Source organism: Cupressus sempervirens, chromosome 6 (assembly GCF_028749045.1).
Source record: "Cupressus sempervirens isolate cs-2001-9-10 chromosome 6, ASM2874904v1, whole genome shotgun sequence".
Taxonomy (NCBI): domain Eukaryota; kingdom Viridiplantae; phylum Streptophyta; class Pinopsida; order Cupressales; family Cupressaceae; genus Cupressus; species Cupressus sempervirens.
Window position 1 is genome coordinate 256,334,742 of NC_143123.1, and position 144,179 is coordinate 256,478,920.

Sequence of the window (144,179 nt, forward strand, 5' to 3'; positions counted from 1 at the left end):
ATATGATTATCATTTAGACCACCTTCAATAGCATTTACGAATGCAATTCATGAAAAATGACTCCTAGATTGTTGATTTCTAAAGAGTATAACATTTGGCTACTCCTATGATCCTAACAAGAGATTCCATCGCACTTGTAGAGTGTACAATTTGGTCAAATTATGATCTGAATTGACTTTTCTACCCCTACCAAGGTATTCCTTCATAATGTTACTCATAAATACTTGTGTTCATCATTATATTTTCCCCAGTGTTCTAAATCTTTAAATGTCATGTTGTGTTTCTCCATTTTCCTTTGTCCAAATATTGCATTAAATTCAAAAATTCATGTACTTGCTTACCATGTCAATTTTCTTCAAGAAATAAAGATTACATTTGATCAAGAGAGAAATCCACTTGGCATGAAAAACTTGCATATAGAATCTAATATAAGTTGGCCTAGTGGTGGAGAATTCATGCTCTTGAAAGATAAGTTGTAAGTTCAAATTCTACTATTTCTCAGTTGTAGCACAGTTAGATGCCTCAGCAAAGAATATAAGATATTTACTGTAATCATAATACAGTGGTCTCGTATTTAATACTGATCAAACGTCTTTCCATTTTCTTCAAATGTTTCTCCCTTTTTGGTCTTTTCCCATGCTCAAGGGAAAGCATACCAATAATCATCTCATGGATCAATGCTATAACTACCTTCTAAAGAGCAGGTTAGCAGTTAAATGACTACTAATAGAAGTGAGGGATATATATCTTATTTTATGAATTCAACGGCGTGTTTTAGCTCTCCGAAAACTTGAGAAGGAAAATGTTTGCAGATTGTATAAAATCCGACTCTTCCGATCGTTGCAAGTTCCACATGGTGCACCATTTGATGACTCGAATCCATGTTTCCATTTTGCTTCACTTAGGATTACCAATAATCTCCACAGGAACATTTCCCCTGTTTGAAATGATGGAAACGGTTCCCATCTCTCACAACAATTTCTCTATCAACAATCTGACAGATGAACTTGGTTGCAGTGTGGCAGTTGACGCACACTCTAAGGTTCTTGACGATTCTAATAGTTGATTTGGGGGATGTGTTTAACAATCCAAAAGCAATTGCCAACATCTCACTGTGATGACAAACAAATAATTCTATATCCTCTTCTTCTACATCATGCAGTACATTACTTGAATTTGGAATGTACCCTGCTTCCTTCATCTCCCAAGACAGTTCCTCTAACTTTGCATAGATTTCCGATGTTTGTGGGTGCAATCTATCTCCCGCACAAAAAACATGTACCATTTTCTGGACTTCAATCCAACTACATCCAGGTAGTTTTTTCATTCCTCTATCTTTCATCAAACTTCTTGCCTTTAGAACTTCATCCCACCTGCCCACTTCGGCATATGTGTTTGACATAAGAACATAAGGTGCAGTATATTTTGGATCCAGTTCAAAAAGGAGAGTTGTTATAAATACTCCTAATCCAATTTTCTTATGTGATCTGCAAGCACCCAGCAAAGTTGCCCACACAACCGCTGGAGGCTTCATTGGCATTTTGATGATGAAGTTGAGAGTTTCTTCGACATAGCCAGCACGCCCAAGAAGGTCAACCATGCAAACATAGTTATCCATTGTGGGCGTTACACAATAAGAATCATTCATGTCATGGAAGTATTTACAGCCCTCATTCACTAAACCAGCATGGCTGCATGCAAATAAAATACAAACGAAGGTTATGGAGGTTGGCTTTACGCCTGCCGATTGCATTTCATCGAAAGTCTCAAGAGCCCTTTCAACGAGCCCATTCTGTGCATATCCTGAAATCATGACAGTCCATGCGACCACGTTCCGTTGAGGCATTTTGTCAAACAGTTGGCGTGCCCTCTCTATGCTTCCACATTTTGAATACATTTGTACGAGGGCGCTTGCGAGTACATAATCCGAGGAAAATCCACTTTCAATTATGCTCTGATGGATGTCCGTACCCAGTTCCAGAGCGCCCATTTTTGCACACGCTGGAAGGATGCTGGCGAAGGTCGTGCAATTTGGCTTCACGCCTGCTAATTGCATTTGCATGAAAGTTTCCAAGGCATTTTCAAAGAACCCATTTTGCGCATATCCTGCTATCATTGCGTTCCATGAGACCACATCTCGTTGAGACATTTTTTCAAACAGTATGCATGCCTTATGCGTGCTTCCACATTTTGCATACATGTCTAACAGGGCACTCTCAACTACAATGTCTGACAAAAACCCAGTTTCGATTATGCTTTGATGAATGTTCATACCCTGTTCCAAAGCTCCCACTTTTGCACATGCCGGAAGGATGCTGGCAAAAGTTGTGTTGTTTGGTTTTACCCTTGCCAATCGCATGTCTTTAAAAGTCTCCAAGGCATCTTCAACTAGCTCATTCTGTGCATAGCCTGCAATCATTGCATTCCATGAAACCACACTTCGCTGAGGCATTTCTTGAAAAATCCGCAGAGCCTCATCAAGAAGACCATTCTGTGCATATCCTGCAATCATGGCATTCCATGAAACCACATTTCGTGTAGGCATTTCTTTAAAAAGCATCAAAGCCTCATCAAGAATACCATTTTGTGCATATCCTGCAATCATCACATTCCATGAGACGACGTCTCGTCGAGGCATTTCTTCAAAAAGTCTGATAGCCTCATCAAGAGCACCGTTTTGCACAAATCCTGCAATCATCGTATTCCATGAGACCGCATCCCGTTGAGGCATTTCTTTAAATAACTTCAAAGCCTCGTCAAGAAAGCCGTTTTGGGCATACCCTGCGATCATGGCATTCCACGATACAACATTTTTCTCAGGCATTTCATTGAAGAGCCGTAAGGCTTCATCAAGAAAACCATTCTGTGCAAATCCAGTAATGAGCGCATTCCACGAGATTACATCTGGCAGAGGCATATCCTCAAAAAGTCTCGCAGCCTTTTCGAGATCACCATTCTGAGCATATCCAGCGATCATGGCATTCCATGAAACCACATTTCTGTGAGGCATTACATCAAACAGTTCGCGTGCTTTGTGGATGCTTCGGCATTTTACATACATGTCAACCAGGGAACTAGCAACAAAAACATCTGACAAAAACCCACTTTCCATAACACTCTGGTGGATGTCCATACCCACTTCCAAAGCTCCAAGTTTGGCACAGGCTGGAAGGACGCTGGCATAGGTGAATGGATCAGGTTGGAGACCTGATTGTTGCATTTGGTGGAACAGAGCCAAAGCTTCATGAGGACAGCCATGTTTTCTGTACGCCACAACCATCACATTCCATGAAACAACATCTCGTTCTCTCATGTCATCGAAAACCTTGCGAGCGTCCACCAAATCGCCACACTTGACATATATGCTGATAAGCTTATTCTGAAAAAAAGAGTTTGTGGCAAACGGAAATCCCCTGTCGGCGATGCAAGAGTGAATTTGCCTACCTTTTGAGAACCCACTGCTGGCAATGCAGCTGCCCGGTAGTTGAAGATATGCATTGGCATCTGGAGGGGGGCTCGGATGGGTAATGGATGGTGTTGTCTGCTTGTAATGTTTATTACCACACTGGATCATAATTGCCGATTTCCTCCTCAAACGAGGTACAATAGCCATTTATTTGTCTCTGATACATGGCTTGCCAGATTCAAAATCGTTCTCCTGCTTTGGAGAAGTATTTCAGCTTAAGTATTTAATGGCTTATAATTTGTGGGTTTCTCATCCAGGGTTTTCGTCCATTTTACCGCTCATTTAAAAGTCCGGAAATTTTCGGGATTGAATTTCCCTCTCGCACTTGGCTCTGTGATTTTTTAATTATTTCGAAGTTTACACTGGATCCACGAATCGCTCATTATATATACGGCTTGGTATTTTTCCACAATTTTGCTGATCATAGACAAGTCCAAGTCCGGGATGTTGTGACTGAATTGCTGCCTTTTCGCATCCTCACAACTCTATCTTCATAGTTTATCTGACTTCCTGCTATATAGCCATGAATTCAACTTTAACCGCTACTTATGTCCATCACAATCTCGCAACTGTGAACTTTGACAGGTCATTTAACCTAGCGACGTTGCGATAACATTTTTGCTTACTGTTTCCCTTTCTTTGCAGCATCACAACTTAATTGCCTTCAAGTCTTTACTGACCTGCGATCACGCGCTTTTCACCGTTTCGCTCCTTCACATCTCTATCATGAGCGTTATCAATAACTTCTGGCAAGCTGCACTGAGCTGAGAATAGACCATTTCGCCTCCTCACAACCTTCAACATGGTTAGCGTACAAAACATAGCGATGTTGCGATTAAGGAGATTTCACAATGTCACAACTTGAAAAATATAAAGGCTATGAAGTATCAAGCGACATTAGCTCCAAAACTTAGGGATATAAAGATGTAAGCAAGAAATTTTCACATATCCCTAATTTAAAAGTCCAAGTCAATTTTTGAATGAAATTCAATTGACATAAAACAAGACTTTGCCCTAGGATTTTTATGAGGGTTAACACACTTTTCAGAAACCCTGGACATGATAAAACACAATTTTTCCTGATTTTCACAAGTTTTGACAAAAAAATTAGGTAGGTGAAAATTTGGACCATCACCATGAAACCAGCTAATTGCACATTCTATCAAATAGGTGACTAGCATTGAAGCATTGAATCCCTATTATAACTATATTCTTGTATCTTGCTCAAAATATAACATTTTTGGAATTAGCTTCATAAATACTACATATTTCTTTCATAAATACTCGTCAATATTAATTATGTTCAAGTAAGATTTCAAAAGATGTATACTAAATGTAAATATTGCTTTATTTTTAAATGTTCACTAAAGATTAAAGGCATTTCTTTAGGAGAATTGTGCTTGCTGTTGTGCTGCCAACAACTAAAGTAGCACTAAGGAGTGCAAAGATTAGGCCTATAGTAAAATATATGTCAAATAATTAATATTCTAGTATACTTATGGATCTTTATCCCTCTCTATTTCTATAACCATATATATCTCTCTAACTCACACACTCTATCGATCTACCTCCATATCTCTATCTTATTGTACCTCTATCTTATCATACCGCCCTTCACAAAATTTAAAAGGGTGCAAATTGTAAGCGCTTCTGTTACCTTTTACACAACTTCAAAGTTTTACTCAATCCAAGCCTTGAAGAAAACAAAAAAGCAATGGAAAAGGAAGTATGCTTTAAAAACAATTAGGTATGGAATTCTAAAATTAAGCCAACAAAGACTACGATAACTACAAAATATTGAACAAAATGTAACATAATTTAGAATCAGAGTTACTTTTGCATGCATAAAATAAACCTATCTATCTAAATGTATAATATTATAAAGTAAAGAGCACAATGGGCATTCAAGTTTTTGCTTGGTATAAGATCACACAAACATATCCGTTATTTCCATAATTGTTGCACTAAGGCCCATAAAATAGAAAATAAGTGCAGCTGCAATTTATCACCAACATAAGTTCTATTTGAAAAGGTCTTCCATTTTAAAGAGCAGTAATTGTGATGAAATTGCTAAGAAGAAAAATTCAATTCTCATAATATCAATCAATACTTTCATTCTACCATAAAGGAAATTGGAAGTATATTTTTCACAAAATCGGCTTGAGCACAATTAGAACTCAACAAGAAACATAGACATTGAGTTGAGACCATCATAAAATGTCGACATTTGATTAAAAGATCATGGTATGTAACTTTACTATTGTTGCTTTGCAATATGTTCAAATAAATTTCTCAAAAGGAAATAAAAAAATATGAATTTTATAACATATCTCAATTTTATAGGTTTCTTCAGGTAGGTCCATCTATATTTCATGTAGATGATGTGAATTGATACTAAACTTAGACACCATAAGGTCTTCTGTAACACCCCACCAAGGGATCCAAAAGAATTAACCTAAGTTTGCCAAACAATATTTTTTTTTTTTAACATGAAAGGCAAGCATTCACATCTAAAACATAGTAGCGGACGCAATAACATATAATCATCTAAAGTGTACCTAACCAGTTACATTCCTTAAGGATCCCAAGACATTGAGTCACATTTAATTTAATCACTACTAAATCTAACAACTACCACATCCACATGAAGGAATAATATAAAGTCTAAAGTCCATAACATACATTTGTTCCAAATGCTTCTTGGCAAATTAATTCAGAATGCTCAATCATCCACTATACATGTCACATGGTATGAACGGCTCAAAAGGATATAAAAATGCAAAGATAATGATTCATCAACCTTATTAAATCCATGATACAAGTACATTCAAATAAATGAAACTAATAACATACATGATACATCCATTCATCCCTAAGGATATAACAATCATCGTAAAAGATAACCATCCATCATAAAACACAATTAATCTAAGTGCGCGGTTCCTCCCAATCGTCAATAGCATCATTAGACCATCGTGGGCCCTAGCCATCCCTCCGCGCGTAACATCCCAAGTCACCGAAGAGATCATCGGTATTACCAAAGTAGGAATGTCACTCCTAAAACATACTACATCATATGCAGAAAGAAATTTAACATGCTACAACATATACATAAGAAATCTAATCATGCAAATAAAGCATAAGATATAACATCCATCATAATGATCCAAGAATAGAAGGAAGGTAAAAGTCAACAAAGAATGCGCTAGAGGAGATAGGCTTAAGTCAAAATCCACATGTCAAGAGTACATCAACCAAAATCGCCAATCATCATCAATAAAAGAAAATAAACACAATAAACACATTGAACAATAAGTACACCACCAGAGGTACACAAACTCTACAGAGGAGACTTAGGCTACATTCTAGGGAGTGTCATCACATGGTTGCTTGAGTTACCCTGGACTGGTCTCTCAATAGACCCTGGACCCTCAAGCGTTGAGTTACCCTGGATTGGTTACTCTGAACCCCGGACCCTCAGCGTGGCACATGTGGAACCAGAAAGCCCTCTCATGAAGATGAGGCAATCATCCCATTCCCATCCTTAGTCTATACAAGCACTCAAGGTATGGGTGGGTCAAATATCCCTAACTTATCTTTTTAGTGTGTTTCCCCAAAAATTATTAATTACTAGATTATCACTTATTACATAACTTGCAATAGGTTACCCTGTCTCAATTCATGGAACTCATTTTCCCTTTGTTGTTGCCACTGGTCTGACAAAAATTGCTCACAAAAGTGTTCGAGGAACAACTCCCATGTGATAGTCTGCATATTTACCCCAAGTTTCTTCTCCTCTATTTTCCACCAAATCACTGCAAAGTGCTCGAAGTGAGTGATGGCATATCTTGCTTTAATGTTTGAGTCAAAATCTTGCATGGAAAAACATATGTCTAGTGCGATCAACCAATTCTCAGCATCATATCTAGTACCTTCTCCATTGAAAGGTTTAACCCTGACCCGTAGTAGGTCCTTCATCTGGATGGATTGGCTAGACCGCCTATTGCTCTCTAGGTACCTTCCCCCAAGACTCATGGACCTTTCTCTATCTCCATGCTCTAAATGATGAGCTCTATCCTGCAAAGGTAGGCGTACTAGGATCTCCTTGACCAAGTCCCTAGTGACTGATTCTTCCATCTCAGCATGTTGCTTAACATTATCATCCCCTCTGGCCTCTTCTTGAATAGGGTCCCCTAAATGGTCCAAGGAAGGGGTACAGTGACTTGCTCTCCCATGACTTCTTCCACGTCCTGAACTATGACCCCTAGCAATGGGTCTAGAACTAGAAGTCATCTCTCCTACAACATAACACAAGAACGACATCTAAGAATCCAACATAACATGAAGTAATAATCTAGAAAGTTTAATAATTTTTTCTAGTTCCATGCTCAGAATGGTCTAGTATCACAACCTAGTTTCAACATTGGGAGCTCTGGGCATAATTTGTGCCCTCACTTGAGGAATTAGTAAACTTGCAACTACTTTAAATGAAAAACTTGTGTTGACATCAAACTTGAAACCAAACCATTCTGAGCATGGAACTAGAAAAATTATAAAACTTTCTAGATTATTGCTTCATGTTATGTTGGATTCTTAGATGTCATTCTTGTGTTATGTTGTAGGAGAGATGACTTCTAGTTCTAGACCCATTGTTAGGGGTCGTAGTTCAGGATGTGGAAGAAGTCATGGGAGAGCAACCCCTTCCTTGGACCATTTAGGGGACCCTATTCAAGAAGAGGCTAGAGGGGATGATAATGTTAAGCAACATGTTGAGATGGAAGAATCAGTCACTAGAGACTTGGTCAAGGAGATCCTAGCACGCCTACCTTTGCAGGATAGAGCTCATCATTCAGAGCATGGAGATAGAGAAAGGTCCATGAGTCTTGGGGGAAGGTACCTAGAGAGCAGTAGGCGGTCTAGCTAGTCCATCTAGATGAAGGACCTACTACGGGTCAGGGTTAAACCTTTCAATGGAGAAGGTACTGGATATGATGCTGAGAATTGGTTGATCGCACTAGACAGATGTTTTTCCATGCAAGATTTTGACTCGAACATTAAAGCAAGATATGCCATCACTCACTTAGAGCACTTTGTAGCGATTTGGTGGAAAATAGAGGAGAAGAAACTTGGGGTAAATATGCAGACTGTCACATGGGAGTTGTTCCTCGAACACTTTTGTGAGCAATTTTTGTTAGAGCAATGGCAACAACAAAGGGTAGATGAGCTCCATGAATTGAGACAGGGTAACCTATTGCAAGTTATGTAATAAGTGATAATCTAGTAATTAATAATTTTTGGGGAAACACACTAAAAAGATAAGTTAGGGATATTTGACCCACCCATACCTTGAGTGCTTGTATAGACTAAGGATGGGAATGGGATGATTGCCTTGTCTTCATGAGAGGGCTTTCTGGTTCCACATGTGCCATATTGAGGGTTCCGGGTTCAGAGTAACCAGTCCAGGGTAACTCAACGCTTGAGGGTCTGGGGTCTATTGAGAGACCAGTCCAGGGTAACTCAAGCAGTCATGTGATGACACTCCCTAGAATGTAGCCTAAGTCTCCTCTGTAGAGTTTGTGCACCTCTGGTAGTGTACTTATTGTTGAATGTGTTATTTGTGGTTATTTTCTTTCATTGATGATGATTGGCGATTTTGGTTGATGTACTCTTGACATGTGTATTTTGACTTAAGCCTATCTCCTCTAGCACATTCTTTGTTGACTTTTACCTTCCTTCTATTCTTCGATCATTATGATGGATGTTATATCTTATGCTTTATTTGCATGATTAGATTTCTTATGTATATGTTGTAGCATGTTAAATTTCTTTCTGCATATGATGTAATATGTTTTAGGAGTGACATTCCTATTTTGGTAATACCGATGATCTCTTCGATGACTTGGGATGTTACGCGCAGAGGGATGGCTAGGGCCCACGATGGTCTAATGATACTATTGACGGTTGGGAGGAACGGCGCACTTAGATTAATTGTGTTTTATGATGGATGTTTATCTTTTACGATGATTATTATACCCTTAGGGATGAATGGATGTATCATGTATGTTATTAGTTTCATTTATTTGAATGTTCTTGTATCATGGATTTAATAAGGTTGATGAATCATTATCTTTGCAATTTTATATCCTTTTGAGCTATTCATACCATGTGATATGTATAGTGGATGGTTGAGCATTCTGAATTAATTTTCCAAGAAGCATTTGGAACAAATGTATGTTATGGACTTTAGACTTTATATTATTCCTTCATGTGGATGTGATAGTTGTTAGATTTAGTAGTGATTAAATTAAATGTGACTCAACGTCTTGGGATCCTTAAGGAATGCAACTTGTTAGGTATACTTTAGATGATTATATTTTATTGCTTTTGCTACTATGTTTTAGATGTGAATGCTTGCCTTTCATGTTCAAAAAAAAAAATTGTTTGGCAAACTTAGGTTAATTCTTTTGGATCCCTTGGCGGGGTGTTACATCTTCAAATTGGCCCGTCTACAAATTTCTTTGTAATCCATAACACTTATGCTTAACTTATGCTTAAAGACTGATGTATCATCATAGGTAAAGAAACAAACATTGCGAAAAAGAAGAAAAATACGAGAAGATAAAGCAATACCTAAACCCTATTGCACAAAAAATACAGAACTCTTGGATTTGCAAGTTGATATTCAATATGAAAAAGATTTAATCAGAGCACATAGATGAAGAATATGGCTGCAAAGAAAAAAGGATTAAGTGATCAATAGTTAAAGTTTTAAGAGATCGCAATATCGCTTGAGTTTGTGATTGACTCAAGGTCAAAGGTGCAAAGTGGTGAATGCTTTAGATCACAATGTCACAAGGTTTAGTTGCAATTACAATGTTGAAGTTGCAAACTTGCGAAATGGACTCAGGATAGTTAAAGTCAAAGGTTAGCACAAGGTTGCACAATTCTTAGACATAGTTAAGGTTCTTGCTGCAAAGTTGCGAAAAGAGGTAATGGTCAAATAAAACAACATTGCATATTCCCAAGTCAAAAGCTAAGGTAAAAAAATGAAGTTGTGGGCTTGTGAATAACCAAAGTGTTACAATGAAAGGAAATAACCACATCTTTGCATGATTCCATTTGTTGTTAATACCTTAAGTTTCAAAGTGGCAAAGAATTGTTGATCACACTTTCGCAAGCTTTCAAAGATAGTTAGAATATTGAGCTATGATGTTGCGAGATAAAGTAACAGTCAAAGAAAATGACCATCACAGCATCACATTGTTAAAGTAAGCTTTATGAATAGCAGTTGCAAGGGAGAGATAAGGTAAATATATGAAGCATTACATCATTGTTGGCAAGAAACATGTCAAGTCCTAAACTGGTGCAAAAATGTGAAATGGAGAATAATGAGCTCATTGCTAGATCACAATGATCAAAGGGGTAAAATGAAATGAACTTGTGAAGACACGAACAAAGGAAACCCCAGCCTCACAAGCCAAATGTAGCAGTTAAAGAATAAGATGTGAGGTTTCGAAACAAAAAAAGCTAACCTAGTATGCACGGTCACAACCAGAAACAAGAAAAGAGAGGGAACCGTGGTGAAGGAGTGATAGGTGGTCTTCGCATCATCGCAACCATCAATTTTAAAGCATAAAGTAGTTTTAATGGCCATTTTTGAACTCAATAAAAAGGGCATGAGCTAGAAGTATGAAATATGAAAAAGCATAGTTTTGGCCAGCTTTTCAAGAATTGATAGGTTTTGAAGTGTGTTGATTTAAATGTCATTAATGCCATGCTCCTATTGTAGAAATAGATAAATTCTAAAGGGCACAAAGATTTCCTTTACTAGTTTCATAATTGTTTGATTTTTCTTAGTGAATTTCAAGTTGCAGAGTGATTCTTAGTGATTTTTTAGCATACAGTATACAGAGTTAACTAAATTGTTTGAAGAAATGGATCAAAAGGAAGGAGAGCTGATTGCACAAGCAGTAATTGAAGAATCAACTTCACAGACAAAAAGCCCTAGCTCATCCATTGAAGAATGGATACACATTGTACCTAGTTCTACTAATGTACAAATTGCAAATGATCATGCTTTTAGGGATCCATATACTTTTTGTAGAGATGTAGAAGTTCGAGACAGAAATGGATATGAATTGTTATGGTTCTTTTATAAGAACAGAATGAAGAAGGTTCTAGTTTGCAACCCATGGGTTCAAAACTTGGGCAAGTTAATCATGCCAGAAGTGTTTGTGAATGTTGACTTGGTGAAGGCTCTAATTAAATGCTACAAGCTAGTAATAGAGTCATTCCATAGGAGTGACAAGCATTTTCTTATCTCTAGACAAAGAGACATTCATAGAGGTGTTTGATTTGGGAGACCCAATGTCATTTCTCATTAACATTGATGACCTAACTAAGAATTTCAAGAAACATAAGAACTTATATATGGGTAGAGAAATGACAAGGCATATCCCTCAATCCCATAAAGAAAAGGGAGAAGTTACAAAGAAGAAGGAAATAGAGAAAATCATGCCCCTTGAATTCTTCCAGATGTATTTCCAAAATATTGTTTTTGGCCTGAATAAGGACCTAGGTTCATATGGAACAATGAATGCCCTAGGGGGACACAATGTCATGGCCTTGAATATTCAAGACCCCAACACATGTGTTGGGTATGACTATGTGGCATACATCATTGACAAGATCCATGAATAGGTCACCACTACTTAGCAAGGACAATTGGAGAATTTTAGATTTCCTCATTATTCAATGATCATGCATTTAATCTTGTCTAAAAACACTGATGCATTTTATCAAAGTTTCTTCGAGTTTACACAAGAATGGGGAGAAAAAAATTCAGTGCAAAGGTGGACCAAGGTATGGAAAAGGTTTTACCCATATTCCAATGCTATTTCTTTCCATAATGAATTTGTGCATTCTGTGTTAAAAATGATAGGATTGGCTAATGAAAGAATACATAGGAGTGTTAGAAAGGTTGTTAAACCTAAAATGTTTTTTCATGCTGGTAAACAACTAACTCATTACTAGGAAAGTGTTTTTTTGTTTGAGTATACTGTTATCATGATTTTTGGATGCCCTCAGCCACCCCGCATCTTGCCCAAATATGTCCTTGAGAGACTAGGGTTTGTAGAAGTGTTCTAGCAATTGATTTCATTGAACAAATAATATTTGGGAAAGGTTGTAAAAAAGGGAACATTTTTGTGTAGATGCACCAAAGTAGGAGACTTCGAGATAGGCAAGAATTCCATTGAGCAAATCAATGCCTATATCAAAGGCTATAAGTTGCCAACTAGACTAGCCCAAACATATGAACCTTGCAATGTAGTCAGACATGACTTAAAGAGCATGAGAGGATATAACTTACTCCCTACAAAACCTATGTGGGAAGAGGATGTCACTATTGATAGGTTAAATGAGGATGTCTATAGGGAGAGAATGATTAAGTATAGGGATATTGTTAGTTTTGAATAGGAGGTGAAAAAAGTTGATCCATCCTTCACGGGATTCTATCTTGAGGAAGACTACTAGTAAAAATTGGATAAGTGTATGGATACTTTTGATGAGATAGCAACAAAAGTCCCCTAGGAAATTAGAAAGAAGGTTGATCATGATTATTCTAATGAAGACATAGTTTTTGAGTTTACTGATGATGAAGAGGATTAGCTTGAGAGCTCAGAATGGGCAAATAAAAGAAATAAGAGACAAAAGATGGTGGAAGTGCCATAGAAGGCTCAACAAAAAGCCCTACAAATCCTACCAAGGGGCAGTCAATACTTTGATGATACTAGAAAGAGATATTGGTATAGAAGCAATTGAGTTTATGAGTGATGACAACTTCATCAAAATTGAAGAATTTAAAAGCTTCTTATTTAAATTGAAACAAAATGAATTGTCCTTGTAGATTATACTAGATGATTCTGATGAGGTAGTTGTTGAGCTAGTTAAGAAGCTACAAGAACATGTTCCTGCTAGTGAAACCCTCACTGTCGAAGAAGCAAGAGACCTAGTCAAAAGAAGTGGCATGGCATGATTGTTTTTCCCAGGATGGGATATTAGTTCATCTTTTTTGTTAGACCAAATGAGAAGATAAGATAATTCTATCACATTTGAAGATTAAAATAAGCTCGGGGAGCTAAGAGGCTCTAGATATAACATTGATGCCCAAACAATGGCAATATGGAGTTTATCTCCGGAGGACCATAAGCCAACTCTGATGCAAATCAAGGAATCCCCTAGAGGAAATGTTATCTTTTGGAATGTACACTCTACCTCCAGTGATCAAATTTATGGAATGCATACTTCAGTGGCTCTATTGGGTAAGAACAAGATGGATACTCTTCAAGCACAGTTGGAGGGAGCTTATGAGAAGTACATTGAAACTAGGAGCTATGAGGAAGAAATGAAAAAGACATATGTCTTGGAGTAGAAGACACTCAAGCTAGAAAATGAGGTAGCAACATTAAAGAACACTATTAGAACAACTACGAAAATTCATGACAGAGGTGTGTAGACTGAAGGCCAAATACCTGAAACAGGGGATGCATCAAACCAAGCAATGGAAATTGATGAGGAGGATAAGGAATTAGGAAAGGAGATAGAAATTAGAACAATAAAGAACTTGTTGATTCATAGGACAAATGCATTCAAAATTATTTCTCAAAATGTGCATAGAAACTATATTGTGTTGCAGGTAGCAAAGTGTAGATGTCCAGAGGCAGTTGCCCTATTATCTCCTCTTTTCACTACATGGGGTCCTTATACTCCATTATTTGATAGTCTTGTACCTCTATTGGCTAAAAAGAAAGATCTACCAAATGTATTGATTATAAATACTAGAAAGATGATAAATAAGGTAAAGGATCTAAATGGTTTCTTTGCTAGAAAAATGTAGCTAATCCAGAATAAGTTGTATTGTTGCAGGAACACCTAATTTTGTTTGCATAGTGTAGGAAAGATCAAAGACTAGGCAGAATGGTCATCTAGGATCCTCTTTTGAAAATATTCTAAATCATCCTAGGTTTTTAGCTTACTGTAATGATGAGGCAAGTATAGTTGTAGTGTATGATTTGATTGACATGCTCTACAGGTTGGAAATAAAGATGTCAAAAGTAACTACAGATGTTAAGGAAATAACATATGCCAAGTGGCACAAATTCCTTGAAGAGTTAGATGTAGTTAGAAATGCCACTTGGCTGGATGTAGAGACATATATTTCTATATGGGAAGTCATTGCAGATATCAAGGCCCTACAATGTGGTGAAAGTGACTACTATGGCGTAAAGATGCAGAGAGGATGTAGTTAAAGGTATAAGGAACAAAGAAAAGGCAAGAAAAGCGATAGGAGGTTGAAGACTAATAGAATTTTCTCAAAGACACATGCATAAAATGCAACCTGCCAATTTTCTAACTGCATCCAATGTTTTATCCAAGTACAAAGCATGTTTGTAATGTACCAACATAAAATATCTTTGTGTCTTGCTTCCAATAGAATTTTGGCATGTGTCCTCTCATTTGAAGCTTGTTACAATCCTTCCTATAAAAGGATTCCCAAGATGTGGAGTTGAGGTCTAAAATCTGTGTAATTTTCAATGTTATGATATTTTGTAGTCGATCCAATTAGGTTTTGCATCAATGTTATATGTTGTATTCAAGTTTTTGCAATCCAGGAATACAAGTGAATCTTGAATGACGTTCTGTCATATTTAGAGTTATTCTTGAGTTATACTAGTAAATGTATTGTTTTCAAGGAAGATTAATACAAAGGAAAGTTCTGTCATATCTGTGTCTCTAAATTATGTCTCCATTTTTATATGTTGGTTGTCTTGGGATTGAATGAGCAAGGTTCACACAATTTAATGCAACTAGGATAGGTTGTATATCAGTTTGTTGTTTCCTTTAATTCAATGAATTAAGTAAATGCTCCAATAAATTGATATGGTTTCCATTCATATGAGGGGGATATTCATAAGAATGGGGTTTAGGGTTAACTATTGATGATTTAATTGTAAGGCAATTAAATATGTCAAGTTTTGCTGGTTAGACTCGGTATTGCAATGTATAAGGCATTGATCATAAATTCAAAGGCATATTGAAGAATTCATATGGTTGCACAAAGCATAAATTTAAATCAAATTAACTTTTCCTTTTTTGTATGAAGAAAAAAGTTGTTGGTCAACACTTATTTGCAATAGTTTTTTGTGAGTTATAGTTACTTGTTGAAATAAAGAATTACTTGCAAATCCAAGAAAAATTGTAACCATTTCTGCTATAGGGGATAGATTTGAAGAAAAGATTATCAATGAGTGAATTTTGAAAAAATTATCGAATATTCATTCATTCCATCCCTAAGGTGTACCTGCCTTGGCTCAATAGAACCAAAAGAGTAGAGAATCTCCATGATTCTGTTGAAATGGTCCAAATCTGAAGATTTCTCTAATTGAATATAGGATGTTGCTACCCTTAGACTATTTTTATCTTTGAAATCTTGATATTAGGTCCTTAGCAACCTGGTAGTTTTCAAACACCAACAAAATGGTGACTCTACTAGGGAAGCCAATAGAAAAGAACTCTGAAGTCCTAGAATCTTTGTTATAATTCCATATCATTCGTATATTATGTATATCTGGTAAAACTTTGCTTGGGTATTGGTTGTTGCTGAGCGACAAAACTAGAGAATATGAAATTATAGTACCACGAAAGTTGTATGACATATAGTGGGCTTACGAAGTGCCTTGTTGGTTGCATAGAGTTGTTTTGCTGACAAAGTATACAATATAAAATTCATTAGGGTCAAGTCCCTTTTATTAGATTGGTTTTAGAAAAGCTCCCCCATAAAGTTCATTGTCTTTTAGTCATTTTAAAAGACATTTTCCCCAGTGGGTGGCACCTCAATCTTAGGTTTTGTTACTAGTGCTTATTTTAAAAAGTGAAAGATGAGCGATAAGAGGAAAAACACGAAATCTTTTGTGAAGGAGAACCCTGATATCCCATTGTATACAAATTTACCAAAAGGTTGAAAAATTAATTGGCCTAAGAAGAAAGGATAGAGTAGTCATGCTTGGAAACCCCAAGATAATTCTAGTTCCATCCCATAGTTGATAAAGAAGCTTCATCTCATACTTTAGAATCTAAAAATACTAGAATTCTAGGGAATCTTTTTGTTACACCTTTCCATGAAGAGAAGCCCTACCAAGATAAGATGGCATCATTTGTGGGAGACACGGTCTTCAGACCTAATGTTGTAGAAGAAATGAACCTACATCTTAGACCTAGAAGTGTCCAATCTAACAGACCAAATCTTGGGATAGTTCAATATGTTGAGAGAAACCTAATAGATTTGGATGACTTTGAAGAGTCTAAAGCTACAACCACAGATCATGATGATATGTTGTCTGAAGAAGAAATTCTTAGAAGAAGGGTTGTTGAAGAAGAAGCCAAACACATCCATTTGCAAAAAGACAAAAGAGAAAATAACCATGAACACTCTTATTGAAAGAGATAATTTGCTCAGAAGAATGGTTGCTCTAAAGGAGGAGGACAAGAAATTGGGAGAGAGATCCTCCAAAATACATTCTAATGTATTTGGAGATGTTGAAGATCTAAGATCTAAACTTGAAGAGCAGGAACTTCTCCTGAAAGAAAAAGAAAAAAAAAGACTTGTTATATCCCAAGTCTAGCCCTATAAACCTATTGAATCTGAAATCATAGATTTAATTGTCAAACATTCTAATAAAGGAAAATAAAAAGTTGTGGGGATCCAAATAAATGAACTGCAAGGAAACTTGGCAATAAAGAATATAACCGTTTCCACATAACCCATAATAGATTAAAAAAAAAAATACGGAATTAAAATCCACATGCAAGAGAATAGACAACATACCCACAAAATTGTGACACAAGATATACCCTGGGAAACCCTCATTGAGGGAAAAACCCAGCCTCCAAAAGCATCCATCACCATGTATTATTCAGCAAAAATACCATTGCCATACAACCATAGAAGCCTTCATGGCCATAGCCACAACTGAGCAAACTATGTGAACAAGCATGAATCCACACATCCCATGCCATGCTTCCAACCTTCACAAATGCTCCCTTGGCTAACCTGTCAAGCCTTGTCCCGCTCGACTCTTGCCTTTCTCACTCTTACTCTCTCTCTACAACAACTACCCTTGTGGCTGCTTATATAGTAGCAAGTCCCACAAAACCACTAAGTGGTATTACATAAACCATATGCTAAAACCATGTGCTACCTAACCCACTGACCCCACATTTAATATTGGGCATTTAATTCTTTTCCCCAATATTAAATAATTACATGAAATATTTTCACAATGGTACAATACAACTCATCAAGAATATTCTATGGGAATCTTTACATGTTGCATGTCCATCTAGGTACAACATTACATAATAAAAATAAAATAATAAAATAACAATATTATGCAATGTGTGCAACACCCATTATCTCAACAATCTCCCACTTGTTGTATACATTGCATAGGGTCAATCCGTAGCCACATAAATGAACAAGGGAACAATCCCTCCCAGCACATCCACCATCATAGATCAAAATACACCAAGTGCTCCATCCTGGTACCCACAACAAAATCAAAGTATCCAGCATCTCGAACATGAATGATCTCACCTCTTATTATGCCACTACCACTGGACATACATAGAAGCCATCCAAAGAGAAAGCCACCCAACCTGTCACATTAGAAGATCATAAAATCCTGTACCAACTGAAATGCCAAGCACAAAAAACCTGATCCAAAGGTAATCACATGTATCTGTAGTTGTCAAAATATCCATAGCTGAAATAGCACCCACAACAAAGTGCCAAACCCATCCAACTATCCATACCTCAAAGGTATAACAAGTGAATCTCATATCACTGATATATCCAATCTGCAACCTAAAATCACAAGCCTCAAGAGCAATACCTGCCACATATATACCAAGAAGCTCCCACTGCAAAAGATAATGTCAAATCTATAACCAATCCACTCAACACATCTAAAAGAATAGAATCCATGTAGTATCAAGGACATCCACAATACATAAATTGATATCCTGCAAGAACAACTCTCATAACAAGTCTCCAATGCTCTCCCAAGTTCACCACAACCAAAAGAGGAAAGAGATAAAGGAATAACCATGTCATCTCTCACATGACATACATGAGCACAAACCAGTGATCACAATCTCTAACCAATCTCAAATCCAATGTAAGCAAAACTAAACATCCAAGAAGATAACCAAGATTGAAGAAACCATGCAAATTATAACCTGTATCATGTCCTTCTACACACACCTCTAGATGTAAACTGTGCAAGTATGATCTCCTCCTTTAAACCCCAACAAGAAGCCTCAACAACACCCAAACCATACCATATAACTAATCATGGATGTAAGCCTCTCACAAGAAGATCAAACTCAATAAACCCATTCCTAAACCAAGGAATAACCATTCCTAATCCAAGGAATATGCCCAATATAAAACCATCTCCGAAATTCAACCAGCATAACAACATATGCACATGGAGATAACCAATGCTAAACCATCTCTCAAATGAACCCTCCAGAACTAACTCATGTACCATAGTTCAAGATCCATATCCATGAAAGATAAGCATAAATATAATGCAACTGAGGGAAACAATGGGCTATACCTCTCAAGTAGCAAACCGTCGAGTAGACCAAGAGTGGGGAATGAGAATGCTCATCAAGATACCCAAGTCTCCAATGAAGACTCATCTAAGAATAATCTCCTCTCAAGTCCATATCAGGTGATTGCCCCTCGGACTTCCTGCTAAAACCATCAACCATCCCAAAAAATAATTCTCTAATCCAAGAGAAATCAGCATCACCACCGTCTCCAAGTATCCATGAGCACCTGTAACCAATCAATCCATGCCAACTCCAAATGCAACATAGCAATATCATGAAGTATTCAACTTATGATCAGTGTACTCAATACCAAGAAACTAAACCAAGATCAATGTCAAAGTTCCAACCATAGCCTTAGGAACATAAACATGACAACATGATCTTACCATCTCAACTAAAGAGATAACATGCTCCATATGAACACATCATAACATGTCACAACTCTAAATGCATATCAAGAGTATACCATGACATAATAATGAAACCATCCTCATACCAAGGATAACATGCCAAATAAAAGCATAAATCACACCTTTGCCAAGAACCATGTGAGTCCTCAAGATGCAACCATCTCCATACACCACGAAGAAAACCATCTCCACACACCATGAAGAAAACCATCTCCACATACCGGGAAGAACCATATCCATACACCATGAAGATAACCAAGAACTCCATGAGTCCTCAAGATCTAACCATCTTCATACACCATGAAGATAACAAGTGCACCATGCAAATGTCAAAGATGCTTCTGTAGCAACTGTTGGAGTTGAGGAAAGCCAACTCCGAAGACGCCAAGATCACCTGCATGCGAACCTGTCAAAGAGAAGCCATAGAAGGGGAGGAGCATGGAGCACGGGCAAAACCCTAAACGGACATGAGAGACACCATGAATGCAAACACAATAAGAAATGTATTTACAATAATGTGATGTTGTTGTGATGTTAAAATACAATGAGAGAGAGCCCGAATATAAAGAGCTCCAGGAAGCTTGTAGAACAAGCTGGAAGGTGGTAGAAGATAAGTGTGACAACAAGAAGGGAACAAACTCCCGTGTTGTCAACAGCTAACCACTACATGCATTAAATATAAAATATTAAATAAATGCATGACCTAAGTAAGCTTAAGCAATAGAATAAATAATTAAATATTAATTATTTACTCTAACACCCCCCCTTAAGTGCAACTTAGGGAAATGCCTTAAGCTCACAAAACTAAGATGAATGCATAATGGGTCCCGGCAACGAGGCCATGTTAGGTACCCAAGTACAATGCAAGAAGAATGCAACCTCTGTAAGCGAGGAAAGAGAGAAAACCACATGGGAAAAACCCTCCCCCAAAAAGAGGTAAGAACCCAGTGAAGAGCTGAAGAAGTCTCCAACTAGGGAAATTGTCCCCTAAAACAGGAACAAAGAGTGATCATGAAGAAGCAGCATCACTGAAGCATGAAGAAGCCGCAAAATTGTCAAACTGCTGATCTGAAGAACCTTCCATGGAAGAAGAAGGCACGAACTGAGCATGTCTATATGGTAGATGATCCATCTCACCGAAATGCATAGGTAGCTAGCCACTGCAATCGCCTTGTATATAGGATCAACCACTAAATACATAGTTTATACTATCAAACCATCGAACCATGGATGCATTAGAACATAGCATAACCCCCCCTTAATGCAGACAGGGTGTGATGACAAGCAACTGAGAAGGTGAGCCAAAATCTCCTACAAACGAACCAAGAACGAGGAGAGAGGAAAAGAGATACGGACACCAATAAAGACACGGTCTAACTGACTCTGCATGGGGCTAATGTCGTGGAAGGGACACTCACTTGACAAAGGGAGAATGCCTAAAACAACAAACAAATAATTACCCCCATGGTGCTTTATGAAAATAGTGCATGCACAACTGACTCAAAACAACGTTCATGACTCCCAGAATGCAAAAGTGACAGTTTATCTTAGTGCGAAACAAAAAAGTGCTTCAAAAAGATAGCTACAATGATCAGAACTGAAAAAGAGCTGAACCAAAAGAAAGTACAGCCGAAAAGAAAGCAAACCATGCCAGGAAAACGATCCTCGGGCCTAAAACACTCAAAATATCCACCATATAGCTAAAACGCCAAAACTATGATAGAAAGAGCAGAGGCCAAAAACAAAGAAAAAAGAACTACATTTCGGAAAAGATGAGAAAACCAGCTTTCCAAAAATATAAAGTTTTCCAAAAACAGACATGGGACGCAAAAGATATGCATGCCGGAGTCAAAAATAGGACTTCAGACTTCAACAGAAAAAAAAAGCAATAAAAATGCATCAAAACCAAAAAATACCTGCACCAAAATCTCCGTCTCGGAACCAGCTTTCCGGGTGCTTCTTTCGGATCGGAAAAATACCTCCGTATGCAAAAGTTATGGCCAAAAAACCACAAGTAGGTCCAAAAGCAATCGGGAGAGGTGCATGCAAGGGCTGATGCAGCGCTGACGTCAGCAAGTAAGCCGATTAAATTTGACGATTTGGTGGCCATCGCAGTAAAAAAGAGTGCCACGTGGCAGTACTGACGTGGCGGGTCCACGTGGCAAGGCGCTACGTGGCGCCCATGCCACGTGTCACCCCCGCAGTGGCTGAAGATTGCTGACGGGCTGCAGAGTTGTCTACACAGCTGGCGGGCGGAGGCGGCTGCAAGGGCGGCGGAGCCGGGAGGAGGTGGCCGCAGGGCAGCGAAGACGGAGGAGCCGCCGGCAGAGGGCAGCGGACGGGCGGCGGCCGGGAGGAGGCCGGGCCGCGGCGGAGCACGGGCGGCGCTGCCTGCTACGGCCGCTGCGGGCAGCGCGCGGGTAGCGCGGTGGCAGCCCCGCGGTGGCGCAGCGGCGGTGCGCCTGAAAACCTTTTTTTTAAATTTTTTTACGCTCTGCGTCCGTACGATCCGTACGACAGCGACCCTGGAGGCCTCAAAAAATCGCCAAAAATGCCCTGTCTCCAAAAACGACAAGTTTTATATGAATCCTGACTGCAAACGGCCTTCCAGATCCAATGGTGATGTCCATTTGGTCCCAAAGTGCTCCAAAAAATTGTTGATCCCCTGATTTGAAGAAAAATTGCACAAACAAACTAGGGTTTGTGACTTCAAATCACGGCTTCAAAAATTCTTCAACGAAGCTGCAGCAGGAAGGCTCTGATACCATGTTGGAGATGAGGAAAGCCAACTTCGAAGACGCCAAGATCACCTGCATGCGAACCTGTCAAAGAGAAGCCATAGAAGGGGAGGAGCATGGAGCACGAGCAAAACCCTAAACGGACATGAGAGACACCATGAATGCAAACACAATAAGAAATGTATTTACAATAATGTGATGTTGTTGTGATGTTAAAATACAATGAGAGAGAGCCCGAATATAAAGAGCTCCAGGAAGCTTGTAGAACAAGCTGGAAGGTGGTAGAAGATAAGTGTGACAACAAGAAGGGAACAAACTCCCGTGTTGTCAACAACTAACCACTACATGCATTAAATATAAAATATTAAATAAATGCATGACCTAAGTAAGCTTAAGCAATAGAATAAATAATTAAATATTAATTATTTACTCTAACAGCAACAGGATCTAAGACAAACCTCCAACATCTACAAACACTCAATAAATAAATCAATGCCAAAAAACTCCCACTCAACCGTGGTACAACATTACATGGTTAGTGGGTACAACGTCCATCTAGGTACAACATTACATAATAAAAATAAAATAATAAAATAACAATATTATGCAATGTGTGCAACACCCATTATCTCAACATGAACCTCAGGTTCTTCCTAGTAAATCGCAAGTCAAGTCATGTCTTAGTTGGATCTAGATTTAGAGAAAGCTAAGAAGGAGAAGGAAGCTTTAGCTAAAGAGCTTGAGAACATTGAGAATGAAGCACAAGCAATAGAAACCAGAAGAAAATACAATTTATTAAGTCTAATTATGCTTTAGCTTCATGGCCAAATATGTCCTTATAAGCCACACCTTCTATCCCTCCTTGTGTACCAATAATAAATAGCCAAAGTGTATCCCAATCAGCCCTTGTTTCATCTTCAACTACAAGTACCCAAATGCATGTTATTCTACAAATCCAACAACCTTAGATCCCTGTCCAATACCAAGCAGCTACAACAAGTACATCAAATATTGTTGGTTTTCAAAAGAGACCCATATACATGGAAAAATATAAACAGATGTCATTTCTAGGCATCCCTGGTTTCCACATACTATTTCCAATGATCTTAGAGATAAGGTTACAAATTTTTTAGGCAACAATGCCATTATTGGTGAAGAGCACCTAAGAACATTTGTAGACATGCTCAATGATTATGAAGTGGAGCATGAAGATGTGGTCATGAAGTTATTTGTACATTAACTAAAAGAGCACATTAGGGATTGGTCCAAGAGGTTACTTGATGACAGTGTATGTTCATGGAATGATTTAGAGAAGCCCTTCAAAGAGCAATATGGTGATAATACAAATGTTGGTTTTATGTTGAATGAATTCAACAACATAAAGAAGAACAAGAATGAATCCACTTTTGATTTCAATGTGAGATTTGAGAAAGAGATTTATAAGTTGTTCCAAGTAATAAGACTTGGTGAAGATGTATGCCTCACTACATATTTCAATGATTTTGATAGCAAGATGGCATACATACTAAGAGACAAGAATCCTAGGACATTAAGAGATGCTTGCAAGATGGAAGTGAATATTGAGAACAACAGAAAGACCTCTGATAAGTTGGGGAGGAGAGATGACTCTAAATTGTTTAATCCAAGAAACAATAGGAAAGAAGATGATAATCCACTTGCAGGTAAAAAAACTTGAAGATGATACAATAGGTCAAGTTCTAAATCTGTTAAAGAACATAATCTATCAGCCAATAATACCAATAAGAAAAATAATGGTGATAAACCCCTGTTTAAAAACCATTACAATAGATAGCCTAGAATGCAAAATTATCCATATACTAATTAGTGGAAGGATGACAAATATAACCCTAATTCTGCTCAAGGCTCTAAGGACAAAGGTACACCATATCCTCTGCAAAGAAACTCTATAAATATGATAGATGATGTACCATGTTGTATTGTATGCCAATCCCCTCACTCCCCTAACTATTGTACATTAGCTCAATTTTTCTCTACAAATCATCTTGAACAAAGTGAAGAAGGAGAGGAGAAAAAGGGTAATGAGGATGTAAGTGGTAATATGGTAAATTTATGTGATAATGGTGAGGCATCGGATTTAGAAGAATCTAAAAATGATGTTGCAAATCAAAGAAGTGTATATCATTCATGCCATCAACAAATTAGATGATGAAGATCATGATGAAAACAAGGTATGCACGACATCATTAGAAATGGATCACATAAATTTGAGAAAACCATCCAAGGAAGAGATTGACAAGATCATAGTAGAGATGATATCCCAAGTACATAGCAATTATAATATAAGAAATAAAATTGTCAACAGTGATACTGGTAATCCATCTAACATCTTTATTAAAGATATTACTCATAAGATGACTAATGACAATAAAAGGAGAGTATAGTCATAGTTAAAGTCAAAGGGAAAAAATGGGAGCCTAAAAAGAAAGTACAGCTTCAAGTAGCTGAAACAGTCAAGGTCAATGTGCCAGAGAAGAAATTAGAACCTGATGTCATCAAGCAAGTGGCAGGGCCTACTACTCAAGCACTAGTAACTTCACGTATTTCTATAAAACCTACCATTATGATCCTGTTGACATGATATCCATGTTATCTCAGAATACTATCAAAGTTCCCTTGTTTGAATTGTTTAGAATAGAGGAACATAAAAATAAAGCTCTTTCTTGGCTAGGTGGGATAGGAAGTAGTAATATTGTTGAGAAAGAATCCATAGTCATGCAACAAACACCACTCATATTAGAGGATAGAGGAGTCATGTCCCAAAAACCCTAGATGTATTTGGACAATTCATCTGTAGCCTACCTACAAGACATTGATCCTTTCTTCCTCAACCTAGTCATTAATGAACGAACCAAAAAATTGCATGATTGACTCAGGGGCATCAAATAGCATAATGCCTTTTAAAGTTATGGATGTATATGAGCAATGTTAGTATGCTAATAGAAACCAAATTTAAATAAAGCTTCTACAAACTAAACAAAATTCATAAACTTCAAGATAGACTAAGATGAACTCTCAATTGAGAATATGAGCCATTAATGGGCTCTCTCAATGAGAAGCTCTCTTGTTGAGTAGCTTTGTCTAAATAGATAGGATGTATGCTCAAGCTTATGCTTCAAAAAGGGCTTCAAATGGAGTTGGAATTTGGGTGTGAGTGTATGGTTTTGATGTAAAATGGCTTCTCAAAATGGCATTATGACTTTACTTCATGGATTGTGTTATTTTGCAAAGGGGAAGGATCCAATTTATAGGAAAGAGGCTTGAGGGATTGAGGGCTAAGATGCAAGGATGGGAAAAATCTCATGGAGGGCTTAGATTGCATGAGAAGAGAGCACATGGATTGTGCTTCCTTACAGCCAATCAAGGAGTGACACATGTCACAGGGTGAGAGGATGGAGGAAAGGGGAAGGATGAGTCAACAAAGGAGGCTCAAGGGATAAAATCTTCATAAAGACCCTCATAATGACTTGTAAGAGCAATAAAAGGGCTTGGAAGAGTCATTTATGGCCTAGTGGGCTTCATAAAGTTTTATGGTTGAGATATTTTGAGGGAGATGAGAGAAATTTTGACTTGGGCTTGATTAGGAGGGTTTTAAGCTTGCTTAGGCTTGTGCAAATGATTAGAGGATGGATTAGGATGGTTTAGGATTAGCTTAGGGATAGGCAAGTGGATGGCATTTAATGAGGGTGGGTGAAGGAGGAGATATTTGTTAACTTTGGCTTGAGTTAGCAAGTCTTAACCCATGTTTAGGGAATGTGACAAGGTTAGGAGGGGATTAGGATTAGGGTTAAAGACATCTTCTAGAAGATTCTAGGCTTTGGATGAGGATGAAGACTTTCTAGAAGAGTCTAGAACTTCCTAGGATAAGATTTTATGAAATAAATAAAGTTTTATTTATTTCAAGGGTTTGGGTTGAGGAGATATTTATTAAAATATTTTTAATAAACATGAGGACAAAATATTTAATCAAGATTAAATATTTTGAGTTGGGATTAGGGGTAGGAAATGATGAGATTAGCCTTTAATTGAAATTAAAGAAGGATTAGAAGATTTTGGAAGAGGTTATTGGTCTTAAGGAAATTGGCCAACTTTTGGGGAAAAAAAAAATAAATTATTTATTTTGGGATTTTTGGTCAATTTATTAATTAAATAATTAATAAATAAGGAAATAATGTTTAAATAAGATTTAAACATTTTTGGGAGGGATTCCTTAATTAAATATTTTTAATTAAGATAAAAGGATTTAATGGCATAAAAATAAATAAATTAATTAAATAATTAATGATGATGTCATCAGGAATTTTTTAGAAAATAAAAATACTTTATTTTCTAAAAGTTTTTAGGTGTCTACATTTTGCCCCTCTTTGATGTGATGCCGCAAGTGGCATGGCATCAAAGATAAGAAAATAAGATGCCCAAGGCTAGAGCAGAAGAGGAGAGAATGGATTGCAAGATGCCCCCTCAAGAAGGCGACGGGGAGAGAAAGCGAGGCTCGACAACTTCTTGAAAAGTACAAGAATCCGAGATGAGCAAGAAGACTCAGATTGGCAAAGAGAAGGGGTTGAATTAGCTCAAACTCTCACTATGGGAGAATGATAAAGGAGAATCAGATGCACAAGAGGAAGCAAGCTTAAGACTTTAGGGAAGGTGGAGGATGAAGGAGCAGAGTGCTATAAAAAGGAATCCAGGATAGGGAGATGGATGAGGGGATTATAAAGCTGATGCAATAGGATTTCAAAGAGTCAAATTGGCGGAAGATGGGTTTCGGAGATCCCTAGGACTAGGATTGTGGATCTCGAAAGATGAGGCTTGGTGGATTGATTTGGATTGGTGGATCCCTAAGACTAGGATTGTGGATCCCTAAAGCTAAAGGTGAGGAGTGATTCAAAGAGATACTGATGCATAAGCTAGGGTAGGAGAGACAGATGTTGGATATGGATGGGGGATAATGGAGATGAAGGAAAACCATTGAAGCTTTTTGAGCAGGGAGATACTTCAAAGAGAAGTACCACCATGTGGTTGAGCACTAGATTTGCTATAGGACTGTTGGTTAATTGCCAAGGTTACCAAGAACATCAAGGCCTTTTCACCAACTGTCCAGAGGACTGACAGACTGACTCAAAACAAACACGCAAGGATTGCTCCAGCATCACACATGAATCTCGAAAGAATCAAAGTGGAACCGATACTAGGTAACCCACAAGCAAAAAAAAAAAACAAACAAAAGACTTGATCAAGACCTTACACCCAGATTGCCCCATTCGCAGTATACCATGATATGGAAGATCGTGGAAAAATTGAGGAGGGAACAAAAGGATTTCTTGGAAAAGATATTTCGAGACCCAAAAGGGAAGATTCCAAATCAAAAGAAAGCGAAAATCCAAAAGAGAACCGTTTGCCAACGAGATGGGTAGGACAAGGTACTAACGGACCAAGATCAGACATGAGGAAAGCTATATCCTACAAGGATCTATCAGAGAGCACCTAAGCTGATGGATCTGGATGGGTGATGCGTCTGGCAAGCTGAACTAAGAAGTATAGCACTTTGGTGACAGGAGATCTAGCTAAAGGATGCATTGGAATAGCTAACCAAGGGTTGTGCGATGTGTGCAAGATGCTAATCAAGGAGGAACGAACATGAAATTTGGATAGATACAATGGTACTAAGCTAAAGAGGATGTACAAGCTGATAGACCAAGATATTTATAAGCTGAAGCTGACCAAGATAGTTACAAGCAGGCAAAAGCTCAGGATGATAGGATAGCGGGATGGTTCGATGTTGTACAAGATGCAAAAGCTAAGGGTGGGGTGATAGCGAAAGATATGGACTTGGCAGGATGCATCCAATGATGATGAGAGATTTTGTGACCAAGGATAGCTAGAGGAGCAGGATGAGATGGCTAGATAGGATGGTAGATAGCTAGGATTATGATGGATATAAAGAGATGACATTGGGTTTGCATGAGGATAACCTAGAGCTAGATACCAATGACAAGGGAGGATGGACAAGACAAGATCTCCAAGGAATATAGTGCCCCCAATCAGAAGATAACATGCGGAAGGAGGTCTTATGATGGATGTGATAGGATTGAAGCTAGGATGGAAAAAGCTAAAGGGGCTAGGGAGATGGATGATAGTTGGGATGGTTGGCTGAAGCTGTAGGAGATAAGTGGATGATGTGACATGGAAGATGGAGGGTGGAGGATAGGTGGATAGATTGGAAGATGGAGTTGGATGGCAAGATGTGACCAAAAGCATGAGGATGATAGGCTAAGCTGGGGATGGTTGGATTACGCATGACGCTTGTTTGCCAAGTTTTCTTCATGGTACTTGTCCAAGGCGCTTGAATTGCCAAGTTTTCACCAGTGGACGCTTTATTTTTCTTTACTCTTTTTTTTTTTTTTTTGACTTTTTGACTTTGGACTTAGCTGGAATGATTTTTTCTTTCTTTAGCTATTTTTGGCTCATAGATGTTGGTAGGATGGATGAAAAAGGATTGGATTGAACAAGTGGAATGGTGGGTGGGAGTTTGACAGATAATGGATGTGAAGACATAACGCTTGTGGGTAAATGGATGAGGAAAATGGAAAGATCATCATTGGCACACACCTTGAGAGGTGATAAAGTAGTGGGAAAGATGGTTTTGAGCAAGGTTGAGGAGAAAATGGAGGAAGAGAAAGATAAGGACTAAAAGTAGAGTTGGAAGATGGAGGATGGGAAATTTAGGATAAGAAGCATATGGACTAAAAGTGGATTGCAGGGATGAAGGAGGCTTATATGGGGATTTGGATGAAGGACGGATGGATGAGGCTTTCTGAGTAGCATGAATGGATGCCAATTGAGATTTTTCTTTGAGATGCATTTCTTTTATGAGCATCTTGGGTATCCACATGATTTTTGACTTTTTTAGCTTGGGTTTTTGTGGCCTCTTGACTTTTTTTTTGATTGGGATTAAATGTTTCTTGTTTTGAACATGTATTTTAGAAGGGACATGTTGAGACTTGGATTTTTGTGGATTTTTGGATTTATGCTTTTGTATTTTGGCATCCAATATGCTTTTATTAGCCATGGGATGGGAACAAGAGCATGGAGGAGATGGAGGGATAATTGATGGAGTGATAGGGTTTAAAGGTTGGAAGGGATTCAAGGGTGAGTGCCTTTGATGATCTAGCTGGTGGATTTGAGGGGATGGAAGGATACATTGGAACATAGGATATGGATGGATATAATTGCCCAAAATGGATGGAGGGAAGGAAGGATATGGGCCCAAAATAGATGGAAATAGGGAAGGTGTAGGTCCCAAAATAGATGGAGGGGATAAAGGATTCATATTAGGTATGTAAGGACCCAAAATGGATGGAAAGGGTGTGGGATTTAGATAAGGGATATATATGGACCCAAAATGGAGGGTTGGAGATAAGGAGTAGGATGAGGGCCCAAAATAGATGCGGAATAAGATGGATGGGAACTTTGGGGTGGAGATGGAAGGACTTGGGACCATGCAGGAATAGCGGGGATACCAACATCTAGAAATACATTTTCATTTCTTTTTTCAATATGATGTTCATTATTTGGAACACAAGATGTGAGTCCATTACTAGCTGAAGGAGTTGGAGCTTCGGATATGATAATTAGTTCTTTTTCGATGGATCTATCATCATGGATTATGGGAGATGTATGATCATGAAGTAGAGGAGATGGGAGGATAGGATCTTGAGTTGGGTAGGCTGAGGGAAAGGGATCTTGAGATGGAGTAAGTAAGATGGTAGGATTTAGATATGGAGGGGATGGTAAAAGTGGATCATGTAGGGGAATAAGTGGGATGGCGGGATCTGTTGTTCTGTCAGAGGATATTTCAACATGCTTTTGGACAAGATCTTGACAGGAATGGATGGGAGTGGATGCATGAGGTTCATTATATGGGATTTGGATAATGCTTGGAGGAGGAGATGTGGATGGGATTTCGAGCGATTCGATGGGTGGTGGGATTTTGACGCTTGTGGGAAGTGGAAGGATTTTAAGCAATTTGATGGATGGTATGGGGATGGTAGCTATGGGAGATGGAGGTGACATTATAGATGGGGAAGCTTCATCACTGACTACTTCACATGGTTGGATTAGATGACATGGCTTATCGATTGTTAGAGGTGGCTTTTCTTGTAGTTCCTCTAGGAGATTCCTTGGAGACTCGTGTGTTGGAGGTGGAGGTGGTGGATTGATAGGAATAGATGGTGTGATGAGGGTGGAAGATTGGAAGCTTGGTTAATTGGGTGATTGAGGAGAAGCTGGGATATCAGATGGCATGACTAGATAGTTTGGAATAACTCTTGGATTTTGGGGGATGGTTGGTGGAATGTTTCTAAGGCTTTCAATATACCCATCATAGTCAACAAGATTTTCATCATCACTGGAATAGGAGGAAGCAGGAGCAAGGACAATATGATCAAACACATCATGATAGGTTTGGGATTTCATGTTTTGATGATGAGTCAGATGGGGATGGGGTCTTGCATATGGATGAACACGGAAGCTCATGGTTGGATTTGGATTAAGCATAGATTTTGGATTGGATGACGAAGGATTTCCTAGGGAGAGTCAAAGCTGTATGACAGACCTAAGGAGGATTGGATGGAGATTTTTGGCTTTCCTGTGGATGGAAGACTTCAAGGGCATGCTGTCAAAAAGTGAGAGTTTTTCTTTCCTGTGCACTGGATTGGTGGAGATTGTGTCAACTTAAGGATAGACTAATGAGCCTATGGGCATGACACGAGATTGACCACTTGTGGATCCCAACCTTTAGCTCAAGGTGATGAGGGATAACAAGTGACAAAGCTAGATTACCCTAGACAAAGCTCTGTCAAAGGGATAACCTTGGTGAGGTTGGTGGATTGGTCGGATTGATTGGATAGCAAATTCTAGCAGAATGACAACAAATCTCTAAAGGCTTGGGTGTGATTTTGGATTAGGTTGCTAGCTGGCTGGGGGGGGATTATTTGGAGAGACTTTGGATTTGGGATTGTTCTAAAGCAAGGAACTAGATAGATTCGGTTGTAGCGGGGGAGCTTGGATGATTTTCTGATGAGGCAGTGACTACACTAAGTATGCCTTGAGATGGGAGATTTTTTCTTTTTTGGGATTTTTACCAAAGTTGGCAAACATTCATTCAAAAGCTATGAACAAACAAGAAGACAAAATTTTGGAGCAAGCACGTCAAACACACCAACATCCTAGGAAGCTTTCTACAAGGATGAAATTTGTTATAGCTAGGGAGTCCTCGATATACGCAAGGTACGTGAGGCCCAAATCCGTAGATGAAACCAAAAAGATGTCACACAGCCGAGAGGAGCAGTAACCCACTTCTCCTCTTTCACTTCTCAAGGGTATAAAGTTCCTTGAGGCTTAGCCTGAGTGACAAAATTTTGATTCCAAGAGAGGTGTCTTTGGATTCACCTCCCAATTTTTATACTCTGTTGGAACGCTGGAGTTGAGGTCGTCCCAAGGGGTGATGAAATCCCCAAGCAGGCCTCCTAAAAAGTGTAAAACAAGACCACATACATGATCTTGGGTTTTAAAAGACACGCGTTTATTCCAATTGATGATTTAGATTTTGTAAGCTATGATTGAAGACACTTGTGATTATGGCATACAATGTTCATTCCAATTTGATAGCATCATCAGCATAATGAAAGTTGAGAGATCGTCAACATAAGAAATGCGAGCGTCATTGAAAATGCGTCCAAACCATGCAATGTTCATTGATTATTAGGCATTCAAGATTGAGTGTGAGTTTGTTTTAAGCCCAAAACAAAGATGTGTGAAACTCGATTGCCAAGCATGCACTCAGAGGCCCTCCACGTCAAGATTTGTCCAATTTTTATGCCCAAATGAAGTGTGATCGAGATTAATGCACATTCAAAGAATTTTCTAACTTAGAAAAACCACTAAAGACCAAATTGAGTGGAGTTTGATCTTTGTGGAGCACTTAACACCCTCTTAGGTAGACCCATCCCCATAGATGACACTGAGATTGCAACCAATGGTTAAATTGATGGGTGATTAAAGAGGGTGAGTCCAACTACAAACTCACTTAAAGCGTCTTTATTAGTTTTTATAACTTAGAAGATTTCAAAAATGTGGATTCTTTTTATGCCCCAAAAGATGATTATTTGATCTATGGAATTCAAGATTGGATTTGTTGTTTTAATCATGCATTCATAAAAAAACAAACTTGATTTTAATCCATGGCACTCAAGAGTGATTTTAGCAACATGCATTCAAAGACAAGTGATTAAACATTCAAGTTTTTTTCCTTTGAGCATTCAAGATTGAGATTTTGTGTGTTGTTTTAAGTGCTTTGTTTTAACCTTAGATCATTCAAGATTGTTTTTGGACTCAAAAATGAAAATGACTCTTTCGACTTTGCTTTTCATTCAAGATTTTGTGTTCTAGTTTATATGTTTTAAGCCCAAAAATGATATTCCTAGATTGTTTTGATGCATGAAAAACCTAAGAAACATTCAAGATTTTGCAACAAGACATTTGTTTGGAACAAATAACAAAGCTTTTAGGACAATTTTTGGCAACCATTTAGGACTCTTACTTTTCATGAGATTTTTAAAAGAACTTTAAAATATTTGCAAATGAGGTTCATTTTATCCTTGATTGATGCTTTGAGTTTGATTTAGATTTTAGTGTGCACTTAGTGTTGATTTTGAACCTTTTGAAATGGAAACTTGAAATTCTTTTTAAATTCCCAAAAATGAAGTGTTCTTAACTTTGCATGAATGCATCTAAAACCTTGATGTTGCAAGGATGCAAATGATTGGATTGGTTTAGTTTCACTTGTTAAAATATTTTTCCTTTTTTGCAAATTTTTAATTTTTTAATAGATTTAAGTATAATTTGGGGGTTCATTTTAAGCACTAAAAAGAAGTGTGTATGATTTTGATTCCTTAAAAAAAAATGGCCAAGATCTCCCACAAGAAGAAGAAGAAAAAGTAGATGGAATAAGAAGAATATAGACAAGAAGAGGAAGAAGAATTCCAAGTGCTTTGTCCACCTATAAGCTTAAAAAATCTGCAAATACTATGAGTTCCTTTGTCTTCTTCATGCTCATGTGGACCTACAAAACCAATTTATACAATCCTACCAATCACAAAAAAAAAAAAAATTAGCCAAAATCAGCAAATGACATACAAAACTTGACTAAAAAAGCTAATGAAGATGACCCATGAGGGGTCCCACCGGGCATCCCAAAATGTATATGAGCAATGTTAGTATGCTAATAGAAACCAAATTTAAATAAAGCTTCTACAAACTAAACAAAATTCATAAACTTCAAGATAGACTAAGATGAACTCTCAATTGAGAATATGAGCCATTAATGGGCTCTCTCAATGAGAAGCTCTCTTGTTGAGTAGCTTTGTCTAAATAGATAGGATGTATGCTCAAGCTTATGCTTCAAAAAGGGCTTCAAATGGAGTTGGAATTTGGGTGTGAGTGTATGGTTTTGATGTAAAATGGCTTCTCAAAATGGCATTATGACTTTACTTCATGGATTGTGTTATTTTGCAAAGGGGAAGGATCCAATTTATAGGCAAGAGGCTTGAGGGATTGAGGGCTAAGATTCAAGGATGGGAAAAATCTCATGGAGGGCTTAGATTGCATGAGAAGAGAGCACATGGATTGTGCTTCCTTACAGCCAATCAAGGAGTGACACATGTCACAGGGTGAGAGGATGGAGGAAAGGGGAAGGATGAGTCAACAAAGGAGGCTCAAGGGATAAAATCTTCATAAAGACCCTCATAATGACTTGTAAGAGCAATAAAAGGGCTTGGAAGAGTCATTTATGGCCTAGTGGGCTTCATAAAGTTTTATGGTTGAGATATTTTGAGGGAGATGAGAGAAATTTTGACTTGGGCTTGATTAGGAGGGTTTTAAGCTTGCTTAGGCTTGTGCAAATGATTAGAGGATGGATTAGGATGGTTTAGGATTAGCTTAGGGATAGGCAAGTGGATGGCATTTAATGAGGGTGGGTGAAGGAGGAGATATTTGTTAACTTTGGCTTGAGTTAGCAAGTCTTAACCCATGTTTAAGGAATGTGACAAGGTTAGGAGGGGATTAGGATTAGGGTTAAAGACATCTTCTAGAAGAGTCTAGGCTTTGGATGAGGATGAAGACTTTCTAGAAGAGTCTATAACTTCCTAGGATAAGATTTTATGAAATAAATAAAGTTTTATTTATTTCAAGGGTTTGGGTTGAGGAGATATTTATTAAAATATTTTTAATAAACATGAGGACAAAATATTTAATCAAGATTAAATATTTTGAGTTGGGATTAGGGGTAGGAAATGATGAGATTAGCCTTTAATCGAAATTAAAGAAGAATTAGAAGATTTTGGAAGAGGTTATTGGTCTTAAAGAAATTGGCCAACTTTTGGAAAAAAATAAATAAATTATTTATTTTGGGATTTTTGGTCAATTTATTAATTAAATAATTAATAAATAAGGAAATAATGTTTAAATAAGATTTAAACATTTTTGGGAGGGATTCCTTAATTAAATATTTTTAATTAAGATAAAAGGATTTAATGGCATAAAAATAAATAAATTAATTAATAAATGATGATGTCATCAGGAATTTTTTAGAAAATAAAAATACTTTATTTTCTAAAAGTTTTTAGGTGTCTACAATGGAAGCCCTTGGCTTAAAAGTAGACACCAAATAGGGTTGGTGTAGAGAAATGGATGCAAAGGAAGTGCTTGCCATAGGTAAAATTAATGCATTACCTTTTAGACTTGTTTTCTTATCCTAATGCTTGAGAAGACCATGATAGTCCTTGTAGTTGATATTCCTTCCCATTATGGAATGCTACTCTCCAAAAAATGGAGTGTTGTGATGAGAGGTAGTTTGTAATTTGACTTGTCATATGCTACTTTCCATATAGGAGACAAGATTATTAAGATTGATAGGGAACCAAGGATACTTATGTTTTTGAAGATAGTGTTGACAAAAATGCCACATATTTCCTAGATACAGATGTTAATGCATTTAGAGCTGAACTAGTCATGCAAGAAACTGAGAAGTTATCATCACTGATTGCACAAGAGGTTAATTTTTGTATGGATTCACAAAGCTTATGGAATATGTATTTTGATGGAGCAATTTTTAAGGATCAAGACGTAGGGCAATGTTTATATCTTCAGAGAAAAATATATTTAGATATTCATTTACTCTAAATTTTACATGTACCAATAACATTGCTGAGTATGGAGCACTTTTACTAGGATTGAAAGTTGCAACAAGACATGGAATTAAGAAATTTCATGTTATTGGTGACTCTGAATTACTTGTTTCACAAGTTAGAGGAGTATATGTTTCAAAAAATAAGAGATTGAAATAATATAGGAATGTTGTTCGAGATATGATTGAGTGTTATGATCTTTTCAGATAGCTTGGAAGGACATAAGTAACAATAAAATGGCTGACCTATTAGCTAATGTAGCTATTAAGCCAAATGAGATATCATTTTTCGGTGTGTCAAATATTGAAGTGCAGAGTAGACTATCTATCCTTGACAACATTCAAAATTGGCAAGTCCTCGAGGAAGATAAGGATATAATTAGATTTCTAAATTGTAAGGACCAGTTTTGGAGTCAAGAAATTGATGGTGTACCTTATGTTGAGAATGTTGATGGTAAAGAGAATGTATTTGGACATGAAGTTGTGTAATTGAAATCCAAAACAAATTCAAAAGGATTGGTGGTTTTGGAAACTGTCTTTGATGGTCACGATAGATCCAAGATTGAATACAAAGAATCTACTACCAAAGATCTAGAAGAAGTGAATCTAAGGACTGATCAAACACCTAAGAAGGTATACATTGGTTAAAAATTAGCCACTGAGATTAGGAAAGAATTGATTGGTTTATTTAGAAAGTGAAAACATGCATTTTCTTGGTCTTATGATGACTTGAAATCTTATAGAGATGATTTATTTCACCATGAGGTTCCTTTGAGGGATGGTGCAAAGCCTCTTAGATAGAAGCAAAGACCAATCAATCTTACTCTTGCACCCAAGATGCATGAACAGTTGATAAAACTCAAAGATGTTGGAATTATCAAGCCTATCAGACATTCATCTTGGGTGTCAAATTTGGTTACTTTTAGGAAGAAGAATGGAGATATAAGGTTATGTGTTGATTTCATAAACTTAAACACATCTTCATTGAAAGATAATTATGGCTTACCAAACATGGAGGCAATGTTACTGAGAGTAACTGAATCAGAACTCATGTCCATGATGGATGGGTTCTCAGGCTATAACCAGGTGGTTATGAAAGAGTCATATCAGTATAAGACTGCATTTACTACACCCTGGGGAACCTATGTATAGCAACATAATGTCATTTGGTTTAAAAAATGTTGGTACTACATTTCAAAGAGCTATAGATGTAGCCTTCAAAGATATTACTGACAAATTTCTAGTAGTATACCAGGATGATATAACAACTTACTCAAAAGATGAGAAGGATCATTCTATGCACCTAGAAAAGGTATTCACTAGAGATTTAAAATTTGGAATATCTTTGAATCCCAGGAAATGTGCATTTGTTGTTATTGAAGGTAAGCTATTGGGGCACTTAGTTGGAAAAGAAGGAGTCATAAAAGACTTTGAAAGAGTTGAGGCCATAGATAAGATTCAAAATCCAAAGAATGTAAACGGTATCCAATCTTTCTTTGGGAAAATAAAAAATTTCAAAAGTTTTGTCACTAACTTTGTTGAAGTAAGTAGGCCCATTTCCAAAATGCTAAAGAAGGATCAAGTATGGCTTTTCATAAGATAAAACAAAGGATAAAACAAGCCATCAAGAATGCCTCTATTTTAAGAGCTCCTAACTATTCCAAGCCTATGCATATTTTCTCTTTTGCCTCTTTTCATACAGTTGTTGATGTCTTATTGCAAAAGAATCAAGATGGATTTGGGCAGCCCATTGCATTTTTCAGCAAATCTTTGCAAGCTATTGAACTTAAGTATGATATAAATGAAAAACAAACATATGCATTGGTAAAAGATGTAAAGGCATTTAGATGTTACTTGATGGGAGCCACTATAATTGCATTTTTTTTGAGTGTTGTAATGAAAGGCATCTTCTCATAGCAAGAAGTTTCAGGGAGAATATGTAGATAGATAAATAGGATCCAATAATTTAATATTGATATCCAAATTACCAAGTTGGTTAGAGGTCAAGGCCTTGCTAAACTGATGGCAAAAGCTAACCTTGAAGCAAACCAGATTAATCAACATGATGATGATTATAGAAGTGATATGGATACTTTTGATTGGTACAAAGGTGTAATCTTTTACTTATAGCATATGAAGGCTCTATCCGGATCGACTAAAAGTTAGAGGAGAGATCTGAAGTTACAAGCCATCAGAAATGTAATGCATGTCAAAGATTTAGTGGAAAATTGACATTTTATGGAAATCTAACATTGAAGCTAGTGAGGTACAATTCCCTTTTCAATAGTGGGGCATTTATTTCATTGGTGAAATCTCAAATAAATCCAATGGACGACATTCTTGGATTCTTGTTGCCATTGATTATTTTACAAAATGGGTAGAAGCAATTCCTACTAGGAATGCAACAAGCAAAGTGGTAATCAATTTCATATTGAATAACATTATTATCAGATTTGAATGCCTAGAGAAAATTGTCACTGACAATGCTATGTGCTTTAGATCAAATGAATTCATAATTTTTTGCAAAAAAATATGGCATCACTGGATCTACATCATTATCTTACCATCCCTAAGGAAATGGTCAGGCTGAATCTAATAATAAAAGTTTACTCAAGATTATCAAAAGGATTTTAGGAGAAAATAAGAAAGCCTAGGATTCCAAGTTGCCTCTCACATTGTGGGAAGGCATGGTTATAGTGAAAAAAGTAATTGGTTGTGCTCTTTACTTAGTGTATGGGATCCATGCAAGATTACCTCATAACAATCTAAATGAAATGTATAAGTTCATCTAGGTTTATGATGAAGATATTTTTGATGATATGAAAATAAGAATGGATGATATCTTATAGTTGGATGAAATTAGGAGTGATGCTTCTGTACAAAACGCAAGATTCCAAGCACAAGTGAAGTATTTATATGACAAAAAAGCATCAGACAACCTGAAGATTTAGTGTTACTATGGAATGCTAGATTGGAAGACAAGGGAAATCATGGTAAATTTGACCCCATATAGCTTGGACCTTATCAATCCATGGTAATAAAGGTGAAGATTCCTATTTCATAAGAGAACTATTAGTGATATTCTTGAGCTGCGAGTTGATGGACAATTCTTGAAAAGGTATTTTTCTCAAAATATTTTTTTTTCCATGAATTTTAGTTAGAGTCTTTTGTATATTTTGTAAATATTTGTAAATCCTTCTATAGTCTATTTTTCCTTGTACAGTGTTTTCTTGTGTGTTCTATTTGTTTCCCTTACTTAGTCAGGTGTGCTCTCAAAAGTTGTCATGAGTTTCAAGTGTGTGGTCTGCTTTTGCTAGAAATTATGCATTCTTGCATGGACACAAGTTATCCATCATCCCTAGATAGAACCATTGATGATTTAAATTTTCACCTACCTAATTTTTTGTCAAAACTTGTGAAAATTAGGTGGAATTTTGTTTTGTCATGCCTAGGGTTTTTGAAAATTATATACACCCTCATAAAAATCCTAGGGAAAAGTCTTGTTTTATGTTTGTTGAATTTCATTCAAAAATTGACTTGCACTTTTAAATTAGGGATATGTGAAAATTTCTTTCTTACATCTTTATATCCCTAAGTTTTGGAGCTAATGTCACTTTATACTTCATAGCCTTTATATCTTTTAAGTTGCAACATTGCTCGATTTTGTTTGCTAACCATGTTAAAGGTTACAAGGAGGAAAAATGGTCTATTCTTAGCTCAGTGCAGCTTTGTAGCAATTATTAGTAACACTCATGTTAGAGATGCGAAGGAGTGAAATGGTGAAAATCACATGATTGTAGGTCATGAAAGACTTAAAGGCAATTAAGTTGTGATGCTGCGAAGAAAATGCAATAGTTAGCAAAAATGTTATCGCAACATCGATTGGTTAAATGACGTATCAAAGTTCACAGTTGCAAGGTTGTGATGGAAATAAATAGTGGTTAAAGTTGAAGTCATTGCTACATAGTAGGAAGTTAGATAAATTGTGAAGACAAAGTTGGAAAGATGTGAAGAGGTAGCAATGGTCAAGAGTTAAGACTAGCACATGCTCGCAAGTGGTTAAGAAGAAACTCGGGTTAAGGTAGTGAAGCTACAAAAGCTAAAGATTGTGTCATTGTAGGGTCACCTGTTGAGTTAGGAATCTAATTCATGAAATAGTGATAAGGTGAAAACAATCAAGTTAAAGGGTTATTGCATGTTCGTAGGGCTAAACCATGAAGAAATATTATAGGTTGTGAAACCATGAAAGATATCTAATAGTCAAGATAAATGCTCATCACTCTTTTGCAAGGGTTTGAAGCAAAGGGACATTTTAAGTTGTGATGGAGCAATTAAGTGATTCGCAGTTAAAGTTTTAAAAGATCACAACATCGCTTGAGTTTGTGATTGACTCAGGATCAAAGCTACGAAGTTGCAAATGCTTTAGATCATAATGTTGCAAGGTTTACTGCAGTTACAGTGTTGAAGTTGCGAACTTGCAAAATGGACTTAGGATAGTTAAAGTCAAATGTTAGCGCAAGGTTGCAAGGTTCTTAGTCACAGTTAAGGTATTTGCTATGAAGTTGCAAAAAGAGGCAATGGTCAAATAAAACAACAATCACATCTTCGCAGGTCAAAACCTAAGGTAAAAAAATAAAGTTGCAAGCTTGTGAATAACCAAAGTGCTGCAGTAAAAGGTAATAGTTGCATCTTTGCATGGTTTCATTTGCTATTAATATCTTAAGTCATGAAGTGGCAAAGAACTATTGGTCACAATTTCACAAGCTTTCAAAGACAATTAGAGTATTGAGTTGCAACGTTGCGAGATGAAGTAACAGTCAAAGAAAATGACCATCACAGCATCACATGATTAAAGTAAGCTTCATGACTAGTAGTTGTGAGGGAGCAAAAAGGTAAATATATGAAGCATCACATCATCACTGGCAAGAATGATGTCAAGTCCTAAACTATGGCAAAAATGTGAAATGGTGAATAAAGAGCTCATCACTAGATTGTAGCGATCAAAGTGGTAAAATGAAATACAGTTGTGAAGGTGAAAACAAAGGAAACCACAGCCTCACAGGCCAAACATAGCAATTGAAGAATAAGATGTGAGGTTTTGAAACAACAAAAGATAACCTTTTCTGCACAATTGTAGCGAGAAACAAGAAAAGAGTTGAAAAACATGGTGAAGTGATAGGTGATCTTTACATCACCACAACTATCAATTTTAAAGCATTAAAGCAATTTTAATAGCCATGTCCAAGCTTGATAAAAAGGGCATGAGCTGGAAGTACAAAATATGAAAAAGTGTAGATATTGCCAATTTTTTAAGAATTGATAGCTTTTGAAGTGTGTTGATTTAAATGCCATTAACACCACACTCTTGTTGTGGAAACAGATAAATTATGAAGGGCATGAAGATTTCCTTTACCAATTTGATAATTGTTTGAGTTTTCTAAGTGAATTTCAAGTTGCAGACTGATTTTCAATTATTTTTTAGCATACAATATATGAAGTTGACTGAATTGTTCGAAGAGATAGCTTAGAAGGAAGGAGAGTTGATTGCACAAGCAGTAATTGAAGAATTAGCTTCACAAAAAAAAAACCTTAGCTTGTTCATTGAAGCATGGATACACATTCTACTGGTTCTTCTAATGGACAAGCTGCAAATGATCAGGCTTTCAGGGATCTACATGCATTTTGTTGAGATGCAAAAGTTCTAGACAGATATGGATATGAATTGTTCTGGTTCTTTTATAAGAATAGAATGAAGAAGGTTCTAGTTTGCAACCCTTGGGTTAGAAACTTGGACAAGTTGATCACACCAGAAGTATTTTTGGATGTTGACTTGGTGAAGGCTCTAATCAAATGCTACAATCTAGTAAGCAAGTCATTCCACAGGAGAGACAAAAAAAATTTCTTATCTCTAGACAAAGAGACATTCATAGAGGTGTTTGATTTTGGAGGCCCAATGTAATTGGCCATTGATGTTGATGACCTAAATAAGAATTTCAAAAAATAAAAGAACTTTTATATGGGTAGGACAATGACAAGGCATATCCCTTAGTCCCATAAAGAAAAGGAAGAGATTCCAAAGAAGAAGGAAATAGACAAAATCATGCACCTTGAATTCTTCCAAAGGTATTTCCAAAATACTATTTCTGGCCTAAATAAGGTCCTAGGTTCATATGGAACCATGAATGTATTGACAATTGGCTATATGTAGTGATGTAATTGTTGTCATTAACGGAAACACATGATGTACATGTAGAAATCCTCACAAATAAAGATACTTAGCTTTTGGTACTCAAAAAATTGTCTAAGTATGAAATTGGTTTACACCAATGCATTGTTTTGATTTTTAACTTGTTTATATGATGTTATCTATGAGAGAGAGGTCAGAGGGAAACAATATACATATTGATGATGATGTGTATAACCTTGAACATCATTACAGATAGTACATAAAATAGATATTCATGATTTACCAGTGAACAAAATAGCAAAATTAAAGGTAAAGGAATTATTTTGTTTACAAAATAATTACTTGATCAATTAGGGCCGACATCCTAAATGTTTACTCTAAGGTGGAAAAGTATATTATGGTCTTAGCCTACCTAGCAGAAATTTTTGAAAAGGCATGGTATTTATACAAAGGATATCTTGAGAGATTAATACTACAAGTGTAAGTGATGTGCATTGTGATGTGAAAAGTAATATGCAAACTTTTTGTGAAGCAATATATGTGAAGTTTTTGAGAACCTGATTTTGTGATCTAAGATTGAGCTGATGTTAGAGATCAACTGAGAAGAAGTTATAGCATCTATACATCTGCATTTGAGGAATTTAAAGTTCAATTACTTGTTTGGGCAATGAGCTCTTCCTATAATTGAAAATGCATCTTTGGGCAATGAGCTCTTCTTGCATCCATTGTACTACAATTCCTAACGAAGTTGGAATCTCTTAACAGGGATTCAAAGTGTCCTAACTAAGACTCCTATGTACTAAATGCTTTTATAGACTCCTATTAGGGTCCATCCTCTAACAAGGAACATTTATATTAGTACATCATCTAGTGGGTATCATCCCCACCGAGGTTTTCCCTTGGCCATGATTTCCCTTGTTAACAAAATATGGTGTTATGAGTTCTCTTTATGCATGGTTATTATCACTGTTCAACATTATTGTTTAATTTCTTATGCATGGTTCAAAGTAATAAGTAATATCCAATTGGCTAAAAAAGTTTGTAGAAATTAAGAAATTGCATGTTATTGGTGACATTGAATTAATTGTTTCACAAGTTAGAGGAGTATATGTTTCAGAAAACAAGAGATTGAAACAATATAGGAATGTTGTTTGGGTATGATTGAGTATTTTTATACTTTTGGGATAGCTTGGAAGGACAAAAGTAACAAAAAAATGGTTGACCTATTAGCTAATGTAGCGATTAAACTAGATGAGATATCATTTTCCATTGTGCCAAATATTGAAGTGCAGAGTAGACTATGTATCCCTAACAACATTCAAAATTTCAAGTCTTCAAGGAAGATAAGGATATAATTAGATTTCTAAATTGTAAGGACTAGTTTTGGGGTCAAGAAATTGATGGTGTAGCTTATGTTGAGAATGTTGATGGTAAAGAGATTGTATTTGGACATAGAGTTGTGCAATTGAGAACCAACAAAATTTCAAAAGGATTTGTGGTTTTGGAAATTATCTTTGATAGTCATGACAAGTCCAAGATTGAATACAAAGAATCTACTGCTAAAGATCTATAAGAAGTGAATCTAGGGACTAATGAAACACCTAAGAAGGTATACAATGGTTAGAAATTAGCCACTAACATTAGTCAAGAATTGATTGTTTTATTAATAAAGTACAAACATGTATTTTCTTGTCTAATGATGACTTGAAAGATTACAAAGGGGATTTATTTCAGCATGAAGTTCCTTTGAAGGATGGTGCAAAGCCTTTCAGATAGAAGAAAAGACCAATCAATTCTACTCTTGCACACAAGATACAGGAAGAGTTGATGAAACTCAGAGATGTTGGAATTATCAAGCCTATCAAACATTCATCTTGGGTGTGTAATTTGGTTCTTGTTAGGAAGATGAATGGAGATATAAGGTTATGTGTTAATTTCAAAAAATTAAACACATCTTCATTGAAAGATAATTATGGCTTACTAAACATGGAGGCAATGTTACTGAGAGTAACTAAAATAGAACTCATGTCCATGATGGATGGGTTCTTGGGCTATAACTAGGTGGTTGTGAAAGAGTCAGAATAGTATAAGACTATATTTACTACACCCTCGAGAACCTATGTATATAGTAGAATGCCATTTGGTTTAATAAATATTAGTGGTACCTTTCAAAGAGCTATGGATGTAGCCTTCAAAGATATTATTGACAAATTTCTAGTAGTATACCAAGATGATTTGACAACTTACTCAAAAGAGGAGAAGGATCATTATATGCACCTAGAAAAGGTATCCATTAGAGCTTTAAAATTTGAAATATCTTTGAATCCTAGAAAATGTGCAATTGTTGTTACTGAAGGTAAGCTATTGGGGCACTTAGTTGGAAAAGGAGTCAGAATAGACCCTGAAAGAGTGGAGGCCATAGATAAGATTTAGAAGCCAAAGAATGTAAAGGGTATCCAATCTTTCTTTGGGAAAATAAATTTTGTCAGAAGATTTGTCACTAACTTTGTTGAAGTGAGTAGGCTTGTTTCCAAAATGCTAAAGTAGGGTTTAGAGATCAAGTGGGATGAAGAATCAAATATGGCTTTTCATAAGATAAAACAAAGGATAAAACAAGCCATCAAGAATGCCTCTATTTTAAGAGCTCCTAACTATTCCAAGCCTATGCATATTTTCTCTTTTGCCTCTTTTCAGACAGTCGTTGATGTCTTATTGCAAAAGGATGAAGATGGATTTGAGCAGCCCATTGCATTTTTCAGCAAGTCTTTGCAAGCTGCTGAACTTAAGTATGATATAAATGAAAAATAAGCATATGCATTGATAAAAGATGTAAAGGCATTTATATGTTACTTAATGGGAGCCACTGTAATTGCATTTGTTCCAAGTGCTGTAGTGAAATACATCTTCACATAGCAAGAAGTTTTAGGGAGAAGATATAGATGGATCAATAGGATCCAAGAATTTAATATTGATATCCAAATTACCAAGTTGGTTAGAGGTCATGGCCTTGCTAAACTGATGGCAGAGACTAACCTTGAAGCAAACCAAATTAATCAAATCAATGATGATCATAGAAGTGATTTGTGTGATATGGATACTTCTGATTGGTACAAAGGTGTAATCTTTACTTACAACATATGAATGTTCTATCAAGATTGATTGAAAATTAGAGGAGATCTCTAAAGTTACAAGCCATCAGATATATTATTGTTAAAGGTCAGCTATGGTAGAGAGACATGGAAAGTGTTCTTCTAAAATGTGTAAATGCAAAAGAGTCAAAGAAGATCTTGAGTGACATGCATGAAGGAGTGTGTGGGGGTCATTACATGGGAAAAAAAAACAACCCCCAAAATCCTTAGGCCTAGCTTCGAGTGGCCTACATTGTTCAAAGATGCACAAAAGCTAGTAAAGAAATGTGATGCATGTCAGAGATTTAGTGGAAAGTTGAAATTTTATGGAAATCTACCATTGAAGCTAGTGGAGGTACAAGCACCTTTTCAATAGTGGGGCATTAATTTTATTAGTGAAATCTCAAATAAATCCAGTGGAGGGCATTCTTGGATTCTTGTTGCCACTGATTATTCTACAAAATGGGTAGAAGCAATTCCTACCAGGAATGCAACAAGCAAACTAGTAATCAATTTCATATTGAATACCATTATTATCAAATTTGAATGCCCAGAGAAAATCGTCGCTGACAATGCTATGTGCTTTAGATCAGATGAATTCAAAAAAATTTGCAAAAAATATGGCATCATTGGATCTACATCATCACCTTACCATCCTTGGGGAAATGGTCAGGTTGATTCCAACAATAAAAGTTTACTCAAGATTATCAAAAGGATTTTAGGAGAAAATAAGAAAGCCTAGAATTCCAAGTTGCCTCTGGCATTATGGGAAGATAGTGTTACAGTGAAAAAAGTAATTGGTTGTGCTCATTTTGACTTAGTGTATGGGATCTAGGCAAGATTGCCTCATAACAATCTAAATAAAATGTATAAGTTCATCCAGGTTTGTGATGAAGATATTGTTGATGATATGCAAATAAGAATGGATGATATCTTATAGTTGGATAAAACAAGGAGGGATGCATCTGCACAAAATGCAAGATTCCAAGCACAAATGAAGTATTTCTATGACAAAAAAGCATCAGACATGGAATTTCAACCTGAAGATTGTTACTATGGAATGCTAGACTGGAAGACAAGGGAAAGCATGGTAAATTTGACCCAATCTAGCTTGGCCCTTATCAAATCAATGGTAGTAAAGGTGAAGATTCCTATTTCATAAGAGAACTATTTGGTGATATTCTTAAGCTGCCATTTCATGGACAATTCTTGAAAAGGTATTTTTCTTAAAATACTTGTTTTTCGTGAACAATAGTTAGGGTCTTGTTTATATTTTGTAAATATTTGTAAATCCTTGTATAGTTTGTTTGTCCTTGTACAATGTTTTCTTGTGAGTTCTATTTGTTTCCCTTGATTAGTCAAGTGTGCTCTCAAAAGTTGTCACGAGTTTAAAGTTTGTGGTCTCCTTCTGCTAGAAATTTTGCATTCTTTTATGGATACAAGTTATCCATCATCCCTAGACAGAGCCACTAATGGTTTGAATTTTTACCTACCTAATTTTTTTGTCAAAACTTGTGAAAAAAAGGTGGAATTGTGTTTTGTCATGTGCCTAGGGTTTCTAAAAATTGTGTAAACCCTCATAAAAACCCTAGGGAGAAGTCTTGTCTTATGTCTATTGAATTTCATTCAAAAATTGACTTGTACTTTTAAATTAGGGATATGTGAAAATTTCTTTCTTACATCTTTATATCCCTAAGTTTTGGAGCTAATGTCACTTTATACTTCATAGCCTTTATATCTTTTAAGTTTTGATGTTGTGAAATCTCCTTAATCACAACATTGCTCTGTTTTCTTCGCTAACCATGTTGAAGGTTGCGAGGAGGCAAAATGGTCTATTCTCAGCTTAGCATGGCTTTGCAGTGATTACTGGTAAGACTCATGTTAGAGATGCGAAGGAGCGAAATGGTGAAAAGTGCATGATTGCAAGTCATTAAAGACTTAAAGGTAATTAAGTTGCAATGTTGCGAAGAAAGAAAAACACATAGCAAAAATGTTATCACAACATTGTTGGGTTAAATGACCTATCAAAGTTCATAGTTGCCAGGTTGCAGTGGACATAAATAGCAATTAAAGTTGAAGTCATTGCTACATAGAAGGCAGTTAGATAAACTGTGAAGAAAAATTTGCGAGGATGTGAAGAGGCAACAATGGTCAAGAGTTAAGACTAGCACATGCTCACAAGTGGTTAAGAGAAAACTCGAGTTAAGGTAGTGAGGCTGTCAAAGCTAAAGATCGCGTCATCAGAAGGTCACCTACTAAGTTAGGAATCTAAGTCACAAAGTAGTGATAAGGTGAAAATAATTAAGTTAAAGGGTTATTGCATGTTCGCAAGGCTAAACCATGAAGCAAATATAATAAGTTGTGAAACCATGAAAGATATCCAACAATCAAGATAAATGCCCATCACTCTTTTGCAAGGGTTTGAAGAAAAGGAACATTTTAAGTTGTGATGGAGCGATTAAGTGATCAGTAGTAAAAGTTTTAACAGATCACAAGATCGCTTGAGTTTGTGATTGACTCAAGGTAAAAGATGTGAAGTAGAGAATGCTTTAGATCGCAATGTCACAAGGTTTAGCTACATTTACAATGTTGAAGTTGCGAACTTGCAAAATGGGCTCAGGATAGTTAAATGTTAGTGCAAGCTTGCAAGGTTCCCAGTCATAGTTAAGGTCTTTGCTACGAAGTTGCAAAAAGAGGTAATGGTCAAACAAAACAACAATCGCATCTTCGTAGGTCAAAAGCTAAGGTAAAAAAATGAAGTTGCAAGCTTGTAAATAACCAAAGTGTTGTAGTGAAAGGTAATAACAACATCTTCACATGGTTTCATCTACTATTAATATCTTAAGTCGCAAAGTGGCAAAGAACTGTTGATCGCAATTTCGTAAGCTTTCAAAGATAGAGCATTGAGTTGTGATGTTGCAAGATGAATTAACAATCAAAGAAAATAGCTAGCACAACATCACACGGTTAAAGTAAGCTTCATGACTGGTAGCTATGAAGGAGAAAAAAGGTAAATATATGAAGCATCACATCATTTTTGGCAAGAAAGATGTCAAGTGCTAAAGTGTGGAGAAAATGTGAAATGGTGAATAAAAAGCTCATCGTTAGATTGCAACGGTAAGAGGGGTAAAATGAAATGAAGTTATGAAGGTGCAAACAAAGGAAACCACAGCCTCACAAGCCAAAAACACCAGTTAAGGAATAAGATGCAAGGTTGTGAAACAACAAAAGATAACCTTTTCTACATGGTTGTAGCCAAAAATAAGAAAAGAGCATAAATCGTGGTGAAGGAGTGGTAGGTGGTCTTCACATCGTTGCAACTGTAAGTTATAAAGCATAAAAGTAGTTTTAACGGCCATGTCTAAGCTCAATAATAAGAGCATGAGTTGGAAGTACAAATTACAAAAAAAGTGTAGATTTTGCCAGCCTTTTTGAGAATTGATAGGTTTTGAAGTGTGTTGATTTAAATGCCATTAATGCCACTCTCTTGTTGCAGAAACAAATAAATTATGAAGGGCATAAAGATTTCCTTTACCAGTTTCATAATTGTTTGAGTTTTCTGAGTTAATTTTGAGTTGCAAAGTGATTTTCGATGATTTTTTAGCATATAATATACAAAGTTGACTGAATTGTTTGAAGAGATAGCTCATAAGGAAGGGGAGTTGATTGCACAAGCAATAATTGAAGAATCAACTTCACCAACAAAAAGCCCTAGCTCATTCATTGACAAATGGATACAAATTCTACCCGATTCTACTAATGGACAAGCTACAAATGATCATGCTTTTAGGGATTCATATGCATTTTGTAGAGATGCAAAAGTTCCAGACAGAAATGGATATGAATTGTTATGGTTCTTTTATATGAACAAAACATAGAAGGTTCTAATTTGCAAACCTTGGGTTAGAAACTTGGACAAATTGGTCACGCCAGAAGTATTTGTGGATGTTGACTTGGTGAAGGCTCTAATCAAATGCTACAATCCAGTAAGCAAGTCATTTCATATCAGAGACAAAAGCATTTTCTTATCTCTAGACAAAAAGGCATTTATAGAGGTGTTTGATTTGGGAGGCCCAATGTCATTGGCCATTGACATTGATGACCTAACTAAAAATTTCAAGAAACATAAGAACTTTTATATGGGTAGGGCAATGACAAGGCATATCCCTCAATCCCATAAAGAAAAGGGAGAGATTCCAAAGAAGAAGGAAATAGAGAAAATGAAGCCCCTTGAATTTTTCCAGAGGTATTTCCAAAATACTATTTTTGGCATGAATAAGGTCCTAGGTTCAAATGGAACCATGAATGTGTTGACAATTGGCTATATGCAGTGATGCAATTGTTGTCATTAATGACAAAACATGATGTACATATTGTGGAAAACCTCAAAAATAAAGATACTTAGCTTCTAGTACTCAAAAAATTGTCTAAGTATGAAACAGGTTTACAACATTGTATTGTTTTGATGTAAAACTTGTTTATATGATGTTATCTATGACAAAGAGGTCAGATGGAAATAGTATACATATTGATGATGATGTGTGTAACCTCGAACATCATTACGAGCAATATGGAAAAGAGATATTCATGATTTACTAGTGAACAAAACAATGGAATTAAAGGTAAAGGATCTATTTTGTTTACAAAATAATTACTTGACCAATTAGGGCCGACATCCTAGATGTTTACTCTAAGTTGAAAAAGTATATTATGGTCTTAGCCAACCTAGCAACAATTTGTGAAAAGGCATGGTATTTATACAAAAGATATCTTGCGAGATTAAGAGTGCAAGTGTAAGTGATGTGCATTGTGATGTGAAAAGTAATATGTAAACTTTTTGTGAAGCATTATATGCGAAGTTTTTGACAACTTGATTTTTTGATCCAAAATCGAGCTGAGGTCAGAGATCAATCAAGAAGAAGTTACAACATCTATACATTTGTATTTGAGGAACTTAAAGTTAAGTTATTGGTTTGGGTAGTGAGCTCTTCCTATAATTGAAAGTGCATGTTGGAGTCTTCAATATTCAGGGCCATGACATAGTGTCCCCTTGGGGCATTCTATTAGAAATAGGGAATGCTAAGAGTGGGGGTGGGTGAATCAATATTCTATAAACTTTTGTCACTAACTGTATATTACTTATTACTTTGAACCATGCATAAGAAAGTAAACAAGTGATGTTGAACAGTAATAATAACCATGCATAAAGAAAACTTATAACACCATATTTTGTTAACTAGGGAAACCCTGACCAAGGGAAAACCCTAGTGGGGATGATACCCACTAGATGATGTACTAATATAAATGTTCCTTGTTAGAGGATGGACCCTATTAGGAGTCTATAAAAGAATTTAGTATATAGGAGTCCCTGTTAGGAGATTCCAACCCTGTTAGGAGTTGTAGTACTGTGGTTGGGTCTGACTATGTGGCATATATCATTGACAAGATCCATGAGGAGGTCACTACTGCTCAACAAGGACAATTGGAGAATTTCATATTTCCTCATTATTCAACGATCATGCATTTAATCTTGTTCAAAAACAATGATGCATTTGATCAAAGTTTCTTCAAGTCTGCACAAGAATGGGGAGAAAGACTACCAGTGAAAAGGTGGACTAGGGTACGGCAAATGTTCTACTCATATTCCATGGTATTTCTTTCTATAATGATTTTGTGCATCCTGTGTTAAAAATGATAGGATTAGCTAATGAAAGAATACCTATGAGTGTTAGAAATGTTGTTAAACCTAAAATGTGTTTTGATGCAGGTAAAGAATTAACTCATGACTGGGGAAGTGTCCTTTTGTTTGAGGAGTATACTATTATCAAGATTTTTGGAGGCCCTCAGCCACCCCACATCCTGCCCAAATATGTCCCTAGGAGACTAGGGTTTGTAGAAGTGTTATGTCAACTGATTTCATTGAACATAGAATATTTGGGAAAGGCTGTTACAAAGGGAACATTTCTATGTAGATTTACCAAAGTAGGAGACTTTGAGATAGGAAAGAATGCCATTGAGGAAACTCATGCCTATCTGAGAGGCTATAAGTTGCCAAGTGGACCAGCCCGAACATATGATCCTTGCAATATAGTTAGACATGCCTTAAAGAGCATGAGAGGATATAACTTAACCCCTACAAAACCTATGTGGGAAGAGAAAGCCATTTTTGATAGGTTAAATAAGGATGTCTATAGAGAGAGAATGATTAAGTATAGGGATATTGTTAGTTTTGAATAGAAAATAAAAAAAGCTGACCCATCCTTGAAGGGATTCTATCCTAAGGAAGACTACTAGTCAAAATTGGATAAGTGTGTAGACAATTTTGATGAGATAGCAACAGAAGTCCTTGATGCAATCAAAAAGAAGGTTGATCCTAATTATTTTGATGAAGACATAGTTGTTGAGGTCGCTAATGATGATGAGGATTAGCCTGAGAGCTCAAAATGGGCAGAGCAAAAAAATAAGAGACAAAAGATGGTAGAAGTTTTACAGAAGGCTTAGCAAAAAGCCCTACAAATTCTGCCAAGGGGCAATAAGAGATATTTTGTATCTTAAGCATCTGAGGATGAACAAAGGGCCAAGAAGCTGCAATTGCAAGCCTAGATGATTGATTACAAAATCATAGAAGCAACTGAGTTCATGAGTGATGACAACTTCATCAAAACTGAATAATTTAAAAGCTTCTTATTTAAATTAAAACAAAATGAATTGTCCTTGCAAATGAAACTAGGTAATTCTAATGAGGTAGGTGTTGAGCTAGTTCAGAAGCTACAAGAATATGATCATGCCAGTGAAACCCTTATTGTGGAACAAGCAAGAGACCTAGTCAGAAGAAGTGGCATGATTATTTTCCCAAGATGAGATATTAGTTCACCTTTTTGTTAAATCAAATGAGAAAATAAGATAAGTCTATCTCATTTGAAGATGAAAATAAGCTCTATGAGCTAAGAGGCTCTGGATATAACATTGATGCCTAGACAATGACAATATGGAGTTTAGATTTGGAGGACCAGAAGCCAGCTTTAATGGAAATCAAGGAATCCCCTAGAGGGAAAGTTATCTTTTGGAATGTACACTCCACCTCCAGTGATCAAATTTATGGAATGCACACTTCAGTGGCTCTATTGGGTAAGAACAAGATGGATACTCTTCAAATATAGTTGGAGGGAGCTTATGAGAGGTACATTAGAACCGGGAGGAGGTATGAGGAAGAAATGAAAAAGACATATGTCTTGGAGTAGAAGGCACTCAAGCTAGAAAATGAAGTAGCAACATTAAAGAACATTGTTAGAACAACTACGAAAATTCATGACAAAGGTGTGCAAACTAAAGGCCAAATACCTAAAACAGGGGAAGCATTAGGCCAAGCAATATAAATTAATGAGGAGGATATGGAATTAGGCAAGGAGATAGCAATCAGAACAATAAAGAACTTGTTGATTCATAAGATAAATGCACTCAAACTTGTTTATCAAAATGTGCATAGCAATTATATCATGTTGCAGGTAGCAAAGTACAGATGTCCAGAAATAGTTGCCCTATTTGTCTCCTCATTTCACTACATGGGGTCCTTATACTCCTTTCTTTGATAGTCTTGTACCTCTATTGGCTCAAAAGAAAGATCTGCCAAAGGTATTGATTATAAATACTAGAAAAATGATAAATAAGGTAAAGGATCCTAATAGTTTCTTTGGTGGAAAAATGCAACTAATCTAGAATAAGATGAAGACAATTGCTACAGGAACACACAGTTTTGTGTCCACAATTTTGGATAGTAATGGAAAGGTTAAGGACTAGGTAGAATGGTGATCCTCTTTTGAAAATATTCTAAATCATCCCACATTTTTAGCTTACTGCAATGATGAGGTAGGTGTAGGTGTAGTGTATGATTTGATTGACATGCTCTACAGGCTAGAAACAAAGATGTCAAAAGTAACTGCATAGGTTAAGGCAATAACAGATGCAAAGTGGAACAAATGCCTTGAAGAGTTAGATGTAGTTAGAAATGCCACATGGTCGGATGTAGATACAAATATTGCTATATGGGAAGTCATTGTAGATATCAAGGCCCTACCATCCGATGACAGTGACTAGTATGACATAAAGATGTAGTGAGGATGGAGTTAAAGGCATAAGGAAGAAAGAAAAGGCAAGGAAAGCGACAGGAAGTTGAAGACTAACATAATTTTATCAAAGACACCTGCATAAAATGCCACTTGTCAGTTTTGTAACTGCATCCAATTTTTGATCCAAGTATAAAGAATGTTTGTAATGTACCAAAGTAAAATATCTTTGTATCTTGCTTCCAATAGAATTTTGACATGTGTCCTCTCATTTGAAGCTTATTGCAATCCTTCTAATAAAAGGATTCCCAAGATGTGGAGTTGAGATTTGAAATCTATGTAATTTTTAGTGTTATGCTATTTTGTAGTCGGTCCAATTAGCTTTTGTGTCAATGTTATATGTGGCATTCAATTGTTTGCAATCCAGGAATACTTGTGAATCTTGAATGACATTCTGTCATATTCTGAGTTATTATTGAGTTATACTAGTAAATGTATTGTTTTCAAGGAAGATTAATGCATAGGAAAGTTCTATCATATTTGTGTCTCTAAATTTTGTCTCCATTTTTATATATTGGTTGTCTTGAGATTGAATGAGCAAGGTCATACAATTTAATGCAACATGGATATGTTGTATATCAGTTTGTTGTTGCCTTCAATTCAAAGAATTAAGTAAATACTTCAATAAATTGATAGGGTGTCCAATCATTTGAAAGGAATATTCATAAGAATGAGGTTTAGGGTTAACTATTAATGATTTAATTGTAAGGCAATTAAATAGATCAAGTTTTGTTGGTTAGACTCTGTATAGCAATGGATAAGACATTGATCATCAATTTAGAGGCATATTGAAAAATTCATATGGTTGCACAAAGCATAAATTTAAATCAAATCAACTTTTACTTTTCTTTATGAAGAAACAAGTTTGTTAGCACTTATTTGCAATAGTTTTCTGTGAGTTATAGTTAGCTACTGTAATCAAGAATTACTTGCAAATCCAAGAAGAATTGTGACCATTTCTGCTATAGGAGATGGATTTGAAGAAAAGAATATCAAGGAGAGAATTTTGAAGAAAGTATCAAATATCCAGTCATTCCATCCTTAAGGTGCACTTGCCTTGGTCCTGCAGAGCCAAAATAGTAGACAATCTCTATAATTCTGTTGAAGTGGTCCAAATCTGAAGATTTTTCCAGTTGAATATAACAAATAGCTACCCTTAGACTCTTTTTATCTTCTCAATCTTGATATTGGGTCCTTAGCAACCTAGTAGTTTTCAAACACCAACACCTAAAACACCTATCGCCTGAAACACCTATCTTCTTATTTTAAAGAGCAGACCAAACATTTTTAAAAAAAAAGGCTCCCATGGAGTGCCTATCTTTTCTGGAAATTGAGCTTTTTGATAGCCAGACCAAATATAATAGCCAGGCCAATAGGGATGCAAACAATCACCAAGGCAACTACTCCCAGAAAGTCATGTCTCATCCCAAAATAGTTCCTTATGAATTCAGAAACCGCCACTTTTCCGTCTGATGTCTCCATTTCTGTATCCACATCACCAAGCTGTGATGCGACCAAACCATAGAGCGTCCAGGAAACGGGTGTCGCCCAGTTGTACCATCTCCACCACACAGGCATTTTCTGGTTCAAGGAAAACAGATTTAAATGTGTTACTAATCATCATGATTTGCTCCATACCTTTTCAAGTTTATCTGAAGAGAAATAATATATACAATTTGCCTCAACGAAAATGTTTTAACATGGACTTACAGGTCGGGGAATGATGAAGCCAGAAAAGAGGTTCCATGTAAAAGTAAATGCAGGTATAATGACTGCCGCAACATGAAAATTTGGAGTAATTGCAACTGTCATCATTCCCATGAAGGTGTAGTAAAGAAAAGCGAAATTCGTGAAAAAGAGGAACCAGAAAAACTTGACTGCTGTCCACTCAAATGCGATCATGGAATAGACCACAAGTACATAAACTATAGACTGAACGAGAACATTAGGAACCTCAATTGCCACCTGCATACATGAATAACAAAAGGATTGTCTGATTAATCCAAGGTTGCATGGTTGACTATCATTTGCCAAGATGACAGCAGGATATAAAATACCTGTCCAAAAGCATAATGAAATGCTGAGTACATTCCAGCCGCTCTTTCTCTGTAGAAGACAGTTCGTTCCACATCAACCACAGGCATTACACTACTTGCATTGGTTACTCCAATAAAAACTACAGAGCAATACATTGCTCCCAAAATATTGAATAAATCTTGTTGATTGCCTCTGCAAAACAAAGTGAATATGTTCAAAAAAAAAATTGTCAGTACGATAGGAGACAGCTGAGTTGAACTATCTATAGTTTTGCAGAAAAAGCTCTGATAAATGACAGCAAAGACCTAAAAATCAAATCTGCTGGCTGCAAGTGCATATTGCGGCATCTAGACTATTGTGACAGTTAAAAGAGCGTCTAACCTCTTTTTCCCAAGGTCCCAAAAGATGCTCCCGAAGAGCAGGGCAAACATTGTGCTGAAGAAAAAGCGAACAACAACATAGTGTGGATTACGCCAGTATGACCTATATTGCTTCCAAAGGCATGCCATGCATTGAACGGGGAAGGGCTGTGCATATTGTGTTGGAAAATTAAGATCCTTTGAGCCTGGAGTAGGGGTGCTTAATTCTTTAATTAGTTGTTGATTCCATCTGACAAACAAAAATTACTTAAGCAAAGGCATGACGTTTCCATTCTCTAAAAAGTTCTCAAGTGAAATAAGGATGACTATAGTTTTTCATCGAGAAAAGGCCAATCATTAAGTACTTACTCATAAAGTGAAGATTTTGTGTAGATATCAGCAAAATCTATGCCAAGACTTTGTTCAACAGATATGGCGCTGACTTCCAGCACCCATGTTGCTGGATTGTATCCTTCTGTAATTGGTGATACACCTTCCACAGACTAATCAATGACACAAGAAACAAGCAACATTACAACTTTCTGCTATATGTTGACAATGGCATGCACGATGTATTAATCAGTAGCTGTAAACTACCAAGTGAGTAAAAAGGCTAAATATACCTCAAAATATTCAGTAAGTTTATTAGAATGCTGACCCAATGGTCCTGCATAGATCACTTGGCCGCCCCTTTTAAGAAATAGCAGCTGCAGTTCAGCAAGACAAAGAAGTGAAACTTTAGCATTAATAGACCTGCCTTATTTCTGGCATTTGCACTCCAGTTCCCCTTTTGGAAGCAATATGAAGTTTACTGGATCCAATATGACATGTTATTTATGGTGTGTCTGAATTATGAAAATAGTTGAATTTACCTCATCAAAAGATTCAAAGATATCAATGCTGGGTTGGTGGATGGTACAGACAACGGTGCGACCAGTATCCACTGTGTTACGTACAGTTCGCATTACTGTAGCTGCAGCACGGGCATCTAATCCCGAAGTTGGTTCATCCATGAAGATTATGGAAGGGTTAGCAACAAGTTCTACAGCAATAGTAAGCCTTTTTCTCTGCTCTGTAGAAAGACCTGTCAACCCAGGAAGCCCAACTACAGCATCCCTCAGAGGAGTAAGCTCAACAAGTTCCATCACTTCTTGCACAAACATCTGTAGTCATTGAGAAAAAAATTACCAAAAATACCAGCTACTTAGTTTCATTCAAAGGAAAGACTGGCTATCCAAATTATTGTATGTAAAGAGAGGAACTTGAGATCCCACCATTCTAGTTCTCTCATCAACATCCTGTGGTAGACGAAGCCATGCAGAGTACATAAGTGATTCATAGACAGTGACATTCGGGGAGTGGATGTCATTTTGTTCACAGTACCCTGAGATGCGAGCAAATGTTTCTCGTTTCTTTGGGTATCCAGAGATGCTTATACTTCCTTCTAAGTAGCCTCCCGTTTTCCTCCCAGCCAAGACATCCATCAATGTGGTTTTTCCAGCTCCACTAACTCCAACCAAGGCTGTAAGCACCCCTGGCCTGAAAGATCCACTAATGTTGAAAAGGAGTTGCAACTTTTTTTGATCCATCCCTTCATTTTTCATTTCCTGAAAAGAAGTTGCTGTTAGCTCCAGACTTCCTATTTTGAGAGAAGCTAAGCATGTTAAACAATTGCCAAATAAATAGCACAAAGAAAACATATCTAACTGCACCAACCTCTGGCATGTCAACATTGTAGTCGATATTTTCAAAAGCCATTGACAGTGGCTGGAAAGGAAGGACCATTCCTTTCTTGTGAGGTACCGAAGCTTGGAAATCAGAGAGCTCTCTATCATGGGAAGAGTGGAACTCAGAGTTCAAACTTTCTCTTCTCTCTAGAGAGCATGCATGGCCTGACAAAATTATTACAATCTGTGAATGAACAGTGCTAGCCTTTTAGTTTTGGAACTTCAACAAATGTGGCACGTTAGCTTTTCATTTGAGCATGTTAGAAAGTTTTCTCTATAGCATCTCATCTTTTCAGTTCATCTCTTCAATTTACTTTTCGAGCAATAGAATACTTTCGGGTGCAGTTCAAAACACTTTCAAAGCTCTGACTAATTTTCTGTTGTTGTATGTCCTACTCAAGATACAGAGAAAATTTATATTTACATTCAAGATAATAGTTATTTCCTAATGCAATATATACAATAGATGGTAAACGGTATCATTGTAAATTGAAACTTATTTCAGTCCTTATCTGAGACATGGCATTGTTTCTATTGTGGTAGAACCCCACATTCACAAGCAGTAAATACATCTCACAAAATCTCAAGTTATCACTACATAGCGTTCTAAACTTTGTGTTTCTATACTTGGAGTTCAGCTTTGAGGAGTAAATTTGGACATCCACAAACAGCAAAAGGATTTGAAATAATCTCTCGGTTAATCATTGGTTAACTTGCTTCATACATGTTTATGTCCTTGGTAAAAACAAGTAAGTTCAGTTTTGAGGAGTGGATTTGGACATTCACAAGCGGTAAAAATGCTTCAGAAGTAGATTCAGACATACCTCTGGAATGTTTTCCAGATGCATCTACAGACATAGGTTTCCTTCCATGCCCACATTCTCCAGTTCTGCTTGCATGTTTCTTTTCAATCTCATTTTCAGATAGTACACCCTGTGATTTTCCATAAGCTGTAAATACAGAGGGTCTAACTTCTATTAATCTCCAATCTCACCGTGAAAATAAAGAATAACTGAAAAAATGATAGTGCATTTAACCTTTAAATAACATCACAGACTTACGATTGAGGTAGGTCAAAGCTAAGGTAAATAGAATATTAAACATCAAACAGAACCCAATCAGTGCTCCTATACCGATCCAATAAAATTTAGCTTCAGCAAATAAACCACGAGCTTCTATTATTGAGTTCCCCAATGTATCGTTTGAGGTACTAGTACTGGGCTGCATACAAGTGAAATATTTAGATGGAATAATTACAAAATATGAGTACTTCTACTTCGACTGCATGCCGTGAATTCAAATGAAATTAAGTTGGTTTCCAATGCTTGCTAGCCTTTGATGATTAATCCAGGAATTCTCTCACTTACTTTATTCCATCTGGGGGCCAAAAATTCATTTACAGCAAGGGCATTTTGGCTGTAAGACAATGGGGAGCACCAATATGCCCAAATCCACCATTTGGGTACATTCTCTGTTAGAAACATGATGAAATCAATCATATTTATTGTAGTTTAAAATTTCAAGACTGCCACAAGTCACTTTCTTCAATTTAACAACCGCATGTGTGCGATCCTGTAAAGTGTATACTATACCTCGAGAAATCACAAATCCTCCAAGAACAAACACAAGAATTACAGCAAATGAACCAAATGTTTGTGATATGATCATATTCCGACTCAGTGATGCTACGAGCTTGAAAAGTCCCAGTGCCATTTGGTGGAGCATAAAGTAGAGAAGTATCTGCCTAAAAAATCTGCAAACAAAAGAAGGGATCTCTAAGAACTACCTTTGGCTACCTTTGGCTATTTGCATATCATTGTGATTGTTGTTATAGTTTTGATGGAAGTTCCATAAATATTTGTGCGTATAGCTTAATTAGATAAGATAATTGATAAAATGTAGTTATTTCATTTATCATTTTTCATCTAAGTTGCCAATTTGGATTCAGTGATGGGTGCGAGTTTGGGTTTGTGGGTTTGGGCAGAAAAAAAAATTCCAATTTGGGTTCGTGAGTGTATGCATGCATGTATGGTATGTATGTATGTATGTATGCATTATCTATATAAAACAATTAGAGAAACGTGCATAATTGCAAAACTAAGTCATTTTACAGTATGAATATATGTTGCTTGATTATTGATCAATGCCAAATGTCAATGATAAACATTAAATACTCGCTCATGAATCTATCTTCATGATTGTAAAGAGAGTCATACAATGAATGACTAAATTGCAAAACATAGAATAGTTCATCAAATAATAAAGTTTGAAACATAATGAGAAATGGCAAGTGTTTAGTTTATCAATGATCATAATATCAAATGCCCTTCAAGGAACGGGTCATCAAAAAATAAGGGATCAATGGCTTCATCCCTGGCTGCAACTATATCTAGATCCTCATCATTGGAACCCAATCTGGTTCCACTAGTTCCAGATGCTGCTATATCATCCTCTTCTTCCTCAACATGATAGATTAGATGAGTGAAATTATTTTTATTAGGTTCCTTTTAGGGTTGCATAGAAGAAATATTAAAAATACACTCTTTAAAGTAGTTTTATTTCACATTTTGGACCCTACTGCCTAGGGTCTTCCCAAGTTCGTCATAGGTTCACTATGGATTCACTGGGTTCGCTCTAGCATGGACTTGGGCAAACCCACAGTCTGAAATAAGGACCCTGCTCAGACCTGCAATGAACCCGGATGCGAATCCGGACCCGTGTAGACCAAGACCTAAAACCGGGCAGCTGGGGACAAATGCGGTTACGGAGGTTTTCATTAATAGGTCAATAAAAAAGATATGAAGCAAAAAAAGATGAAGAAATCCTTGAACAATGATAAAATGGGCTATTTTTAGTTCAGGGAAATTCCTAACCAAATGAGTGAAAATACCATCTACTTTAAATGTTCCCCATAGACAAAGGAATGTGCCTATTTAAGCAGCATCAATTCATGGACAAAACTAGTTAAGATTTAACATCTCATCTTAAAGGGCATAGTCCAAGAAGGTTAACTGTTTGATGACCATTGGTTTATTTGTATACAAACAACATGAGTAATGCATCTAATATATAATATTTTAGTAAGTAAAGATGTTGAGTAGTGATCGTAGAGGTCTTCTACCTTTGGTGGCTCGCTTCTTGAATGCGGGCTTCACTTAATCATAGCACATGCATCCGTGGCATACTAAAGAATCCTCCTAGTTTCAGAAAATATTGTCCCAAACTCTTGTTTTGTCACTCCCCTCCAATACCCACTAAATACTCCCCACACCCATTTTAATGCCCCAAAGAAATTTAAGGACGGCTTCCTGAACATGTTATACGATCTTTTGAGCTAGCACTATAACTGAAATATCATCAACATGGTTAGCTTTGAAAGATGTTTATCAAACATCAGCAAGCTGTGTGCGAATTTGACGACATAACAACACAAACAATCTTTGTGGAGACTTTGGTCTATTGTTGTTCAAGGAGAATGGAGTGAATAGTTCTTGTAGTGGTTTGTTGAGGGTTTTGTAATTAACAAAAATCAACACTCATCTACCTTGCCAGTTTGTGGAACAAAGATCTTTTAGCTGACAGGTTCCAACAAGTTAATTTTGGGGGAAAAAAGTAAAATTGTTTTCTCAAATGACATTAAAATGCTCAGAGACAACAGAATAAAACGAGCTTGCATCAAAATGCTAGTTGCCATCTGCATGGAAGAAGCATTGCAATGAGAAAAACTAGGACACTTCAGAGTTCAAGGCCCAAATATGTATTGATAAGATTTAGCAGATGGTGATTTGTAGGAAGAAACTATTAACTGTCAAGATTGAATTCACCTCTACCTAACAAACCGAGCCATGTTTGTGCGCACTTCTATATAGAATGAGAAGTTCAAAAAAACTCTCTTTGCTAATCTGACATGTTTCTAATTGCATAACTAAAAGGAAATTAAAATGAAATATTTACAAAATCCAAGACCGGCTGTTGTGGGGGATACGAACTTGACTGGTTAGCAAAGTACAGAGCATCATAAGCACGAGCTACACAGCATGAATCTATTTTTTTCAATGTCTAACATACGAACTTGACTGGTTAGCAAAGTACAGAGCATCATAAGCACGAGCTACACAGCATGAATCTATTTTTTTCAATGTCTAACATTTTCTAAACTCAACTTCTAGCAAATAAGTAAGCATCGTTGAACTTGGTAAATAATAGGTAGAATTGAGCTGCAAATAATACATTGTGAGCTTCCAAATTATCTGTTACAACAGTAGACCAGTTTTTGTTCTATACAGTTCTTGAAATTATCATGAAGATCATTACTAAGTGCTTTGTTTAAATTAAGGAGGCCCTAGTTTAGTATTGTTTAGGTAAAGTAATTTGAAGAGCTAATTATTCTGTCCATCTCTTAACTATAGATGGAATGTTGGTGTTGAAAAGAATCACTTCAATACAGTATTATGAATACAGCAAGTGATGTATAATACTTGAGATTAAAATCATTATATTTCTTATTATTTCTCTCACATCTATGAAACAGTACTATTCACAAAGAACTATTAAACCTCTTGTGAGTGTAGTTCAGCATGACTTTTATGCATCCAAGATTGCATATGAGAAAAGATACAGAGTTTTAGAGTTACCTCTCAGCTTCTGGTGCAAAGCCAATAACATAGTATGTAACAGAAACCCAAATCAATGCTTCTAGAAACGATAGTGGGATCTTCACTGTCCATGCTGGTAATGCATAAGCCCAAGCTGGATAAAATAGGAGGTCTCTTTGCTTGTAGAAAACTGGAAGGCGGCCAACTGTCATTGACAATTCTGGAAGTCCATTATCCATCATAAGGATTATACCGAAGAACATAGCTCCCATATATAGATTTCCATCTGTAATATTCTGCTGGTGCATTTCCGTGCGCAAAAATAGCGTCATTGTGATTGCCCCAATAACTGCAATCTGTATTATCTATTTGTCAGGATTCATTCTTCTTTCTCTGATAAGATAAATAAAAGGAATGCTTGAGCTCTCCAAATTTGGGATCCAAGTGACTCACCTGTCCTATTTTAAATATGTAGACAAAAGAGTTTCTCTTCATAAGCAGTACTTCTCTAGAGAAGCAAGCTTTGAGCATGTTCATTCTACTAACACCATATCTGGTAGATGTAAGAGCTGCAGGATGGTTCATTGTTTTGTCATATGAATGTGATAACTCTTCTGCGAGACACTTGCCTACATGAAATGAGTGAAAAGCCTCTGCAAATTCCTTGGCAGGTATGTATTGATATGGCTGACTTCTATCCATCCAATATTGCTCTTGGTCCTTTCTTGAGGTCACCTGTCAAATTCAAGCAGTCAAACACAAAAACAGATTTAATAATTGACATATAATAGAAAAAACTTATCTAAAAGGGTAAAAGCTGCAGTATTGAGAATGAAGTACAAGGTCCACTCGAGCTAGAATAATGGTAAGGTGGGTAAGGCTACTAGGAAACCCCACTTGAAATTCCACAAGGATATAGCTATCCATATTATGTTCGAGTTTTGTGCTACTGGATTCTGATCTCGTGATCAAGGTTAGTAGCAAATTTGAACTTGCCAATCAATCGACATACAAGTACCATATCATGTGTGCAAATTAAGTAAATCTTTATGCTTTAAAGTTGCCACCTAAATATCACCAAGTCCTACATGATTGATTAGAAAACCTACTTCCTGCAAGAAATCTGCAACTCCTTTTCTATCTGGGCACTTGAAACCCATGGACTCAAAAAATTCCAGCACGTGCTCCCGAGGTCCTTGATACACAATTTGTCCTTCAGACAATAAAAGAATGTCATCAAATAGTTCGTATGTCTCAGGAGCAGGTTGCAGAAGAGCTATCAACATCGTGCCATCAAGGACGTGGACAATTTGCAGCAGACACTTGATTATTTGAAAAGTTGTAGCACTGTCCAATCCTGTAGAAATTTCATCATAAAAAGAGCTTTTGGATGACCAACTAGCATTTCCCCTGCAAGAAATATTCAATAACAATCACAATTTTTGTATATTTCATTAATATGAATTCAAATTAAATTGCTTCAACTTTACCATCAAAGAACTTATCTTGGATATCACACCTGTTGTGACTCTTTTCTTTTGACCTCCAGAGACTCCACGGAGCATTTGATTTCCTATTTTTATGTCAGCACAAATGTCCAGTCCCAGAACCTAGAACACACAAGGATGCAGTAATTTAGGTGAATAATCTCACCATTCAAAATCTATGAAGAATTTGCACCTGTAAGCTCTGAATTTCTGAAAACCAACCTTCAACACATAGTCTGTGATAAGAGTGGTCTTCTGGCCTTCAATTGCTGTTTCCTGTGAACATAGTGCAGCTCAGTGAGGAATAGGTGGCAGAAATCATAAAGAAAATATTTCATTGAGGAATTTTTTGTAGAAAACCATCCTTTGAATGAAGTACTTACCTTCAAATAGACGTCAACATCTGGATCTGGTTTGATACCTGCTTGCTTCTCACGTTTTGAAATTTCTTGCAACAGGTCTGTAAGCAACACAAATATCAGTATCAGTATGATCACAAAATTGAGTAAACATTGCAGTATCATTGTCCGTATCAGTAATGCATACACAAAAAAACTCACCATATCTTGACCCAACACCTTGACATTGGCCAGAGAAATCCAGTGTTTCCCTTACAGTCATTTCCGCATAGTGCAAGTCTTGCTGGCTAATGTAAGCAGAAGTTCTTTGTGGCACAAATTCTTTCAACAGTTTTCCATTGTAGGTCACATTTCCGGAAATCTGTGAAAATGCAAGTAATCATATGACAAACATACTATAAGATATAATTTGTTCTAATCAATAATATCAACTTAGGGCCGTGACCAAACAATGAGAACAAATGTGTCTAACATTTCGACAGACGTGAACAAGCTTGGGTTTTCTAAACAACAAATACTGTCTCTGGGTAGTATAAAATATATAGAACTTCAAACTACCCTGAGATTGCGGTCAGGTTCTCCAGCCAAAGCTGTTAGTAACGAAGTCTTCCCAGCTCCAGGTGGACCAAGAAGAAGCATCATCCTGAATAGTTCAATGAAAGGTTAATTATAAGACCATATAAACCCGCAGTTCTCCATTTACATATTTTGGACATCTTCATATTCAGATACGATAGAACAGACTTACCGTGAAGGCTTAATGATGCCACTTACGTCATGAAGGATAGTAAGAGTTGTCCTCTTTGACGGCAATATGTGCAGGGAGTTGAGAAACCCCTGCAGAACAACATTTGTTAGAATGCGCTAAAATTGAAAGCCCCTCAGATTCAATTTTAATATTGTGAAGTTAAATTTAAAATTCAAGATAGCTACATTTGGTACGATTGCTAAAAGAGTTATGTTTATGCTGCTTTAATTGTGACTCTTCTAGCTCCCCTTCAAATAGAAAGCATTTTCATTTTGAACTACCACAATTTATGTTTATGCTGCTTTAATTGTGACTCTTCTAGCTCCCCTTCAAATAGAAAGCATTTTCATTTTGAACTACCACAATATATTCAGAAAAATTATCACAGCCCATTTCCTCCATCTGCTATTTTCTCCTTGTTTGTCAGTTTTCACAGTTTCTCATATATATCTTCCAATTCTTAAATTTGTAAAATAAAATCAGCAGCTTATCAATATGGCCATTTTTTGTCTTATTTATCTTTTAGGAGTGCAGTTTCTTCACCAAAACACTGTTTTAAGAGGTAAATGAGCGCTCAAGCTATAAATATGAAATATCCATGGTCCGTTCTTTCTTTTATCAGAATACCATCAAGAAACTGGAAGAGGCTTGCAATTTACCTCAACCAAGTTTGCAGTAAAATTGACAAGAGTAGGAACAGCTCTGCTTCCAACATGTACGTCTGCATCAACAGTCAAGTGATCGAACCGAACTTCTATAGTTGGCAACTCAATCCCCACTCTGTAATTACGCCCATTTTAATTATCAGCACCCTGTTTTGTTTTGAAAATAACCACTGAATAAAAAATTGAGTTTTTCTTTTTACCTCTCTAGTCTTTTCCTGAATTTGGAAAGAAACCGCTCGTTGTCGACTTCAGCAACCTGCAGAACTCTCTGAATGAACTTCCTCCGCGTTTCACTAGAGAGCTTTGTGACATCAACATTCTCGTATTTGAAACTCCCAGTTGCAACAACTTCACTGAGAACAGACTTCCTGAGGCGGTCATAAGTAGGGAGTTTTTCAAGAGCAGCCCATTTGAGAGCTTCTTCATCATTCTCCACCCCACTGCTTCTGCGGTTACTGAATGATCTGGACAGAGCATTGTCTTCACTCGTCCATGTTTGATCCAGACAGCCTTCCAAATCCAGCGAAACGGCCATCTTCTTCCACACAAGATCGAAACTTTAATTTTTCTCCCTTCTTCCCTCCCCAAACACATACTTATAGCCCAAGCCAATTGGGATTTTCTCATCGCTGACGCTGATGCATTTAGCTTTCAACTTTGAAGGCAAAATGTCAGGAATGACAGAAAGTGCGAGTAGTAGCTAATTTTGTCACGGCCACTAAAGAAATATAGTGAAACTTGAAAGCATGCTTTGCTTCCCTCCAATTCGACGCAGCATGAGCAGACACTTTGGAAATGCTAAAATGTCAGAAAAAGTTGAAGACGCCTCAGCAGTCAGCAACCTCTCTTCTGTTTTCTAAGATGCATGTTGCCCTGTATTACGTAGTTAGTTGAAATTCAAAATCATTCAGTTATCTGAATCTGTAGATACGCATTACGTCAGCGAGGAGGTCATGATAGAGTTCAGATCCCTTTAAAGTTTAGATTTTTTTCTCGATTTCAGTCATTGATCATGAGAATATTGCTTTTTGAAGGAATTGACTTGTATCGGATTCTTCAAATAATGGGAAAGTGAATCTGTATATGAAAAGTTTGAAATGAATAAATATTGGGAAAGTGAATCCCACCAACTGCTGATTGCAATTGCGTGTCCAACAACAAATTACATATAAACCAAGTAATCAATATATGTGTTATTTAATTTTGTTTCCGCCGGTCCATGTTCATAGTTGTGTCTTATGGCATACTGCAATTTGTACTTGTGCTGGAAAATATGTATCCAAATTTGATTAGAGGTCAGAAATTTCATTCAAACCACGTACTTAACATGAACAGCGGTGCTTAATCAGAACATGAACAGGGCTCTAATGTCTTAGAGAAATGTCACTCTCGTTCGTCGACTTGCTTATTAGATGCTTATGTGGTGATCGAGTCAGAGTGTGTCCGGGCAACTCCTTTTTGTTTTGTCAGCAATTAAGAGATAATTGAACTAAATTGTTAAGTTTCGAAATTTAATTTGCTTATGAAGATGGATCATTAATAGATATATGATATTTGATGTCGTACTTCATTTCTCCTTATGTGATTTTGCTATATGATTCATCTTATGTCATTCGTGAGTATGTTTAATATTTAATATTTAATCATATTATGTGGATTACTGACTTTTTGTTTATTGCGAGTGTCTAAGTGGATGCAGGATTGACAGGATGAGAGTGTGGTTGAGGTAGAGGGGGTTAGCCTCTCGGAAGGGGATGAATCGGATGACTCTTGCAGCCACACACACTATACACTTAGTTTTTATGATGTTTTGATCTAATGCAACATGTTTTTTTTGTTTGAATCTTCTTTACAATATGATCCAATAGAAGTAATTTCTAATTACTTTGTGTTTGAAATGGTATATGAGGAATGTGCTTGTTTTCGGTATTCTCCTTTGTTATATGAAATAAACACTAGCACTTGCACCTAAAAGGAGGTGCAAGGAGTACACCGATAGGTTTTGTATTTTAAAGTATAAATGTGCAACTTTGTATAATAGAAAGAACCACATAAAAGTGACGGTGTGACGGTGTATGAAATTGTTGCATTATAGAAGTGTATCATATGCACAACCATTGTCTTTATGGAGGAATTCAATTTACAATAGTAGAATTTGTATTTTATGTATGTCATCATAAGAAATCATGGCATTGAATTACATGTCCAAAGCCGAAAAAAATAGATCTATATGTAAATATAATTCTTCTTTGTACCCTCTTTGTGATCAACAGGTGACATTCTATAGAAGATAAACGATTGAATACTTGAGAACGCAAAATAAAAATAAAAATTCAATGATTGAAAAAAATTAAATTGTAGTAATTAAATAGGGAATTTCACAAGCATGCGCTATGTAGTAATTCTTCTTTGTATCATCTTTGTGATCAACAAGTGTCAATGTTTAGAAGAAAGTAATGGAATACTTGATAAGAAAGTGATTGAATACTTGATATGGAAAACAAGATTGACTTGAAGGAAGGATGAAAATTAAACTGTAGTACTTTAAAAGTTGTTATACGAGTATCTTAACGTAGATGAGCTTTGTGTGAGATCAAGTGCAAGAAGCTATTCTTCTTTATTTCTAATAATGTTGCATGGAATCTTTTACAATTTTTTAAAGTGATTGAATTCTCAAAGATATTACCAAGGATATCTTTCCTTGGTTGTATCTTGGCTAAATTCTCAAAGATATTGCCCAAGATATTTTTCATAATGCGACAAATGATAATATCCCCAAGAGAAATGTGGTCTCATGGAATATTATTACTACAAGATATGCATATAATTGATGTATTGAAAAGGCTTTCGAAACTCTAAATAAAATGGCAGTTGGTGTAATTCTTGATTCAATGACCTTTTCCAGTGTCATACCTAGACATGAGAAAAGAAGAGCCTCATAACAAGGTATAAACATGCATAAAAATTCATCAAAACATAATGGAAGTTGACTTTTTGTCAAATACTATGATTGTAATTGCTATTGCTTAATTAAAGTTGGATATGCTTTGGTAGATATGAATTCAAAAAGTTGGATATGCTTTGGTAAATATGAATTCAAACATTGGAAACATAAATCATTTAAACTTTTCTCCAAAATGCTTCTAAGAGATGGTTTTTCATAAGCATTACATGTTGAAATTGATATAATAAGACCTCTATGGGTAGTTGGTCACCGTAAGAGGATTCCTTAAGCCTACGATGTGCATTGATTGTCATACAAAGTGCAGTAGGGACATTTAGATGTTTCAAATATTTTTCTATTGCAAAGTGATACACGTTCATTTGTAGTGAACAAATGTCAATTTTTAGTAGTTGTTTGGGATCTAGAAATCTCATTTCATATATTAAAATGCATTGAATATTTTTCATGTCTTCTTGGAATTTTGTCAATGCTTGTCATTGTAGTGGTTTCATTTTTTTAATTGGAATGTTGAGAGCCATGAAATAAACATTAGGAAACAAAATAAACAAGAGTTTTGAGGAGCTAGAGTCCCCATCTTTTGAAAAAAATAGATATATTAAATGTGCATCATAGTGAGGTAAGATAGAAGACATCACAAATCAAAGAAACCCAATGAGAGGACTATGATATTTTAATTATAGCAATTGATAATGTGAAAAGATAAGTTCTAGTGTGTAAATTAACAATTCCCTCTATTCACATTCAATTTAATGTTTTAAAATAAAATTTCAATTACTAAATATATTAAATTAAAAATTAACATTTGGGAAAGGAAAAATGCATATTTATATATAAAACAAAAAATATATTTTAATTATGGTTATATCTATGACTAACTCAATTTTAATTTTTATGAGAAATCTCTTACTTCTTATATTTAAACAAAAAATATCTTAAATAATAGAAAACGAAAATGAAGGGACCTAGAGACACAAAAATTAGCCATTATCAAACTCTTAGTTGGGTATAAATGCAAATGATTGTAGAAGGCCCCTCTCTTTGAATGTGTATTGATTGATAATGATTGATTCGTTATGAATGGTTAAAGGAGAGACAAAAAATAGCATAGTATTCTTTTTGAAGAAGATATTGAAGGTAATATTTAATAAAAAACATTATCACTATCACAAGACACGAGTTCACATTTCCTGTACTGCTTTTATCTTTCACACAAATCTTGATTTGAGGAAGCCACTTACTCTCACTTATGCTTGTAGTAAGTGTCTCAACATGCCAAGCTAAACTTTTCATCTCAAGAATTTTATTTAACCTAATTAGTCAAATCCAATGTTGTTTTGATTAAATTTGATTTTAAATTTTTGTAAATGATTTTTAATACCTAATATAAATTAATTAATACAACCATATTTCCTTCAAAGTTCATGATTTATTTCAAAGCTATAAAACTAAATTAATAAATGTACTTTCCTTCACACAATGTGATGTGATTCAGAAAATCAAGACACAACTAAATAGTTGAGAATTAAAGTTGTCAAACGTAATCATCACATTATTTTTTATAATAGAAGGTTAGTCATTGTATTGTAACCCACATTTTCAAGAGTTTAATCTAAGTTTCATATTTGGTATTTTAAAACTAGAGTGTACCTAACTTTCTAGAAATATTGGTGTTAGAATTTTTATATTTCTTTATAGTATTATATTCAAAACACTAATATAAGATTCATTGTAACTCTAGCACAAACATTTTTTAAAATTAAAGAATATCTCTTTCATACAAACTTTTAAAATAGTATATTCTTACATGTATCCTTCAAAAAAAGAAGAAGTTATATACCTATTTATTTAGGAGGAGTTTTTATCTAATTAACTCCTCAGAACCTTTTTTTATTATAATAGAAATGGAATGAAGATATTCATAGACAATAGGATGTAAAGCTACATATTATATATTTCTAACTTGTTGCCCTGGTATTTATCATACCCAAATTTCAAAATTTTCAATCAAAATGTGTAGGAGGACATAAAAATTCAATTTTTAAGTGTTTGAAGACTTATCCAATTCTTGGCAGTCTCATGATTTCAAATCCTCCTGCTAATCAGTAGCTTTGTCCAACACTTTGAATTTTTGAAATCTAGCTTCCGAGTCAAAAGTTGTTGCAAGTTAATGAAGGAACCTAAAATACATATTTTCAATTGCATCATTAACTATTAACCTCTCAAAAGATTAAGTGTGAAAATGTGCATTTCATTTTGAAAGCTTAACCATTAACCTCTCTTTTTAAAAAAGGGTTAAGATAAGCTTGCAAAATTAACCTTCTGAAAAAGGTTAAGATAAGATTGCAAAATTAACCTTCTAAAAAGAGGTTAAGGTTTGGGGGTCAAAACACGTATTTTCTCCCTTGTCATTAACCTTAACTTCTTGTCTCAAAGGTTAAGGTTAAGCTCCAAATTATGTATTTTGAGGGTGGTTAATTAACCTCCCTAATCAAGTTAATAAAGGATGAGAATTGAAAAGTGAATCACTATGAACCAATTCAAATTTTCATCTGGTGCTCCATTCAAATGCATTAATCAGCAATGGATTGATTCAAATTTCTAATAAATTAATCTTCTTACTTGCAACTTCCCTCTTTTACCCAATCTATAACTTCAATGCAGATGTATCAAGAATGCACAACCAATTATAATAATTGTGTCTTGAGAATGGATAGAGAGACTGATAAAACAAAATGAGAAGAAGGTTAGGCTTTCAAAGAGGAAGAAGAACTTGATTTGCAAAAGGAGAATGGAGTCGTGTGCGAAGAAAATTGAATTAATGAAGGAGACTATGGTTTTTAAAGATTTTACCAGCATTTCTTATAATCCATGCACGTATGAGAGCTGAGGCGAGACATATGAAAAGTTACATTGGCATCCTTGCTGCCTATGCCAAATTGGAGATATAGAACAGGGTATGAGGATTCAAGCATGTGCTTTTTGAGTCTTGGATTGAAGTGAAGAGGTAAAAAAGCTAGTAACAGCTTTCAACACCAATGTGACAGCCCACGTGGTCAAGGCCAAAGTATTCAGAACAAAGAAGGATGCAACAAATTATTTATGTTTCTTTGTATGTGACCACACATAATTAGAAGGAATATAAATATCAAAGTACGTGAGGTCTTTCAAAGAAGATTTATAATCCCAGTCGTGGCTTGCCTTTCTTTTCCAACACAATCGCATTGGTGGCAACCATTGATAAAGCCTACAAACTGTTTAACAAAATGCTGAGTTCGAAGGTGATATTGGTGGAGACACGTGAGCTACCTATTTTCTCTCATATTTTCATTGATAGTTACACTAGTACATTTGGGTTCATTTTTGACCTTTATTGGTCGAATTTTCGACCCATTTTTGACCAAATTTTGAGCAAATTCGACCAAGCCATTAGTCAAAAATTTTCTTGTCAAAATTTTAACCAACATATTGGTTGGTCAAAATTTTGACTAATCCATTGGTCGAAAACCTTCCATAGCCATTGTCCAAGTTCAATCAGGAATTGGTCAAAATTTTGACCAATGAAGGTAGAAATTTTGACCAACAAAGGTAGTACAAAATTTAGGCCTTTGTGGAAATTTTGACCAATGAAGGTAGAAAGTTTCGACCAATGAAGGTAGAAATTTCAACCAACAAAGGTAGGAAAAAATTCAGGCATTGGTGGAAATTTCAACCAATGAAAGTAGAAATTTTGACCAACAAAGTTAGTACAAAATTTAGGCCTTCGTGGAAATTTTGACTAGCAAAGGTAGGAAAAAATTTAGGCATTGGTGGAAATTTTAACCAATGAAGGTAGAAATTTTGACCAACAAAGGTAGGAAAAAAATTCAGGCATTGGCGGAAATTTCGACCAATGAAGTTAGAAATTTCCACCAACAAAGGTAGAAAAAAATTCAGCCATTGGTGGAAATTTCTACCAATGAAGGTAGAAATTTTTGCCAACAAAGGTGGAAAAAAATCTAAGCGTTGCTGGAAATTTGGACCAATGAAGGTGGAAATTTCGACCAACAGCTAGGTGTAATTTTTTTTTTCAGGCATTCTATAAAACAGTTCACATGCCTTGCATATGATATGACATTTTGCATGCATCCTGCACTCTCTCATCCAGCTGATGATGGATTACGTAGAGTGATCTGAAACCATGATTCTAAAACACACACACAATCAAATCCAAAATGAACTTGCACTACAAATGGATTGTGGAAATCTGATATTGTTAATTTTGCATGTATGTCTGCCAGGACAAATATATGTTTAAGTTGTGATTGTCCTGGTAGGCATGCATGCAAAATTACCAATATCATATTTCCACAATCCATTTATAGTGCAAGTTCATTTTGGATTTGATTATGTGTTTTTAAGCATCATGGTTTCAGATCACTCTACATAATCCAACATCAGCCAGATGAGAGAGAGTGCAAGATGCATGCAAAATGTCATATCATACGCAAGGCATGTGAACTATTTTATAGAATGCTCGAAAAACACCGACAGTAACTAATATGAAGAATATATAATTAGTTATATGATTGAGAAAAATCATGTACGTTGTATGAAGGTAGTCCATGGCTGACAGGGCCCACCAAAAGATAAAACATATGATAAAAAGACTTATTTTCATGTTTTGAACATATGGGGTACACATAACATGACTTATTATTGCACAATTCAACTAAGTTCAGTTAATTTCCGCAGGGATTGTCCCCATTTAATGGTGAACATTTTGCCACATTTCAAGCCTTTTGATTATATAAAGAAATGGATAGCATGAAAAGTTTAAGTAATGTCAAACCATTTATTTACTTGATATATAATGTGAAGAGAACTATTATGTTGCTCAACAACAACCACCAAATAAAATTATCATCATGTACCCAAAAAGGGATGGATGGAATGTCGGAACCAACCTCCAAATAAATACTATCACCGTCCCTCTATATTATAAGTTATAGTGGCACTCTAGATTTGCTCTATTCCATCGTACACTTACATATCATACACTTTACCATAGTCCATATCAACAAGGTCAGAGAGATCAATTTCATTTGACTAGTATGTGGAAGACCTTGATGTTGAGAAGTTGTGTGATTCATGTGGAGTGGAAGGTGTTTTGGCCCCTTGGAAGGAAGCTTCATCTCTTTTACTAACTTTTTAATTTTTACTTGGAGAAGCATATTGCTTTGAATTATCCCCATGGCTCCTTGCAAATGATGCCAAGAGTGTCCTTGCTATTTTCTTCTACCATAACATAATGTTCACAAAGTGTTAGAATTGTCTCTAGATGAAAAGAAACTGTAGAGGCTCAATTGGCATGTGATCTTAGTTAATGTAGAAAATAGATTATGAAATATCATCTGAAATGTTGATACAAAAGTCTTCCTAAAACAAAAATGTAAACCATATCAATTAGAAAACAAAAATCTAAAACATATCAATCCTAAAAATGATTTATATCATTAATCAATGTAAAAGAGAGTAGAAAGAAATCATAACTGATACCTGAAATGTGAACATTGTAGGCATTTGATCCTTTGAAATGAACATGTTCTCTTGATGAAGGCTTAAACTAGTCTAGATCCTTGCAGAAACACATGACATGTAATTGAATGGATAAAAATTTATGGTACAAGCACTTGAAACACTTAGACTGGATACTGCAGCTCAAGTGCTAAGGTCTTGAAAAATGTTGAACACATTTGGTGAAGTTTATATGCAACATCAAGAAAAAGTTTGTTATATGGTGCAACACATTCACTCAAAGTAAGTGATCAGAACAACAATCATCTTATAGAAGGATACCAATCACATTAAAATTACATAAGATTAATGTTAAAATTGGTCATCATCTAACTAAAATCATATGTTTAGCAAGAAAAACTCTTTACTATTTTTCCCATTGTTCTTTGCACCATCAAGTTTTATTTTAACTATTCTATGTGGAAAAAATGTAATCTAGAGAACAATTTCTATTCTACCAATAGGTTCTATATAAATAAATGCCAAGGATTTTATATTATTCCAATCTAAACTAATTAAAAAATTGACCTCAAAGTTTTACAGATCTATCTCCGACCAGGTGGAAGCTATGTAACAGACCAGTTAGAGCTAAAACAAGTTGCCATAGTAAGATGTTGAGGAAGATGTTGTACCTCTATCACTGGGAGCTTGTGTGTCTTCCTCATTACATGCTTGGGCTGAATATGTGACATCACATGTCTCACTTATTAAAAAATATAGTACATCAGCATGGAAAGAAGGCTTCCATCTTCCGATGATGTATTTAATGAATTGAACATCTCAATTGCAACCAAAATAGTTTTGAGAGCTATGTTGGCCCAAATGATCTGGCTAGAACTTGTGTTCCAGGCCCAGATGCTACAAATAACAACCTATGATGCCTTCATCTATACACAATGTCTTTCTAGTTTCTTTCTACTCGCATGCCCATTCCATTTCATATGATCATCTGAAAATTGTGTCACTCTAAGCTCTCAACTGTTTCCTCTTGATTGATCATTTGATAATTGCTAAATGAGAGCTTTGGGATAAGCTATAGGCATCCATCAAAGCATAAAGGATTTTTTCAGATGATGTAGATGAAGTAGTAGCATTTGCCTTGGGAGACATACTTGCAAAATGGAAGCATAGATAAGTCATGTGAACTATTTGATAGGATGCCTAAATATAATGTGGTCATCAAAAGTCATGGTTCCTAGATATGCACAAAATAGATATATTGAAAGAATATATTTGTTTAAGTTGCAACTGCCCTGGTAGACATGCATGCAAAATGTGGAGTCCTAGATAAATAGTTCAACTGAATCCTCTTGGAGGAAGGTGATGCAACAACATCAAGGCCAAGGATGAAGGTATAAGAAGACCCTAGAGGCAACAAGATGTCAACATGACCATGATGGGTCATTGGTTGTAATAAGACCATGAAATGGTCCTTCAAACATATTTTATGATCATTTTGTATTAAGATCAATTATGTAAGCCTTAACGACATTGTGAGGGTTAGAATGTACCTAGGGGTCATTTATAATATATCAAGGGGATGGGAGTCCTCGCATGTACTAGGAAGCATACATGAGGTCAAAGAATTATAATGTGCATATAAAATGCAGTCAATTTAATGTAATTGCAAAATATGTCAAATCGTCAAAATGGTAACAATAGGCCACATATGGCAATCCAAGTGGAATCAAGAGGATAAGTGAAGTCCTTAGATCCTTTTAAGCATAGTTAGTCATTTAGGGAAGTTTTAAAAAGTTTCATATTATCAAATGTTAAAACAAGAGCGAATTAGTAAAATGTTGTTAATAAAAGGTGATAAACTATCAAGTGACTGTTATGAGACAGTCAGGGAGTTTTTGGTAAGTTCTTTGAGGTTTGGGTAGTTAGAAGGAAGAAAAGAAGTCAATTAATACAATGTATATTGTGTTCAAGAGATATTATGGTCGAAGATCTCATGTAAAGGATTGAAAGAATGAATAAAAACAACCTCTGTTTCACTGTTATGTTCAAACTACTGTAAAATAGTGACTATTCCTTTCATTGTTTTTTGGATTGGACAAAAGTTTATTTTGTTTCAAAGATTTATCTTGAATTTGCAAATGATTTAGAAGATTTTAAAGATTCCTTTCATTTGAAATAGGCCATTTGTTAAAGGATTTTGTATAGCAACTAAGTGACTGTCACTGTCATGAGACATAGAAATTAACTTTCTCAAATAATTTAAGATTTTCACCTCCCCCACTATTGTGATGGACATGTAACTTTTGGCAGAGGGTAGCTAGAATACATTGGCTTAAAGTTGGTGACCATGCATTCAAAGAGTTCTTTCTTGTTCTTGATGAATTCCATTCTTCGTTAGGCATATTTTTTTTTAAAGAAGGCTAAGTGGTGCTTTTTGAGCTACCACAAATTCACCAAGGCCTATTTAAATGTTATGGACTGCAAGAAATCATTATTGTCCTCAGCCTTATGCTTACATTCTCCTTGTGCAACGATGTCTTTACTACTACCTTGGGTGTATGCCCTAGAAGTTCTTGCTTTTCTTCAATTTACTATCTACATAACATTCAGAATAGGTCCAACAAAGCAGACATTCAAGATAGTATAAGCTCCTAAATATTTAGATAGTACTCCAAAATAACTTTGAGTGTCCTTGCTGCTTTTACTTTTTCATGAAAACTGGATTAAATAAGTCTTTATATACAAGATCTACATCAATCTCCATAACATCTAGTAATTCATCCTTGTGATTCCTTTGAAAAATTTCAACACTCACTTGAACCACCCATTGATATTTATGAATGCTCCCTTTTGAACCCATGAAACTCTATCAAGATCTAACAATAAAGAAATCATACCAGAAAAATGTAGTGCACTAAAACATATAATTAAGAAGGTATGGTCAATACTTAGTGGTTAAGTGTCTTTACATCTAGAGCCTTTTCATCTACTAGGTTGCAAATACTTTGATATAAATTTTTGGTGTCAAAACTATGATGATTCGCAACCTGTCATATAAAACCACAGGATGTATCAACCCCCATTGTATTCTTAAATGGTATTTTTCCTTAAATAGTTCTAACAAAAAAATTAATACCCATGGATGCACTTAAATTTTTACTAAGATGGTTAAACGAGCATGTTAAATGAGCATGTCCTTGATGGATGCACTTAAATTTCCATTAACATCAAAAGTTGCCTGCTATTTTTATCATCATTAGTTGACTGTTGTTGTAAGAAGCACTGCAGATATATAATTTGTCAAGTTTCAAAGGAAATGGCAGAAACATAAAACATTACTGAAGATTTTTTTGCATTCTTGGGCTTTGCTAGTGCATCATTATGTAACATCATGTTGGAGAATTAATGTTGAATCATTTTTGATGATCCATTTTAAAGTTATTAAGAGAAATTCTCTTCTTTGCTATCAATTCGTTATGGTAGTTAATGGAGTTAACCCTGACTATTTATGAAACAAGCTCACAGTCAAATGAAAAAACATTTCATGTTATAATATATAGAGAATCATTGAAATAGAATAACTTTTGTGTTTTTAAGTAAAAAACTCTTCATATATATTGAATCTTTCAATAGTCAGCTAAATTTTTTTTTGTCTTGCCCTAGATTTTATGTACTCAAAGATACAAAATAACAATGTACCTGAGCTAAAATTATTCTATTGTGAACAAATTGAAAGGAAAGAAGACCTTTCATTTTGTTCAATTGTAAAATTATGCATAGAAAACAATAATGAATTCATTAGCATTTACAATAAGAGAGGGTTTACATTCTCACCAACTCCCAAGCATTGGTTGCATTTCCCGAGTCTCTGCATGTAGATTATATAACCACAAAATTCCACATTTTCAGATCTAAAACAAATGTTGTCAATAAAATTACTAAATGGTTAAACGAGCATGTCCTTGATGGATGCACTTAAATTTCCATTATCATCATTCGTTGCCTGCTATTGTTACAACATTTACCAATGGAATAATAAGACTAGTTTCTTTATCCTTTCATTACAGATGGAGGGAAAAATAGAATAGTTATAAAATGGTTTAGTTTAAATAGAACATTCTAAGTATAGCATATGTTATGTTTTAAATAATTAGATGAGGTAAATGTTATTAGAGAAGTCCTCATGTTCCTTGATCGCCTTTTATGAATTCTCCTATTTCTAATATTTTAGGATATCCTAGTTTCTGTTGAATATAATTTGATGAAGCCCCATTTTTCATTCAATAATTTTTTCAGCTTCGAGTTTAATCACTGTATGATATCATTATACTTAATGTTTTAGGATGCCTTAGTTTCCACTAAGTATTACTTGATTGAGTAAAAGCCACCCATGATTCAAGAGCAGGAATAATTGTATGGAAAATTTCAAATAAGGAGATCATTAGACACGACCGTGGTCGAATCAACAGATTTAACACTCAATATTGCAAAGGTGGCAAAGAAGCTAGCTATGAGGCAAGGAACAGAGCATGCGACCTTAACTATGCCAGGTCAAGCAATTGGAAGAGTATGGAATTTCACAACATACTCCTATGCTTCTAGCCCCTGGTAATCTGTCAATAGAAGATGCCTTGAAGATGAGGCATGACCTACCAGAGGTCAGAGTGAAGAATAGAAAGCCATGCTAATGTGTACCCTGAAGAGTATCTATATTAGAATGATCTTTTCTTATCATTTGGTGGACAATACAAAAAGCTAACAAATATGATAGATGAAGGGTCCTTGATAAAAAGGCACTTGGCACAATATGGCTATGCTTGGCAGCATCAATGGTTTCAATTTATCAAAACAAATAACAATGTAGGATATAATTTTGATGTTTTTAGATTTGGCATGTTTGTCATTGATGCCAAAAGGTGCTATCTCAGAGTGTTGTTTGTGAGATGTTCAGAATGCCTTCAGTAGCTATACCACCTTATGAGGATGACAACTCTTGGGCAGTGTTTGTGTTTTTAAAATCTATTCATGACACTATGGAGACAATGTGAAAAGTGTGTTTCAATATTGTTCATGGCAATATGGTGACATCATGATGGAAAGACATGATCACTGGATGGTTGTCAATGGTGTTGAAAACCACAATGTGTTTAACACATGATGTGTTTTTCGTTGAGGTCAAAACCAATAGTTCTCAACAAAAGATGAATGGATAGTCGTCGATTATTTTCAAATTCCAACAATTAGCAGTTGAAGAGTCTCATGGTCATGTAAGGTTTCAACAGAAGCTCTATTAAACCAAACAAATCAAAACTTTCTATGTGAGAGGATTTTGATACCAAATCTGAAACTTTCTATGCCCAGTTTAGTTAAACTAAACAAATCTGAAAATTTTTATGTGAGAGGAGTTTGATACCAGTCCACTCATTACTCTTGGTAAAGTCAATTCCAAGAATCAAGTTTGACAACTCAAGTCCAAATTCTCTCAGGGCAGCTATCACCTATTAGTCATATTCAACAATAACAAGTTTAGTAGGACTCAAAAGTTAAAATTGCTAGACCACAATGACTTTGCCAAATCTACCTTGAGAATGTAAATATATAAAGGGAACAAATTGATCAAATATCAAACATTGTAGGTAGCCACACATAAATATCATATCACATTTGCATTCTATGTTATGGGTAGCAGTAGTCGTGGATCATTTTAGACCTACCACATGCAAAGTGTCCATTTTATGTTAGTTTGAGCTTCACTTGGTTTCAATAATACTATAATATTCTCTACTTAACAAGGCCAACCACATGAAGGTGGAAGCTCATCTGGCCTCAACCCCCTCCCCCTAACATCAATCTAAAGTACTCATTATCATCTAGTTACATACTTCATTCATTCATTCATCCATTTATGAACTATAACATTCAATCAATACAATCACATAACATTCATTACTATGCTATAAAATTCATTAATACACAATACTAATCAAGACTTCATTAACACATAACAATATTCATTAACATAAAATAAAAATCTGTATTAATATGCATCATTCATACATAATTACTTAAAACAAAGTTCTTTCATTATCCAACAAGGTTTATCAAAGAAGATTTTTAAAACATCATTTCTTTTTTTTTGTTTTTCTGAGCTCTCTTAAGAAAAGAGCTCATAGGAGCATCCATATTTGCATCATTCTCCTCCTCTTTTGGCACGTGTAATTTCAAATTATGATGGCTCCTTCTCTTTGGAGGAGCAAGAGGCTGCAGCACCAAAGGGGGCTCTGTTGCAAGAACAAGTGAATGGGATAAACTGGCATACTCTTTTTCTTTTTCTAACTGTTACAAGTCTATAATTAAGTACAAGTACAACATAACATGCATTTTTCTTACCTAACAATGCCACATCATGTACATTAACATTTTGATCCACTGCCATGTCAACATATTGAACACTTGGAACATGGTCCACTCCTTCAGCATGATGTTCAACATGCTTTGAAATATTCAAAAAAAGGATACACGTAAAATTACAATTGAAGATGTTAAATTGTATTCATAATTGCATAATTAATTTCCAATGGAAAATTAATACCTCCACCACTATAATGCACATCATGGCCTTCATCATGAGTAGGTTATGTGGTAGGATATGAAGGTTGCAGTAAAATGTTATGCACATTGTTATGTAGTCAATTTATGTTCAAAACTAATACCAAAAAAGAATTTTCTCAACTATTCAATTTCATTTACTTTTCATCTGACCAATTCACTTGTGAGATATCATTTGGTGCACTGAATTCTTGGACAAGGCTTATAGATTCTTTGCATAGGCATGCAGCCACAACTTTATAGCCTTCCTTCAAGGCAATTTTTCTATCTTCATCTGTGACCTCCCTATTGAATTCTGTGCCCTATATTTTTTTATTAATATTTTCAGTTTTCCATGTATGGTTTCATTAAACAAAACTATTTGCAACATTATATTAAAAAAAAAAAAGAAATTTCATTGCTCCTACTTACAAGTCAAGACTGGAGATTCATATAGCCACCAGAGCCAAGTTTGTGTTGGCCAAACTTTTCTACTCTCGCTTTTGTAGCCACAAATGTGTCCTACAATCTATGAACAATTTCAAACATCTTAGATTATATATTTACAAATATCAATAATTAGTGCATGATTACAATGTACTTAATACTATCATGACTTACCTCTTTTTGCCCTGTGCTGCTTCATTATCTCTATCTTCACATAGCCTTTTCTCCTTTGCATCTTCTATTATTTCATTCCACTCCATCAGTGGAATCATAGGAGGAAAATCATACTTTGGGTTATCCTTAAGAGCCCTTCTATATTGATCCCTCACAGTCTTTATATGCTTTGTTGCTCTTTTGAGAAGTAGGCCAGTGTCAAAATTGTTTTTTCCAAATTTCTCCTCAAAAGATGCAATCAGCTAATTTTTTTATTCCATAGCTTGTACAGTCCACCTTTTTAAAAAAAAATAGATTGTTAGATTAATAACTTTAATATATTACGATAAATGAAAGAAAATAAAATTTATGTAGCAATGATATGAAACTACGTACCTTTTACGTATGGTGGGTCCAAATAGTCTCAATGTCATATGAAAAAATGTTTAAAGAAAGCATTATTACCTACAAAAACATAAAGGATTTATTAGTGTAAAATGAGTAATGTAAAAGTAAACTAAATTTACACTTTAAATAATAACAATTTTAAAGCACTTGGAAGCTTATGTTCTTTTAACAAAAACATAGTTTTCTTATTTAGCAACAATGTCCCTTCATATGAACCAGTACTAATCACACGAATTGCTCTAGGAAATGGATCAACGTCAACAATACTGCTCTCTATTGGTCTATCAACTAAAACATCATCACAATTAAAGCAGACACCAAACGAATTGAACGACAGAGAGACGCCACCAATCAAATTGAATTCACAGTAATAACAGCTAAAATGAGAAAAAATATCTCCAAAGTTTTAAGAGTTTCACAGTACAAAGGAAGTAAAAGTTGCTAAAAAGAATATTCATTATCATGAATGGAGATAACTTCTAGCCTAGCATGAAAGAGAATCATAACCAATGGGCTACAAAATCTAGAACATTAGTAAAGTAGTTCAAATTGGCAACTGTAATCTTATAGCATTGAGAGTGTATTTTACTTTTAATCTTTAAGGACATAATCATCTACAACACAATGGCAAACATAGTATAGGGAGAAAGAGTCAAGGGTCATGAGAAATGTGTGTGTATGCAGGCTTCTGTAGACATCATTTAAGCATTGATATGCTACTTTGTTGTTCATTAACTTGTAGAAATACATTACAAAATATAGCACATTACAAAATATAGCAAAACAAGGTTTTACTAGTTCTAGTAGGCATAGACGAGGATGTTTGCATGGTCCTTGTTGCCAACAATGCACCAAGCAATACTAGATCACCAACCGAAGGAGGAGTCCGCACTTCATCATGAGCTGAAGAATAGAATATTGTTAGCAAAGACATTTGCAGTGGATAAAGATAAAATGGGATACTAGCTAGAAACGTCCACAATAAAAAAGGTAAGTGTTATAATGTTGATCAAAAAAAACAAAGTGTTACTTACATGAAGGTTGTGCATAACAACCCTCACCATGTTCACCATGTGATGTCGCAACTAGCAAATATATCTATACAAGAACACATAAAGTTAGAGATCATGATCCATAAGATACTATAAAATATTAATATCTATTGAACTTCTATTACTGCTTTAGTTGAATTATTGCTTACCTTCAAAGATTGGATTCTACAGTCCAATTCTATTCTCAGAGCCTCTTTCTCCTCACTTATGTCACCCTCGATGATAATGTTAATAAGTTCATCATTGTATCTTTGCTTAATTTTCTGGGTGATGAACATAGGGTCAGTACTAAGGGTGATGTCATGTAGATATGATGCTCGTATTTCAGATCGCATTTGATCAGTGATCATTCTAACTTTTTCCTATCATTTGTGACATTAGATATCAATATAATTTCATCAAAATAACTCCAAAGCCATAAAGAAAAGAACATAATAATACGACATTTGTTTCTATATTAACATTAGAATTTACAATAATTAATGTTTACCTCTATTGAAGGTGTCTGATATGGTGCATCCATATCGCCCTATGAAAAAAATTAGTAAGTCTTAGAAATCAGCAGTGAAATTAAAGTAATAGACTTACCAAAAAAAATATTAATAATAAAGTCGATTGTATATGTAAATCATTTCTTAAGTTAAAAATTTAGTGTAACTAATGTTTATATCTAAAAAAATAGTTGACATGTTCTACTTAATATTTATATGTGCACATATGGTTTGGAAAGAAAAATTTGGTCATACAAGACCCCACCATACTTGACATTGATCCTACCTGGACATTTCATTGAGCATCATGATCTTCATCTATGTCATCATCATCATCATCATCATCACCATCATCGTACTTGTCACTTTGATCATCGTCTTCACCACCACCATTTTCATCACCATCATCATCATCTTCATCACAATCATCATCATGACCATCATCACCATGATTATCACCATGATCATCACCATCTTCATCATCATGATCATGATCATTAGCATCATCATCATCATCATTATCACTATTATTGTTAGCATGACCAAAATCATCACCATCTTCTTCTTCTTCATCAACGGGTAATTGTCGTTCTTGATAACCATTTACTTCCTCTTGTGCTTCTTCAATATCTTCTTCTTCGATCACATTATACTTTAGCGGCCTTCCTCTTGGGTCATGTCTACCAACAAATGACCAACCTGGTTTGTGTGGAACACCAAAGTAAAAAAATTGCTCGCATTGGCTTGGAAGAACATAGGGCTCATCTCTGACTGGCTCAAATGACCTTGTATTAATCATAGTAAATCCACTATCGTGTTCAATAATAGTCCTATTAGGATCATTTTCATTCAGTCGTAACCTGAACCATTTGATGACAAATATAACTATTTTGAATGAATTAAAGTCGCACTCAAGTATATCATCCAAAATGCCATAGTATCGATTTTTAGATTATTGAAGATGTATGTTAGTTCTAGATGAAATATTAGTGACCGCCAAGACAACACTTATCCCAAAATCACACGTTTTCTTCATTTCGTCTAACTTTTTTGTGCAAAATTTATAGCCATGGTAGTACATAGCTTTGTGGTGTTTGACTTGCAATTATTCAAACATATCAAGAATCTTCTCATTGATCCATGAGTTGATATTAAACTTATGTCTCATGAATAGTAATCTTATGCATACCTTTGTATCTTTTAAGCCATATATTAGATCAAGTACCATTGGCGTAACATTGAGATCTCAATTATGATGAGCTTCTTTAACCAACGATGCAACACCATCCCATGTTAATGAGCAACCATTTTTTTAAGACTATTCAATCCATACTGTCATCCAATCAAGATTGTTTGCAATATACAAGTGTAGTGCATCCCACTCATGACCAACTATAAATAAAAAAATTACACCAGTTATAAACAACTTATATATATTGATGATGGATAAGAATTATTAAATTACAAAAAAAAACTTTTAATTACCTCACCCTCCATAATCTACCTTTTCCCATCAAGTACTCCCCTTTGAATTTGTCATTAGAGTTGGGATCCTAAATGCGATCTACATAGATATCTGCTATAAACTTTGGAAGATATTCACTAATGTACACTATGGTCTAGTATATCATATATCCCTTTATCATAGAACTCTTAGGACATGTTCTTTGTTGAACCAAACCCTTCATAAATTTCAAGTGCCTCTCAACCATCCACATTGATCTAGCTTGTACAGGTCCACACAATTCAATCTCCTCAACTTGATGTATGAGGTAGTGTTCTTGAGCATTGAAAAATATTGGAGGTAAACACTTTTGCATTTCACACATAAGCTGTGGAGATTTTCTCTTCCAATATTTTATATCTTTTTTTATCAACTTCTTTGGATGATAACTACCTAAAAGAGATTTAACACACAAAAATACATAAATGAGATTTCAAATAAAATTATACAATAGATTTCAGATAAAAAACTACAAATCTAAGAAAAAATAGTTCTAATCTCATGTATTTTTCAAGATCATATATAACTTGTTTAATACTGTTGTCAAACTGTTGTGGAAGGGATAGAGGTAGGATGAACTGCAATCATTAAAAAATCATCATTTCAATATATTATTAAATAATGCAATTGGTAGTACATTCAATCTTATAAATATATTGTAAATAGAGAACATGACTTACCTTGATGAAGGTATGCCAATCATGTATTTTCAACCTTGGCCCAAAAATCACCTTTTTTTGATAAAAGAGTGCTTATATTTGCAACAAATCCTATTGAAATTTTTTCTTTTTTTATGACTTCTTTTAATGCATCACTGTGTTACTCCATTAATAACCAAGGAAGGGCACTTGTATTTATGTGGTTTCCATTGCTATTTGATTCAATGAAAGCTTTTAGTGTATGATTGAATTCATGAATGTCAGTACAAATTTTGGCAATTTGTTCTCTATCACGCCTTCCATCCAACATTTTCCATAGTGTCTATGTTACATTCTTTCCAATATGCATAGCATCAAACAAATGTGTGATTTAGAGATCCTTGTAGTACGATAACCTACTAAATTGAGCAAGATAACTTTTCATTCTTCTATGAAGTTGGTCATTGATGCCTTGACAACCTTCACAAGTATCAATTATAGCATTAGTAAATATAAGACAATATCAAAATACAAATTTTAAACTTCAAACGAAAAATTGGACATTACCTTGACAATTTAGTTGACTGTATTTCAACTTCCATAAATGAGGTGTCATTCTTCGTGGCCTTGATGATGTCTCTTCTTTTCCATTGAAAATATGTTTTTTGGCAATTTGATACCTATGATTATTGTGGAGAAAGTGTGTAAACTCATTAAACACCTGCTTTCCTAAACTTCTCAAATGACGAGATTTCATCTTCGGACCACAAACTAAACATGCAAATTTTTCCTTTGTCTGAAGGCCTAAAAGATCATGTACAATTATCATGCACAGCTTAAGAATTTGATAGTAATGTGTAAGCACTATAATAGACCAAAAATATGTGATCTTAACAATATAACATATCACAAAAATGAGTTAGCCCAAGGGCATCATGTATTGTCCATACAAGCATTGCATGGAATTGAAATTGTCGATGTCTTATCAGTCTAGAGATGTCATAAATAGTGATGCCATTCCATAACTTCAACAACTCGTCAATTAGGGGCTCAATATATACATTCATATTTTTAACTTGGTATTTACCTAGCAATTGAATGAACATAAATATTATGTAATTATTATGAGCATTTTCATGCACTATTTATAAATTAATTTAGATAACTATAAAATGAAAAAATACCTGGCACAATCATTGAAAACATTATGTGCTCCCTCTTTATGGACATCCAAAGAGGAATGTTATTGTTAATAACAAAAATAGGCTATATCTCCATATGGATTGACACTGTCTGCCGCCAATGAAAGCTTCAGATTATGAGGTTCTTCTTTAAAGTGTGACCATGTTTCTTCTATCTCTTTAAATGTAGAACCATCGACAGGCATTCGCATAATGTCATCCTAACTTATATTGTGTGCATGGTAATCCATAAATTGTGCCAAGCTAGTGCACCTGAATAACTATTGAAGACGTGGAATAATGAAAATGTACCAAAGAACCTTGTGAGGCACTTTTTTTGTTATTTGATCTGACTGATATCTACTAACATGACAATCAGGGCATTTTGTTGCAAATTCATGTTGTTTATGATATAGAATGTGATCATTGGGACATGCATGGATTGTTTGATACTTCATTCCAATTTGATCCATAATGTTAAATAATTCTCAATACAAACAAGGCAAAATGTTTGATGGTGGTAAGAAAAACTCACTAATCAACCTACAACAACAAATATGTATTGTTAATATAGTGAATAGTAATTGTATGCTAACATTGAAGATGAGAAAAATGACATACCTTAGCATACGTGACATTGCTACATTGGATATACCATTCATAAGTTCACCAACAACACTATAGCCGAGAGTAGAGTTGTTTGGGAGCCTTCGTATAAGGGCTCATGTTCCTTCTCAAGTAAAGCTATATCAAGACCATCTTCATCATCATTATCAGATTCACTAGTACCATCATTGTGAGCCTCTTCATCACTTGCCCCAATACCATCTTCTTCAATCATGTTCCCTGGCACATTATCATCTTCTTCCATGGGAGTGTTATCCTCAGCTTGGATATTCACACCTCCATGTTGCTCCAATAGGAAATCCACATTCAACAATGGATGAAAATCGTGCCCCACTTCAACATGACCATGTTGCCTACAATGACTCTGGGCTATTGTGATTAGAATTCTTCAATTCTTTAAGCCCTTACACTTTTTGCAAGGACAATAACATTTATTAGGTTTTCTTCAGAATTGAGCCCACAATGTAGCCATTGTCTCATTATTTTCTTCTAGGTTCATATTGTCAGGCATGGTCTTTCTTCATAGAAAAATATACTTGCAAATAAATTGGACATGTTGTAGTTAATGTTTATATCTGCACATATGGAAATTGTTGATTAATGTTTTCAAATGTAACTAAAATGATCCTATAATTTCTAGAAGGCCTAGATGTTTGTAAAATGTGGATTTATAGACAATGTATCTTAGTTATTTGCTAAATGCCTCAAAGAGATGTCACAAGGTGAAAGTTACTTAGGTGCTAACAACAACATGCCATGACTAATCATGATAGCAATGACTAATGTGATTAATGCATCAACTAATGAAGATGACTAAAAGATCAAAAAATATTAATGCAATCTTCAATCAAGAACATGTGATCTCAAAAGATGGGTAAATTTCAAAAACTCGTGAGCCTAAGATCGTTACAATTTCAGCCATGAAATAATTGCATTTGGAATTTGTTGAAAAATAGGCCTGAGTGGGTTGGCCTAACGGTCAAAAGAAGAATTTAGATTTCACTTAATTACAAATCAATTAGCTTATGCAAGTTTGGCCTCATGGTGGTTGTACAATTTTAAAAAGCTTAATCCTTAGACAATTTGACCCTAACATCAAGGGACATGAATTTAGGACTCAAACGTCTATAAAGGTTGGATGTTGAAATTCTTTGGAACATCCAAAACAATTTCATAAGCATATAAGAAGAGCAGATTGGAGAGTTTCACCTTGGAGGATGATTTTGGAAAGGAAATTAGAGATCAAGATATCTAAACTCAAATGGATTTAGTGTTAAACTTAGAGTTTATAAAGGAATATTATATTTGGAGGGTTCAAATGCTTGTAGATCTAAGTTTAGAAATGCAACATTTTGTTACAAGCAACAAGGTAAGTGTTGATAAATATTTTGTGGGAATCCATAAATGAGAAAGGAGCAGTTAGATATCTTCTTTAAGGGGAAAACATACTGGATGACTTTTGTGATTAAGTGTTCTAATTGAAATTCTCATTTTGTCTAGAAACCACAGAATGCAAATTGTATTTAAAGAATAGATATTATGCTCGTAGAAATGATCTAAGTAGGATGTCTTCATTGGATTTTGCTTCTTAGCAGTTTGATTTTAGATGAAATATGAAACTCAAATGTTTGACAAGTGGTGTTATCTTGCAGTTTAAAGATGTCGAGAGCTAAAGGTGGAATGATTTCAAGGCAGGAAAGAAAGCTCCAATAATTCCTCTTTAGAATTGCAGCTAGAGTCCTAAGCATTCCAATCCAAATGATTGTGTATCAATAAGATTTAACACAAAATAATCCTAAGAATATTAAGTAAGTTAAGCTGAAACATATAATTAGAAAATGAATACATGTTCCTACAATCGAATAATGATTATCCAAGATTCACTAGTTAAGGGTCAATCAAGACTAAAATATAGATGAGCATAAACTTTGAACATGAAGGAGAAGATCTTTTGCTCGATTTTTACCATTACAACACAATAATGTTTTGTCATAGGAAAATGAGTCTTATTTTGATTCACATTACATTTTTGTGCTGCTTTCATTGTATTTATTCTTTAAATTCTATTTCTAGAGACTATCCATAATTGTCCCAAATCACCATAGACTAGGACTTGTACAGATCTGCATTCTTCATTTCTGACCAGTCATATGTTTGCTCCATAGGGTGTAGTTTAATGTATATGGGAATATATAGGAAATGTAATAGACAGTAATGTCAGAGAACTCACAAATGCTTCTTTATTAATTCCATCAAGTGTTTGAAACATATGACACCAAAATGTAGGACAACAATTACCACAATGCGATCATTATAGTGATATCTTTGGGATGAAAGTACATGACATATATAAGTGTCAAAGGGGTGCAAGCTCTAGTTACTTTGATATTTTGATATCCCTTGAAGGAAAATTAATTCCTAATTCCTTTTACCTAGAATTCCACTAGACAAATTATATCATTGAGTACAAAGCCCTAATCATGTGGGTACATGTCGTGACTCCTATAGAGATTAAAAGCCTTCATATACATAGAAATTGTATGTTGATAGTGAATCCAATAACACCTTAAGGGGAACCTATCTAGGTTGTCTCAATATATAGAATTACCATTGATCTTAATCAATTCTATTACTATACCATAGATAGTATTTCAAAGAGAGAAAATTGGTATGCGGATGCAAAGGCTAGTGTAGCCTCTTTGGTCTGACCCAAAATCATCACCAATGCATATCAATTTGTGCTACAAGTGTGGAGATCTCATGTAGTATCAAAATTTCCAAGCCTTGGTGATCCCATTTGTGTACATGTAGACTCAGAAGAAAGGTTTGTTGGCATCTATGGGTATCTGAAGAGAAAAAAATTCCCTGATAGAGTTGATGAAAATGCTTATATTAGGATAAGAAAACTCTTTGGTTGCTATCTTGTCTTTTCAAATGTCTTGTATCAGAGATCCTATAATGGTCTCCGCCAATGATACTTATTTTTTGAGAGGCTCATTCAGGTCCCACTAGAGGACATATAGGTGGTAAGGCCCTAGTTCAAAAGGTAATTCATGTGCAATACTATTAGAAAATGATGGAGAAAGACTCCTTTTCATTTATCAAGAGTACTCACAATGCCAACAACATAGAAATTTGATTTAAGCTCTTGGACAGGCTCACTAAGCTCAAAACTCTCCGTGGCACTTCTAGACATGGGGTTTAGATATAATTGGAAAAATATCTCTACCACTATTTAAAAGCCATATTTTTATCATCACGAATCAGAGTAGTTTAGTAAGTGGGTGGAAGGGGGCCCATTAAGGTCTACCATCACTGAAATTATCTATCAATTTGTACTAGAAAATATCAATTCTAACCTTGTACAATTTACATTATTTTATGAGCCCTTGCCTTAGTATGTGGTATCTTGGCTCTTATCAAAGCCCATAGGTGGTATGTGGTAACCATATTTTTTCTTTCCATAGTATGACCAATAAGGAGAATATTATAATCAATAACTAAAGGCTGATTAATTATTGAATGAAAGGATGCAAATCTAACAAGGAAAAGATGCGTCTAGAAATGATCATGAAGGGATACAATCTTCATTATTAAAAAATGTTATACTAACTGATCTTATTTTTACAAGACTTGTAACATAAAGATGTGATTAGCAAAGGAAATGAAGGGACACGAGACATGTCCCATACAATGGCACTCCTCACTCAAGGATGCAGATATAAGAAAGCTTTTCCATTGATCATTCAGAAATACAATACAAATTAGACAAAACACAAAACAATTTAACACAAATGTCTTATATTCATTTAAAGAGGTTCTTCTAAATCTATTTCTTCTTTCAGTCATTTTATCTTTATTATTCCTAGCTAAAAGAAATGAATATTTCTAAATTTTGAATCTACATGAATAGTGCACAACTTTTATTCAACAGAGGTATGAAGAATACTCATGATAGATAGTTGTTGTCAATATGCACTAGAATACTACCAGTTGGCTTGTTCTCGTATGTTTTGATTGTCTCCAAGTAACGAGCACACTCTTCCACAGTGCAATCTCCAAACAACAATCCTAATTAAAGACAAAAAAAATTATCTCATTTAAAAGAAAAAAATTGCACAAGTTATTTACAACAGGAATAAGGGGCAATATATCCTCAAAAGGTGTGATTAAAAAAAGCACACATAATGAAATCAATAACTTAGATAAATTGCAGTGAGATATTTCCTCAAGTGGCATGTGCAGAAAACTAAACATTAAAATCAATAGAATATTTATATTTTTTACAAGAATATCAATAATAAGCTTATTTACATGTATTTCAACTTTAACTATCTCTGATTCATACATAACATCTTGGTGCTGATATCTAACCAACATATTATCGAAAATAAGTCCAAATAAATGTTTTTTACTAGATTACAGTAGCATAGAGAATGCATAGGTCTCCTCACAAGGAATTCACTTTGTTTTAGCATATGCAAAATGAAGGCCTCCAGCTTGATTGATTTACATCTGTCAGTGTACTTATAGCGTGTACACAAATTTGGAGCTCTACAATAGGCTATGGATATCCATGAAAGCAAAGACATCTTGTGAGATGTTGTACTTGCAATTGCCTCATATGGGGAAGGGTAGATAAGGCATTTGAACTATTTGGTAGAATGCCTACCCAAAATGTGGTTCTATGAAATGTTATGATTTTAAGCTATGCACAGAATGGGTTTCATGAGAAAGCTTTAAACAATGAAATGCAATAAGAAGGTGTAAAGATAGACTCGGTGACCTTTGCCAAAAATTTTCATGCCTAAGCAAATTCAAAGATTTCAAACTAGGTATGGAAATCCATCAAAGCATGAAGTATACAAAGATGTTGTCAAATATTGTAATTATAACTACTCGTGCAGACATATATGTAAAATTTGGAAGCATAGACAAGGTACGTGAGCTGTTTGATAGAATGCTAGATGCATTCTTGTCGACTACAATGTTTGCAGATTATGAACAAAATGGATTTATTGAAAAGACTTTAGAAACATTCAAGGAAATTTTGATTGTATGGATATATTTACTTGGTTCTTACATATTTCAAATGAAAGTAGGCTTAGGAGTATTCACAGTGAATCTACTTTTTAACCCAATTCTTAAAACATATTGAAGCAGAGTGCAAGCTCTGCCCATGAAAGAAATTGACCAGGAAAAGCTTCTAGCCCAAATTATTGGTGAATTGATTAATATATAGCATGGAAATATAATCAAATGTTGAAGACATGATACATTAGTAATCTTTTAAGGTTGTCAATGTTGTTTGGGCTTCAAACCCTTTTGATATGCCAATAGTAGGTAGAGGAAGGGGGTGAGGTCAACTAGATTTGCTATCCCTTTGTCATAAGAAAAGCATAAATGCTCGATGAAAATTCAAGTTAGAGTACAGGATACTGTAAAAAAAAATCACAACATTTAATAATATTACCAAATCAACTATTAATTATCGGTCCCAATTCTTCCATGACCCAGCAGCTAAGGTGGTAAAAGTACATGCGCATTAAGATCCAACCCACAATCAACATCTTCCACAAAAGAAAAGGTAGCATCAGAGGAAGTAGTAGATTTGATCATCACATGAAACAACATCTGGCAACACCCTTGTGAAAATTGTACAGCTTAAACTTTGTCCAAAATAGTATAGAATCTACATAGCCCTTGCCATACAAGCAATATATAATACATGTACGACCATAATTAAAAGAAATAAACTCGGTGTCAAATTGAATCAATAATACACCCTTACAAATATTTCCATCAAAAATTTATACCCCTTAAATCTCCAACATGTTGCATTCATTCAAAACTGATTTCTTGCTCACCTTACATCTCTAGTTACAAAACTTAAAGAAATAAAGCTTATCTCCTAAATATTGTTATAATATTTGAAGTGAATAGATATTTGATCTATCGTATTCAATGATTTCACAAGTAATTATGAACTGACCTATTCTTTAGGATTTTTTTTTTAACAACTTGAACAAAGACATTCAAATACTTAACTATATGTAAATATAGCACTAACCTACCAATGCCAAGCATCCAAACCACAAACATATAACATAAATAGTCAAACATTGGAAGATTAAGTCACAAACCTATTTTAGGCACTTTAACCATTCATTCTTTGTTCTCTAGAGTCCTTCATGTTTTTAAATCGGGTTGTACAAGGAGGCTCCTGTCAGGTGAACCCAAAAACCATGAGGGCAAAACATCTAATGGTAATCCATTCCTTGAAATTTTGAATTGAAGATATCAATATATCAATATGAACCAAGATATCAATATGCTTGCAGTTCAAAGACTTACTTTCCCTTTTACTAATACTTGTGATGTTTCCTCGTAAATTTTTGCCACTGTCATTTATTGGATACATGGTGGGTTCATGGCTATTCCATCTAGTATATCATCTGCAACAAAAATATGGGATCACAGATAGTAAACTTCAATCTGATTGCTAGTCATTCTAGTAGAGTGTCGAATATTGTCACTGTAACAAATGTTGTTTCTTGATCACACTGAAAACCCCCACATGTGAAACCCTTGTGAAAATATTGAAAACCCGTGTGCATGAAACACAAAGTGAAAGTAAGGAATTTTTTTAAAAATTATGTATAAGCCTCGTGTTGGTCAAAATTTCGACCAACATAGGACTTATACATAAAAAAAATAATTTTTTGCTTAACATTTTGACCAACCTAAACTTATTTAGTTAATGGTCAAAAATTTTGGTAGAAAAATGAGGTTAAATGTAGTAGTGTGGAGAATCCATTTCATGTAAATGAGCTATTGAGTCTCATATATATAACACTTTTTGACTCCTTAATAATCAACAAAGGAACCTACGTGTATGTGTCTTGCATTGTAGATGATTGTTCTCAAAAGTCCAACTCTTAATTGTGCCTAATGAATGTCTAACACGTATGTGTTTTATCATTGTTACTTTTGTGGACTAGTGATCCATGACTCATAAAGTTCTATTGAGTCTCATATATATAACACTTTTTTACTCCTTATTAATCAACAAAGGAACCTAAGTGTATGTGTCTTGCATTGTAGATGATTGTTCTGAAAAGTCTAACTCTTAATTATGTCTATGAATGTCTAATGCATATGTGTTTTTCCATTGTTACTTTTGTGGACTAGTGATCCATGATTCATAAAGCTCTATTTCAGTTATAAGAGGATATATGGTGAGCATGAGACTCTTCATTTCTTTTATTTCCTCTATTTTTTTTCTTCTTCTTTTGTTTACAATAAGGCTTATTCTGGAATAGGTGAAGAACTGGCCTTGTAATCATGGATATTGACTCACAAACCTATCATGCATTTGCATGGCTTTCCATGATTGGTAGTTAAACAAAATGGATTTATTCTAAACAAATATTTAGACCAACAAGTCAACCCTTGATCCATTGGGAACAACCTTATTGATCTTGGTTTACCACATATAATTTCAAAATCCAGAATATTAAAATGTAATTGAATGACACAACCATTGCACAATTGTCAGACTCTTGTATATGATGACACACAGAATAAGCCACTCCTTTTTCTATCATCAAGTCTATGTTAGTCAAATGGTTGCTCTGACAGAAATACATAGCGAGATGTTATTTCTATTTTACATTTATCTACCATCAAAAGAAAGTTTGTGGAAATGATTGTTGAATGCCTTCTAACACATGGCCTAGCAAAATATGCAAGAAGCAAATGATGTCAGTTTGCAGTCTCATTTCATTTGAATGAGAAGTTGTTGCTTCTAGCATGTATCTTGCATTGACAACAAGTAGTGGCAGGTCCCTGAGACACCAACACATAACTGGTCCCACATTAGTGGCCTTTCCTACTAAGAAATAATGTTGTAGTTGTTGTGTGATCAGTGTTAGTTTTTGAAGGAAGATGATCCAACCATAATAGTGGGAACTCATCTGCAGATTATTGGTTCACCATAAATTTCTATGCACAATTGACATTATATAAGAAGTAAAATGCTCATCCAATTTTTGTGAGGTATGAAAAATATGAAATACAAATTATTGCATATCAATAAATTACAAGGGCAAACAAATATAGAAACTCCTGTCGCTTGTATTCAAGTAGAGTCCTTCGAATTTTTAGACATAATCTTCCCTCAATTGTTTTATTGATTAGGAATGCATCTAGATGCAACTATGTGAGAGTTATATATATATATATCGATAGTTTGGTCATACTGTATGATGTAAACTACTCAAACACTTGCCTAAACACATTCACAATTCCTCTAGATTTGACATTATTTTGTGTCAACAGGTGGAAATTTCTTTTCAATATATAAAAACATAGAAATGTAGATGAAACATGCGTGAAAAATTACCATTTGGAAGAACTAACTGAAAGAAGCAGATTCAACTAATAGAATTAGATAAGTAGTCTGGTTTAGGTAGGAGATGTCTTGTATTTCCTCCGCCCGACAGGACAAAGATGCCTCAAATCATTGATGACAAACATGCAGTGTTTAGATGGCTATTTGTAGATGATAATAGAAAGCATTGAAAGAATGTGTACATGTTGCCTTATCTATTGAAAAGAGAATGTACATGTCTACTTCAGGAGGCCAATTTAGACCATTTACTTCAAAGAATTATTTATACACAACTAACTTTTTTTCCTCTTGTTGATTTCATGCACAATTGAATATTTTCTAACTTTGTAGGCTATAGAACTTTTAACCACAAAAAAATTGATTTTTCAATTTAAGGCTATAAACTAGTTTACATCAATGTTGCTTTCTTATAATGCATATTTCAATCAAAGCATGTGCACTAGACTTTCATTCAAAACTTTAAATCACTTGATATGTAGATCTCGATTGTAATTCATTGTATCCTAATTACAATAATTTTGGTTGCTACACAGGTCCATGCAAAAGAAGATGCTTTTTCTTGTTTTGTAGACTTGCTGAGTAATTTTTTGGACCATTTTCCCCAGAAACTAGACAATACTGGTGTAGGCATCTGTTCTACAATGGTAGAAATGATAGAACTTTTGAAGATACATGATGAAATGTTGTTAACTAATTGCAAAACATCTAAAATTTCTTCTCTTGTACATTTTCTTTGCTAAACTCTTCTTAATAGTTTGAGTCCCTCTATTACTTTAATCACATTTACCCAATTATCTCTTGTCATGTCATAGAATTAAATTTTTTTATATTTTATAATATAGAATGCCTCAAAAAGCGCCATCCCAAGGGTAGGATAACGAAAGTTATTCTACTAAGAGCAAGTATTCTTCTCTCTTGTATATTTATCCATGCAATACATCCTATATATGCCAAAGCTTGGTCAATTCTATCTATATGACCATTGGTCTCAAGGTGATGAGGAGATCTATATTTTAAATTGATCCCTAATGCTATTTGTAGATAATCCAAAACATTGACATCATAATTGTGTTTTATCAAGTATAAAAAAATTAAGGTACGTTATTATATCTAAATATCTTAGACAAACCTTTTGCTGAAATACATAAATCATCAATCATTTTCTAAAATAAATTGGGTAACTTTTTTTAAATTGTTAAAAAGTCCACAGTTTTGAGACTTGAACAAAATTTTGATTGACATAGGGTAGGATTTGTGTAAAATCCTAGTCAAAACAAAAATAATTTTAATTCATTCAAAAATAGAGAAACTTAGGGCAAAAAAAACTAAAAAGGTACTTTGCATAATGCATTCCATATTAAATCAATTTCAAATAAACATAAAATTTAATCAATTACGTCCACCATACAAACATGCATACAAGAAGGGATAAAATTAAAATAAGATATTGAAAGTTGATATAAAAGAAAAGTTTGTTATGCATCAAATTGTTTTCTTGTATACAAAATTGGAATTAGAAATCTATGTCACCAGAATCAACAAGAAAGGTACAAAATTGAGAAGAAACAATCCTCCCAAAATTGGTTCAAAGATGTTGGAACCTGTCATTTTCTACATATGTCAGAAAAGTAGCTGCAACCATCCTATTCATAAAAGAGGTAGCAACAAGATTATCTTCAATAACTTGTTCGTCTCTAGTTGTACAAGCTCACTCCTCCCCAAATCACTCCATCAATACATAATGACCAACTTGAGTCAACTCATCTATGGTTATCCTCCATAAATATAAGGTCACCATCCTCAATAATCAACTCAAATGCAAAACAGTTTTCAAATCAATATCTGTTATCATCTACAAGCTATGCTTGTACTAATTAGCTCTCAAACTATTTTTAATCCAAACCATACTATTTGAATTTTCAATCAAATGATTGTGGAGTTTTATATTCAAAAATCAAAATAGGAAGATAAAAGAAACAATCAAGCTATAAAGAGGTAGAAATTTTACTATATAAACCTCAAGATTGGGACAACTAATTGAAAAAGGAAATCACACATTTTTTCAAGCTTCTTTAGATTACTTAAAACAATTACACATCTAAGAAATTCAAACAATGTGTTTTCTATCTTTCAAGTATTCATGAGTTTTGAATACTTTTTCCACACAAGTTGGGTAGTCATCATGGTCTACCTAGCATGGTTTTTACGTTGTGCTCTCACTTTCTCTATACTATGCTTCATAATTTGGTATGTAGCTATCTTGAATCCTATAATACAATCTGCTCATGATCCAATTCACTATGGGATGCCTTTGATTCCTCACATTATCCAATTCAACTTGCTCATGTCCTTAAATAGATGTTGGAAGATTCTCTCAATGCATAAGAATTTATAACTGCATTTGGAAGAGCAAACATCTAATAGTTGACATCAAATTTCATTTGTCATCAACAAAACCCCCTTTCATGAAAACCTATAGCTTCATTATCATTTGGATGGTTTCAAAACTGCCTTGGCCATTATAGCTTGCCTTGACAGGATCTGACAATTTCAAATTACCACTTGATATTTACAAATTTTCCTTTTAGTAATTTCCTCCATCTTCCATAAACCAAACTTTCAGATATAGACTTAAATGAAGTGCTCTTTTTTGGAATTGCATAACTTTTTGAAAAGAATAGGAATAAGTAGAAGTATTCAAATTTGAGTGCCATCAAAGTACTAAGTTTAGTCCTACAAGACAATTACATCTACAAGGCCAAAACTGTGTCCATCCACACCAAACAACCATTGAAATCATATAATATTTGAGCAACAACAACAATGAACTCTACGTGACAAATCACTATGAAGCCCTTTTCTTTGCTAAAAGTGGATTCCCCATCTTATGTTATCCAAAGCTTCCCTTCTTCATTTTGTGAATGCTCTAGTTCTCTCATGTTGCTACATACAATTGGTACCAACTTTCATTCTTTTCTATACACACAACAAGTGGAACAAATGACATGTTACAATGTTATTATTGCAATGTAAACATATGCATTCTTACAACTGCTTTTAAATGTTTGTACAATTATCCATGCTATTAATTTTGTTAGTTTTCCTAGAATCCATGTTCCCCAATGCAATCAAGTAACCCCACTTATCCTTCATGCTCTAAGGTCATACATGTTCTTCAACACTATTACATCTATTTTTCATTGTGGTTAATTTAATTATAAGCATATAATAATGTGTTCATTTGTAGGGAAAGAAGAAACAAGATGGAGAGGCATGCAGGAGTAAATTTCATAAAAGAAAGAAGGAAGATATTATCATAAGTAGCTTGGAAACTGAATCCCCTTTAGTCCATAAGAGGTTAATGGGCTTTGGGGTTCTTGGCTATCCTGCAAAAGGCCATTCCAAACAATTGAAGGAGTTTATGCAAAGGCCTCCATTCTTCTATTTCAAAAATGTTTCCATTGCACCAAAGGATGTTTGAAAGACTATATCTTGACATTTTTATGGTATAGAGGTGGAGTTTGTTGACTCCAAGTACTTTTCAACTTCAAAGAGACCAAGAGGCTATGTACACAACCTTCTAATAGAAGGCAGATTTCATCTGTTGCCTCTGCCTCCTATCACTATTCATGAAGCATTTCCTCAAACAAAGAAGTATTGGCCTTCCTAGGATCATAGGGAAAAATTGAATTGCATATGTGGCTCACGAGCCAATGATGTACAATGCTAGGACTCAGGTCAATAGTTAAAAGATCTCATGGTAAACTATCTTTGAGTGAGCAAGCATACATACTTTACATGTGCAAGAAGAAGAACTTGATATGGGTGGGGCCAGATCAGATGGCCCCTTTGGAGCCTCATGAGATAGAGCTCGTACTGGGATTTGAAAAAGATCACACCCAGGGAGTGTCATCTATGATATAGCGCCTTCAGTGTTTAGGAAATGTATTCCAAATTGACACAGTAGCATACCATTTATGTGCATTGAAAGCATATTATCTAATTGGAATCAAAGTCCTCTCTTTGTTCTTTGGTATAGGTGGAGCAAAGGTTGCTCTCCATAGATTAGGGATAAACTTAAAAAGTGTTGTATCTGTCGAAATATGTCCAAAAAATAGGCTTACACTTAGTTCCTAGTGGCAAAAAACACAACAAATAGGCACATTGATTCAGAAGGAAGATGTGCAAGAATTGACCAAAGCTTACCCTAAATGACATAGCTTGTGTTAGTGTGGTTCAACTAACATGTCCAACAAATTGGATTTCCAAACCAAAAAAAATGCATAGCTGAACATTAACAAAATTTATAAACCAAAATTTAATCAAATGTCAATCTATAAATCAAAACTTCAACTCACCTTTCTAACGTTGGGAAGGAGGCTCTTCAACGTTGCTAGGTGTGAATTAATCCTTTCCTGCTACCTTCTTTCAACATCACTATGATTCTTTGATGTTGCAAGAGCCTTTGCTTCTGAAATCTCTTTCAATGTCAACTTTGAAGCATTCACAACCTCTCCTTTGCTGCAATCAAGCACCAAAGAACCGAAGCTGTCAAACCTTGTTGGCGTTGAAGCTATAAAACCCTTTTGGCATGTACTCTTGGCCAAAAAATGCAGTGTAGGAAATGATTAAGTGCACAAGCTATCTTCCTGCAGTCGCATAACAATGAAATTAGGGCAGAAAACAAAGCTTTATTTTATTTTGACATAGTGTATAGGTCAAAATTTTGACCAACATGGGCTTGTATTTTAAAAAAAAATGTTGCCTTGCATATTTTGACCAATCTGACCCCATTTTATTAGATGGTCAAAAATTTTGGTCTAAAAATGGGGTCAAATGTACTAGTGTTATGAGATCCATAAAACATTGTGTTTGATGAACATAAAATTTGCAACCTAAAGCATTCAAAATGGTGGAGGATAGACTAAGGAAAGTGGCATGTTAGCTATTTTACTAAGTGTTATTTGGATAGCCAACCAACTTGGAGCAAAGGGAACATAGACAAAGCACTCAAACTATTTTCCAAAATGTCTACATAAATGCACAGACAAGCTTTTGAAAGATCAAATGCAAACACGAGAATTCCAAATCCATTTGATTTCTTTGCAATGTCAAGCCTACTCAATGATCCAAGTATGAAAGAATTGGTAGATCAGATAACCAAAGACCCATGTTCAATCAAATGTCAAAGCAATTGCAACACAATGTGCATGGATCGGGTCAAAAAGGAATCCCACAGTTGGTTGCTGAGCAATATTTTTCAGCAATGCACTTTGCTTGTGGTTATGGAGAGGTGAAATGTGTTGAAGTACATATAGAAGTTGGGGTAGTTGTTGATGCACTTGATAAAAAAAAAATACAACCCTTCATTATGCAGTAGGCTATGGATGCCAGGAGTGTGTAGAACTCCTATTAAAAAAAATAGAGCTTCTGTAACCTCGCAAAGGAGAGACAACTATGATGAAGACTAGAGAAAAAAGAAGTAGAAGCATGGGGAGTGCTGCAAACCATTTTACAAGTTTCCAATATAGTTTAAAATCTTTAGTATGTATCAAATGGAGATCTTGTTCTGCAAAGACAATGTGCAAAGGGTGACACAAGAATTGTTTGACAGAAGAATTTGAAGATGTGAATGCTAAACTACCACCTTGCTATAGCCATAGACATCAACTTCATCTTTTTATTCTACTTGTAAAGTTGCAGGAGGAGCCAACATCTGGAAGAATGGTGGATATATGACCAAAGTTTAGATGAAGAAACAATTTTTCATAGTCCCAGTTTTGATTCTTCATCAAAGTGTTGACTACAAAAGTGTCATGCTTGAAAATAGTGATTTTTGTTTCATTTGGCTATATGATAAGAATTTGATTATTCTTGGTTAATTTTGTTGAGGTTAATTAACCTCTCCCAAAACATGTATTTTGGAAGTAGTTATTAACCACGAGAGGGTAGTTCTTAACCTCCATCTCTATAAAAGAGATCTTTGGCTTTGTAAAGGGACTTTTTGGGATTTTAGGAGAAGGGAACACTATGCTAAAATTTTGATCAGAAGATGATATTTGGAAAGTGTGTACAAATTTTGTCTTTGTAATAAAAAATTCCTCTTAGGTTCTAGGTGCAAGAAAATAAAGGAACATGCAATTTGAGTTCTCTTCTTCCGAATCTAAATTGTTAGAAATATTGATTCTCTTTGCAGTGAGCATTCTCATGGTATCGTATAGATGTTTATGAATCTTTGGATCAACATTGTGTTAGTAATAGTTCTCAAGCATAGATTTTGATTGTTGTTATTAGTAGTTTATGTTAATTCAAGAAAGTTGTGAAGTCATGTGGTGCATTCATCATCGTGAGCTTTCTCATCTTTTAAAGTTTGATTTCATTTTTATTTAGAAACTTCAAAATTATATCATATGAGGGAGCTACCCCTTTAAGCGCAAAGGAAGGCTGCATACCAAGGGCCTATCCAACTATTGTGAATGGTTCGCACATACACTCTATTGGGTAATTTTTATAGTGGAAAATCTGTTTACCAATAGATTTTTGGCAACTCTACTGGGGATCAAAATAAGAAAGATTAGTCAGTCCCCTGTGATGAAACAACATGGTATTGCCGCATGAGAATTTGCTTCTAGTTCTACAACTGAATCTTGGCTTTCAGGGCACACAAGAAGATATTATTTCAGATTTGAACACTCTAGCCTAGAGGTTTAGACGAACTGCTCAACAATACCATCAAGTGAATCGAGTACTAGAAGAAGAAGAAGAATTTGGGGAAATCTTATGAAGAGCTCCTATTGGTCAAAATGTTGTGGTCATTGAAAGAATATTTTCTAGTCCAAGAAGGAACATACAAAATCTTGGTCACATCCAAGGTCAAGTAAATAACAATTAGTAAACTAGCTGATTAAAGGTACCTTCACTTGAATGAAGGTTGCGAACTCTATTTTAGAAGATTGAATATTGGCGACTCTATTTGAGGTTCAAATTCAAAACATGGTTTGGTACAAAGGGAAAGTGGAAAGTGATAGTGATAGTGACAGTGATGAGGAATACTTTTCATACTCAAAGAAACAAATTCCTAATGAACCTTTTTAGGTATATTTCTTGAAGAATTTCTATGGCGATGGGAGGCTAGATCCTAGAATGGTTCATCCTTACTTGCTAAAATTTTTCCAAAGATTGAAGGAGATGATGGAAAAGATTACGGGTTTCTTTCTCATGACCATGATTCTTTATTTGAAAAAGGTTCAACATATAAAGATAAAAGTCTCTTCACAAAATACCTTTCTTCTAAATCAGCAATAAAGAATAATGGGAATATCTCTCATTCACCTGTCTCTCAACAAAATCAGATTTTCATCAATCTTAAGCAAGGTAGCTTCTTAAAGAGTTTCTATGGTGGATGGAAACTAGACCTAGAAAATATCCATGCCTCCTTGCTCCGAACTTTGCAAAAGATAAATGAAGAAGATGGTAAAGATAATCAATTTTTCTCTCACAAGCCCAAATAATTTTTAGGAAGAAGTTCCACATGCGAGCATAAGGAAGAACTTGATCAGAAAAGTGATTCATGTGAATCAAAAATGGATAATGGCGGTGAAAAAGGTTCCCCAATTCTTGCACCTCTTGCTCATCAAAATCATACCTCCATTGATTCCAATCAGTTTGAGTTTTTAAAAAGCTTCTACGACAATGCACACCTGGATCCCAACAAAGTCCATCCTTCTTTACTTTGAACACTGCAAGAACTTGAGAAAGAAGACCCATGCAAGAATTATTTTCTTGATAACAAAATATCTCTTGATCCAAATGTTAGAAAGGACTCATCTAGATCTGCATGCATGAAAGAAGATAGGGATTTTATTTCTAATCAAGAAGATGGTCAGAAAATGAAGCCTATAAAAGAAGAAGGGTCTAGTAATGTATCAGGGCATCACTGTGAAGATTTCAACACCAAAGAGAAAGTATTCAATCATCTGGATCCTAACGAGAAAGAAATACAAATATTCAAAATATCAAGAAACTACACAACATATGATTGAAGATGAGGGAAATATGGATCAAGGTGAATTTCATAATACTTTTATTCCTACTCGGTGTCTCGATGCTTTAGATGATTACTTCCTATGTGGAGAAGATCTTCCCATTCATCCTTCCATGGTCATTCAAGATGATGAATCTATTGACGACATCAATACTTCAGATGTTCTGGAACAATCTGAAACCACTACCATTGATAGAGATAAAGCACCAATGAACTTCTACAAATATCTACTTTCCTTGTGGGAACGGAGTGTTAGGATTAAACCATGGACTAAAAATAACAATTACATGCAAATATAACCAATAATAGAAAATAATAGATCACATAGAAAAGAACACAAGGCATCAAGATTTAACATGGTTCACCCAATCCCTGGGCTACATCCACCAAAAAACAAGTCTGATATTATTACAATCCAGTGATTACAACCTGATTACAATCAGTAATCCCTTATAGCTCAATATCGCCGCAACAACCTATTTCGCATCACCACTATGAAACAACCCTAACCCTAAGCCCTTTTATACAAGTATTAAACCACTTTAGGGTCACTACATGTTGGCCATAAATTAGCCATTACTTTAGTGGTGAATCTACGAATAGTACCGAAAACAAAATTCAGGGTGATGCCCTGAGCCCCAAAGAATTTATGAAGTATGTATAGTACTTTCCTGATTAGTCACCACAAACTAACACTAAGAACTTTACTTTTGATGACGTCAATGAACTTGTGATTAAAAGATTAGTTGATAAAAAAGTTAAAAATCAACTTCTAGGTGAAGAAGATGAACCATATCACTTTAATTCTTTATCATGCATGCCAACTTTCACATTTCATGAAAGATGTCTTGGAGAAGAAATGATGATTCAAAAGGACATAGATATCATTAAACGTATTGAGAATGAAAGCTATATGGATATGAAGACAAGTTCCTTTGGTCCAATGAAAATGCAACTGAAGTCCTATGGATCATTCAAAGGTCAAAGAAATCTCTTTTTGAGCATTTTCATCAAATAGGAAATCCTATGCCAAAGAACTTCCATGAGAAGAGTAATCATGATAAAAGAAGTAACGAGTTAGCAGGGGATCATGTGGAAGAATCTAATGAAGGAAACTCTTATGATGTATATACTCCAAGCTTGTGCTCGAAATTGTTGGATGGTAATTTCCTCTATGAAGAAAATGTTTACTTCAATCCTTTTTTCTTAGAGGAAGGCATTTTTACTGATGATTCTCAAGTTGGTATTCAAAGACAAGGTTCGACGGCTATAACTCCACAAGTTACTTCCCATCACAAATTATATGAAGGCAATCCCATATAAAGGTTTGATATCTTTTGGTCTTAACCACCAAAAGGACCTTCAGGAGAAGAATTTTGATATTGATGGAAAAGAACTTGAAGTTATGACCAACCATGTTGATGACAGTATCAATGTAACTCAACAGAAACTAAGAATTCAAGATGATCTTTGGGAAGACAAGGAAAAAGAAATGGATCATGGAATTATTCAACCTAATATGGATGTGCATCTAAGTTGGAATAATTTTACAAAAGATTCAACCATGATCATGGTAATGGAAAAACAAGAGTGTCTAGTGTTAGAAATGAATTCAAGACTTCATAATGACCAACTACTAGAAACTCAAGAAGAGGGTTTGCCAAGAACAAGAGAAGATAAAAAATGCATAGAGAAACTTGAGAGCCTTATACTTACAACTCTTTTAGAATGAAGTCATCAATGACATGTAAGGGAAGTGGAGTCAACTTTGAAGTCTGAGATTTTTGATGAAGCCTGGTTATTTGGAAATGTTCTTTTATCTAGAGATGTGGGGCATGCTAGGAATCTCAGAGTTAGAATTCAAGGAGCACACTTATATTTAAACTCATGGAAGCTTAAGAATTGTCACATGTTGGTACACCATGGTATTTATTTTCCCCAGCCAGTGAAAGGATTTGCATGATTATACCTCGAGTCATTGGAGGTAGGGAAACCTACCTTGTATATAGTCTAGTTAGGAGTTTTTGTTGTGTCTAGCTTTCTTTAAGTTGTCCAGCTTTTGGTGCTAGTTTCATTCCTTTTGCAAAGTGATCCCTTGTGTGACTCTATAGCCCAATGGATAAGGCACTATTCTAGTTTCTCTAGATTCAAGCTTCGTCCTTGTCAGTCCTTGTCCCCAGTTAGAGCTAGCTGTTACCCTGGTATTTATCATACCCAAATTTCAAAACTTTTAATCAAAATATGTAGGACATAAAAATTCAATTTTAAAAGTGTTTGAAGACTTATCCAATTCTTGGTAGTCTCATGATTTCAAATCCTCTGGCTAATCACCAGCTTTGTCCAATACTTTGAATTTTTGAAATCCAGCTTCGAGTCAAAAGTTGTCATAGGTTAATGAAGGAACCAAAAATACGTATTTTCAATTGCATCATTAACCATTAACCTCTCAAAAGGTTAAGATTAAGTGTCAAAACGTGTATTTCATTTTGAAAGCTTAACCATTAACCTCTCTTTTAAAAAAAAGGTTAAGATAAGATTGCAAAATTAACCTTCTAAAAAGAGGTTAAGGTTTGGGGGTCAAAACATGTATTTTCTCCTCCATCATTAACCTTAACTTCTTGTCTCAAAGGTTAAGGTTAAGCTCCAAATTATGTATTTTGAAGGTGGTTAATTAACCTCCCTAATCAAGTCAATAAAGGATGAGAATTGAAAAGTGAATCACTATGAACCAATTTACCTTTTCATTTGGTGCTCCATTTGATGACATTAATCAACAATGGATTGATTTAAAGTTCTAATAAATTAATCTACTTACCTATAGCTTCCCTCTTTTCCCAATCAATAACTTCAATGCAAATGTGTCAAGAATGCACAACCAATTATAATAATCGAGTCTTGAGAATGGACAAAGAGATTGATAAAATAAAATGAGAAAAGGATTCAACTTTCAAAGAGGAAGAAGAACTCGATTTGCAAAAGGGAAATCGAGCTATGTGCCAAGAAAATTGAATTAATGAAGAAGCCTACGGTCTTTAAAGATTTTACTAGTATTTCTTATAATCCATGCACTTATGAGAGTTGAGGCAAGACATATGAAAAGTTACATTGAAATCCTTGCTACCTGAACCAAATTGGAGATATAGAATAGGGTATGAGCATTCAAGCACAGGCTTTTTGAGTCTTGGATTGAAGTGAAGAGGTAAAGAAGCTAGTAATGGCTTTCAACACCAGTGTGATAGCCCGCATGGTCAAGGCCAAATTATTCAAAACAGAGAAGGTTGCAACAAATTATTTATGTTTCTTTATATGTGACCACATGTGATTAGAAGGAATATACATATCAAAGTACGTGAGCTCTTTAGAAGAAGATTTATAATCCTAGCCATGGCTTTCCTTTCTTTTCCAACACAATCACATTGGTGGCAACCATTGACAAAGCCTGCAAACTGTTTAACAAAATGCTAAGTTCAAAGGTGATATTGGTGGAGACACATCAACTACCTATTTTTTCTCATATTTTCATTGACAATTATGAGATCCATAAAACATTGTTTTTGATGAACATAAAATTTGCAGCCCAAAGTGTTCAAAATGGCGGAGGATAGAGTAAGGAAAGTGGCATGTTAGCTATTTTACTAAGTGTTATTTGGACAGCTGGCCAACCTAGAGCATAGGAACATAGACAAAGCACTCAAACTATTTTCCAAAATGTCTACGTAAATACATACACTAGCTTTTGAAAGATCAAATGCAAACACAAGAATTCCAAATCCATTTGATTTCTTTGCAATGTCAAGCCTGCTCAATGATCCAAGTATAAAAGAAGTGGAAAATTAGATAACCAAAGACCCATCGTTCAATCAAATGTCAAAGCAATTGCAACAAAATGTGCATGGATTGGGTAAAAAAAAAATCCCACAGTTGGTTGCTAAGCAGTGTTTTTCAACAATGCACTTTGCTTGTGATTATGGAGAGGTGAAATGTGTTGAAGTACTTATAGAAGATGGGGTAGTTATTGATGCATTTGATAAAAAATAATAATATGACCCTTCATCATGCAACAAGCTATGGACACCAGGAGTGTGTAGAACTCCTATTTAAAAAAATGGAGCTTCTATAACCGTGCAAAGAAGAGACAACTATGATGAAGACCAGAGAAAAGAAGTAGAAGCATGGGGAGTTCTCCAAACTATTTGACAAATTGTCAATATAGTTTAAAATCTTTAGTATGTGTCAAATGGAGATCTTGTTCTGCAAAGACAATGTGCAAAGGGTGACACAAGAATTGTTTGATAGAAGAATTTGAAGATGCGGATGTTAAACTGCCACCTTGGCTATAGCCATAGACATCAAGTTCATCTTTTTATTCTATTTGTAAAGTTGCAGGAGGAGCCACTGTTTGGAAGAATGGTGGATATATGACCAAAGTCTAGATGAAGAAACTGTTTATCATAGTCTCAATTTTGATTCTTCATCAAAGTGTTGACTAAAAAAGCATCATGCTTGAAAATGGTGATTTTTCTTACATTTGGCCATATGATAAGAATTTGATTATTCTTGGTTAATTTTGTTGAGGTTAATTAACCTCACCCAAAACATGTATTTTGGAAGTAGTTATTAACCACGAGAGGGTAGTTCTTAAACACCATCTCTATAATAGGGATCTTTTTGGCTTTGTAAAGGGACTTTTTGGGATTTTAGGAAAAGGGAACACTATGCTAAAATTTTGATCAGAAGATGATATTTGGAAAGTGTGCACAAATTTTGTCTTTGTAATAAAAAAATTCCTCTTAGGTTCTTGGTGCAAGAAAATAAAGGAACATGCAACTTGAGTTCTCTTCTTTCGAATCTAAATTGTTAGAAATGTTGATTCTCTTTGCAGTAAGCATTCTCATGTTATTGTGCAGATGTTTATGAATCTTTGGATCAGCATTGTGCTAGTAATAGTTCTCAAGCGTAGATCTTGATTGTTGTTATTAGTGGTTTATGTTAATTCAAGAAAGTTGTGAAGTCATGTGGTGCATTCATTATCATGAGCTTTCTCATCTTTTAAAGTTTGGTTTCATTTTTATTTAAAAACTTTAAAATTATATCATACGAAGGAGCTACCCCTCTAAACGCAGAGGAAGGCTGCATACCAAGGGCCTATCCAACTGTTGTGAACAATTTGCCACATACACTCCATTGGGAAATTTTTATAGTGACAAATCTATTTACCAACATAAATCAATTATATATTCAATACAAAAATCAAATTTATTTTTTTTGCTATCACAGAGGTATCCCCCGGTGCTCAGAAGAGGCGAGCTGAGGTGAGACTAATCCTCTGCGGGTGGGGCAGCGGGCTCAATACAATGGTCCCACCAATTTAATTTGGAGAGAGGTTTGAAATCGAGACCATGGGGGTAACCCACAACCTTAGGCCTCCACTCTCAACCAGATGAGCTACTGCCTTTTAGCACAAAAATCAAATATTGTACCATTCAATTATCACATTTTCTAAATACCTCCTCTAATATTATATATTTTGCTTGATAAGATTGGAAGCCGAGTAAAAAAAATGATGGAAAAGTTATGTCTGTTAATATTTTAATAAGTACTTTGAGCAAATGGGTAATAAAATAAACAAAACAATCATATGTATAGTCTATGTTGTTTCAAACTAAAATTAGCTTTAGAAGCAAATTATGTACACGTGCATGGTGCCGGTTTTACTTTCATAAAACAAATATCATTAGAAGGATTAAGAAAAAAATATTTTTTTAGAGATGTCTCTGCACTCTCTTTCATTGTGATTAATAAAATTATATGTACAATATCTTCTCTCTTGTATATCATGTGGAAACATAACAAGAGCTTGGTGAGTTTTGAGGTAAGCTTTAAGAACAAAAATATTTTCATTTTATGTGGGGTTTTCATAGTATTCATTGGTCTAAAGGGCATGATTTTAACATTCGAGAATCTTGTTGAGTCAAACTATAATTAGCTTTGGTAGCATAGCTGCACACATGCATTGTGTCAGTTCAACTTTTTTTTGTAACACACATGAAAGGAAAGTTTATTTTTGATAGATGTCTCTGCACTCTCTCCTATCATGACTAATACAAAACCATTACAGGAGTTGTAGTTGGATTTTGGGATGCTATCTAAAGATAAACAGTTTCGTTCTATGTATTATGTTCAATACTCCTTATTCCAGAGGAGGATGGAGGGTTTTACTATCCTAGAATCTTTGTTTGGTTTACCCATTTATATAATACTTAATAAAATGATTTGTTTCCTTGTTGCAAAGAGGAGAAAGCTAATCATAGTTATCTATTCATGAATGTCATACATTACCAGTTGCTACAGAGTATTTTCTTGTACAATAGCTATTTGTCATATACTTTCAGCTGCAATGACATTTTTTATGACATTTAGCAATAATAGAAAAATGAAAAAAAAATTATAAACTATTTTTATAAATTGACTTCTTAAACTCAAATAAATATTTTTACTTTAGTGCAAAGAGAAACAAAAATAATTAGAAGCGTATGTACTTTTAAGGGAAATTTCTTTCATTTCTTTGTTTACTTGTTGCAAGTCACTCTGAACAGAGTTCAAAGCTAGTAAAACTCTATTTAGGGTTGTATCAATATTGCTAAGCTTTTGCACATGCTATTATGAAATGCGGTCTACAAAAATGGAGATTCGCAAGATGAAATATAGCTCTTTTTAATATCAAAGTTGTATTTTTTCAAACTGGACAAGGGTTTAGAATTTGAAGGATATAGTTATCACCTGGATATCTTTGGATCATATTATTGGCACGAGAAGGCCTTGTTAAAGAAGTACTTGACAACACTCGTCTCTACTGCTACCATACAAAAATGGTGCAAAGCATGAATTTCTTTTGAGTGGATTTTGTCGTTCTTGGGAGCCAAATCTCCACTGCAATTACAGATTAATATTTTTATTTTTATAAAGTCTTCTAAAAACTATATTAGAATTAGTTAAGGAATAAAATAAGCCATTCCTATTTTGTATAATCATCTTAATGTAAACTCATTAGAAAAATAATGGACTGAAAAATGTGATTACAACCATAGCTAGCCATATGCAATTAAAAAAAGAAGTTTGATTCAGATGTAGGAAGGAGACTTCAAATAGTATTAGATTGTTTGAATTTTTAATTCAATTTGATCACATGAGTTATTGTAATTATGGACTTGAATAGATGATAATGTTAAATCTTATTAATATAACTTGTGGGGCTGGCTGCTCTTCCCTTACAAAAAATATATATCTTGTAGCATACTCATAACATAGAAGAAATAAAAACTCATTGCATCTCACTCATAACAATGGTCTTCGTTTCTATTTACGATCCATTGAGTAGTTCTAACTCTTAAGAATGCAAGACAACTCATGGATGTGCATAATGAAAGTGTAAAAAATTTTATTGGAAGTAATATGAACTATAGGTTGTAGTACTCTGTCATATATTTCCCATTTATACTCATGGTAATATTAGTATAGGGTTTATAACATTACCTAGGTTACTATAATAGAGCAAATCCTGAAAAAAAGTTGTGAGAGTTTTTTGAATTATTAAAGATTCATTATCAACAAACATATGTTACTCAAATTCCAGATCTAGAACAACTTAAAACAAAAGGTACTGGAGAGTTTTTTTATTTTAAGGAGAATGGTTTTAAATGATATTTTAAAGCTTCCAAATTGCACTTAAATAGAAAAAGGATTCTTGAAATCCCATGATATTTATTTTTGTTTAGAATCAGACAATTTACGGTTATAGTATGCCATCTATGAAGCACACATCATAATTCTGATGATAGGATTTTGTAGAGATATAAGTTTAACTTTTTAGAAAAAATTCATTTCTTATGCTTATAGCACGATAGTGGGGAATATGTACTGTGATTAGAAATGTTGCAAGAAATCTTGTCCTAGGCTTTCTAGAAGCATTTTTCAATTTATAACCTATTCTTTTGACTGCACTAAAGAAGGGGAGGAACAATTTTCAGAAGCATTCAACTTGGTAAAGATTAACAGATAAGACAAGTTAATACCTAATTATTTGGGATAATATGTTTTTCTGAGTTCTGAGAAAGTAGTGTATATTGAGACACTTGTGAAAAAGATTGTTAAATCTAGGAATTTAGTGGAGGATAAGAGCTTTTCATTGGGGGAATATGCTTGTTATTGAAAGCTTGTGCACCTGGAGCACTTTGACCATCCAATCTCATTTGAAGAGTATTTAGATGCTTGAATCAATATTAGGAAAAATTTGACATTTGATGTTAAGAAACATTAACAAACAGACTCATCAAAAAGAAATTTTCATGCACAAAAGGAAAATGTGCCTAGAAATAAATTTCGTAAGTTTTTGAAAATTTCATTCTTTCAACTATTTCTAAACTTTTGGATCTTATGAATATATTTTTGGGAAAAGGTGAATCGCTAACCACTAATCACACAAACATATTGCAATTCAACACATGGAATATCACCAAATCAAAGAAAGCCTAGAGGAGTTTTGAGAATATAAGCAAGCAAGAGTAGACAATATCGATAGTAGTATTATTTATGGGAAAAATCATGTAAACGCAAGCGACCAAATTTGTTATCACGAAAAAGTTGTCATTAAAAAACAATGTAAAGCACACACACAAATCCCTGGAAAATATTTTTGAAGTTACCAAAATTGAAGAGAATTATAAACATTAGCATGCCAATAATGGTATCTCCAAAATTGAGATTGTGAGGAAAACAAAAAAAAAATAACACATTCGTAGGTGAGTAGTGGTATTTAGCAGCAACAGGGCCAGTGGTCAAGAGTCCGCTTGTTACTTCCCATAACAATAGCTAAAGTGTGCGCAATGTTGTTTAATTTTTTTTACAATTAAAAAAAAAAGAGTATTTAGAATTTGATTATAAACATGATAATCTATGGCACACTCTAAGACCATGCCATCTATCTTGTGAGGTGTTATTAGACATGTACAAGCAGATAAATGTCTTCATTATAAATTGCCAAGTTTAGACATTAGAGCATCTTGAATAGAGTGCAATAAGTTTGATATTTTTTAAAACAAAAATAGAAAAGACTACTAGGAAATATCCAAATAACCAATCAAAACTTAAGAATTACTTGTAAGAAAAATAGATTTAATAAAAATGATGTTTAAAATAGTTTAATAGATTTTGCACCATTTTCAAGAAAAAACTAATAGTAAAAATACAACTAAAAACTATAATTTGCCTTACGACAGGGACTAATAAAACAAGTAATTATTTATGTATTCTACTTTTTGATGGAGGAGCATCCATATGTATAAGGGCAATCCTGTGTCACCCAAAAAAATGTACTTAGACTTAGTTTCTGTTTCATGTGTTTTCATTTTTGGACACCCATTTGGGTCAAATAAAGGTTCCAACTCTCACAGTTCCACTATCAGTGAGCTAGTAAATCTCAAAAAAATAGGAGTATGTAATTGGGCCATCATTTTGGGAAACTAGAAGGTGTGAATTGGCTAGATGAATGTAATTGTGATTTAGAGCATTCCAGAAAAAGAATCAAGTCAAAAGGCCCCACAGTTTGAAAGTTATTGCAGTTTTTCGAGTTTTGGAGACCTCCTAAGAATGCTTCAAAGTCAGGTTAGGGGCATTAAATGACCTTGAAAAGGGCCAAAAAATGGGGGACGAGCGGAGCTGGTCCATAGGGCTATAGAACGCTTTGAAAGCTTTTCAAAAATGTAAACAATTCGTTAATCAGAACTACAGTTCAAAAGTTATGCCTCCCGAAAGTTCGGTTACCGTTTCTGGATTCTTCTAGATTTGCGCCGACTTCTAACGCAGCTTCTAGAGCCTTCTATTTGGTCGGTGGATGCCTACTAGCACTTTCTAGAATGTATTCCTAGTCCTTAACCCTCTGGGGTCTATTTAAGGAGATTTCTAGCATTGTAGAAGGAAGTTCGGAGTGGAGTTTGAGCGGAAGTACTGAAAAGAGAAATTATCTCCAGATTTATGCTATTGTAAGCCCTCAGGGCATGTTTTGAAGTTTATTTTCTCTATCCTGAATGTACTAGCTTATTTTTCAGTTAATACAATTTCTCTTTTCTGTTGTGTCCATTCTGTTCTTGGGTTGTGTCCCATCACTTTTTTAAGGCCATGATTTTTTTTTAAATGATCATTTAATTCCTTATAGGAAAGGTCCCAACTATAAGGATGGGGAGAAGTTGGATGGAATTTAAGAAGGTTTTGGAGGAAGTTGCGGAAGGGAGTTGGGAAAAATAAAAATACATTAATATACAACTTGAATTCAGGAAAGAAAGCATCAGAAGAACAGGGGGGCAGTGGTTCATACCACAATTGATACGACGTCTGGTCGAGGCATTTCTTCAAAAAGTTTGACAGCCTCATCAAGAGCACTGTTTTGCACAAATCCTGCAATCATCGTATTCCATGACACCGCATCCCATTGAGGCATTTCTTTAAATAACTTCAAAGCCTCATCGAGAAAGCCGTTTTGGGCATACCCTGCGATCATGTCATTCCACAATAGAACATTTTTCTCAGGCATTTCATTGAAGAGCCACAAGGCTTCATCAAGAAAACCATTCTGTGCAAATCCAGTAATGAGCGTATTCCACGAGATTACATCTGGCAGAGGCATATCCTCAAAAAGTCTCGCAACCTTTTCGAGATCACCATTCTGAGCATATCCAGCGATCATGGCATTCCATGAAAACACATTTCTGTGAGGCATTACATCAAACAGCTTGCGTGCTTTGTGGATGCTTTGGCATTTTACATACATGTCAACCAGGGCACTGGCAGCAAAAACATCTGACAAAAACCCACTTTCCATTACTCTGGTGGATGTTCATACCCACTTCCAAAGCTCCAAGTTTGGCACAGGCTGGAAGGACGCTGCTGTAGGAGCAACTATATAAATAATATTTCTATATTGTTTATGGGGTACTTATATGTTTTAGGGTATATTTTATCATTTCAGGGTATAATTAATAGTTTCTATCACTTAGGAAATAATTGATGTTTAGGGCACATTTCAATATTTTAAGGCATAGTTTGATGTTTTGTTAAAGAATTGAACAAAACATGTACGAGACTGGTGGTTGCCAAAAATAGTCTTAAGTGTTTATCTTTGTTTATATGTTCTCTCCAAATTGATCGTGGGAGAGAGGATTAATTTTAATTTTCTTTTCTGTGTGAAGAAGGACTGAGATATTGTGAAGATTATTACCCAGCCCTGAATAGATGAAATAAATAATATTGTAGTGTTTTCTTGCTACTTGGTTTTGGTTTTATTTTGTTCACACAAAAAATTGATTAAGGATGCATATCATATCTATTGGTTTCTGAATAAAGTAGTAGTAGCATTACTTTTTTTTGTTCAGAAATTATTGTTGTAGGAAGCAAACTCACACCAGAATCTCTGGAAGTTAATTTGGGCAAAATTGCCTCTTGCTCGCATGAACACCATGTGAAGTGGCCTGAGTGTGGTGGAGAGTGGGTAGGAGGAATGTACATTACTCTCTTCATGGCCATTTGCAAAAATGGGCCACAGTTTGAAGAAACATGTGTTTGGTAAGGCAACATCCCTATGTGCTTGCCATGAATGAACACATATAACCTGTAAGGTGTTGTTCATATTTAGTGTTTTCCCTATAGTTTTTTTTTCAGTTTCTTCTTTCCATCCAATATTCAGCCTATTATAGGCTTTGTCCTTGTTATCTCCTCATCCGACGCTGGCATAGGTGAATGGATCAGGTTGGAGACCTGATTGTTGCATTTGGTGGAACAAAGCCAAAGCTTCATGAGGACAGCCATGTTTTCTGTATGCCACAACAATCACATTCCATGAAACATCTCGTTCTCTCATGTCATCGAAAACCTTGCGAGCATCCACCAAATTGCCTCACTTGACATACATGCTGATAAGCTTATTTTGAAAAAAATAGTTTGTGGCAAATGGAAATCCCCTGGCGGCGATGAAAGAGTGAATTTGCCTACCTTTTGAGAACCCATTGCTGGAAATGCAGCTACCCAGTAGTTGAAGACATGCATTGTCATATTTTAGGGGGACTCAGATGGGTAATTTGGATGGTGTTGTCTGCTTGTAATGTGTGTTACCACACTCGATCATAGTTGCCGATTTCCTCCTCAAATGAGGTACAATAGCCATTTATTTGTCTCTGATACATGGCTTGCCAGATTCAAAATCGCTCTCCTGCTTTGGAGAAGTATTTTAGTTTCCAACGCTGACATTCAAGATAATTTCAAAGTGGAAGTATTTAATGGCTTATAATTTGTGGATCTCTCATCCAGGGTTTTCGTCCATTTTGCTCGTCATTTAAAAGTCTAGAAGTTTTCAGGATTGAATTTCCCTCTTGAACTTGGCTCTGTGATTTTTAAGCCAATAGGCTTCACTCCTTGAGCATCATTGATCGGATTGTCCAGATTTCTCGACAGTCTTACACCGACTAAAAGCAAAACAGATGCTAAAAAAATGGTAAGGTTATTGGCTAAAATCACTTCATCTATCTCCAGCATGGAAATCAGAGGAATCGTAATGAGAGATGACGAATCAAGCATTTTATCTTATTTAAGAAGAGAAACAGATCTATTTGCCTTACCGATTACAAATAACGTCACACATTTGGGGTTTCGTTGAGATCATACTCACTACTCACTCAACCACTGGAGGACGTAGTTGCAGATGTTAATTATATTTTCCATTATATATATATATATATATATTCACGCTAAATTGGATAGTAAACAGCGCGAAGATTTTCTCTTTTTCATCTAGAGACAAGAGACACAATGCGTCATAGTTCCTGCCTAATCCATAATGGTTGTAGAAGTGTAGATGAGTGATAATAAGGTTGAATAGTTCTAAATTAACATTGTGAATGCATTAATTTAATTTTTTCTTAGAAATGCACTTGTGATCTGATAGGATGGCTCATATTTTGTCGTTAAATTCTCGTCCTAGAAATTCAATTGTGATCTAAGGGATGGCTCATATTTTGTTGTTAAGTTTTTGTGTTATATTATTATATTTTTGAGCATTCAAGCCTAATAATAAAAGGCCAAAGTCCCCAACTATGTATTATTTTCATCTTGATTATCAAATGGAAGTCACACTATTTTTAATCATTAGATAGAGATAAATAATAGTATAGAACAATAACAACATAAACATATATGTAGAGGAAAAGTTGATAGATAATATATAGGAGGAAGAGGAAGAGAGATAAAATAGTAAGATAGAGCGATACTAACATAAGTTTTGTGTGAGAGAGAGAGAGAGTGAATTAAATATAATTATTTTTCTTAATAAAACAAATAGTCAAAATAAAATAATGGTTATAATGTTTATAATGAAACGAAGAATTTAATTTTTATATTAAAATTCACATTTGTATAAGAAAAAATGAAATGTATTGAAATATAAAAATATTTTATAAGTAAAACTAATTGTTTAATTTTACATAGTTAGAAAAGGTTTACTATTTAATGTTTTGTATTTCCAAAATTTTCATAAAATTAAGTAATTTTTAATTATGAAATAATATCTATATAACTTAATATGTACATTTGTAAATAATAAATAGATTTAATACATATAAATTTGATTTTGATGAATAAATATGATGTAATAAATAAGAAATAGAATATAACTATTTAATTTTAATACATAGTTTATAAAAACTTAATAATAATTTACATATCTTTTAGAATTGAATTATTTCTTTTTTGTGATTATTTCCTTTAGTATGTTTTTTTGTTATAAAATATAATTATTAATTTAATATTAAAATATATATTTAAGTTTTAAATATATTTGAACTAAATGATAAATTGTTTAAATATAAAATAATAATAATAAATGATATAATTTATAAATTGTAACACTTATCAATTATACATATTACAAACACTATTATAAAATATTATTTGATTTATTTTTACAAAAGTAAAATAATAGTAACTCAATCCACTTGGTGCAAAATTATGCAACAAAAGTATCTGGATAATAATGATCCTTCTAGAATTCTCTCTATTTTGGATCCTCCTAAAGGTTCAGTTATATGGGGTTTCATGACAACTTCTCATAATATTGTGGTTAATTATGTTTCTTGGGAAGTTAATGATGGTACTAAAGTTAACTTTTGGAGATATTCTTGGAATGGTCAAAATTCCACTTTCCAATAATTTGATTTCTCTGAATATTATTGAAGTGTCAAAACTACACTGGGGTATTCAACTTTATCAGTATGTGGCATATGTTTGTGAACTTTCAGGGAAAGTGTTTTGGAAGGATCCAACAGTTTTACCACTTTCATCTCAGGAAATTAGACAATTCAAAGATATTTTGTCTTCCAGGCAAGTCTTCTTTTTTGGATCTCAAGATAGGATTTTATGGGCTCTAGCTAAGGATGGCAATTATTTAGTAAAAGAGGGTTATAAAATTTTGCAGCAAAATGTTTCACATAAAGTTATCTGTAGGGCATTTTCATTTTGTTGGAATCATATTGTACTTCCAAAAGCAGGTTGTTTCACTTGGCTTGCACTAAAACATAAGATTTTGACCAATGACAAATTGACTAGATTGTACATTGCCTCCTCTTTTAACTGTGTTTTTTGTGATGAGTGTGAAGAATCAGTGGATCATCTTGTTGTCTCATGCTCATTTGCTTATCAATGCTGGAGTTTTGTCTTGAATAAGTTGCACTATAGTACTCCTCTCCAAAATAATTTGTGGGATCTTTTTCAAGCTTGGCTAGTCCTTTATCCCAAATCATTATTTGCAAACCTTTGAAAATATATCCTGGCATTGGTTGTTTGGGCTATTTGGTGGGAACGTAACAAATACATTTTTAGAAAAGAGAGCCATTACTTAGAAATTGTTTTGGAGGGAATTGAAAAATCTATCTCAGAGGTGACAAATTCAAGTTTGAAAAAGACAAAATATAATCCTATTGTTACTTCTTGGGACTCTCAAATTATTCAAAGATGGAAACATTTATTCATTCCAAATGGTTGGAAAATAGGGAATTCTTCCACTTCTTCATTATCCCATAAGCAAATAGGATGGAGGCCACTAGATGAGGGATATTGGAAATTGAATTTTGATGGCGCATCAAGAGGTAATCTTGGCCCTTCTGGTTTTGGTGCATGTATTAGAAATTCAGATGGAGATGTTGTGGCAATTACAGTATCCCCTTTGCCTATTAATACAAATAACATGGTAGAGGCACAAGCTCTATTAGCTAGTCTTATTTTATCAAAACAAGGTAATTTTCAGTTGCTACATATTGAAGGGGACTCCTCTGTCAATATTAATGCCTGTATTCATAGGACTATCTTCTCTTGGAAGATAAAATATATTCTTATTCAAATTTGGAGGCTCCTAGATGAGTGCTTAGATGTTTGTATTTCACACACCTATAGGGAAGGAAACCGTGTTGTGAATTTTCTTTCAAATTTGGGTTGTGATGGGTTGTTGATTTGATCACTTCACCCTTTATCCATAATTGAGAAACATGTTGCCTTCAAAAAATTAATTTAGGAAGATAAGTTTGTTGGATCGTGCTCACATATACCAGTTTGAAGGAAGGTGCTATTTAGTGCTAGATATACTTATGGGTGGTACTTGATTCACCCTTTGTAATTATTTGTTCAAAATATCTAAAACTATGTATACATTAGGGACAATGCTAGGTTTTCTTCACTGATTCTTTCCCATTTGACCTCATTGAATCAGATTAATAAAATATTACAGTGGCTTGCCACTTTTGCCTTAAAAAAGAATTAAAAAAAAAAGTAATAATTTAACTAATTTAATTAAAAAATCAAAGTTTAAAAAAAATTATAAATTCAAATACAAAGATATAACATATTGAAATTATATTGCTATTGAGAATTAATATTGATTAGACATGTTGTGTGAGGTGGAAGTTAAAATGATTGAAAAAAAATAAAATCTTATCAATTTGTCATAAAGATAAAGTTGTAATTAATGTATTCATTAATGCAAGATGAAATTGTTATAAAATATTTGTATTTTTGTTGAAGAAACTTAATTTTCTCCCCAACCAAAAATAGTATGGACCAATAGAATGTATGGAAAATGTGATTTATAAAATAATGAAAAATTAGAAAAAGATATAAACATTTGAAGTTTCATATAATCTTTTAAATTCTTTAATTTGATTGGTTAATGTTAATGTGATATTAGGATGACATGAATGCATAAGTATTCCTGCCATAGGCAGGAACTAAAAAATTCGAGCTAAAGAGAATTTGTTTCCTTTTCTATGAAAGTGAATTAAGGCGAAATGGAATTAAAACGACGATTACTAAATTTTTGTTCAATCTGTTCACTTCAAGACCAACATGTTTTCCAATGGGATAGTCTCTTCAAACATACCATCCTCTCCGATTTTGCTCTTTAATAGTTCAATGCCCACAATCTTTTCTTCGTTGTGCTCTAATACTAAAATCAAGGGACCCATGAAATTTAAAATAAAATACACAAAAGATGAAATATAATTTCTTGTGCTATCTTGTAGCATGTTTCATTACCATAAACTACAATTTTAAATGTTGATAAAAATATTAGATAGTGAGAAACTCTTGTAAATGATCTTTTATTATTATTATATTATATAAGACACTCAAAATTGGTTTTTTGATTATTAAATAAAACATTTCAATATTATTGTTCAGAATCTTGTGAAGATGAATAAAAATGTTGAAGACAATCTCACACACATTATTATTATAGCTTTTTAGTTTCGAAGTGGGAGCTTTGAAGTATAATAGTATGTCTAATAGCAAAATGTTAGAATATTGTAATATTATCGAACCTAATCTTTTTAAACCCTAAAGCTATTACTTAAAACTTTGACAAAGTTTAGGGTTTAGGAAAAACAAATATTATTTCACATATAAAAAATTTGATTTCAAGTTTAAAAAAAAAAAATTACACAGTCAATTCAGTTTTATTTTGAATTTTCAAAGAACGATTCATGTAAAAGTAATGCACATCACTCGTCATTTTAGGTAGGAAAATTGGATCACTATTTTCTTTTTTTTATTGTTAATAAATTATGTGAATGTAATAATTTGAGAGACATATTAAAAATAAGTTTTAGGAATGTAAGCGTTTTGGAGAAAAATGAATGTTGAAGAATTTATATTTTAATGAAATCAATGCTTAAGTATATTCAAGTCATATATCTAAAATAAAAGTATTTTTCATACTGTGTCTCACAAGTTTTGACTCTCTTGATGTAGAATTAATCTATGTAGTCTAAGGAATTGGAAGAGAAAAACTATACTAAAATAACATCTCACTTTTTCTTTAATATAGAATATGGATAAGTGCACCAAGTTGTGGTGCCAAAAAGATGACACCCTTTTTTTTGTAACTTTCAATAGCGTGCACGCGCTATGGCTTGGGAATCCCAAGCCATAGTGCATATGTGCTTTTTAAAACCCCAAATTATTATAATTAGGTTGTAAACCTACAGCCCATTCATTTGTTCCTCATTTTCCAACTTCCTCTCCTCATAATGCATACACAAATTCAAAAAATTGAAGATTTTCACCACCTACCTCATCAATATGCCACCTCATCATTGAAGTTCGAGATCACGATCATGCCATATGTTGTCTAACCTTCTTTTTGTATTGTTTTATATTTTTTTGTATTGTTTTGTAGGTTTTTTTTTCATATTTTCTTTAAATTTTTTTATTTATTTAGATTGCAATTGATTTCTTATCAAGAAATGTGAATAATGAACCGAAAAATCCCCAACAAGATCAAAACCAAAACACTCAACAAGAGCCAAACGAAAACCCTCAACAAGATGAGAATCAAAACTCTCTACAACAAGAAATTCTACAACCTGCACCAATTGGAAGACCTCCTCCTAGCACACAAGAAAATATAATAGATGAAATAGAAGGAGGCAAAATTGAATTAGAAGCACTCATTGGTAGGTTGAAAGCTCGTGGACAAACCAATCTAATGAGAGCTCAATTGGCATCCTCCCTTGAGTCCATTATGACCCATGTAGGTTATGTTAGTGGTCAGTTAGATATTTGGCAGGTTAAGAGGGATGAACAAAAAAGATATTATGCAAACAGATCATCATATCAAGATGTTAAAAAAAAGATATACCAAAAGGTAGAATTTGTGCATTATTTAGAAATTCTGGTGAACAAAATATTGTTAGAGAGACAACTAAATGGTTCCCCATCCATTGGTGCATACACGATGGTATTAGAAATAATTTTTGAAATAGATGGTGGATGGTTTTTGATGCCCCTCCCTGCAATAATTATGATGTCCCAATGTATTTCTTAAAGAAATTGTATTATGAGTTTGTCCTTGGGGAGATCCCCAATTATTTTGATATATTAGAATCTCAGGGTAGAGGTGGGGGGTCATCATTTGAGGGGTCGGGGGTACATCATGACCCTAATATAGTTAGGGCATCTGTAGTCAAGCCATAGGGTGAGCATGTGACTATTCCTTCAGTTGTGAAGGAACATGTAGAGGTCAACACTCTAGGGACTATTAATGCTTTGACGCAGACCCTCATTCATTACACAAGTCCATTAGTTGAGGAGGAGCCATTTGTGCATCATAGTCACATGTGCACATCATGTAAATCTTTATGCACATTTGGCAGTCATGCTGGAGATGGTGCAGATGATGAGCTAGTCACTGATTAGTTCTTGAATGAGACATTTGGCATTGACACACAAGTAAATTACAATTATAATAAACTAATTTAACCACATTTCATATGTATAGTGAATGACTAATTAATTAGCATGTATTGACATTGTTCAAAATTCAGGGTCAGAGTGTTGGCAACCCTAGTAGTGATCCTCTGGCCCCATTTTTTGTCCTGTCAACAAGTCTAGAGGTATGTATCGATTTAATCATTCAAATTAATACATATATTTATTAAGTAATCATAAGAAGGATTGACAAAAAAAATTATGCATGTGCATGAATTCTCTACAGGACCATCAACATTCACTACAAACTCTAAGCCTAGACGTAATATGAGCTTTGTAGAGGTACATTTGTTTCATGTTAATTTAATTCATTTGATTTTTTTTTTTTAAAGTTTCATGTTACATATAACGTGTATTGTATGACATGCAACTCTTGACATCTGAGACTCCTCCTCATCTTCGACAGTTCGTTGATCATGGAGTGGCTATAGCTATGGCTAGTTCATAGCCATTGACTAAGGTATGAAATAATTTTCTTGATTTTAGTTGTTGTTTATAATAGTTAGTATCAAAATTTCTAATGTTATTTATAAGTGATTATATTTATTGAATTGTTGTAGGGTCTTGTTACACTTGATCATCCACGAGCCTTCGAGGTGGACTTGCAAAGCGACTATATTATGGCAATAAAAAAATAATTAATTTTGTGTGTACATATATTTGATTTCAATGTATAATAAATATTGATTCATATCTACTTTTTTTGTATCAGCTCAAGTTAGAGAAGAGCCTTAACAAGAGGATGAGGGAGCGTATGAGGAAGACCCCATCATCGCCATCATCTTCGTCCACATGATGACTGAAGTCCTCTAGAGATTTGTTTCCTTCCCCTCATGGGAAGGAGAAGATATAGTTGATAGACATACATGTATAGGCATCAACGGATATATATGTTAGATTTTATGTTAGTGGACATATTCGATATACATTTGATGTATATATGATATTTTATATTTGATGTATGACATTTATTCGATGCATGACATTATTAGACTTATGAAATTATTGGTTAATACATGATATGTTTGTTCATGTACAACATTATTGGTTATCATAATATATTATGTGTTTGTTAATGTATGACATTATTGGTTATCATTTTATATTATATGTTTTTTCATGTATGACATTATTGGTTATCATAATATATTATATTTTCCTTCATGTATGACATTATTGGTTAACATAATATATTATATGTTAGTTCATGTATGACATTATTGGTTATCATAATATATTTATTGGTACTTGTACCCACACCCCTGGTACTTGTACCCATGTACCCAAGTACCGGGTACCTGGTGGAGAGCATCATAGCTAAGGACCTTGATTGAATTTTAGATTTTTTTTGGTTTTTTGTTTGTGTATCAACTCGTTGTTTATCAAGCTTAATTCAATACCTAATCAATTCAAAACTTTGATAGAATATTGATTAACAATAAACTTTATCATTGTTTAAGCATAAGTTTAGCATTTCCAATATGTCATCGTCATATGATTTATGATCTTGTTCATGTTTAAAGTTTTCCTTCTCTATTATTTGTTTATCAAGCTTAATTCAATACCTAATTAGTTTAAAACTTTGATACAATATTGATCAACAATAAACTTTATCAATGTTAAAGCTAGAAATTTATCATTTGCAATATGTCATTGTCATATGATTTATGATCTTCTTGTTCATGTTTAAACCTGCCTTCTATGTTATGCATCTAAACATTTATCATAAATTATTATTACAAACATATAAAAAATTTGAAATTGAAAATAATACATTATATTTGCAAAATTTATCACTGTTCTTGATTTGAAAAATCATTGTCATGACTCATAAATTCAGGTTTTCTATAAATATAAAAGTATAATAAAAAATAAAGTTTGACATACCCAAGTACCCTCATCCCCTATTATAAAAAATAGTTATACCCATACCTGTACCCTAAGTACCCCTGTCCTCATGCAACCTTGTATACTATATGTGGATCTTGGTGTTTTTTGTACACCTACATGGTCTATAGGATCTTTGCTACTTAAAACATCCCTTGACCTTGCAAAACCTCCTTACTAGGTTAATTGATCCAAACTTGTAGCATCACTCCCTTACTCTTCTAGGAACAATATCCCTCCAAATGTTTTATAGGTCTACTAGGGTACCATAACATTCCCTAGTCCAACCAAGGTTTCTATGGTGTCCTAAGGTGTTATTGGAACACTTGTACTATGCTTGAATGGATAACAACAATGGTTTTGTACCCAATTTCAAGATTTCTTCACAAAAGGGCTACAAGGAGAGCCCCTAATTAGGCCTCCACCCAGATTTCTAGGGGCCAATAGCTCCTTTTTCTAAGAGTTTCAACACCTCTGGCCTTAAGAAAAATTGATACATAGGACCCATTCTCAAGGATTTTTAGGGTCTCAAGGTGCGTACAAGCCATACAACAAAAATAGCAAAATTGAGGGTTTGGTAGGGTTTTCTTGGCTGCTTGTTGTACCCACTTTTAAGACACCTTCCAGATGTCATTAAGACTCCTCCTCCACAAGTTAGAACCTCCTCATACCCCTCTTCAATTCCTCAAAAGATAAAGTCTTCACTCTTCAAGCTTTTCTCTCAAGAGCTCTTTCTTTGCTGACAGTCCCTAGCCGAGCATTGCCTAGCTCTTGGTCAAAGAATTCTTTGTACTCACTTTCAGGGCCCTTTCTTGCATAATATAATACATTAGGGCCTGTAGCCTTGAAATCCAAAAGACCATGTAATTTCCACATTGGAGACAAGACTTATAGCCCTTTCATGATAAACAACTCCAGAACTAGCAACATACAGGTATCTTTGAAGAAATTTACAAAACTTTTCAAAACATGGTCACAAACTATAACTAATGCATGGTGAATATAGAAGTTGCAAGTATCTAATGTCTTTTAGCTATTATAGAGAACTTTCATATATCTATTGCTTGACCTCATTCAATCCATGTCTCCTGGCTTAAGGCTCTACTTTCATGGCATTAATATCCTTAAAATTGTACTATGCCAGTGCTTTAAGATAATGGGATGCATGTCTCATGTTCATCTGTGACAAACTACTTTCCTAAACCTTTTTATTCTTTAACTTCTTGAATTTGACACTTTGTCTACTATACAAATCATCTTTCACATCACCAATAGGACAACCATGAACTTCATTGTTTTGAAATCTTTTTGAATCCCTTTTCTCATTTAGGCCATGAATTTTGGAGTGCCTATTGTCATCTTCTTTAACACTACTATTGACATAATGCTATAACTGTCACATTCTCCAAAGGGAAAACCTCACTATTTCAATGTCTTATCCTTAATGCTATGACAATTGCACATCTTTGGACCTCTAGATTTGTTAGGTTCTTATTCATTAGATCACCATTCGTCATAACAATATATTAATATATTGATATAGTGTAGCCTCAAAATCACCATATATCACTAGTGCACTAACATGCATGCAAAAATATTTGAAAGCCTTTGTTGAATTCTCAGTTCATGCTAGGTGAAACACTTGTAAATTTATTCTAATAGAGTTCAACATTGAAAAAATTGGAGTAGATAATAAGTTTTTTAAAACTACCAACCTACCACCACCTAAATGGCATTTGGAGCTCCTCTTCATAGCTTTAGAACTGTGATTGTTCCTTCGTGGTTATCCCTTTATGAACTAACTCAAAACTTTACAACTCATTGTAGTATTTGATTGTGAGTAATCTTGCATGTCTAGAACTAGGTGTTTTGTTAAAAGATCCTTGAAACATTTTAATTTATTACTCCTACTATAAATAGTACTAAATGTCTTCTATTCTATTACACATGATTACTAGATTTATTAAGATTGTTGTCTCACTATGTCTTATTTTTTTTTAGATTCATTATCATCTGATCCATTAAATTAGTTCTTATATACCTCTACCATAAAGGTTCTCCATGCTTTTTACCATATGACTATAATCTATGTGATATAGTAGTAAACTAGCTTTTAAGAGGTTTTTCATTATACTTTAATCAATCATTGATCTCAATTGGACACCTCTATTCCATTTGCAGATAACTACAACATAGGCTTCTCACATGTACTTTTTCACTTGTTTAGACCAAGCACTATTGTTGTGCTTAGTTGAAAGAAAATTCAAAATGATTTTAAAGATTGCCATGATCATACTTTGCCACTTGACATTCTTTTACTTGTTCCATCTAAATAGGAAACGATTCCACTTTCTTTAACCCTACCACAAAGCCCTAGAAATGAACATGAATATTAAGTTTAATACCATGTCACTGTTTTCATGGAAATTAGCATTTTGATAAAGATTTAAGAGTTTTTCTAGAGATGTTGATAGTTACACTACTACAAAGGTTTAAAAAGTTGTTCATTACACACACTATTGTTGCTAATATCCTAGTTAGTAATGACATGTTGAGAAAGAGTTTCTGTAGGGACATAGGAGGAAAAGTTAAATTGGATTGGTCACAAGATACTATACTAGTGTGCAAGGAAATTGTGATACTCCAACCAAATGGAAAGTCTATGTACATTCATTTCATTAGAAGATCCCTGAGCCCAAATTCTATGCACTAGGTGTTAAATTTCTAACTACATTATTTTAGAAGGGGAAGAGGTTGTTGAATCTAAACTTAATAATAAGGATTCCCTATAGGATAACATGATTCTCCATCATTAAATGAGATGACATATCTAGTTGCCACAATCAAAGATTGATGTCCTATGGCATTTAGTGACCCTTAGAGATGTTTCAGTTCAGCATGCCTGAGAATGTTCAAGCACTCAACAAGACGGGACGAGCTTGGGGCTAGTGTTTACCTAGCCACTCAAAACTAATGGAACAAATAGTTTGATCTCACAATGAAAGGTGAGAGAGATTTGGAAGTTGGCAACTTTGTATTGGCCAACACTAGAAGTTTCAACATCACTCGAGATGGCATCGCAAAATCAAAATAGAGTAAGATATCCAAAAAGTGAGAGAGGTTATTGTAGATCTCTACAACATGATCCTATAGGATCTAGAATCATATCAATACCTCACATGATCTTTGAGATATGCCCCATCAAAGATCGCTACCCTATGGCATTTAGTGACCCCTAGGGATGTTTTGGTTTGGTGTGCCTGAGAATGTTTGAGCACTCAATGGGATGGGATGAGCTTGGGGATAGGGTTTACCCAACCACCCAGAGCTAATGGAATAGACAGTTTGATCCCATGACAAATTGTGAGGGAGATTTGGCACTTGGTAACTTTGTACTAGCCAACACTACAAGTTTCAGCATCACTCGAGATGGCATTGCAAAATCAAAATGGAGTAAGATCTCAAAAAAGAAAGAGAGGTTATAGTAGGTCTTCACAACATGGTCCTATAGGACTTGGAATCACATCCATACCTCGCATGAGCTCTGAGATATGCCCCATCAAAGATCACTGCCCTATGGCATTTAGTGACCCTTAGGGACATTTCGGTTTGGCGTGCCCGAGAACGTTCAAGCACTCAATGGGATAGGATGACCTTGGGGCTATGGTTTACCTAGCCACTCAGAGCTAATGGAATAGACAGTTCGATCCCATGATGAATGGTGAGGGAGATTTGGTAGTTGGCAACTTTGTACTAGCCAACACTACAAGTTTCAACATCACCCGAGATGGCCTCACAAAATGAAAATGGAGTAAGATCACCAAAAAGTGAGAGAGGTTATTGTAGGTCTTCATAACATAGTCCTATAGGACCTAGAATCACAACCATACCTCACACAAGCTCTGAGATATGCCTTGTCAAAGATCGCTGCCCTATGGCATTTAGTGACCCTTAGGGATGTTTTGGTTTGGCATGCCTGAGAATGTTTGAGCACTTAATAGGATGGGATGAGCTTGGGGCTAGGGTTTACTTAGCCACCCAAAGCTAACAGAACAAATAGTTTGATCCCATGACCCTTTTTCCACTAAGTTGCAAATTTGAGCAACTTTTACGACTTTCAACAATGCAACTTTGCACAAAAAGTGCAATTTTTACATTTTTCACTTTATTCCACTTCTACAACTTGGAAATTTTTTGGCAACACTAAAACAACTTATTTCCAAATGCTCATTCGTTGATCAATTCTCAAACTCTTGCTATTCACAAATCAACATGTTATAAGAGGTCAAATCCTTTATGGTACTTGACCTAGGGCTTGATTGAAAAAATCACTAAACACATCCCCTAGCCTTGAAACCTTGAAATATTGAAAAGGACCCTACTAACTACCATTTTCAAAGTGTACATGAAATTTCAACCAAGGAAATTGCAGTTAGAGGCCCATTTTTGCTATGTGCACCAAAATACTGTCCTAAAAACTTAGTTTCACTAAAAATGCAACAACTTGAGTCAGAAAACATGTAGAATGATGAGACTAGAAGAAAAATAAAGTTGATTCAAAGCTCTATCTTTAAAATGTATCACATCTAGTCTAAAAGCTTGTACATTTTGTGCAGGGTGCAAAGAACAGTCCAAATGACTTGAAAACTAAATTTCATTCTTTCCAACTTCTTCCAATCCATATATTAATGCCCTCTAGAATCAACACAACCAATTGGGACTCTTTCTCACCATGAAAATAATCCATTCCACCCTTCACTTGGGTCATTACAACTAGTTTGAGAGTTTTACAGCAATTTCTCTTCAAAATCGGGTTGAACACATGATGATGTTCATCATAGGGCCTGCAAGAAAAAATAGTAAACTGAATTTTCTACCCTTGAAACTTTTCCATATGTAAGAATACACCCCTAACTTGCTTCCCACCAAATGGCATCAACATTCCACTGTTAGATTGCAAGCTAGGGGGCCATAAGTGTAATCTAATCAATTTACAAGCTTACCTAGGCAGCCCTCAGTAAAATGACAATATCTTACACAAATGAATATATAAGACCCTCAAACCAAACGAAAATGAAAGATACTTCTAATACCTATCTAACCATATCAAATTTTAACATGTGCCAATCCGTACAATAGTAAAATATAGGAAAAATGGCAGAAAATCAAGTTTTTATTGCTTTAAATGACATCAAATCTATACAACCATCACCTAATGAGGCCTATACAGTCATCTCATACATACATGCTTCCATTCCAATAGTTATAACCATACTTCAAATGGTGGTTGTAACATACACTTGATTTTTCAACAAAATTGCAAAGTTGTCAACATTTTTGTAATTTTGCTTTGACAACTTTTGCAATTTTTTGCGATTTTTGACATCTTAACTCCTAGACATCTAAAACTTAACCCAATGACCCTAATGATCTTTATAACCTTCTAAGAAAAATAAAAATTCTTTTTGTCTTGAAAAATCACCTATATTTCTCATTGTTGACCCCTTGGTTCAATTTGGCACTCTGACTTATAATGGCACCTAGAGTTTAATTAACCTTACATCTTGGGTCTTATTACATCATTTTGCAAACTTGTTCCTAATGCACAACTAGAATGACACCTACATATTTTCCTTGGTTCCTTGCACTAATGATCATCCAACTGGACAAATTTGGAGTGCTTGGGTGCATGAAAATGTATTAAATTTGATGTCATAGGTATAGCAGTAGAAGATTTGCCTAAAAGAGGCTATGGCATTATGTAAAATAGTCAAATTAATCATCATAAATATGGTGTAGGATCAACTAACAGGTCTTGGAAGTGATTTCTTGGTCAGATTTGAAGAAGCCCTAGTTTTTGGCCTTGTTTGCCAATGGTTTCATAAAAAGAACATATAGAGAGTTGATGGGTTCAATCCAATTGAAGAATACTAATTTTAGGATCATATTAAGATAATTTACCAAGTTTTATAGTTGGGGGATAATTATTCCATATAGTTTCTTTGTAAATGGAGGGGTTTTTATGTCGAAAAAGTGGCCCATAGTGTAACAACAAAGATTTGGTCTAAAACAACCATACCTCATATTTTGATATGTTACAGAGAAGAAAAATGGGTATACTAATATTTAATTTATTTTCTTGATGTTATGGGAAAATGTGGAGAAAAATGAAAGTGGACAATATTTTATGCCTAAAAAGTGGCCCATAGTGTAATCGTCATCGAATGATAGTTGTTCCAAGCCTCTAAAACTTAAAACTTGTTCTTGGTTAGTTAGGGAAACCTATACTTAGTGTTTCTAATTTTTAGTCTATACTAGTAAGTGTCTTTACCTAGATTTGAAACTAGTGTCTCATTGACATTATCTAGGGGGAGCATGAAAAGAGGATCGACAAACTCATATCTAGGATGGTAGACAAATGGTTATAGTGTATTGAATGAAGAAAACAAGCCTATATGGAAGAAGCATGACAATTTTCTCAAAGATTTACCAATTAAATTTCTAGACATTATTCACTTTCACCCCAAAGGTCAAAACATACTAGATATGGTTCCCAAGATAATGATCTAGATCTAGAAATCACTAAGGAAGAGATCTTACAATTTCAACAAGATAAATATTAACAAAAGCTCATGAAATTGAACTTGGATCAAGAAAAAGATAAATGGTTCATGCACTTATTCTCTCAAGGAGTAAATTTTTCACACAACCTTAATGTTGACAACTTGATTCAAAAGGAGGAACCTTCACCTTTGGAAGTTGTTATGAAAAAAATGGAAGAAATGAGGAAGGATATGTTACACATGAAAAATGAGCAAGAGAAACTTAAGCCATTTTTTCACTTGAGTCTATATGTCTATTTCCTTTTGACAAATACTTATAAATGTATCTTTTTACTTGTAAGGTTGAATTTTTTAAGTATGAAAAATATGATGGTAGTGGAGATCCTCATGATGACATTAGGGATTTTTGTGCACTAAGTATGAAATTATTACATGAACTCACTTATCTCATAAGCCTTTTTTTTTAGAAGTCTTAGTGGGCAAGGTATGGAATGGTTCACAAAATTATGTCCTCCACTTATATCATTTGATAAAATGGAAAAGGTATTTCCAACATTATTCCTATAATGTTCAACATGCAATCACTATGCTAGACTTATGAAGCATCAAGCAACACCAAGAAAAATATTCTATTTCCTTTCTTCAGTGATAGAGGAAGCTTTATTCATGATATCCAAGGCAAATCCTTGAAGCTGAAAAGATTGTGTAATGTCCCCTTTTTAGCATTCATAGCATGATGTTGTCATTAGCCTATTTCCCCACGGTCTCGTAGGCTAACTAGGACATTAAAGGGACTTAGAGGCCATTTTGCCTAGATAGTTTCAGTTCCAGGTCTTTCTGAGGGGTTTTGAGGCAACTTTGGCCATACTTACTATTTATAGTAAGTCATCTTGGATATGGTCGGACATCCAGTGGCAACGGTATGTCGATGGTAATTGTTTAAAATCAACAAGAAGACTTGTTTATCACTGATAAGATTTTTTATGCATTGATAAAGCTATTTTATAAAGTTAAATTTAAATATTTAACTTTATTAATGATAGACTATAGTTTGTGGAAAATATTTAAATTAAAAGAGTCCCCTTTATTTTATAACACATTGGAGACATAAGTTACATAAAGGGAGTTATGTTTTATCCCACATTGAGAAAACGAAGGATGGAGCTCTTGTGAGAACACTATAAAAGAAATGGAAGAGCTTCTTTTAAGATGGTTGGAAATATCAAAGAAATTGGGAAATTTTGTGGAGATTATGTCTCAATAGTTTGAAGGACGAAATCCCTTCAAGCTGGAAATCTTGACGCCATTGAAAGAGATGGTCTTGAGATTCAACATGGTAGCAGTCTGAAAATACAGATACGAAAAAGCAGCCCAAAAAAAGTGGAACTGAAAAAGCAGGCGGAAAAAGAAATCCGTAAAAGCAGTTCAAAAAAGCGAATCCGAAAAAGCAGTAAAAAAAGCAAATCAGAAAAAGCAAAGCAGAAGGGGCAGCATTGTAGAAAATTATTACAACCATCTACAATCAGGTTCTTCACTTCTCATTTGGCATTTTTCTGAGAAATGTAGGTTTTCAGCTGAGTACAAAATATAGCATCAGCACTTCACTATTTTCATATTGTACTTGTCTTTGTTTGCCATTTGGCATTATTGGTATCAAAGGAAGGCAAGGATTTTGCAATTGAAAGAGCATTGTAATTTTTAGACTATCTATATTGCAAACCTAGAGTTTGATGATCAACTTATTAGTTTGCATGCCAATTGTTTGACAAAATGTCAATTGGCTGTAAGTTCTCTTTTTGGCATAAACAATGTCATAATTTTGCATACTAAGTGTTTATATTAATGCCAATTGGTTGTAAGTGCATAATGCCATCTTAGGTTGCATCCAAAGTATTTGTCATAATCACTAGTTGTTGTAGCTGCATATTGTAAGTAGTTTAAGTCACATATTTGTATTGAATATTGCCAAAATTAGTTGCACATTCATGTTAGGTCATTGTTTAGACAAATCTGGAGTCTTTTGTAAGCATTCTCTTTGATGCAAATCGAAACAAGAGTTATTGCAACAATCTGAAAAGTTATATCAGTCATATGACCCCTTGTATGCAAAGTGTTTGACAAAAGTCCTTGAGATTTCATCAGCATTTTTGAGGGCAGATTTGAGGAGGGTCATTACAGTGGTATTAGAGCTATAAGTCCTACCATCCTGTGGAGGTCTTATAGGGAATTTGGAGTAGCCAGATAGAGAGAAAAATGTTTGACAAAATAAATGTCGGTCCAAATCAGAGAAAGGAAAGATTCTTACAATTATTAGACACCTTAGCACAGGGACATCAATCAGTAGAGCAAAGAGCATAGGAATGGAGTCAAAGATTTGAGCTTATGATGCAGATGATGGCTTGTCAAATGGGGTTGAATGCTAATGTGGGTGGAGGAAATAATCAGAATGGTAATAATCAGGATGGGGCACATAATGGAGGTGAAAAAGTTGGGAACAATTTTGGTCATGCACCCCAGTAAACTAGGACAGTGAGTTCGTGGCCCATGATTCCCATATTTCCTCCTAGAGCTCCAGAGCAGCCCGTACCAAAGCCCTAGATCACTGATATACAGGACCAACTGAGGAGAGATTGGGAAGCCGGAGGTCCAAATTTTATTGCTGTAATCACCTTTAGGGAATATATAGATGTGCGGATGAAGCATATGCCACGTGGACATGACAGGAACCAGAGCTATGAGCTATAGAAGAAATTAGGGAAACTTCAGTTACCATATTATGATGGCTCGAGGAAGTCTACAGCAAGAGCTTGGGTTCAAAAGCTTGACACATACTTTCAAATGAACCCTATGCTTGAGGAAGAAGCTATTAAGTATGCAACAATTCACCTGGATGGGTTAGCACACAAGTGGTGGAATCATGGTATGGTCACTATGGGTCATGCACACATTACCTCATATGTGGAGTTTACGAAGAGACTGATTGAACATTTTGATAGGCCTAAGGATCGTACCTTCCCTATGATAGGAAAAAACTTGTATGAGGATTTTAACAAACATGCTGATTCAATACATGGAGACATTAGCACATCTTTAGGTAATGGTTTATCTACATCATCTTCACAGGCAGAAGGGGTTATAGATGTTGTGCAGATTGAGCCAGTTGCATCAAAAGGTGATATCACAGGCACACCAGATTTTGTGATTAACACAGATAGTGATCCCAGTACAATTGGGCTAGATGAAGTTACAACAGTTGAGGATACTGTCATGTTTGAGGATAGTACAGTTGATCAAAAAGTGAGCATTCAAGACTTTGCAGGAAGTGAGTATCAGGCACAGTTGGATGCTTCTTCACATGAGATAGAGGCTAGTAGCTTTTTACTTGGTTTGGCAAGCCAGCTGAAGACAAGGGACAAGAATATTGTCATGGCTTTATCCCATCATGATAGGATACATGGATTGATTGAGAATCACGTTTGGATGATTCAACTGCAAGAGAGACAGAAAGGAGTCACAACAGGTTCTTCTTGTGATGACTTACAATAGATCAAGGAAGGCATGGAGGCAATGAAGTTGGCTCTCCAGGATTCTGAGAGACATGTGGACGAGCGTTGTCTTGAGGTGAGTTCAGTTCGAGAGGTAGCGCATATAGCAGGGACTCAGTTTCCATTTACATTTGGGTCACATGTTGATGATGATATGAGTACGTCTAGCATTCACACTCCGGATTTAGAGACTATAGACAGGTTCGTGAAGTCAGTTGGTATTGTTCATATTACTCAGGTGAGAAGTTTACTTGAATTTCCAGTTGGTTTCCGTTCATGGATTAGATGTTGGGATCCTTATCTTAGTACTTGGGATCTTTTTGATTGGAGATATTTATCATTCTTTGGTAGTAGTATTTGTTGCACCATCATGGACTTGATTAGTAGTTTGCTAGGTGTAGTTCTCATCTATGCCAGCAGCTTGTTTGATGCTTGAATTAGTTTTTACACACCTTTGTTGGGCATTGTTCATGTATCCAGTCGACCATTCTTGTTGGAGTGGGTTGATGATCTCTCAGATATGACAAAGTTTACAGAAGAGTCCTAGGATTTAATTATTATAGATGACACCCTGGGGGATGTTGTGGACAGTTTTGAGGACTTAGTCTCCTCAAAAGCTTCCTTTGATACAGAGGTTTATGTTGATGCTTTAGTCACTTCGTTTGATGATAAAAGTTTAATAGTTGGACTGTAGAATTTGGATGGCAGTATTACAGATGATAGCTATTATGAGGTTACTCCTTTGGATAGTGTACCAGGGGTAGAGTATAGAAGTTTGACTAGCTAGCACAATCATGTGTCTAGTCAGCTGAGAGTTAGTGAGTGAGACATTGCTATCATTTGTGAGAATTTTGATGCTACTCGTCAGTTGTTAGTAGTTTATGGATGGGGTTCTCCTACTAGTAATGAGCAGGGAGGCAGTTATCTTTCCTTGATGAAGATCCACTCTTTATGGGAGGCTATTCGAATTCTGAGACAGAATTATATGCAGTTGGTAGCCGACAGAGATTATCTTATGGAGTGGGGGAGTATAGCATATGAAGCATTATTGGACAAGGAAGATGAGGTGAGTGAGCTTACTCAGTAGCTTGAGGTGACTTCTAAGATTCTTGAGAGTACACAGTTGACTTTTGAGGAGTCATAATTTCATTTGGCTAAGGTGACCATGGAGTTAGAGTGACTGCAATCTTTACCAAATTCTATACAGTCACAAGTTGTGGTGTTTGGTAATCCGAGGATGTCCATGGTCGAGATTGTCAAAGATAGTGGAGATGGGGATGCATCCATCCTTAATACTAACATTTGCATATCGGGTTCGTTCTCACTAGAGTCAGGTTCAGTTGAGTTGGGTGTTGCAGCAGGTTGTTGTGGTATGCCTAACATGGTGGTGGCCTCTAGTACTGATGGCACGAAGACTAGAGATGTTGTATCAAAGATCAAGTGTGATGTTGGTGAGCCGACAGTTGGCATGGTTCTTGCTAGTGATACTACTCCCTTGGCGATGTCTTCGGAGGTAGTAGTCAATTTCAGCTTGGTTAGTGATCGATTGCAATTAGTTTCATCTGGGTTGCAGTCTGAGCCATTGACTAAGATTGGCACATTCTATCGGCATTACACTATGAGGTATGCTCATCAATTTACCTTTGATGACCATGTTGATGAGATGATGATACAGAGATATACTTTGATTCCTAGTGCTTGTCATTAGTTATGGGATGGTTTGACGCCACAGGATGAGAGTTGTGATGGGCATGACATGGTGATAGGTTCTGCGGTTGACAACTTGATAATACATGACTTAGAGCAAGAGTTTGGGAGTGATGCTTCAGTGGTTGTTGTTATTGATTCTACTCCTTTGGCTATGACATCTCCTGACTTAGCTGGTGATTATTCACAGTGGGTTGTATCACTTGTTCATGGTGAGCTATTGACTAAGGATGGTTCTTTTTATCAGCATTATACTGCAGGGTATGTACATCAGTTACCATTTGATCCTTGTGTTGAGGAGTTGATTGCAGGAAAATTTGGTTTGGGTTCCATTTCTTGCTGTTTATCTTGTGATGTCTTTTCACCATCAGTGGTGCATGGGAGTTATGGTTATGAGACAGTGGCTAGTGATCTGCAGAGTTGTGTTGACTGCAGGAGTTGTTCAGTGTGTGGATTCTCCATACGTGGTGCAGTTTCATTCAGGAGCGTTCACCATTGTTGTAGAGTTGGATTATACATTTTGTATAGGCCAGTGGGATGCGTTGATGGTATTTACTATGTTGGCAGCTTGATTGGTCCACTTTACTTGGGTTCTGATGTTCTAAGAGTTTGTGTCTTGTGGGTTTCTGACTGTGGTAGTTGTGAGTTTGGAGTTTGGTTGAGCTGTAATTGTCAATTTGATTATGGATTCCTCTTGGTTAATTTTTAGAGGTTGTTGCAGGAGCCTATATTGACTGACAACAGTCTAGTTCATGACTACATTTGGGATCCAGGTGGATTGATTGGGTTGTTGTTCAACCATTGCTTGGGGACAAGCAATTTTGGGAAGGGCAGACTGTAATGTCCCCTTTTTAGCATTCATAGCATGATGTTGTCGTTAGCCTATTTCCCCATGGTCTCATAGGCTAACTAGGACATTAAAGGGACTTAGAGGCCATTTGGCCTAGATAGTTTCAGTTACAGGTCTTTCTGAGGGGTTTCCCCTACTCTGTGAGGTCTTTCTGAGGGGTTTCCCCTACTCTCTCTCTTCCACCCCTACTCTCTCTCTTACACTCTCACACTCTCTCCCATCCCCTACTGTCTCTCTTACACACACTCTCATCCCCCCTCTCTCTCCCCCTCTCCCACTCTCTCTCTCCCATCTCTCATCCCCTAATCTCTCTCTTTCACACACACACACACACCCATCCCCCCCTCTCTCTCTCCTCTCCCATCCCCTACTCTGTCTCTCACTCACTCTCCCTCTCCCACTCCCTCTCCCACTGCCTACTCTCTCTCTCTCACTCTCTCTCTACCACCCCTACTTCCTCTCACATTTTCACACTCTCTCCCATCCCCCACTCTCTCTCTCTTACACACATTTCCATCCCCCCTCTCTCTCCCTCTCCCACTCCCTCTCCCATCCCCTACTCTCTTTCTCCCCCCTTTCCCATTTCCTACTCTCTCTCTTTCACACACATGCACTCCCATCCTCCTCCTCCTCTCTCCCTTGCTCTGCCTCTCTCACTTTGTCTCCCACTGCCTACTCTCTCTCTCCCCCATCCCCTACTCTCAATCTCTCTCCCATCATGTACTCTCTCTCTCCCCCATCCCTTACTCTTAATCTCTCTCCCATCCTGTACTCTCTCTCTACCACCCCTACTCTCTCTCTCTCACTTCCTCTCTTTACCATCCCCTACTCTCTCTCTTACACACATTCCCATTCCCCCCCTCTCTCTCCCTCTCCCACTCCCTCTCTCATTTCCTACTCTCTCTCTCTCATCCCCTACTCTCTCTCTCTCCCCTCTCCCATACCCTACTCTCTCTCTCTTTCACACACCCACACACTCCCATCCCCCCCCTCTCTCTCCTCTCCTATCCCCTACTCTCTAGATCTCTGACACACACTCTCATCCCCCCTCTCCCTCTCCCACTCCCTCTCCCATTGCCTACTATCTCTCTCTCTCTCACTCTCGCTCTCTCTCCCCCTCTACTCTCTCTCCCACATCCCCTACTCTCTCCCCTCTCCCATCCCCTACTTTCTCTCTTTTCCACCCTTACTCTCTCACACACACACTCCCATCCTCCTCTCTCTCTCTCTCTCTCTCTCTCTCTCTCTCTCTCTCTCTCTCTCTCTCTCTCTCTCTCTCTCTCTCTCATTTCTTACTCTCTCTGCCATCCCCTACTCTCAATCTCTCTCTCTCCCATCCCGTACTCTCTTTGCCATCCCCTACTCTCAATCTCTCTCTCTCCCATCCCGTACTCTCTTTGCCACCCCTACTTACTCTCACACTTCCTCCCTCTTCCATCCCCTACTCTCAATCTCTCTCTCCCATCTCATACTCTCTCTTTGTCACCCCTGCTCTCTCACACTTCCTCTCTCTCCCATCTTGTACTGTCTATACCACCCCAACTCTTTCTCTCTCTCTCTCTCTCTCTCTCTCTCTCTCTCTCTCTCTCTCTCTCTCTCTCTCTCACACACACACACACACACACACACACACCCACCCATCCCCCCCCCCCTCTCTCTCATACACACTCTTTCTTTGCCTCTCTTCTTCCCTCTCTATGCACTATTTAGGTCTCAATAGTGTGTGCACACTATAGTGCACATGCGCTATTGAGACCCAAATTTAAAAATCTTTAAATAGCATGTGCGCACTATAGGGCATACATGCTATTCAAACATTTTCTTTCTACCAAGTCTAAGGCTTGGTTTTGCTTTGGGGATCCAACCCAAAGGTTTGGAGTCTATAAACTGGTCTGAGATGTGTTTAGCTACAAACATACAAAAAATAATTGATTTTTCTTGTATGCTCTCCTTCAAGATTCCTCATGGTTGAGAATTGATTAGATCATGTTACATGACATTGTAGGTCTCTATGTTAGCTATATAACCATATAATTTATTTTTTATTTGAACTATTTCAAGCCTTTCATCTATAATTTCTTTTGAATGTATGTCCATTTTTTGTCAAAAACTAACATGTACTAATTGGGCTGTAGATTTTAGCTCATTCATCGAATTTTGTAACAACTTAATTTTTTAGAAACTAGACTCGATTCTACACACTTTGAAAAAAAGAAGTATTGGTTTTAGATTAGTTTTCAATCATTTCTATGGGTAGCGCATAGATATTTCACATTTTTTGGATGTTTCTTGTTAAAAAATTTATTTTAAAAAAAAAACACATTATAAAATTACCCAAAAAATCTGGGATAAACTACATAGTGTTAAGTAACTTTTGACCAAAGTGATTAAAGAATTTTACAAAAAGAAAGTTAAAATTTTTGGGAGGCCACACTTTGTACTGTGTTATGTTTTTTTGGAATAAACAGTACCACTTTCTATGGCCCCCATTTTTGAGGACCTAAAATTAAACCATTTTGAAAAATAATTAGTAGTTTAGAAACTAGATTCAAAGGACTACTACTTTGTTTTTGTCATATTTTGAAATCTTGAGTGTAACTATCTTCAATTTCTTGTTGAAGTTCAGAAATTGCTGATTTCAGGAAAAAAGAAGAAGAAGAAAGATGTCCACTTATACTCGCCTTTTGGCACCACAACTTGGTGCACTTACTCATGTTTAGTTTAACATTACTAGTACAACCATAGTCTAGGTAAAACATAAAAGATGATATCTTCTAAGAAATCATTGAGAGGGATATAGAAAGATATAGATTGTAACAAGAAGTGATATAGAAAGAGAAATATACATCCATGGAAAGAGAAATAAATAATTAGGATAATTAGGTAGAGACAAATGGACATATGAAATATACATTCGACAAGATGAGACTTTTAACACAATTTGGAGATGTCATCACTAAGAAATGGATTAGTCTAGGAGCTCTAATACCAACAAGACTATTGCCATTAATGATAGTTCAAAAATCTCAATTGATACAATATAGATGCAAAATATATATGTATATATATTTCCAAGAAGACAAAGGTGTGTACTATTAAATCTATTCAAATAGAATGTGTGTTGTTCTTTCTATTTCTAGAAGTTTTTCTTTAAAGATTAAATTATTTGTAAATATTGATTACTAATTCAATTAATCTATTTATGACAATTTCAAAAAATAACATCAAAGCTAAATTTATTCTCATTCAAATAACACTATGCATTAATTTACTCTCCTAGACTCTCACTCATGAATATTGTTTCCTAGATGATTCAAGGTCTTAAGGAAATGTAATAAAAGTATTTGTCAACACCAAGGAGTGTTCATGATATTGATCAAACAACCTAATCTATCGTTGTTATTATTGTGGAGAAACTCTAATCCACTCCAATCTATAATAAGTGTGACTAATAGGAACTTCTAGTTGTTATACATTATTAAAATTTTCCTTCATCAACTAAAAACCATTTTTCTAGAGCGTGCACTATCTCATATTTAAAAAATTGTCACCGGTTCTATCAGGCTTATGACAAAAAACACATAATTAATCATAATAATAGTCATTCATGTTTGACATGATTAGATAATATTTCTTTGGCCAATAAATTGAATAAATAAACTAGAAAAATTGAATGAGATGCCATATAAGAAACTTATAATAAATTTTGAAAACCTTCATGCGTAGAAATAATCATTGAAAACCCTCATGGGTAGACATCAACTGAACAAAAATAACATGAAGCACCAAAACTGCAATTAATTTTTGCATTACTAATAGCCACCATAGCTCTACCAACTTTCATATTTTTTCTATTTAATGTCTCATCCATAGCTTACCGACATATATGACAAAAAAAGAATATGTGCCAAGGAAATGGCATCATATCCATCTTGAAGTCATGGCAATAATTTTGCCTATATAGTTCTTTAAATAACAAAGGTATGACTCAACACTCATTCAAGAATAACATTTCTAGGATAATACAAGTTCTTAAGGAAATGTAATAAAAGTATTTGTCAACATCGAGCAGTTGATTGCCTAACTAACCAAATAGCCTGAGCTACCAAAGTTTAATTTATGGAATGAGATACACATATGTTTTGAGTGGAGTTTAATATTGTTGTTTGGAAATCATGAAATAATTTAGGCATGAGAGATACATGTGAGAAGAGGAGAATAATTTGATAATCATGCATAATTGGGATAGGTAAAGGGAGGGGAAGACACACAGAGTAGGAGGAAGCCAACACAAGGGATTTTCTTCTTGTATTTGTACATTGTAGGTTGAGGGAGGATGGCAGCCATGAATTTACCAATGTAAAGACAAAAATTTTTAATTTTTTTTGCCATAATATTGTGCAAGTTTCCTTTATGTGCATTTTTTGGAGGTGTTTGTATTGAATAAGAATTTTTCTTTTTTCCTTGCAAATCACTTTTTGTAGCCTCCATGGTGACTCAAATTAACATTCATGCACACTATTTGAAGGGCCAAGAATCCCACATCTACAATATTCATAGCTTAGAAACACCCACACTTCATCTCTCATATCATGATGGAAACCACTACAATAGTTTGTACTTCGTTAATAACAATGCCAATGCTCATGTAGCACCCATGCCTTTGGAGGAGGATAAGCCATATACATGCCATAATGACCAAGACCCTATCAAGTTCATGATAGATGAATAAGGGTGCAAAGATACCAACAAAAGTTGCATAGAAGATAAATTATTGAAAAGAAAGGACAAATGTCGACGAAAGAAAGGTTTAATAGGATGTATTCCATGGTTTGAAAGGAAGAAAAAATAATAAAGATTTTAAAAGTATCTTGATAATGTTCTACTATGTATAGAAAATCTTATTAGAAAACTCTTTGTGACATTAGATAATAATGTAGATGGAATAATGGACATAAATGAATGGGAAGCTTTCTCTCAAATGGGCCCAACAAGTATTGTATCACTAAATGACCTTGATATGCTTGGAAGATGTGAATTTGATAGAAAATATCAATGGGACCATAGTATAGTTGCACAAGATTTACATGAAATTGCTACATATTTCATACATTTAAAATAAATAAATGAGTGTAGTAGGCCCACACTAGCAATAACCAAGCATGATATGTCAATGTTATCACCAAAATAGAGACTAGAACTCAAAATTATTGAGGAGCATAAAAAATGTCGATCTAATAAACCATTGCACATGATTGTCTAGGGTAGTGCAGGTACAAGAAGAAAGAGGAATCTCCCCTTAATCAACTAGCTATAGAAACAAGCTGTAACTATTTTGAATCCTTGAAGCATAACTAAATAAATAAATCACCATGAACATAACCTTGTCGGGGTTAGTGAAAAATTACCTTAGAGTCAAATATTGTAACATCATCTCATATATCAAACTATTGGTGTTATCCTTGCACCCTTCAAAGGTGCAAGTGCTAGTTTAATTATTTTGAAGTTTACATTGGATCCACTAATCACTCATTATATATACGGCTTGATATTTTTCAACAACACATTCTTCTCAACAATTTTATTGATCATAAACAAGTCCAAGTTCAGGATGTTCTGACTGAATTTTCTCCCTCAAATTTGGTTATGTTGGTCTATAGGGATGTATAGTGGCAATTTCTTGCAACCAAAAGTCAATAGGATAATTTTTTCTCAAAAACTATTGAGAATGTTTGGAACTTTGGAGCATGAAAAACAAAATTTGAGAATAGGGACATGAATTGAGAATAGGATGGCTATTCTATTGATAATTATTTTTTGGAATGAATTTTATGGGCAAAATGGGAATATGTATTCCTATTGCCTATTCTAATTGATGTATCAAACTAAAGCTAAGAGGTTGGAATTGTGTTGACAAAATAAAGTTAAACCTTCAACAATAAAATGAAGATGGAGAGTGATATAAAAGATAGTTATGATAATTCATATAATGTAAATAATTGATGAATCCTTGTTTCATGGAAATTGCCCTCTCTCATTGAAATTATTGATAGTGTATATAATATTTGGTATCTAATGATGAAGCTTTTGTATATTAAAAATAAATATGAAAGTTTTACAAGGATTAACAAGAAGCAAAAACCACATTTAATATATCAATTCATAAGTAATTAAAAATATTAAATTAATTTTTTACAACCAATTTTATTAAAATAAAATATTGTTAATATCCTTTAATTTAATTTAAAAATAATATCTTTACATTTTGAAAAGAATCAATAAAAAATAAACTTTTTTATTAATTAAATAAATATAAAAAATTAAAATCAAATATATTTTAAATTTTTAATATAAAAAATAAAAATTTAATTTTGAACTTGAAAATTTAATATATGTAAAATAAAATATTATAAAAATAATAATTTAAACGAAAATTTAACTAAGATAAATATCTTCCAATTTCTAAATTAAAAATTAAAAATCATCTTCTAAATTTCTTAATTAATAAATGAGAAATTATCTTTTCTATTAAATTAAAAAAAGAAAATTATAAATTAAATAGTTTTTTGATAGAAAATAAAATGTGAAAATAGAAATTAAAGTAGAAAAGATGATTAGGTTTTTTGGGGCTCTGCAACTTGGTGGCACGTCACCCACCAAGCGTACGAGCCCTAAAACATTTAATGCAAATGGTGGTGGAAAGTATTAATGTACATTCAAAGTCACCAAGTCTACAACATTCATCCTTCATTGTTAAGCAAACCATTTTCTGCATCTATGAAGAAACCAATGACCAACACTAGAGAAGGAAAACATTCCTGCAAGCATTGAAGAACTACCCAATTATACTAGGTGGAGCCAAGTTCAAGTAGAGGAAAGGAGAAAGCAATGGAGGAAACTAGTTGTGAGATTCAAGTAAGAACCCATTGTTCTCTTTTTGTATCCTCGTTCCAAATATGCAAATGCAATCTTCTATTAAAGATGAGATCTTTAACTACATAATACTATTATTTTCTTGGCCACCCAAGACCCTAACAAACTACCCTTGAGAGCCTTTTTGAATGAATGGTTTCACAATGTTTGCAATAGGAAACTTGGCTTCCACTTCTCCTTCCTTCGAATGAACCAAAATGACATTTTCATTATTTTCTTTAACAACCTAGAATTCCAAAAGCAAGTGGTCAAAAAGTAATTTTGGAGAATTTGATACTCCACCTTTAGAGTCATTCCCTAGTCACCAGAAGTGGTTACAAGTGAAGTATTAACACTCTCTACCCCTAGATGAATCTCTGTAAGAATTCACCTTTCCTTTGGAACTTGATTCCTCGAGCACTGGAACCCCTTGGCAAGGTCATCAAATTTGACAAATCTTCCTTCTAATACCACACTCTAATGCTAGAATATTGATTACTATTGACCCCAGTAAAGAATTACCCAATGAAGTGGTCTTCGATATCCAAGAACACAAATACCATTGTCCTATCACCTTTTTGGAAGGTATTAATGCCTACTTCCTTTGTAGGAAAGAAGGGCATCAGAAGAAAAACTACCATATTCTGAAGAGTCGTGGTCATGACTCTAAATCTTATCAAAAATATGGTTTGTGTATTAAACTTGGGGACCATTCATTTCCATCACTCATTGTTAAACCTACTCCCCTTTCTTAAAAACATTCTATAAAACTTGACTCCCTGTGTGAAGCCTTCAAACCCCCACTTGATACTCCTTTAACACACTCCAATAACAAACAATCTAAAGTTG

General features: G+C 34.9%; 2 protein-coding genes and 3 pseudogenes across 4 annotated transcripts; 2 read left to right on the top strand and 3 right to left on the bottom strand.

Moving 5' to 3' along the window:
- Window positions 1–311: 311 nt before the first annotated feature.
- Window positions 312–4,356, bottom strand: LOC149552217 (putative pentatricopeptide repeat-containing protein At5g52630 pseudogene; annotated as a pseudogene). The gene has a single exon (XR_016352879.1). The product of XR_016352879.1 is annotated as a putative pentatricopeptide repeat-containing protein At5g52630 pseudogene (transcript).
- Window positions 4,357–53,876: 49,520 nt separating this feature from the next.
- Window positions 53,877–65,542, bottom strand: LOC149552218 (ABC transporter G family member 35-like). Of its 2 annotated transcripts, XM_089787737.1 has the most exons (24): window positions 65,190–65,542; window positions 64,984–65,104; window positions 64,325–64,413; window positions 64,135–64,219; window positions 63,778–63,937; window positions 63,601–63,677; window positions 63,440–63,493; window positions 63,250–63,340; window positions 62,840–63,140; window positions 62,184–62,465; window positions 61,770–62,086; window positions 58,728–58,888; window positions 58,503–58,606; window positions 58,197–58,356; window positions 57,960–58,085; window positions 57,125–57,300; window positions 56,683–57,015; window positions 56,281–56,571; window positions 56,032–56,115; window positions 55,778–55,911; window positions 55,431–55,658; window positions 55,070–55,241; window positions 54,723–54,977; window positions 53,877–54,593 (listed from the first exon to the last, which is right to left on the bottom strand). In XM_089787737.1, exons 9-24 carry the CDS (start codon window positions 63,014–63,016, stop codon window positions 54,327–54,329), a joined length of 3,267 nt encoding a protein of 1,088 aa, XP_089643863.1. In that variant the 5' UTR covers window positions 63,017–63,140; window positions 63,250–63,340; window positions 63,440–63,493; window positions 63,601–63,677; window positions 63,778–63,937; window positions 64,135–64,219; window positions 64,325–64,413; window positions 64,984–65,104; window positions 65,190–65,542; the 3' UTR covers window positions 53,877–54,326. The 2 variants fall into 2 exon arrangements, with proteins under 2 accessions (XP_089643863.1, XP_089643864.1); XM_089787738.1 differs by lacking the exon at window positions 57,960–58,085 and having other exon boundaries at window positions 57,125–57,282; window positions 58,173–58,356.
- Window positions 63,058–65,524, bottom strand: LOC149552219 (ABC transporter G family member 37-like). Its single transcript, XM_089790188.1, has 9 exons — window positions 65,190–65,524; window positions 64,984–65,104; window positions 64,325–64,413; window positions 64,135–64,219; window positions 63,778–63,937; window positions 63,601–63,677; window positions 63,440–63,493; window positions 63,250–63,340; window positions 63,058–63,140 (listed from the first exon to the last, which is right to left on the bottom strand). Exons 1-9 carry the CDS (start codon window positions 65,522–65,524, stop codon window positions 63,058–63,060), a joined length of 1,095 nt encoding a protein of 364 aa, XP_089646314.1.
- Window positions 65,543–65,765: 223 nt separating the features above from the next.
- LOC149552220 (DNA (cytosine-5)-methyltransferase DRM2 pseudogene) lies at window positions 65,766–99,185 on the top strand (annotated as a pseudogene).
- Window positions 99,186–100,009: 824 nt separating this feature from the next.
- Window positions 100,010–100,406, top strand: LOC149552221 (ankyrin repeat domain-containing protein 2A-like; annotated as a pseudogene).
- Window positions 100,407–144,179: the final 43,773 nt, after the last annotated feature.

Coding starts and splice junctions, on each gene's coding strand:
- LOC149552218 (XM_089787737.1), bottom strand. CDS start 63,016: ATGTTGATAGCTCTTCTGCAACCTGCTCCTGAGACATACGAACTATTT. Junction 58,889..61,769: donor TTTGCACCAGAAGCTGAGAG/GTAACTCTAAAA, acceptor TTTTGTTTGCAG/ATTTTTTAGGCAGATACTTC. Junction 58,086..58,196: donor AGCTTTGACCTACCTCAATC/GTAAGTCTGTGA, acceptor CTGTATTTACAG/CTTATGGAAAATCACAGGGT.
- LOC149552219 (XM_089790188.1), bottom strand. CDS start 65,524: ATGGCCGTTTCGCTGGATTTGGAAGGCTGTCTGGATCAAACATGGACG. Junction 63,938..64,134: donor AACCTGACCGCAATCTCAGG/GTAGTTTGAAGT, acceptor GCATTTTCACAG/ATTTCCGGAAATGTGACCTA. Junction 63,494..63,600: donor ATGTTGACGTCTATTTGAAG/GTAAGTACTTCA, acceptor CTATGTTCACAG/GAAACAGCAATTGAAGGCCA.